At 40.1% G+C, this 144,179-nt stretch overlaps 2 protein-coding genes and 1 long non-coding RNA gene across 4 annotated transcripts; 2 read left to right on the top strand and 1 right to left on the bottom strand.

Moving 5' to 3' along the window:
• The first annotated feature begins 57,610 nt into the window (after positions 1-57,610).
• LOC5572481 lies at positions 57,611-65,361 on the top strand. Its single transcript, XM_001660379.2, has 3 exons — positions 57,611-57,937; positions 61,192-63,474; positions 65,068-65,361. The coding sequence occupies exons 1-3, from the start codon at positions 57,732-57,734 to the stop codon at positions 65,144-65,146; spliced, it is 2,568 nt and encodes an 855-aa protein (XP_001660429.2). The 5' UTR covers positions 57,611-57,731; the 3' UTR covers positions 65,147-65,361.
• Positions 65,362-77,279: 11,918 nt separating this feature from the next.
• LOC5572482 (ubiquitin-like modifier-activating enzyme ATG7) lies at positions 77,280-143,380 on the top strand. 2 transcript variants are annotated; one of them, XM_021850427.1, is made up of 13 exons: positions 77,280-77,352; positions 77,417-77,686; positions 77,750-77,945; positions 112,370-112,725; positions 112,807-113,001; positions 113,066-113,210; positions 113,292-113,450; positions 113,515-113,703; positions 127,204-127,368; positions 127,418-127,533; positions 142,871-143,039; positions 143,101-143,217; positions 143,278-143,380. In XM_021850427.1, the coding sequence occupies exons 2-13, from the start codon at positions 77,490-77,492 to the stop codon at positions 143,308-143,310; spliced, it is 2,037 nt and encodes a 678-aa protein (XP_021706119.1). In that variant the 5' UTR covers positions 77,280-77,352; positions 77,417-77,489; the 3' UTR covers positions 143,311-143,380. The 2 variants fall into 2 exon arrangements, with proteins under 2 accessions (XP_021706119.1, XP_001660430.2); XM_001660380.2 differs by having other exon boundaries at positions 77,352-77,686.
• On the bottom strand, positions 110,375-110,747 carry LOC110678031. Its single transcript, XR_002501404.1, has 3 exons — positions 110,615-110,747; positions 110,474-110,549; positions 110,375-110,416 (listed from the first exon to the last, which is right to left on the bottom strand). It is a non-coding gene; the product is annotated as an uncharacterized LOC110678031 (long non-coding RNA).
• Positions 143,381-144,179: the final 799 nt, after the last annotated feature.

Genomic DNA, 144,179 nt, shown 5'->3' with positions numbered 1-144,179 from the left:
AAATGATGTTGTAGTCGTTTAATGGCAAAAATGTCAATAATTGACCCTACAGTTCTTCTTTTCTTAAAGCCTGATTTGCTGCTGAACAGGAATCGCTAAAGAAATTTCTCGCCGATTCCTTGCAGAAATTTTCTACAGCGACTCCCGTTTGAACTGACATTTCTTTTCAACTGCGTACTGCGATCAGAAAAAAGCGCTTCCTTGATCGATACCTTGCAGGATTTCCCATGCATCAAGATAGGCCAAGAAATTACTTGTCAGCAGCGAATCATGCTTAATTCTTGATCAAAAATTCATTAGTTTACTGAAAACTCTCGAGAGGACTTCTAGTGAATTGTCATGAAAAGTGGAAATATTAGCTGGCGAAGTAGTTCTAGAAAGCAATGATTCATATATAGCTTAAATTGGGAATTCTAGGGAAATTTTTACATTTTCCTAATTTTGTGTTTTTAATTCGCGATTGATTTGAAGTTTTTGATGGAAAAATAAATAAATTCGCTCAAAATTTACTTCAAATAAATTAGAGGATGATCTCTTCAGGAGTTAATTTGTGATTTTCACAAACTTCCACAGGAGATATCTTAGGAATTTAACGTAGATTTTTTTGAGTACAACCATAGAAGTTACCTTAGAGATTCCAGTATGAATTCCTCTAAAAATATCCTTCCAGAAATTTTTTATTAAAATCATATGTACTCATTCCTGGAGTACATATGATTTTCATGAAAAAAATTCCCCCTATCCAATGATTTAATCATCGTTCTCTCAATACGTTCACCAATATTCCCGTGTACAACATCTTTAAGATTTCAAAAAGTATTTTCTCAAAGGATTTTCTAGAATTTCCTTCAAAATTGTCCGAAAATGTCTTCAAATAATTTCCTCACTCATTTTCTCAGAAGCTCAGCTTCAGAAAAAGATCAAGGATTTATTTTGATATTGGTGAAATTTGTTTAAAATCCTGGAGATATTTCAAAAGAAAAGCCTGAAGAAACATATTATGAAACATGATAAAGTTTAAAAGTAATCCATTATTAACTCCCACAAATTTCTCTGAATGAGCTCCTGGGCTCTTGAGGAAGTCTTAGAGGACTACGTAGATTTTTTTTTTTCAAATTGCTAAGATGATTGCAATAAAATGAATATATATTGTAATATTAGCTGGTGAGCAACCTCAGATGAACTTATCAAGATGCCATAAAGATTTTGCTTGAAAAATACACGACAAATTGTTTGATAAAACTAAAGGAGTGAGTTCGCATAACATGTTGGAGAAATCTTTAGAGAAATTTCTGAAGGAGCTTCATGAGGAATCCCTTGTTAATTTGAAGAGGAATTCCAGATAGAGTATTACATATATCGTCACAGATAATCCCTGGAGTAATTTTTGTAGCAATTCCTAGCGTAAATGTGGCGTAGGAAATCTCGTAGATCTTCCTGGTAAAATCCTCAAATCAATTTCTTTAGGGACCGTAGAATAATTTTTTTAATAACCATTTGAAGCAGGATTCAATGCAGAATAAATAAAAAAAGTTTGTATTAAAATAGAGGCTTAAGGGTCAAACACAATGCAACGGCATTACGGCAAGAACGGCAAAACGGCAACACCGACTTGAATGACATTTCAATGTTTTGATCAATTTCAACTCAATCAGTTTCAACATGGATTTGACAAGTAGAGTGTAGATCAAAATGGGCTTGCCGTTTTGCCGTTGTACCGTGCTGCCTTTCACTTTGTGTTTGGGACTTAACCCTCTAAAAAGAGATCTGCTAATATCCTTGATTGTATACAAATCATGTCCAGAAGATGGTACTGATTTATTATCTCAATTATAATTGAAATGAAAAACGGCTTGTTTGAGAATATGATCTGTAACGTACCTCAAAATCAGTTTCAGATATGATTATAGGCCCCGCACGAATTACGAAATTAAACTGAGTTATTGCGAATGAATTTTGAATAGCTATCTAGGCTTCTCTAATCACTCAATCTCTAATACCATTGATCATGGGGCCCCTACAAACTGGGCTTTTATCTGCTGGTTAACGTGTTAGTTTTTTAGAATTCAATTTGATAATTTAAAAAAAAACTCTTACCACGATTTGGAGGCCCCTATGAACTTGGGGCCCGGTGGGACCGCACCCACCTCACATATTGAAAATTCAAGCCTCCTTCAAACTTGATTCTCCATGCTAGTATACATATTTGTTTGTTTTTCATCATTTTATGGATTCGGTCATCCTCAGCGGTTCATGTTATAGAGCAAAACACATCCGAAAAAAGCCGATGAAAACATCTACAAAAAATAATAAAACTGCTATGAGAAGTTTTCATCATGATTTCGGGGCCCCTAAGATCCCGGGGCCCGGTGCGGACCGCACCTACCGCACCCCTCTAGCTACGCTACTGAGCGGAAGTGGGGATCTGTCACTTTGTTTTACAAGCTATTTTCTTTTGAGCTTTCTATTTCAAGCAAGCGCCCTTCAGTAGTGTGATAGTTTGTTTACATTCAGGTGGGCTTACACTCTACACGACTGGAATAAAGTTCGCATACACCTCAAATTTACTTCATAACCGGACTAATTATTACCTAACGTAACATACTTCATTTGTGAAATATGCTGCGTTTCTACCAGAAGCTGCCAAGCGGTCGGCCTCTTCGTTGCCGCTGATTCCACTGTGTCCGAGGATCCAAGTGAACACGGTGTCGGGGTGCGATTGTAGCTGGATGGCTTGAATCCATGGGTGGCGTGATACATCGGAGGCTAAAGCTGAAACAACGCTGGCGGAGTCAATTAAGACAAGTATTGGCTTCGACGACGGAGTGATAGAAGCGACTAACACTGCTGCAGCCTCTGCAGAGAAGACTGAGCAGAAATTTGGCAGCCGGTGAGAGCGGTTGATGTCTGGACCGGTAACACCCATTCCAACCTGGTTCAGAGCCTTGGAGCCATCAGTGTATCGGTGTGTATAATTTTGGTACTTGGTGCAAAGTAGCTCTGCTACGGATCTGGTAAGAGCAGAAGGATTGTCACCCGCCCGGAATTTGCTTTTGATTGATGTTTCAAGTTTCATGCGCGGTGAGTTCCAACTCCGAACTCCATTCCAGTGAGACTCAGCCACCGGGGGGAGTACTTCGTTGGTGAATTTTAGTAGGAGTCGGTTCGCCTCGTCGAGGAGAAAGACTCTATCACTGCTGGATGCGGTCGTTTCTACGAAGCTAATTGCCCTTTTGCAGATCGCTTCGGTGACGATATACTCGAAAGGCAGCTTGCCGCTTTCTGCACAGGCGGCTTTGGTGGGTGTTGAGGGTAGTAGTCCGGAAGTAACTCGTATCGACTGATGATAAACAGGAGCGAGCGTTGAGACCATTAAGTGGGTTGCTAAACAGGTAAGTTCGATGCCGTATAGTAGTCTGCTATTAATTATTGCACTAGCTACACGTAGGCGGACGTCTCGATTACTGGTTTGATGTCGTTTTGATAAAGTTCTCAGAAGGTTCAGACGCGTTTGGCAGTTGCGCTTGATCTCTTTGAAATGTTCCTGAAACGTTAAGTGGCGGTCCAGATGAACACCGAGTATTCGAGTACGTTTCTTCAATGGGATTGGTTTTCCGTTGGTCAGGACTGCGTAACGGATGGGGCGATGACGAAGAGGACAGAGATGCGTTATGGAGCTTTTTTCAGCTGACAACTCGAATCCAACTTGTTTCGTCCATTTGGAGACTGCGTTTACTGATGCTTGAAGTTTTCGTCGAAGAGCTTTTTCCGTGGACCCCACTACCACTAGCATTATGTCGTCGGCGTATACAAAGATGTAGATCTCTTTTGGAAGGCTGTTGAATACTCCGTTCATAGCTATTAGGAAAATGGTAACAGCAATGACTGAACCTTGTGGTATACCAGTTTCCTCATTGAAATATTCAGAACGATGATTACCGACGCAAACTTGGAATGTTCTATTCTGGAGAAAATTTCTGAGGAAGTGAAGAATGTGACCAGATAGGCCCCATCTAGTCAGCTGATCGATGACTCCTGGTGTCCAGGCCCTATTGTAGGCTTTTGCTAAGTCTAATGTTGCCACTTCTACGTGAAGCTCGTTAGTTTTTGCGTCGTTTAACACTTGACCTAGCGTTGCAAAATATGTGCTTGTTCCGTGCCCGGAGCGAAATGCATGCTGTCGATGATCGAGGAGGTCGTTGGACTCGAGGAAGTGAATTAAACGACGGTTGACCATTTTCTCCAGGAGCTGAGCGTGTTTTGGGATAGGGATGACCAAACTGTGCTTCCATTCATTGGGTAGCGTGTTGCTACACCATTCTTTGTTCAGCAACCGAAGAAGGGCAGCTTTACCAGCGGGGGTTAGACGCTTCAGTATCGGGTAACCTATCTCGTCGTTTCCTGCTGATTTCCGTTTGCATTTAGATAGGGCCTGTTCCAATTCGATGGGACGAAAAGGCTCATTGATGGGATGGGGTGGTGTTTCCTCTCGGATGACCATTTCTTCTAACGTGTTCAATCCGCTTGAAGGCGACGTCATAATTTTCAAAAGCCGAAAGGGAGGCAAAGTATTTTCCCAGGGCCTGGCAGATGACGTTTGGGTCTCTAGTAGTTATACCGTTGTAGTGGAGAGCCATACCCCGAGCTTTTCGCTTCCCACTGAGGGCATTCACTCTTCCCCAGAGTTCAGACGATGATTGGTTCGAGTTGATGCCGTCCAGAAAGTTTTCCCAGCTTCGACTTTTGGCATCGCGTATAATTTGTCGGCATTCGTTTCGCTGAGATCTATAGTGCTCGTTGGCAGCTGCTTTTTCAGGATGTCCCTCGGGAAGGCGTTTCATGGCTCGTAAAGCTTTCCTCCTCGCTTTGACTGCCCTTTTCGTTTCCGGTGACCACCATGGCAGAGCCTTGCGGCCGGGCTTGGAACTGGTTTTTGGTATCGATGCTGTAGCTGCTTGATGGATGATACTTAAAAACTTTGGGAGGTTGCTTTGTTCGGATGATTTCAGTGATTCGTCAATCGTTGCTTGAAAAGTTGACCAATCAGCATCATCGTAGATCCAACGGGGGCGTCTTGATGTTTCTGGTGGTTGCTCGTGAAGATGAATGAAGATTGGGTGATGATCGCTTCCTAGAGGGTCGCAGCTGGCACTCCAGAGTAATCGATTAACGATGCAGGAACTTGCCAAGGAAATATCAACTGATGATGTGCGTTCCCCTCTGGTGAAGGTGTTAGATCCGTCATTAAGCAGAACTAGGTCTAGTGTTTCTGCCACCTCTATCATGGTGATATCGCGGGCATCTGATTTGGGACTTCCCCATATCGTATGGTGCCCATTAACGTCTCCAAGTAACAGTTTAGGGCCCTGTATGGGTTCCAGGGCTCGGAGAAGGTGATTTTTTAGATCTGTTATCTTCTTGCATGGAAGATAGACGCTGATAATTGAAACGGGAAAAGGATATTCAATCCTTAATGCAATTATTGGCAGATCGGTGTCCAGTTGTATCGTAGAGAAGGCTAGCGGTTTAAGGACTGCGATCGCAGTCGAGTGGTAGATATTTTGGTTGCTTTTGTAGATCCAAGTGTATCGCCCTCCTAAAGTTCGATTCATCCGGTCGACACTGGTGCGATGGACCTCTTGAATAGCTAGGACGACCGGTGGATTATTTTGAATTATGCATTCGAGATCGTTTAGGTTATTGTGAAAACCGTTCATGTTCCACTGTAGCACAAAGGTGGAGCGTTTCCCCCAATCTACAGCTACAGTGTTGGTTGGAGCTCTACAATGGGGAGTGTTAGTAGAACTGCTTGCTATAGGCACCGCGGCTGGTCCGTGTTGGAGAAGCTGCATTCTGTCGTACTCAGTAGAGTTGGAAAAATTAGCTTGTTGTTGGGTGTTCTGCTTCGCAGCCTGAATGTAATTTTTTGCTTGTATCCTCGTCGAGGGTCTCGGCGCGAACATGTTAACTCCCTCGGTGTCCTCATGGGTACGAGCATTTCTGCTCTTGTGCGTCCCTCTTCCCGGGTCCGAGGGATGCCGAGGGTTGACCGTCAGTTCCGGTGGTGGTGTAGCTTCCGCACTGACGGGGCCTCGACTGTCCCAAGGAGAGAACGGGGTAATTACAGGTAAGGTGCTGGTCGGTCGTTGAAAGTTGTTTTCGTTGTTGGTGAATGATGTGCGATGTCCAGTAATTTCCTCTTCTACGGTGGGTTGGCTGCTATGAAAGGTTCTTGTGGCCATTGATGCTTCGTAGTTTGAGCCATTATCCGTTGAAGCCTAATGAGTAGCGAGGAGTACTGGATGATATGCTTCGGTTACTCTGACATACTTTCGTTGTCAAGAGTTGTCTTTGTCGATTGCATGATCCTTAGAACAAGTGCCGCAGGTTGAGTGTGACTGCTGACATCTCTTACTAGTGTGCCCAAAACACCAGCAATTATAACACTGCATAGGGGCTGGGTAGTAGAGGCGTGTCTTGCATCGGATGTAGCCGAAGTCGATGTGGGAAGGGATTGTGGTCCCGGCGATCGTCAGAATGAGTGTAGGTGTATTGATGTTTACGTTGCCTATGCGTTTGGTAATGCGACGGATGCTTTTTACCCCCTGGTCAATAAGCTCGTTCTCCAGAATATCGTCAGGGAGGTCCATTACCGCTCTGCAGTTTACGACACATCGACAGGTGTTGAGAGTTGGGTGTTCGGTGATTTCTACTCCAGTCCCATCAGTAAGCACAGTCAAGTTTTTTAGTTTGTTGATTTGGTTTGTGCTGCGGATCTTCAGGACGTATGAGACACCGTTCTTGCCTTCGGGAAAAGCACCGTCGATTCTCATGCCCACGCATTTTTCCACTGATTTTCGCAGTACGAAGGGATTTTGCGGCAATAGTCCTCGGATAGCTTTCATTCGAAGCACTTGGATAGGGCCTTTTGTTCCATCCTTGTCCAAATACCCTGGTAACAACGCCCCGGCAAATTCGCCATCAAACAGATTTGACGAACTTCCTCCTCCGGGGTCTCCGATAGGTGGGAAAGGATCCGGTTCCCACTCCATTGTGGGCACAACGGTTTGGTTTATTTGGGGAGAATTATGTGTGGTTGTTGTATTGTTCTCACGAGGTTAGGTAAATATTTGCTTTTTTTTTTGGCTCTTTGGCCGATTTCACCAATAGCTTTCACACTCGCGCTGGATACAATTGCGAAAAATCGATTGTCCAAAGCCGCCGGGTGAACTGAACGCACTCTGCCTTACTCGACCACAGTACTGGGAGTGTGACAAACGATCGAAATATTCCGGTAGCTCGAAAAAGGAAAACGTAAACAAACGCGCGCGGAGCAAAAACAATAGCCTTCCGATTGCTACGAGAGCGAACTGTCGACTGATGAACAAATAAATAAATAATAAATAAACACGACTCCTCTAAACGTACCGCCAGCTTGGAGTGCCCACCTCCAAGAAAGGTGTTAGCATCTCGCGTGTTGTAGCATCGAGCTTCACTTTTCAAATCAACCTGAAAAATCGTTCTAGTAATTCAGAGCTCTAACAAGCTCGAGTACCGACACTTTTGTGTTGCGATCACTGATCCAAACACGTCGCCCTTAACGTTCAAGGATCCGTCATTGTATCATCGGCATCATCGAAATTTCAACAACAGTTTTTCTATTGAAAACTGAAGTTTATTCGAGGAAAATGTGTTCACTGTATTTTGTTTGGAGAATAGAATGCAGTACAGCTGGTAAAGCTGCTCATTCCGTGCTTGAGAAGCTCAACCGGGATATCGTCCTTCCCTGCAACCTTGCAGTTCTTTTTTAATCTACTCCACAGCTTGATCGTTATCATCAATGTTCAACCTGTTTCTCGCTTTAGGCCGGAAAACTTTTCGTGACGAATGTTTTCCGACTGTGCCACTGGGCGTTGTATGCTAGTCCGTTGTCTAGTGTGGTGCTTCCTTCAAAGGGTAAAATGCCCACTCGGTGTCTTTTAACTGCTCGGCTAGCTGCTGGTGATACTATGCAGTTACCCCATCGATCGACAAACGTTGGATACCGCGCCCATATTTTAGCTACAATAATATAATGATTCATATTTTCCCTGGGCTTGGGATTATATTTTCCTGGGAGCGATGAGTTTTGATAATTGATCGCTGTTGTTAGTAGTTTTTATTAGATTTTGGGTGAATTTCAAAGCAATGGCAACCTTTTTATTACAAAATTCAGATTTTGCATATTACAGCTATCAGTGAAAGAGTGAAAGAATTACCTATTAGAAAAGCCACATCAGCTAAGCCTATACATATGCAAATTTTGGTCATAGGGTCATGGCGAGCATTCGGTGTGTATGTCTTTGACTGATACTTATCTAACAGGGGCACTAGAAGACCACGCGGACAATTTCGAAACAAATTATTTTTATACATCGGTCTTACGATCTGAAAGGCTCAGCTATGCTGTAAAGTCATTTTTTGAAGCTATTCATTAGTACTGTTCAATTGTTTATTATGTTATTTTAAAATTACATTATAACAAAACTACATAAGTAACTCATTATTAATCACTGTTCCTATATTCTCTCTTTCTCACCTTATTAGCTGTTGCATAATTATGATCATTACTAATATAATGCATGAGCATGCACAATAAGAATAATTTCAGGATTGTAAGCAGTAAATGGATACCTGAATAGAATAGCTTCGAAAAGGGTGCTCAAAATAGAATAATTCTGGTCAGGGAAGTATTATCATCAAGAGTAAGTAAAACTTTTTCATTATTAACTATTATCAAATATTTTTATATAAATCAGCATCGTCAATCAGTGAACTGATTTATAATTGTATATCTGTATATGATAAAAACAGATAAAGTTTGTAAAGTTGTCACCATCGAGTGAATTGTGTTCTTTATAGTTATGTTCAATCATTATCAAAAGCTCTCAAAGCGTCGCATCGTGCCATCAGCAGCCCTTAGCATCACTCTCATATTGTTATTATTTTGTTATTTATAAAATTTCTAGAAGACCAGCTTATTCTTTCTTACTTGTACAAAATAGACCGATTATTTGGAATTTTAAAAAGTCAAATCAATCTTCAAAACTCAAATTAAATTGCTTTCGGCACATTTACATTTTGCAGCATTAATCGTATTAGTCTTCTCCAATTCCCTATACCCTACCCCAACCCTTCCTATCCTTTCCGACGGTATTCAAGTGTTCCGCATAGACTATTACGGCCATTACCTATCCCTGTCCCCGGCTTTGGACTGACTTGCGCTCTCACTGTCCCACCACCCGCTGCAAAATGAAAATAACATAATGATTCAAATCGATATTACACACTTAAACGGAATCGCGGAGAACCCAACAGCTGATATGTGACTCGAGGGTGCTATTAGGAGATCTAGCGTGCAGAGAAACGGCACTATCATCACACGGTCGCACATGCTCCTTAGTTTTGAAGATGATATCGACCTTATTGGAATCAATCGCAGATCAGTAGAGAATTAATTCTACCAAAACGAAGTACATTATTACAGGTAGAGATAGAGGTAGGCTTAGTGGTGTAGGCGCTGATGAGGATGTATTTGAAGTTGTTGAAGAGTTTGTTTATCTTGGAACACATGTGACATGTGAAAACGACGTTTCCCGCGAAATGAAAAGACGTGTTGCGACTGCGAATAGAACCTTTTACGGACTGCGTAACCAGTTTAGGTCCCGCAACTTGCAAACTGAAACGAAATTCGCCCTGTATAAAACATTGGTCCATGCTGGAAGAGGACCTGCAATTACTTGGAGTGTTCGAACTACGGGTGCTTATTACCATCTTTGGCGGTATGAACGAGTTGCTTTGAAGCGTCCCGTAGAATAATTACCCAAGTAACCACAAGCATTATACCATTGCATTAATTTGGTCGAAAGTCAACATTTTTTGCATTAATAATGTTATCATGCATTTTTTCAATAACTGTCAAGCAATGATGCATTTGATTAAAATTGTAAATGCTTTGTAGCATTATTTTAATATAGCATTATGCTAAGCGTTTAGAGTGAATATACAATTATGCTGTCATACAAGATTACATAACCTCATTAAACGCACTCGAATCTGTAGTTAATAAGTAAGACGATCGAGCACGTTCGCACTCGCTTATTGCGTTTTGTGGGATATGGAAGAATAATGAAATAACTTTCTTTCATCTCGAACCCCCATTTCATGATCTAAGGATATATGTATTCATTCAAAATGTTTTGTATTTTATCTATGAGATTCTTTTATTCATAAGGAGCGAGAGGAAATGTCGATCAATTTCTCTCCCCTGAAATCTATTTAATGCACTAGGGCTTTGTTTTGTGGGATAATTTCAGTTGTTTCCTCTACGAGAAAGAATGGTGATCAAATTCTTTCTATTGATGTTTCATTTGGTGAGGAAAGGAAATCAATCGCCGAAGAGAATTCTTTCTATTCGTAATAACTGGGCGAATAGTAATGTTAACACACACGGTGGCTTCGTTTATAAGGAACTTTTATCCTACCTTATTACATCAGCAGCTTTAGCACAGGACACCAACGCGCCAGGCATCCAGCACACCATCATCCTAATTGTGGGTTCGAATCCTGATACCAACAAAAAAAAATCATTAAGCTGGTAAAGCAAACCATTGAAAGGTAGTCAATGGATTCATTGTTTTGTTTTTTTTTAACGCAAGCCCTAAACATACATTATTTTAAGCTAATATACATCATGAACCCTAAATATACAAACATAAATGCTTTAGTAGGGCTTGTGCATTAAAACTGCTTTACCAAGTATTGCATTAATTTGGTTGTTGTGGGGCCCTTTCTCACTTTAATTATGCTTTATAAAGCTCTTAAAGGTTATGTCACTTTAAAACAAAATCTGATAGCACACTATAGAGCAAACATAAAGTATTCATATATAGCTTCGTGGTTACTTGGGTAACATCCAATCACAGGTCATACGAAAAGCAATACGTTATATCGCTCTTGAACGCATGGCTCATGAGTGAGTGAGGTATGTTCGATCTACCTCAGCCAAGTCAAAATTTTATGGCCCTACACGGGAAAAAAATCTGTGGTAAAAATTACTATTTTAGCTGACACTAGACCAATTTACTATGTTTACGGTACATCCCACATCGCAAGCTATTTGGAAAGTTAGGAATGTTTTACACTTATATCAACCGTTTGTACTTGGGGGACGGGCCTGGTGTAGTGGTTAGAACACACGCCTCTCACGCCGAGGACCTGGGATCGAATCCCATCCCCGAAATTGTCACTAAAACAATTGATCCATGTACGACTTCACGATTTTGACGTTTGAGCGGTGCCGAATTCACTCGTTTCCATGGTAACCTAAATAACAAGGCACCGCTAAAACGTCAAATACCAGTGAAAATGTGTTCACTGTATTCTGTTCTCCAACCGAAACACAGTGAACACATTTTCATCGCAAAAATTTTAGTTTTAAACAGAAAAACTGCTTTTCAAGTTTCAATGATAACGATGATTACGATGACGTAGCGTTGATCGTTAAATAAAAACATCAGAGGTCCAAAATAAATACTTTAAGGGTCCAAAATGTATTGGGAAGTCCAAAATACTAAAAAAACAGTGCTTCATAATTAAACTATTTTCGACATATTTATGGCCGTGTGAGCATTTTTATTTCACAGAGGAAACTTTTCTTTACATTTTGCTATGTTCGTTGACTTGGTTACGTTGTGTAAATAATTAATTGATACGAAAACCCAAAATCACTTCCTTAGATGGTCCAAAATATCACCATATGTAGCCATGGCTACGTCAGGATTAGCTATAGCACCGCACAGCTCCTTCACACTCCAGTTCACCTTCGGAATTAACATATTCCAAGCTTTTGCCACAATCGAGGCTTTGTGCATGTCAGTATTCGTTAGGTTGTGCCACCAGGGAAAGGCCCTTTGAACCAAGATTATCGAAGGCCCGTAATGCTTTGGTCGACAAGTACTCAGTCACCACGTGGAGCAATGACAACTTATCACATTCCAACAGTTGTGAAACAACTGGTGAAGTTTTATATGCGCCCGAGCAAATCTTGTATACCTCATTGTACAGAGGAATAAGGATTTTGAGGACTGAGGGGTCCCTTCTGCTCCAGAGTTCTGAACCGTGTAACATGCTTGGGACAATCAATGCCCTAGCAACCTTAGTCAAAGTGCAGCGGAAGGGCAGCAGAAAACATGGCGTTGAACGACTCCTTCACCGCTTTGGCGTACTGAACAAATGTGAGCTTGGTATTGATTAATCAGTGCACCAGTAGGTGCTCATGCTCCTATCATCGCTCATTAGTGTAAAACGTATTTTTCGTATAAAAATGCAATCTTTTTCGCACGGATGTCGTCTAGCTGCATCAACAACTTTCAAATAAAGCCGTTTGACATTTAGGGGTATCCGCTGAGAGATATCTGATTAGATTCTCAAAGAAACCCTTATTAAAATTTAGAAGTATTCTTGTTTGTTTTTTTTTCGATTCCTGCTCAGTCTCTTTCTCTTTTTTTCATGAGGTCTCTGAAGTTACGATCCTTATGTAGAATTTAGAACACATGTGTCTCAATGAGATTCTCTCACACCTCTCATGGTCCTCAGCCTAATTGATTATGCGGGCCACCTAAGTGCTTTGAAAACCTGACTTGATCCGCTAGACATGTGAGTATTCAGAATGCCTCAATTTCAATGGGATTACAAAAATCCATCTTTTCAATGAGATATCTAGGTCCCACAGCAAAAAATATCATGATCAGAACAGACCAGAAATCAGTAAAGTGATTCAAAATTCGAGTTTACAACATTTGAGAGATTTTGTGAACTTGGACGATCTTCCAATATTTTATAGTTCTAGTTCATCTCAATTTTGTTCAAGAGCTCATGCAATAACTTTCCATTGAAAAGTTCCTGAACAAATACGTGATAGAATTACTGGCGGTATTCTTTTAAATGTCTCGAGATGAATACTTGATCAGTTTTTGAAGGAATCCCTGAAAAAAAAATTGTAATAAAAAAGTCTGACTGAGATAAAACTTCTAAATGAATATAGTTGAAGGGTATTTTTTAAGACATTGCTTGAAGAACCCATTGATTTTCTTATGATATTCCTGTAGAATTCAATAAAGGATTTCCTTCCACATAAAATCCTTGAATAAATTCATTGAAATTCGTGGAAAAAAGCCGAAAAAAGAAACATGGAAAAACCCCTGAAATAAATCATGAAGGAATCTCTACATAAGGAACACCATCCCGGTAATATTACTTGACAACATTTTTAATCAAACGCCTTCTTTTGAGAAACTATTCATCATTTATTTAGTTAACATCTACACAGATAACACTGAATCAACAATTTCACGCCACAATACTCGGTTCGTGGCCGCATCTCTCCATCCTCGGTTCTGCCCCACGCTCGCCAAATCGATACGCACTTGATCCGCCCACCTAGCTCGCTGCGCTCCACGCCTTCTTGTACCAACCGGATCCGAAGCGAACACCATCTTTGCAGGGTTGCTGTCCGGCATTCTTGCAACATGCCCTGCCCATCGTATCCTTCCAGCTTTGGCCACCTTCTGGATACTGGGTTCGCCGTAGAGTTGGGCGAGCTCGTGGTTCATCCTTCGCCGCCACACACCGTTCTCCTGCACACCGCCGAAGATCGTCCTAGGCACCCGACGTTCGAAGACTCCAAGTGCTTGCAGGTCCTCCTCGAGCATCGTCTACGTTTCATGCCCGTAGAGGACTACCGGCCTTATGAGCGTTTTGTACATGGTACATTTGGTGCGGGCGTGAATCTTTTTTGACCGCAGCTTCTTCTGGAGGCCATAGTAGGCCCGACTTCCACTGATGATGCGCCTCCGTATTTCACGGCTAACGTTATTGTCAGCCGTCAGCAAGGATCCAAGGTAGACGAACTCGTCGACCACCTCGAACGTATCCCCGTCTATCGTAACACTGCTACCTAGGCGAGCCCTGTCGCGCTCGGCCCCACCAGCTAGCATGTACTTTGTCTTGGCCGCATTCACCACCAGTCCAACTTTTGCTGCCTCGCGTTTCAGGCGGGTGTACAGGTCTGCCACCTTTTCAAATGTTCGGCCGACGATGTCCATATCATCCGCGAAGCAAACAAATTGACTGGATCTCGTAAAAATCGTACCCCGGCTGTTAAGCCCGGCTCTCCGCATAACACCTTCTAGCGCAATATTGAACAACAGGCACGAAAGTCCATCACCTTGTCGTAGTCCCCGGTGGGATCCAAACGAACTGGAGTGTTCGCCTGAAACCTTCACACAATTTTGCACACCTTCCATCGTCGCACACCTTCCCGGGAAAGCTGTTCTCGTCCATGATTTTCCATAGCTCTACGCGGTCGATACTGTCGTATGCCGCCTTGAAATCGATGAAAAGGTGATGCGTTGGGACCTGGTATTCACGACATTTTTGGAGGATTTGCCGTACAGTAAAGATCTGGTCCGTTGTCGATCGGCCGTCAACGAAGCCGGCTTGATAACTTCCTACGAACTCGTTTACTACGGGTGACAAACGACGGAAGATGATCTGGGATAGTACTTTGTAGGCCGCATTTAGAATGGTGATCGCTCGAAAGTTCTCACAGTCTAACTTGTCGCCTTTCTTGTAGATGGGGCAGATTACCCCTTCCTTCCACTCCTCCGGTAGCTGTTCTGTTTCCCAGATTGTGCCTATCAGCCGGTGCAGACAAATGGCCAGCCTTTCCGGACCCATCTTTATGAGTTCAGCTCCGATACCATCCTTACCAGCAGCTTTATTGTTCTTGAGCTGGTGAATGGCATCCTTAACCTCCCTCAAAGTGGGGGCTGGTTGGTTTCCATCTTCCGCAGTACTGACGAAGGCATTTCCTCCGTTGTCCCGTCCTTCATTGCCTGTGCTCTCAGCACCATTCAGGTGCTCGTCGAAGTGCTGCTTCCACCTTTCGATCACCTCACGCTCGTCCGTCAGAATGCTCCCATCCTTATCCCTGCACATCTCGGCTCGCGGCACGAAGCCGTTGCGGGATGCGTTGAGCTTCTGATAGAACCTACGCGTTTCCTGAGACCGGCACAGCTGTTCCATCTCCTCGCACTCCGTCTCCTCCAGGCGGCGTTTTTTCTCCCGAAAGAGGCGGGTCTGCTGTTGCCGTTTCCGTTTATAGCGTTCCACGTTCTGCCGGGTCCCTTGCTGCAGCATGACCGCCCGCGCTGCATTCTTCTCCTCCAAAACCTCCTGGCACTCCTCGTCGAATCAATCGTTCCGTCGACTCCGTCCCACGTACCCGACGTTGCTCTCAGCTGCATCGTTGATGGCTGCTTTTACTGTTCTCCAGCAGTCCTCAAGAGGGGCTTCGTCCAGCTCACCCTCTTCCGGTAATGCAGCCTCGAGTTGCTGCGCGTATGCCGCTGCGACATCCGGTTGCTTGAGCCGCTCTAGGTCATACCGGGGCGGCCGTCGGTACCGTACGTTGTTAACGACGGAGAGTTTTGGGCGCAGTTTGACCATCACCAGTAGTGGTCAGAGTCGATGTTAGCGCCATTAATAGGTCCTGACGTCGATAATGTCGGAGAAGTGCCAACCATCAATCAGAACGTGGTCGATTTGCGATTCTGTCTGCTGTGGTGATCTCCAGGTGTATCGGTACGGAAGGCTGTGCTGGAAGTAGGTGCTACGAATGGCCATATTCTTGGAGGCGGCAAAATCAATTAGTCGTAGGCCGTTTTCGTTCGTCAGCCGGTGGACGCTGAACTTTCCAATCGTCGGTCTGAATTCCTCTTCCTGGCCAACCTGAGCGTTTAGATCTCCTATGATGATTTTGACGTCGTGGCTTGGGCAACTGTCGTACTCGCGTTCAAGCTGCGCGTAAAAAGCGTCTTTATCATCATCAGTGCTTCCGGAGTGAGGGCTGTGCACGTTTATTATGCTGAAGTTGAAGAACCGGCCTTTGATCCTCAACTTGCACATTCTCTCATTGATCGGCCACCACCCGATCACGCGCCTCTGCATATCACCCATCACTATAAAAGCTGTTCCCAGCTCATGTGTATTGCCGCAGCTCTGGTAGATGGTATGGTTACCTCTAAACGTTCGCACCATTGATCCCTTCCAACACACTTCCTGCAACGCTACGATGCCGAATCCACGGTCCTTCAGCACGTCGGCGAGTATGCGTGTGCTCCCGATGAAGTTGAGAGATTTACAGTTCCACGTACCGAGTTTCCAATCGCTAGTCCCTTTACGTCGCTGTGGTCTTCGCCGATTGTCCCGGTTCGTATTCTCTCGTTGATTATTCGTTGCTTGATTTTTTTACGGCTGGCTTGCAGGGCCTGACACCAACCCCCTAGATTTCCGGAGGACCATTCCCCCTAAATGTTCGGAGGACCATAGTGCGCAGTTTAGCTTAGAGTCCTTCTCTGGCACTCGGACGATGATCAGCCGCCCCTGACATGGGGAACAGACGCTGTTGTGAGCCGCTCCTAACATGGAGTACAGACGCTCAAGGTTTGCAGAAGCAAAAGCAAAAGCAAACCCCCCCTTCCCTGTCAGCATACGACCAAAGTTCCCACCGGGGGTTGGTTACCCGATCTTCCCTAAGGTTACTCGTACCCCGGCCAGTACCGCGAGGAGGTAGGGATAGGAGTTGCTGGGCAAGAGGCTAAGGACCGCACAAAGGGGTCTATTTTATTCCTTCAGGTACGCGAGGTACCAATGGTACGCCATGCCCAGCCATTTACCAACCTTTTGAGAAACTATTGATAAAATTAAAAAAATATTCAAAACAATTTCTTTGAAAACATCTTCTGGTCAAAAGAATTCCTGGAAAAATTCCTGCACCATTTCTGATGGAAATCTTAAAGAAATCCTAAACGAAAATTTCTGATTGAAATCTTAAAGAAATCTTAAACAAACATTTGTAGGCAATCCTACAAAATCTCTGAATAAAATATGGAATTCTATGAGAGATTCTTGGATGAAGCCCAAAAAACAACGATGGTAGAATCATTCAGTGCTGGTAGCAGGTCTCTTTTTAGAGACTTGGTCCCTATTTAAAGTATATAAAAAGTCCCTATTTTCAATGAAAGGTCTCTTTTTAAACCAAGTTGGTCTCTAAAGTCATATTTTTTCCTTGCAGTGAATTCGGATTCGAAATACCCAACAAAAATTTCCACAGAGATTGTTTGGAAAATTTTCCAAAATACTACATATTCCAAGATTCATTATCAGAGGTTTTTCCACCAATTCCGGTTTTCCACCGAATATTTCAGTAGTTACTCTAGTAGATCTTCCAACGATTCCAACAGAAGCTCTATCAAGACAATTTTCAAGGTTATAACTCAGAGTTTTCAAGACATTCGTTAGTTTGTTTTTTACAGAAACCCGTACAAAAATACCTCAAGGAGTTCTTACGCCATTTTTTTCAGTTATTACTCTAGAAATTGTCCACTAGTGTACGGAATCTGCACTGATTTTCACGAAAATGGATGCTATTCCTACAATTATTTTCAGTGAAAATATACCTTGCAAAACTTTTCGATTTTTCAAGGAATGTTTAGACGAAGCTCTCCAGAACTTGCTTCTGAAAATCTAACTATTACCAGAACATTTTCTCAGATACTTATCCAGGATTTCCTCCAGAGATTTTTCCTTCAATTCTTCCTGATCTTTCAAAGATTCCTACACGAGTTCTTCAAAGAAAGGGCTCAATAGTTCATTCCAGAGTTTTTGAAGTAATTCGTTGAAAGATTTTTCCAGAAAACACTACTAGTATTTCTCAAAAAATTCCTTGACTTTTTTGTAGTTATTCATCCTTTCTTTATGGATTTCTTCATAAATTCTTCCACGTTTGGTTGGATATCTATTAAGAACTATCCCATAAATTTCTCATTGTCAACCAGGGATTCTTTATTAAGTTCTACAAAATATCTAAGGATTTGTTTCAACATTTGTCGAGACGTTTCGCAAGTAAAAATTCCATAAATTCTTTCTAAATTTTACATATTGACAAATACTTCAATAATTGCTCCGATAATTCCTACACCAATTTCTTTAGGGATTTTGTTAGATGTTTTTCAAACTTGCAGAAAAATACATAGGGGAAGTGTACCAGTTTTGCCCAATAAACACATGATCGCATATGATAAGATATTAGGGTACAAATGTGGAGGCGATATACGTACATTTTGCATGTAGTCTAATGGCGCAAGTACGTATATCGCCTCCACTTTTGTACTCTTATGCATTATCGTATACGATTTCATGTTGACTGGGTAGCCACCCTAATGAAAAACATTGCTTATACATAAATCAAAAAACCTTTGATTAATGTCAATTGACTGTTTAACGATAAACTTGCGACGATTGACGCACCACCATATTTCATATAACGGAGGCTATTAGAACTAACTTGGAGGCGATGATTTGGAGGTTATTTGACAAGTTGGTGGTTAAAATCACCTCCAAACACTAGCGATTTTGCGGTGGGATGTTGACGTTTGATGACGAATACGTTAAACAAAAGCTTTCAATTCGTGATCAAACGTCAACATCCCACCACAAAATCGCTAGTGTTTGGCTAAGATAAGATCGGACACCTGGCTTCTTTAAGTTGTTCTTCTTTTCATTCATGAGCCCAGTTGTGAATTTTCCACCATTGCGTGTTACGTTAAACAGTGTTGCCATTTGTATGGAAGACGGTACACTATTTCACAAAAAATATTTCCTAATTATGATTTATTTTTTAATTGTGGTGATTATGTGAATTATAGTGTATCTCTTCTTCTTGGTATTACGTCCTCACTGGGACAGAGCCTGCTTCTCAGCTTAGTGTTCAATGAGCACTTCCACAGTTATTAACTGAGAGCTTTTATTGCCAAAGTGGCCATTTTCGGATTTGGATTAAGATTCCCTTTAAGTCCTTTAAAAAACACTCAAGGCAAGTACAAAACGAACTTATTGAGGCCCAATACGACCAATCTAACACTGCATAATCTGCATCCGGCTGTCAGCGTAAAAAACGGTATGTCCTCATTTTTCACGCAAATCTTAATCCACTCGTTACGCACTTTCGGGTCCTTCGGGAACCGATAAAAATGGTGATTCGGATGAGATTTCCTGCTCCGTATTCAGTTAAAGGCTTTGCACTTAATTTCGATCTGATTTCGTTTCACTTTTTTTGTTAGGTTTACATCGGTCGGCTACGAACTTTTATGCACAACCGCAAAAAAAAAAAAAATACGACCCCACATAGTAATCCGGCAACACGGGCAAAACCAAAACAAACGCATCCGATGGTAACTTTTCACACGCAGCCACACACTCGCAGACATCAAATTCAACCAATCAGCGACTGGATCACAAACTGGATTCAATTTTATTCCCAGTTGTCCTATCTTTATCTTAGGTGTTTGGAGGTGATTTTAACCTCCAAATTGCAAAATCATCACCTCCAAGTTAGTTTCAATCTAAGATAAAGATAGGACAACTGGGAATAAAATTGAATCCAGTTTGTGATCCAGTCGCTGATTGGTTGAATTTGATGTCTGCGAGTGTGTGGCTGCGTGTGAAAAGTTACCATCGGATGCGTTTGTTTTGGTTTTGCCCGTGTTGCCGGATTACTATGTGGGGTCGTATTTTTTTTTTTTTTTGCGGTTGTGCATAAAAGTTCGTAGCCGACCGATGTAAACCTAACAAAAAAAGTGAAACGAAATCAGATCGAAATTAAGTGCAAAGCCTTTAACTGAATACGGAGCAGGAAATCTCATCCGAATCACCATTTTTATCGGTTCCCGAAGGACCCGAAAGTGCGTAACGAGTGGATTAAGATTTGCGTGAAAAATGAGGACATACCGTTTTTTACGCTGACAGCCGGATGCAGATTATGCAGTGTTAGATTGGTCGTATTGGGCCTCAATAAGTTCGTTTTGTACTTGCCTTGAGTGTTTTTTAAAGGACTTAAAGGGAATCTTAATCCAAATCCGAAAATGGCCACTTTGGCAATAAAAGCTCTCAGTTAATAACTGTGGAAGGGCTCATTGAACACTAAGCTGAGAAGCAGGCTCTGTCCCAGTGAGGACGTAATACCAAGAAGAAGAGATACACTATAATTCACATAATCACCACAATTAAAAAATAAATCATAATTAGGAAATATTTTTTGTGAAATAGTGTACCGTCTTCCATACAAATGGCAACACTGTTTAACGTAACACGCAATGGTGGAAAATTCACAACTGGGCTCATGAATGAAAAGAAGAACAACTTAAAGAAGCCAGGTGTCCGATCTTATCTTAGGTTTCAATACCCCCCGTTATATAAATTATGGTGGCGCGTTGATCGTCGCAAGTTTCTCGTTAAACAGTCAATCCATGCTCAGCAGGAAAAATATAAAAACTAATAAGAAACTTTTTTTTGTATTAATAACTAGTGGTCCCGGCAAACTTCGTCTTACCATCAAGTAGGCTGTTGAAAACCGCTATGAATCATCCCATACCAAATGACAGTTCCCTTCACTCTCGGTTTTCCGACTTTCCCGGTGAATATCCTAGAACTTAAATACACACAAACACGTCGGAGCCCTTGACAAACAAAATGGAGAAAGAATTATACAAATCCGTTGACCCGTTCTTGAGCCATTTCGTGACATACAAACACCACTCCATTTTTATTTAGATAGATTGGGGTGGCAAACACTGGACCACTTCCACCAGTATTCACTACGTTTTTAAATTCGGTTTCTGAATTCGCCACCTATGTTGATTTCTTATGGAGGATGGCTAATCAGGAACATCATGGCGAAACAAGGTACATAGGAGCAAACATTTCAAGGAAAATGATTTTTTCCATTATTTTCCGAGCAAATTTTGAGGTTTCTAAGAGGGTTTTCGTATCATCTTAAAGCAATTTAACGAACACTAAACAATTGGCAATCATATATGTCGTGAAACGGTATACAATCCGGGGTGGCGAATACCGGCACATCTTTCCTACAGTAATACTTGTAATTTCCAAAGAATTAAAAATGATCTTGAAAATGTCTTGTCGATTTTTTTTTAATTCTTATTAAAATTTTATTTTCCTGATTTCTTTCTATTTGGATTATTTGTATCTTGTTGGTTCCTGTATGGTATCTCTTTTGTTTCTGTTTGTTCACTTCCCAAGTAACCACGAAGGTATATATGAATACTTTATGTTTGCTCTATAGTGTGCTATCAGATTTTGTTTTAAAGTGACATAACCTTTAAGAGCTTTATAAAGCATAATTAAAGTGGGAAAGGGCCCCACAACAACCAAATTAATGCAATACTTGGTAAAGCAGTTTTAATGCACAAGCCCTACTAAAGCATTTATGTTTGTATATTTAGGGTTCATGATGTATATTAGCTTAAAATAATGTATGTTTAGGGCTTGCGTTAAAAATAAACAAAACAATGAATCCATTGACTACCTTTCAATGGTTTTCTTTACCAGTTTAATGATTTTTTTTTTGTTGGTATCAGGATTCGAACCCACAATTAGGATGATGGTGTGCTGGATGCCTGGCGCGTTGGTGTCCTGTGCTAAAGCTGCTGATGTAATAAGGTTGGATAAAAGTTCGTTATAAACGAAGCCACCGTGTGTGTTAAAATTACTATTCGCCCAGTTATTACGAATAGAAAGAATTCTCTTCGGCGATTGATTTCCTTTCCTCACCAAATGAAACATCAATAGAAAGAATTTGATCACCATTCTTTCTCGTAGAGGAAACAACTGAACTTATCCCACAAAACAAAGCCCTAGTGCATTAAATAGATTTCAGGGGAGAGAAATTGATCGACATTTCCTCTCGCTCCTTATGAATAAAAGAGTCTCATAGATAAAATACAAAACATTTTGAATGAATACATATATCCTTAGATCATGAAATGGGGGTTCGAGATGAAAGAAAGTTATTTCATTATTCTTCCATATCCCACAAAACGCAATAAGCGAGTGCGAACGTGCTCGATCGTCTTACTTATTAATTACAGATTCGAGTGCGTTTAATGAGGTTATGTAATCTTGTATGACAGCATAATTGTATATTCACTCTAAACGCTTAGCATAATGCTATATTAAAATAATGCTACAAAGCATTTACAATTTTAATCAAATACATCATTGCTTGACAGTTATTGAAAAAATGCATGATAACATTATTAATGCAAAAAATGTTGACTTTCGACCAAATTAATGCAATGGTATAATGCTTGTGGTTACTTGGGTAGTTATGTTTAATGATATTTCCATGTGGCATCCGCAATTTTGAACCAATTGCTTTCAAACATTAGTGATTTAATTTCTACTATGCTACACCATATTCCTTAAAAATGTTTCACTCTTTTCTATCTTAGCAATGCTTCGAAACATTTTTTTAAATTTTTGTCCTGGCACTGTCAGAGCTAATATTCTTTGAACTTTTCTCTAACTTTGTTTACTCACGTTTTGAATCGAAGTTTAATTATTAATTGCAGATTGGTTTAGCATGCTTCTGTAATTGCTCAATACCACAACTTATCTGGAAAACAAGCCTATTTATAAATGCTTTTAATATGTTACTAGTGATCTAATCGACAAAGTGAAGAAGGGCTCATTTACGATTTTAATAACGATCAAGCTGTTACAGCTCGTATAAAATGTGTAGAGTATTCATACAAAAAGCAATACTACCCAAGTAACCACGAAGCTATATATGAATACTTTATGTTTGCTCTATAGTGTGCTATCAGATTTTGTTTTAAAGTGACATAACCTTTAAGAGCTTTATAAAGCATAATTAAAGTGGGAAAGGGCCCCACAACAACCAAATTAATGCAATACTTGGTAAAGCAGTTTTAATGCACAAGCCCTACTAAAGCATTTATGTTTGTATATTTAGGGTTCATGATGTATATTAGCTTAAAATAATGTATGTTTAGGGCTTGCGTTAAAAAAAAACAAAACAATGAATCCATTGACTACCTTTCAATGGTTTGCTTTACCAGCTTAATGATTTTTTTTGTTGGTATCAGGATTCGAACCCACAATTAGGATGATGGTGTGCTGGATGCCTGGCGCGTTGGTGTCCTGTGCTAAAGCTGCTGATGTAATAAGGTTGGATAAAAGTTCGTTATAAACGAAGCCACCGTGTGTGTTAAAATTACTATTCGCCCAGTTATTACGAATAGAAAGAATTCTCTTCGGCGATTGATTTCCTTTCCTCACCAAATGAAACATCAATAGAAAGAATTTGATCACCATTCTTTCTCGTAGAGGAAACAACTGAAATTATCCCACAAAACAAAGCCCTAGTGCATTAAATAGATTTCAGGGGAGAGAAATTGATCGACATTTCCTCTCGCTCCTTATGAATAAAAGAGTCTCATAGATAAAATACAAAACATTTTGAATGAATACATATATCCTTAGATCATGAAATGGGGGTTCGAGATGAAAGAAAGTTATTTCATTATTCTTCCATATCCCACAAAACGCAATAAGCGAGTGCGAACGTGCTCGATCGTCTTACTTATTAACTACAGATTCGAGTGCGTTTAATGAGGTTATGTAATCTTGTATGACAGCATAATTGTATATTCACTCTAAACGCTTAGCATAATGCTATATTAAAATAATGCTACAAAGCATTTACAATTTTAATCAAATGCATCATTGCTTGACAGTTATTGAAAAAATGCATGATAACATTATTAATGCAAAAAATGTTGACTTTCGACCAAATTAATGCAATGGTATAATGCTTGTGGTTACTTGGGTAGAGAGTGTGTGGATGTCAAAAATGATAATTTTCGGTGTTAATACGGTGTTATTAAAATTGTGAGTGAGCCCTAAGTAAGTGCTTCTACATGTGTGGCCTTGAGAACTCTTTATTTTTAAATTTAGAAGATTAAGAATTGAAATAGGCCTCTTTTAGAACTACTAGGGCATCTTGATGATTTTCTTAGGCACCTGGGGCTTTTGTCGGCCAAATATCTGAAATTCAGCATTAAGATGTACTTAGGATGATTGAAAGCCAAACCTAGAAATTTCAAGAGCACGAGTCTTTAGAACCAAACAGAGCTCCGAGCTGAAATTGTCATCGTTTTATCATAACCAGAATGCAACCAATCCACCAAATCTTCACCGCGAACGGTTTTTTGATTCTGATCTTAAAACTTGATCTTGTCAATTCGAAGTTTGGCTTAAAGGGCATATTGTTCAAATTTGAATGCTATTTGAACCTTATTTACCAACAATATGCTCTTTAAGCCAAACTTAAATCCCTGTCATGTCAAGAGTAAGATCTGTTTTATTAGCACAATTAACCATCTCTTTCCCATCATTGATAGCTCCAGAGCTTCATCGATTTTCGATGAATGCAAGACAAATCGATTCAGATGAATACTATAGCCATAGTTTTCAGAATAAGATTCCATATAGGTTAGAACAATTTAATAGTCAACTTATTGTTCCAATAGTGGAACTATTGATAAACAATCAAATTACTGTAGAAAAAAAAAACAACTGGAAAATGTTGAACCAATTTAAAAAAAATGCTACAGTATCTTTCATAGAAACGATTTTTGATATAGAAAAAGTCAATTAAAGTCGTTTGAAAGAATGGATTAAAAACCTGGAAAATTATGTAAAATATACCGGGAAAACCGGGAATTTCAACATCGAAATTCGGTGGCCACCCTGAAAATTATTCGATAATATAAGATTTATTGTTATCCCACTGGTCGAAGATCTTTTCGTAAAGGAAATTTTCTCGATTCCCAGGGCATAGAGTATCATCGTACCTGCCACACGATATACCCATGCAAAAATGGTCAATCGGCAAAGAAAGCTCTCAGTCAATAACTGTGGAAGTGCTCATAAGAACACTAATCTGAGAAGCAGGCTTTGTCCCAGTTGGGACGTAACCCAGAAAGAAGAAGATGATTTATTGTTATGTCGTCATCAAACTACTTCATATCTAGTTTTTGAGTGAATATGGAATGGTTTGGACGATACAGTCAAACCTCATATAACGATTTTGATAAAAAATAATTATTTAGCCAATTTTTAAACTTTTTATGTTTTTTATTGTAAATGAAGATGAGTGCGCACACTACTAGCAACATAGTTGCTCCATCAACAACGTTTCTACAAGATACAAAATTAAATCATGACGAAAACTATACGCACGGTGAATGGTGCACTAGTGTGCACGGTAAATGGTGACATAGAACAGTACGAGGCTAAAATAATTGGTTTAAATGAAGTATCTTAAGAAAAAAAAAATCAAAAGCATATTTCCCATTATCCCATAATTTAGCATTTTCATCGGTTTGTATCATTGTGCGAAATCACTCTTACCATATCCCACCCTTGGACGTATATCTCTTGACGCGCATGCGCTTGCTTTTTTTCTCATAAGAATTGTTGAGGAGTGAAGTTTTGGAATTCTAATTGCTTCGATTTATTTGTATCAAAAATTGATTTTACAGGAGTTAAAATTGAAGAAAAAATGTGTCTAGTGGAAAAACAATTGGTGGGGAACAGGATTTTCAATTTGCTGTTCATTCAAAGCATATGGTTCTTTGGAATTGCGAAAATTGCTGAAGGTAACTTTTTTGGCTTCAAGTACCAGTGGATTGCTATGTTCAGATATATTTCCTTTTTGTTTTATTTTTTGACAAAGGAGCCTACGGGAATGTTGTTTCCCTGCCTGGAGAGTGTCGTGATATGAATGGGAAAAAAGTGGAGCAAGGTAACTATATCACCAAAAAATTATCGAATGTTTATATCAATCTGGTGAACCAACAGCTGTATGTGACATAGATGTTTTCCTATCCAATCGGAATATTTTTCATGTAGCACCAGGGTCAATGTTCAGATTCATGATTTTCTATTATGCTTATTTTTGTAGTCAATCTTAAAATAATTATTCGACAGTTTTCGAATGGGAATTTTGTTGATAAAATTAATCATACATGTTAATCGAAGTAGGTATGCTATGAATGCATAATGCAAAATGCGAGATTACTATTCACAATTCGATGGAAAGGAACAAGGAGGAAAATGTATTGATCCAAATTCAGATTCAATATGTGCATTTTATGTTTTGATAAAAATCATATATCAGTGTTGTGCAATGTGTTTTGTTTTGCATATTGACTAAGTAACATAATTGAAAAAAGAGGTAATAATAACATTTGAACAAGAATATTCTCATCCGCATCTCACTTTTGTCAGATCTACGAAATGTTATAAACACTATTGATTTTTTTTCCTAATTAAAACTAATCCATCTGAACGATGTAACGCTATAACAGAGATTTGCATTTTTGTTTGAAGTGATGTATGTTGAATTAGAGATTGTGTAAATTTTGAACATAAATTCAATACATTTTCCATGATGCCGAAATTGACACTAAATGGAACTAAATTATGATTAAGACTAGCATAAAAAGGGACTTTAGTTCTATTTTTTTCAATTTTTATTTCGCGTCGAACCAGAACCGAACATTTTTATGTGCATATCGAAATAATTGCTTCTTTCCTTTATTAACTAATAAAAACACGCAAATTTACAAAGAATTCGTACTTGAATTAAAACCGTATCATTCTCTAATAAAGTTCTCAAATAACATTCATAGTCGAAACTACATAACTTGTTTTCAGTTGAGTTGGAATTAAATTTATACCGAATCTTTAGATAGAAAAGGAAGTTAGGATCATTTTACCCAATCTGAACTAGTGACCCACCGGGACAATTCCGGACTGGTGAAAATTTACAAAAAAAAATACAATAGTATCAGGTATCAGATGGCCGGCTCAAGAGGCACGTTCCCCGCCAATTAGGAGATTTGTGGCATGGCTATATTTCAAGCGTAAAAAATGTGATTTGAACAGAGCGTTACACATATATAATTTGGACATTTACAGGATATATCAAACGGAAATGTCCAAATTTTACGCGTAACGGTTTGTCTAAATTACTTTGAATGCCCTACCCGATGGGAAAGGAACGGAAAGGGAAAAATGGGAGGAAATAAGGGCGGGTCACTTGAAGAGGGAAAATCGCATAAGCGAAATGAGAGCATGTAGCTCCATACCACAATGGGTTCAAACAGAGCCCTAAAAAGGGTATCAGGTATCAGAAGGCCGGCTCCAAAGGCACGTTCCCCACCAGTTGGGAGATTTGTGCCATCGCCATATTTGAGCCTATTTCATCATCTACCCGATGGGAGAGGAAAGGGAAGGGAAAGATGGGAGGAAATAGGAGTGGGGTCCCTTGAAGAGGGAAGATCGCATAAGCGAAATGAGAGCATGTAGCTCCATACCACAATGGGTTCGAACAGCGCCCTAAAAAGGGCACTGCAAAACGCATGAGCGTAGAGAGCCTATAGCTCATTACCACAGCGGGTTAAGAATAACAGGATGTCCTGAAGATTCAGGCTTCTGTATTCAGTTTCACTTAATAAGTGTTTACCAAGTAATTGGAATCGCATTTGTGCAAAAACTGGACAGTTACATATCAGGTGATACGAAGTTCCATAATCGGAGTCACAACTATCACACACAAATGAGTCAGCACGCTGAATATTTGCCATGTGATAGTTGAGTCGGCAGTGGCCTGTCAACGCTCTGACCAAGAGACTGCAATTCTGCTTTGACAGATTTGTTAAATACTTCGCCACCTTTGGAGATGGCTCAGTAATATACAATTTTGTTTGACGACACGACTCCAAATGATTCCAATATTGCTTGTGCTGAGTTGCCGCCCAAGAGTTTATCTGAAGCTTCACCCAGCACTTCGAAATTGGAATAGCCGGCTCAGGGCCAATGAAGTCATGCGATGCTCCATCGCGAGCTAGCTCATCAGCCAATTCATTTCCAGCGATGGAAGAATGGCCAGGTACCCATACAAGGTTTACAGAGTTGACTGAATTCAGTTCCTCAATTTGAGTTCGACATGCGATAACAAGCTTCGACCTTGAGTTGGCCGAAGCGAGAGCTTTTATAGCAGCCTGACTATCTGAACAGAAGTATATGACTCTACCCATTACGCGCTGTTGAAGTGCTGATTGCACTCCACACATAAGAGCAAATATTTCCGCCTGAAAAACGGTGCAGTTTCTACCAAGTGAGTAAAACTGATTCAGCCTTAGCTCACGAGAATATACTCCTGCACCAGCTCTACCTTCAAGAAGGGAGCCATCAGTGTAACATACTATATTGTTTGATATACTTCTTTCCAAATAGCCAGACGTCCACTCTTCCCGTGAAGGGAATTGTGTGGTAAATGTCCTGTAAGGAAAGTTACAAGCAATTGTGAGATCACTTGGAGCAAGGACAATTTTGTCCCAATTCACCAAAAGTGGAAACAACGAAGTGTGTGTAGATCTACGATTCACTGGATTTTTCTCCAGTAGATCCAGTACCCATAAACGGTAAGAGCAAGAAAGTGCTTCTTGTTTAAGATATATGTGTAGTGGCGCAACGTCGAAAAGGGCCTCGAGCGCTGCTGTGGGAGTTGTAGAGAACGCACCAGACATCGCCATCAAGCACATCCTTTGGAGATGGCCCAATTTTGATTGGATTGTTCTCACTTCGCCCTTTTGCCACCACACAAGACATCCATATGCCAATATTGGTCGAACAACTGTTGTGTAAATCCATTTGATATATTTGGGTTTGAGGCCCCAAGTTTTACCAAAGGTTCGCCGGCATTGACCGAAGGCCATGCAAGCTTTTTTGACTCTGAAATCAATGTGAGGTGTCCATGAAAGTTTGGAATCTAGAATGACTCCGACATACTTTACTTGATCAGTCACATTAATCTCAGTGCCAAAAAGACGTAAAGGTCGAATTCCATCGCGGTTTCGTCTTTCCGTAAAAAGAACAATAGATGTTTTATTCGGGTTAACCGAAAGGCCATATTGGCGACACCAACTCTCGACTACCTGAAGAGCACTTTGCATCAGGTCGAATAGGGTGCTTATGCACATACCAACTATCAGAGCTAGATAGTCGTCGGCAAATCCATAAGTTGGAAAACCGCAATTATTGAGTTGCCTCAATAGCGTATCTGCTACGAGATTCCACAAAAGTGGTGACAAGACTCCCCCTTGGGGGCATCCGCAGACACTCAATTTTCGAATCGCTGCTTGACGCAATGTCGAGAAGAGATGTCGGTTTTTGAGCATTTGATGAATCCAATTGGTAATCATTGTAGGTAGCCCAGGGTTTCGTGCGGCTTCCAATATGGCATCGAAAGACACGTTATCAAAGGCACCCTCAATATCCAAGAAAACACCCAAGCACGATTGCTTCTGAGCGAATGCTTTCTCGATATCGTATACAACTTTGTGTAAAAGAGTCACAGTGGACTTTCCAGATTGGTAAGCATGTTGATTCACATGAAGAGGCATGTTTGCCAAATAAACATCACGGATGTGATGATCGATAATGCGTTCCAGACATTTCAGAAGAAAGGAGGTCATACAGATTGGTCTAAAACTCTTCGCTTCTTCATACGCAAGGCTGGTAGCGAGTCACTTTTTAGTGACTTGGTCACTTTTTTGAGGCCAGTCACTTTAAAGTCTCTTTTTTGAAGCAATTTCAACTAAAGTCACTTTTTTCGTCAAAAAGTCACTTTTTTCAACTATTTTGAGCTAATTTTTGGGAGAAAATTTTAAATCGGCCTTCTTAATTTAGGCTAAGTTTTATGTTAGCAGGGTGTCTACTACTTGAAAAATCCTGAAAAACCTGGAATTATCAGGGAATTTTATTCAACCTGGAAAAAACCTGAAATTATAGGATTTCGGCCATACGCAAATACTTCGAACCAGTAATTATTATGGCAGAATGTGTCCTTTTTGTAACACAAAATTTCTTCAATCAAAAAAAAATAAATTCGGCTGCGCCGCTGTTATAACTTGACTATTCAGTCAATTCATTTTAAGTTATTTTTAATATTCCGAATAAAACTTGTTTAAACAAGGAAGTAGGACTTAGGATTGCTAAAATGGGAAAGGCAAGTACGATTTCCAGTTCTAGTTGGGTATCTTTCATTAGCATATGAAATAAATAATATTTGTAGGAAAAAATTAAAGCTTACAATAGATACGAAAAAATGGTATATTTTCAGGTAAGCAGATATTTTTTAAAGGCTTGGATACTATTTAAATGCATATTTCTAAAAAGTGTTCATTTTTAGTTAAGGTTTCTAAAGACATAATCAATATGGTATCTAAAGTCACTTTTTTGCCTTAACCCTCTCATTCCCATGGTAGCTACAGACTTACTATGGTTCTCCAACTCGATATCGAGATACGAAATATCGAGTAAGGGAGAGTTAACTGTAGATTATGATTCTATACTTATCAGATTAATCTAATTAGCTCAAGCACTTCACTGATATTTTTTTCAAATACAGTTTCCAAACCTCCATAGATTCTTTAAAATTTCATTCAAGCTTCTACACTAGTTAATACTACAGCAATTATTACAGTTATTGCTCCGACCATTGATGGATAAATATGTTTGTATTATCATAGCGATTTATCAAGAAATATATTCATCAAGAATTCGAGAGATCTTTCAGTGATCCTCGTAGGTATTCATCATTATAACTCACACAAGTTTCATCAGAAATTACACTAGGTTTTTTTTAGAAATTCCTCGCGGATTTTTCAAAATTTTTCCCAAAAAAATATGAAATTTTTTCTTGATATTTCCCTGAAGACAACCCGACTAGTGGATTACAAAAGGGTTAGTCATCGCATTTTCTCTAACAAAATATGTTATAATTTTGGCGGGTTGTAGTAAAAATAACAAAAATTAGAACACAATTTCTTCCACACTATACTAAGTTGAAACAAAATCTGTCATAATTTAAACAAAAATATTACACATTATGTTTCAAATCAAATAGAAATATAACTTGTTTTGTTATATTCCATTACTGAATTATAACAAAATTTGTTATTTTCTTTCCTATCAATTTTTTTTATAACAAACTGTGGATTAATTCAGTTTTAAATTAAAATAGCTTTTATTATAACAGATTTTTTTTTAATTGTCTTATAATTACTTCCATCAACTCAAAGTGCTTCTAACAAAAAAAAAATTTGTAACAACTCTTGATATAATTTTGTTGTTATCCACTGGTCGGGAATCCAGGATGAGTAACTGGAAAAATTCTTTGAAGATTTACTTGGCTTTTTTTATTTGGAGCAGGTCCTAGGGAAATCAATGAAAGAATCAATTGATAAATTTCCGGGGAACTTGGGACTTCCTTGAAAAATGTCTGAGCCGATCTTTGGAGCAGTTCTTAATGGAATCATCGAAATAATTTCTTCACCATGATAAAGAACCAACCACTATAATGATCTTTTGAGCTAAAACCATGGCTCGCATCAAGAAAATTATAGAAAACCATCCGTGATAAATGTAGGAGAGTATTTTAATGAAACACCGTGGTCTTTCTTAAAAAAAAAAAACAGATTGAATTCATGAAGGTATATAAACGATTCTTAGAAGAATTACATAAAAAGTTCGTAAAAATCACAAAAAAAAAACTCCTGAAGAGGTCTTCGGAGTAATAAGAAATTTACGGCAAAGCGAAAAGTTACTTGTCGTTATTTCACGAGGAAGTCTTAGAATGTGAATACCTTCCATTAAGCTTACTGAAGGAAAATTTCATTCTTATTCGGCGTTAAAAGGACGCGGTATAAGCAGTATTTCAATCAAATTCGATCTTCTGTCATCATTTTTACCCTTCTTACAACCATAAGAAGGGTATAAAGATCGCTTGAAAAACCGACTTTTGATCCGAGGCCCGGAGGGCCAAGTCTCATATACCAATCGATAGAGCTCGACGAACTGAGCACATGTCCGTGTGTGTGTATGTGTGTGTGTATGTGTGTGTGTTTTTTTTTATAGATTTCTCGCACTTCTAGCAAAAGCTAGAAACATTCACCATCCACGGCTGTCTTGGCGCCGATTGGGATTTGGCTCTGTGGTTCTCATTCGTATGTCTTCTATAACTATTCCGGCTCGCTTGAGTTGTTGTGAAAGAGGAAAAAAAGGGGAAAAAACTCAATCACACCACATATAATCGGCTTTTGGAAAGAAGCCTATGTGTCCCCCGGAACTACCTCATGGTATTACTTCGGGAGACGAGGGCTTCAAATTTTTAACGCCGCCGAAGCTCTCCGCTTCTGTTTCTTGCTTTCTTAGGCTGACTCCCTCTCGCTCTCTTTGGCCCTCCTGTCTCCCCCCGGCGACGAAGGTTGTCCACTAGTTCCGGTGGGGGAAAACTGCCGCACTGTGGGGCCCCGTCTACCGGCGGATATCGCAGGGGAAATTTCACGCGCAGTCTTCACCTCCGGGTTGCAGAGGTGGTCCGACAGTTCCGGTTTGGAGATGACGTCCGCACTGTGGGTGCCCTACATACCCGAAGCTCCTCTTCATTTTTCGTCGGCTGGCTTGTCAGGTGCCGAGGTCGGTCCGACGATTCCGGTTGGGGGATAACTTTCGGTTCATCGGCGCCCCGACGACCCAAGGCCATACCGCACTAATTTCTTCTTCTTCTTCTTTTTCTTCTTTCTTCGTCAGGCTGACATTCAAGTGCCGAAGTCGGTCCGACGATTCCGGTTGGAGAATGGCTTCCGGTTCGTTGGCGCTCCGACGACCCGAAGCCAAGCACTGATCTTTACGCTTCATGTCGCTGCTCTACTCTCCACTTCCGCTGTAGTGTCGACATTATCTGCGTTACTATCCTGTTCACCGCATTCCATTTATCCGCGTCGTTGCACATCCGTTGGATGACATTGTCAACGTTTACATCTTCACCAAGAATGGCTTTCATCTCCTCTCGTTCCAGGCCGAACCGCGGGCATGCAAAAAAAATATATGTTCCGCAGTTTCCTCCGTGTTGCTGCATTCGGGACAGGATGCCGAACTTGTGTGACCGAATCTGTGCAGATATTGTCTGAAACAACCATGTCCAGACAAAAACTGCGTCAGGTGAAAATTTACTTCACCATATGGTCTTCTTATCCACATCGACAGACTTGGGATAAGACGATGTGTCCATCTGCCAGTCGTAGCTTGATCCCACTGATGTTGCCATTTTCTGATGGTGTCAGCACGTTCTCTTTCTCGGACTCCTCTTGTGTGGCGGTCCGTGTAGCACATGCGATCTTCCTCGAGAAGAAGGCTGATAGGTATCATCCCTGCTATCACACAGACTGCCTCCGATGAAATGGTGCGGTACGAACTTGAAACCCGCATAGCCATCAACCTATACGTACTGCTGTATGTGTGTGTGTATGTGTGTGTGTGTGTTACAAAAAATGTCACTTAATTATCTCAGCCGTTTGTCAACCGATTTAAACACTTTTAGCTCTAAAAGAAAGCTACAACATTCCCATAGAACGCTATTGAATTTCATTGCGATCGGACATTTCGTTACAGAGTTATGATTCAAACAGTATCGTGAAGTACTAGAAAAAGCATATTCTAATATTTTCAACTGTCTGCATTTTGATCGATATCTCAGCCATTTTTGAACCGATTTAAGTTCTTTTATCGGCTAATGAAAGCTCTGACATTCAATCATAAGCCTTCAAATTTTCATTGAAATCGGATTACTAGTTTCAGAGATATCATTGGAAGAATTTTCTAAAGTACTGGAAAAAAAAATTTCCCTGAAATATTCATTTTTTTACATTTTGATCAATTTCTCAGCTATTTTTAATCCAATTTAAGCTCTTTTTTCGTCGATTGAAAGCTCGGATATCATTCACAACCATATTGCAATCGAATTATAAATTACAGAGATAAAAATCATTATTTTCAAAAATCTCTAAAATTCCCCTTTTTACCCTTCTTACAACCATAAGAAGGGTATAAAGATCGCTTGAAAAACCGACTTTTGATCCGAGGCCCGGAGGGCCAAGTCTCATATACCAATCGATAGAGCTCGACGAACTGAGCACATGTCCGTGTGTGTGTATGTGTGTGTGTTTTTTTTTCATGCATCTCTAGGAGTTAAAAAAAAATCTTCTCAAGACTGGCCTGTATTTGTTCATGCTCATGCCACAGTGTATGGTTTGGCACTGTGTGGGATTCGCAATGGGGCGCCTACCCACTAAAAAACAGTCTCCTAGGTACACCGTCACCGTAAAGAATTCTTCTCCGGCACCACCTTGCGGTATTACTTCGAAGAAGAGGCGACACATGCTACGCGCACCCTTCATTAAGCCCTTCGGCTCCATCATTAATTTGTTAGTTCCTAATCCATGCCATGCTGAGCCCTTCGGCTCCCATTAATAATTTGTTAGTATTCCTAGTTCCGACGAGGTTCCCGGAGGTGGAAGTTCTTCCGGTACCGATGCTGCCCGGATAGGTGCCAAGGTCGGTCCTGCGATTCCGGTTGGCGGATGACTTCCGGTTCACAGGTGCCCTGACGACCAATTTGGCAAGACAATTTACACCGTCTTCAGCTCAAGGCTGCACAGACTGAACAATCACAAACATTAGGCAACGGACAACACGAAACACCCAGTAGCCCAATGATGAATTTTTCGTTTGACGAAAAGTTTCCACCGACTGGAGTGGGAATCGAACCCACACTTCATGGCACAATATGCCTAAACGACTGACGCCGCTAACCGCACGGCCACGAAGCCTACAATTTCCGGGGCATTTCCACGATCTACTCGGTCTTGTCCCCGACGGTGGATCAAGCTTACCTACCGGTTGGGTGCCGAGGTCGGTTCGGCGATTCCGGTTGGAGACTGACTTCCGGTTCACCGGCTTGTTCCTCCCTCCACTTCCGCTGAAGCAATGACATTATTTTCGTCACCGCCATGTTCACCGCGTTCCACATCACCTCATCGCTACACATTCTATCCACTACGTTGTCTACGGTTACGTCAGCACCGCAGACCGCTGTCATCTCGCTACGTTCCGTAGCAAAACGTGGACACTCGAAAATGACGTGTTCCGGCGACTCCTCTACGACTGGGCACTCAGCGCAGAGCGGCGACTCTGCGTGGCCGAACCTGTGCAGATATTTCTTGAAGCAGCCGTGACCTGACAAGAACTGCGTCAAGTGGAAGTTGACTTCTCCATGGGATCTGCTCACCCATTTCGCCAGATTTGGAATAAGGCGATAAGTCCACCTTCCCTTCTCAGCGGTATCCCACTCGCGTTGCCATTTCACCATCGTGTCGGCTCGGGCAATCTTCCGGGCTCCTCTAGTACTACTAGCTTCGTAGCACTCCTTATCCTCTTCCAAAACGTAGCCGATAGGGACCATTCCGGCAATCACGCATACTGCCTCCGAAGATATGGTTCGGTAGGCACTCGCTACCCGCATGGCCATCAGCCTATACGTGCTGCTAAGCTTGACTCGGTTCCTCTTCGTCTTCATTGCGGTTCCCCACGCCGGGCTAGCGTACCTCAGGATCGACGTAGCCACGCTAGACAATAGCCTCCGCTTACTGCTGCAAATCGCCGAGTTATTCGGCATGATCCTGGACAGCGCCGTGACTGCCCTTGCTGCTTTCTCGCACGCGTAATCGACATGGCAGTTGAAGTTCAGCCGATCGTCGATCATTACGCCGAGGTGTTTTAGCTCCCGCTTTGAGGCTATGGTGTGTTCTCCCACTGTAATCTCAGCCTTCTGCACCACTTTTCGATTGCTGATAAGCAACAGCTCCGTTTTTTGGTGGGCTATCACCAGTTTCTTCTCGTACATCCAGTTTTCGACTGCGTCCACTGCTTCTGTAGCGAGAACCTCCACCCTTTCCAGTGAGTCACCAATGACCACAAGCGTGATGTCGTCTGCAAATCCAACGATTTTGACGCCTGTTGGCAGCCTAAGCGTCAGCACTCCGTCGTACATAGCATTCCACAACGTTGGACCCAGGATAGAGCCCTGTGGAACTCCCGCATTTACCGACCTCGTCTTCTGTCCTTCGCTAGTGCTGTAGCTCAAGACCCGGTTTTCAAAGTAGCTTCCTAGTATCTTGCACAGATAATCCGGAACCTTCATTTTATGTAACGCCACAGCAATGGCTTCCCAGCTTGCACTGTTAAAGGCGTTTCTCACATCTATCGTCACGACAGCACAGTAACGGTTACCTCTACGTTTTTTTGTCCTTGCTTTGTCGGCTGTGTCAATCACTGTTTTGATGGCATCTACCGTTGACTTTCCTTTCCGGAATCCATACTGCCACTCCGACAGTCCACGCTCTCCCTCAGTGAACGCCATCAGTCTATTGAGGATGATCCTCTCCAACAGCTTTCCGAGTGTGTCAAGCAAACATATCGGCCGAAACGAGCCTGGTTCACCGGGGGGCTTACCCGGTTTCGGTAGCAGAACCAGTTTTTGCCTTTTCCACTGTGCTGGGAAATGTCCCTCATCTAAGCAGATCTGGAGTGATGTCCGGAACATATCTGGGTTGGCCGTGATAGCTGCTTTCAACGCTACGTTGGGGATACCATCAGGGCCAGGCGCTTTCTTCGGCTTCATTTTCTTGGCCGCCTCTATGAGCTCCTCATTGGTAATGATTGCTCTTTCTTCACCTTCCTGGCCATACGGTGTCGGTGGCCAGACCGTTGGCGCGTGTTGTGGGAACAACCCGTCGACGATAATCTGCAACTTCTCTGGGCATGTTTCAGCGGGTACGGCTGGACCACTGATCTTGGCCATCGCCACCCTGTATGCATCTCCCCACGGATTTGCATTGGCATCGCGACACAACTCCTTGAAGCACGTTCTCTTGCTCAGCGAAATTTCTCTTTTCAGATCGGCTTTCGCCGCCCTCAATGTTACTCTTCGCTCTTCCCTCTCACCATCGGTTTTGGCTCTTTGCATCCGTCTCCTGGCTTGGAGACATCTTTTGCGGAGGTTGCCAAGTGTCTCATTCCACCAGTATACCGGACGACGTCTGTATTTCGGCTCGACCTTCCGTGGCATGGCAATGTCGCATGCTCGTACCATCGCAGCCGTTAACTCCTCCGATCTCAAGTTCAGAACCTGCTCTTCTCTTCTGAGGGCTTCCACGAAAAGCTCTTCGTTAAAACGTTTCGTTTTCCACATCTGCTCATGAGGTGTACTCGCTCTCTGTGAGCATTGTGTTCTTCCACCAATTCTATACCGGACCTCCTGATGATCGCTATGAGTGTACCCATCGCAGACTCTCCAGTTCAGGCCTCCCGTCAACACAGGACTACAGAAAGTGATGTCGATTATTGATTCCCGGCCATCTCTACGGTAGGTGCTGGTTGTTCCTTCGTTACCCAAGTCTACGTCCAGCCTTGCCAGCGCTTCTAGTAGACTACGCCCTCTTGGGTTGGTGAGACGGCTGCCCCACTCAACTGCCCAAGCATTGAAGTCGCCAGCGATGACGACTGGTCTCCGGTCGGCTAGCTTATCGGTTAGCTCGTCCAGCATCTCGTTGAACTGGTCCAATGTCCAGCGGGGGGGTGCGTAGCAGCTACACACGTACACATCGTTAAGCTTTGCAATAACGAAGCCTTCGTCCGCCTGGAACACTATTTCCTGGATAGGATACCTCCCCATCGTCCAGATTGCCGCTGTCTTCGCCTTATCAGCGATCCAGTTACCGTTTCCAGCTGGTACTCGATACGGCTCGGCAAGGATAGCTACGTCGCACTTCGATTCCGATACGGACTTCCACAGCAGCTGTTGCGCTGTGTCACAGTGGTTGAGGTTTAGCTGAGTTACCTCCACTGCGGTTTAGAATTTCTCGCTTGCTTGAAGGCCGGACACTTAGGGCCTCCCGTCGCGTGTCTGTTGCGACTTTTGTCCTTGCAGATCAGGCACCTTTGCTTATTGTTGCAATCTTGCGCCTTGTGACCTTCGTCGCCACACCATCTACAGAGCTTACTTTTGTCTGGTCCTTCGCAGTTCCGTGCCAGGTGGCCGTATTCCAGGCACCTGTAGCATCCCTCCGGTCTCTGGGAGATCTTCAGTGGACATACTGAACAACCGACTCGAATTTTCCCGACTTCCAGCGCTTTGTTGGCTGCGTCTACTGGGAGCTTTATGGACGCCGCCTGTGTACCAAGCGGTGCTCTTCTTAGCCGTACTGTCATCTGCACCGTTTCCAGATCGCACTGCTCCTTTATGGCGGTCCTCACTTCCTCTTCGGTGGTGATCCAATCCAGATCCCGCAATTGGAGTGTCACTTCAGGGCACATGGCTTTCACCTGCACCTTTTCGCCCATGACTCTCTCGGTTAGCTCTTTGTATGTCGAGCTTTTGTTCACCGAGTCTTTTTTTAGCTCGATGAGCATGTCTCCCGTCTGGGTGCGTCTGATCTTCTGAACGTCGGCACTAAACTCCTTTAGTTGAGGGTCCGTCCTCATGGCCCGCAAGACTTCAGCATAAGTGTCCTCGCTAGTTTTGACGACAACAGCTTCGCATTTTGCCTTCTTCCTGATTGGCCTTTGCTTTCTGGCACTCTCCTGTTTGCCTCTCTTCTTCTTGTTCCGGACCTCTTGCCATGGGATATCGCCAGGTCCCCCTCTGAGCACTTCATCCGCCGGTTTTGGATTTACGTTTTTCGGCTTCTTGGATACAGCCTGTCTTTCGTCTCCTGGCGACGACCTATGTCTTTTGGGGGTGAAACTTGGCGTAGTTCCTATTCCCGCTGACCTTTCTTTCCCCTTGCTGTCTTTCCGAGGGGCTATGCCGGTTTTTTCCGGCTGCACTACCGCAGCTGCCAGGGCCTTTTTGGTCGCCGCTAACTCGGTTTCAACAGCTTCAATCCTCTGCATCACTTTCCTCCAGTCCTTGACGGCGGATCCGAGGGTTCCTTGAATCCTTGCCACGAGGTCCTTAATGTCTTTGTGCACGTTGTGCCTCTTATCGACGAATTCCCGAAGCTCATCTACGACGGTTTTCGCCGCTTCCACCTTCGATTGCCTCGGGGGTAACTTCCACGCACTTTGCAGCTGATGTTGCTGCTGTCTCTCACGCTGCTCCTGCTCACTTTGCGACTTATCCCGCCACTCCTGTTCACGTGTTCGCTGCTCGTGCAGCTCATCTTCGCTCTGCTGGTGTTCCAGCTGCTGCTGTTCCAGCTCCTGCTGTTGGCATTGCTTCGGTGGCGACCTCGGCAAGCCACTTTTTGCGAACGGATTCGCTGTTTCACCTACGTTGATGTTGTTAACTTCCATGCTTAAGGGTCCCCCCTCCAAGCCGCTATCTCCACCCGTCGTAAGTAGTCGTCCTTGTGATCCCATGGGTACCTTTGCTTGCAGTGAGGTCCACGCGAGGGCTGACACGGTCCTTCATGGGGTACCGGGTTCAGAGCCAGATCGACGCTAGTCAGGAATATCCATCTGAGCCTACTTCCACCAGCTAAGGTGGCGAGCTTTGAACGTACTAGGAGGCCTGCCACGGTTTTAACGGGACGGGGGCAACCGTTCCATTAGCCCACCTGCCGTTTCAGAATAGTGTCACCCATTCTTACTAAGGAAGTGGAATAGAGCGATTGTCAGCTCTATAACGTCGTGTTGATACAGTCCTTGACCTTGTCCTTGTCCTTGCAGCCAGTATGCCGTAATTAGGATCTTACTGGCATCGATCCTAATGTGCCGGTTGGCACTCCAATGGTTGGGCTAAGGCACTTTGAAAGCGGTACCAGGTCGCTTGTTCAGGGTTACTTACAGATATGTGGTTTTTTGTAGAGATTCACCAGAGCCCACTGATGAACCCCCGCCACATCCTAGGTAGACCGTGCTTGAGCCCCTGGTCAGATGGACCAGACGCTCGGCCACCTCCCGAAGGAAGTACCAAAGGTGGTATTCCATACGGCTGTATGTATGAGTTTCGCTTGGAAAGGGTAAAAATCCCAAGCTTCCACCTGGCACCTCCTCACTCTAGCTGATGTCAGAAGGACAACAGTGCCCAGGTTGCACTACCAGCTAAGTACGCAACCCTTAGCTGGCGGTCTTTGTCATCGTTAGACCCGTGGAAGCGTGAGGTAGGGGCTTGTGAGGACCAGAGCTATGTTGGACGCTCCTTCCTGGTTGTCGACTCACCATTTTGCAACCCTGTGTGTATGTGTTTTTTTTTTTTTTTTTTTTTCATGCAACTAGGAGTTTAAAAATCTTCATAGACTGGCCTGTATATGTTCATGCTCATGCCAGTGTAATTTTTGGCGCGGTGTGGGATCCACTTAGTGCCTTCCCCACTAAAAACACTCTCCTAGGTTTAGTACCATCACCATCACCCTCCGGAACTACCTTCCGGTATTACTTCGAAGGGGAGGACAACGTGCTGAGCGCACCACTTCAATTTGTTATTCTACATGCTGAGCCCTTCGGCTCCTGAGCCCTTCGGCTCCTGAGCCCTTTGGCTCCTGAGCCCTTTGGCTCCGATTCCGGTGGAGGCTAACTTCCGGTTCACTGGTGCTCCTACGACCCGGGACCGGTGCTACGTCGCGTCTACTCAGCTAGTCCCCGGCGGTGGATCTAGCCTACTCCGGCGGAGAGTTCCCCGGCAAAGGAATATCTCCCGGAACCGAGCAGTATCACTTTCCCTTCGTCCGCTCTTTTAGAGTGTCGAAAACAGTCCGGCGCCCTTCTTCGTTCGGCAGGGCTGCCTACGTCATCTGACGCTGCTCCTCTCGCCATGTCCGCTGTAGTGTTGACATAATCTGAACAACAGATCGGTTCACCGCGTTCCACTTATCTTCATTACTACACATCTTTAGGACGATATTTTCCACGTTCACGTCGTCTCCGACGATGGCAGTCATTTCGCTTCGCTGCTGTGCAAACCGTGGGCAAGTAAAGACTACGTGCTCTGGTGTTTCTTCTATGTCTCGGCATTCAGGGCACAACGGTGACCTTGCGTGGCCGAACCTGTGCAAGTACTGCTTAAAGCAGCCATGACCAGACAGGAATTGCGTCAGCTGAAAATTAATCTCGCCGTGCGCTCTAGTGGTCCATATCGACACGTTTGGAATCAGTCGGTAAGTCCACCTGCCCTTCTCTGCGTTGTTCCATTGCTGCTGCCATTTACTAAGCGTGTTGGCTCTCGCTCTGTTCCGGCCTCTCCCTGTGGCTCGATCCCTGTAGCACTCGCTATCCTCCTCCAGTAGAAGGCAGATAGGAATCATTCCGGCTATTACGTGCACGGCGTGCGATGATATCGTTCGATACGCACTCGCTACACGCATTGCCATCAGCCTAAACGTACGGTTCAACTGGGCACGATTTCGTCCTGTCTTCAGTGCCGCCGACCACGCTGGAGCTGCATACCGGATGATCGACGTTGACACGCTCGCCAGTAGCCTCCTCTTACTACTGGTAATCGCAGAATTGTTAGGCATAATTCGGGATAAGGCCGATATCACCTTTGTCGCCTTATTGCAGACGTAGTCGACGTGACTGTTGAAATTCAAACGGTCGTCCAACATCACGCCCAGGTGTTTCACTTCTCGCTTCGAGTTTATGATGCACTCACCGACCATGATGCTCACATTTTGTACTGCCTTCCGGTTACTGATCATAACCAATTCAGTCTTTTGATGGGCCAACGCTAGCTTCTTCTCTCGCATCCAATTTTCCACGGCATCTATCGCCTCCGTTGCCAGTACCTCCACCTCTTCCCGTGATTCGCCGATCACTACAAGCACTACATCGTCCGCAAAACCGACAATCTTGACTCCTCTGGGCAGGTTCAGCTTCAGCACTTCATCGTACATGACATTCCAAAGGGTGGGACCCAAGATGGATCCCTGTGGAACGCCCGCCGTAACCAACAGATTTCTGATCCCGGCATCTGTTTCATATATCAGTGTCCGGTTCTGAAAATAGCTTTTCAGAATCTGACATAGATACTTAGGCACCCTCAACCTGTGCAACGAGTCGGCAATTGCTACCCAGCTGGCGCTGTTGAAAGCGTTTTTAACGTCAAGAGTGACAACCGCACAATATCGGTTCCCTCTCCTCTGCTGCTTCTGTGCCGTCTCCATGGTTTCCACTACCATTCGGATGGCATCTATCGTAGATCTACCTTTCCGGAATCCATACTGCATGTTCGATAGACCGTTCTCGTTCTCCGTATACTTCGTAAGCCTGTTAAGAATCACTCTCTCCAACAGTTTTCCGACAGTATCCAACAAGCATATCGGCCTATATGCAGAAGGATCGCCGGGCGGCTTACCTGGCTTTGGTAGCAGCACCAGCTTTTGTCGCTTCCAAATGTCGGGAAAGTTTCCGTCCTCCATACATTTTTGCAGTGTAGTCCTGAACATGTCTGGATTCTCCTGGATTGCCGTTTTAAGGGCCAAGTTTGGAATCCCGTCCGGACCCGGTGCCTTCTTCACTGGTAAGGCTTTCGATACCACGACCAGTTCCTCGTTCGTTACACGGGTCTCTTCGTCGTGTACATCCTGTTCATCGTACGGTGTAAGTGGCCAGACCGTAGGCTCGTGCGTCGGAAAAAGAGTTTCGATAATAACCTTCATTTTCTCCGGACATCTGTCGGGTGGTATTGCTGGACCTTTCATCTTTGCCATGGCCACTTTGTAGGCATTCCCCCACGGGTTTTCGTTGGCATTGCGGTAGAGCTCTTCCAGGCACGCTTTCTTGCTGAGCTTGATTGCCTTGTTGAGTGCGGCCCTTGCCGCCCTATAGGGCAATCTTCTTTCTTCTCTTTCGACGTTGTTGCTAGCCCTCTGCATCCTCCTCCTAGCTTGGAAGCAATGTGCGCGTAGGTCACCGATCGTCGAATTCCACCAGTAGGCTGGTCGTCGACAGTTTCTAGGTTTCCCCATCCTCGGCATAGTTGCATCGCACGCCCGCGATAGGGCTGCAGTCAACTCCTCTGCGCTTAGGTTTACTAAGTTATTCTCAAGCCTCATCGCTTCCACGAACACGTCCTTGTTAAAAATCTCTGTTTTCCACCTCCGCTCGTATATCTGGGCTCCACTCGATTCCATCTGCAAACAGCGCCCAAAGCGGTACCGAATCGCTTGGTGGTCGCTGTGGGTGTAATCCTCGCATACTCTCCAGTTCATATCACGTATCATTCCTGGGCTGCAGAAAGTGACATCGATGATAGACTCTCGACCATCCTTACGGTAGGTGGTGGTGGTACCGTCATTGGCGAGATCGACGTTCAACTTAGCTAGGGCCTCCAGAAGGCTGCTCCCCCTTGGGTTCGTGAGGCGGCTGCCCCATTCGACCGCCCAAGCATTGAAGTCTCCAGCTACTACCACTGGTCTTCGGTCGGTTAGCTCTTCCGTCAGTTTGTCCAACATCCGGTTGAACTGTTCGATCGTCCATCGTGGAGGTGCATAACAACTACAGATGAAGACACCGTTGATTTTGGCTATAACGAATCCTTCATCTGCGCAGTGCACCACTTCTTGAATGGGGTATTTTCCCACTGTCCATATCGCTGCAGTTTTGGTTCCGTCTGATATCCAGTTTCCATCTCCGGGTGGAATTTGGTATGGCTCCGAAATTATCGCAACATCGCATCTATGTTCCGCAACAGATTGCCGCAGAAGATGTTGTGCCGTATCACAGTGGTTGAGGTTGATTTGCACTACCTCCACTGGGACTTCGTTGCTCTCGCTCGTTTGGAGGCTGGGCATCTGCTACCGCCTGTAGGGTGTTCGTTATCCCCCGTAGCAGCGCAAATTAGGCATTTCGGAGGCTTCGAGCAATCCTTTGCCTTGTGACCTTCCTCGCCACACCTTCTGCATAGTTTGCTCCTATCCGGCCCTTGGCAATTCCGTGCGAAGTGACCAAAGCCCAGACACTTGAAGCACACGTCCGGTTGCTGGGAAACGCTCAGCGGGCACACAGACCAGCCCACACATACTTTCTCCACTCTCAACGCTTTATTAGCTGCATCTACTGGCAGCTTAATTGATGCTACCTTCGTGCCATCAGGCCCATTCCTGATACGGATGGTCATCTGGACCTCTCCTAGCTCGCATTGCTCCTTCAGGGCTAATTTTACTTCCTCCTCCGTGGTAATCTCGTCCAGATCTTTACACAGGAGAGTCGCTTCCGGGCACAAGGCTCTTACTTCCACCTTGTTTCCGAGAGCTTTCTCGGTAAGCTCCTTGTACGAGATGCTGCCTGCCTTGGGATCTCTTTTCAGCTCAAAGAGCATCTCTCCATTACGAGTGCGCCTGACCTTTTGCACGTCTTCCCCTAGCTCCTTAAGATCCGGGTTCATCCGCATAGCGCGTAGAACTTCGGCGTACGAGTCGTCACTCGCTTTGACGATGAGAGCCTCGCTCTTATTCCTCGTCCTGACGACCTTACGTTTTTCGGGCGGTTTTTTCTTGCTCGCTTTCTCCTTCTTTCTATTCTTTTTGCCAACGACCTGCCATTCAGTGTGGCTGTTTACCACGTCGGTTGCTTCTGGTGGTGGTTTAGCTCCAGTGACACGGACATCCTTGTGTCTCTTGGGACCACCTGGTCTGACATCTCCAGGCGATGCCCTTGGCCTCTTCGGTGTAAAGAAGGGCGTGGACTGCACCCCTGGGGGGATACTTCTCGCCGCGTTGACCTTCCTCGTAGCTGTGTCGGCTTCTGCCCTTCGCATTTCCGCTGCGCGACATGCCTCTAAGGCAGTTTTAACCGCTAACAACTCCTTCTCCCCTGCTTCTGCTCTCTGCACTACGTTTTTCCACTCCTTTACAGCTGAACCAAGAGCGCCTTGGAGCTTAATCACCAACGCCTTGATGTCTTTGTGCACGTTACTTCTCTTATCCACATACTCGTGCAGCTCGTCCACCAACTTTTTCGCTGTCTCTACCCTCGGTGGTTGTGGTGGTTTCGTCCACACGCTATACTGCTGCTGACCCTGCTGCTGAGCCTGCTGCTCGTTCGTGGGCTGCTTTTGCACCTGCTGGGTTTGCGGCGGCGGTGTCCTCACCAATCCACTCTTGACAAACGGATTTGTCACTTCATCCTCAACTTCAATTACGCTTACTTCCATTCTTCAGGGTCCCCCCTCCGAGCCGCTATCTTCATCTGCCGTACGTAGTCGCCTTCACGATCCCATGGTTATCTGTACCTGCAAGCAACTATACCTGCAAGCATTGAGGCCATGCGAGGGTTGACACGGACCCTTATGGGGGCCGGGTACAGTGCCAGATCGGCGTAGATCGGGAATGTTCCATCCGAACCTACGTACTCATCAGAACTGATGGACAGATTTCGAACGTATCCGGAGGCCTGCCAAGGTTTTAACGGGACGGAGGCAATCGAACCATGAGCCCACTCGCCGTTTCAGGTCGGTGTCACCCTTCCTTAATCAGGGAGCAGAATGGCCCGACTGTCAGCCCAATAACGCCATCCAATCCGTGATCCGTAGCTTGTCCGTTGTTGAACGCCTTCACCAGTATACCATAATCAGGATGTTACTGGCATCGATCCTGATGTGCCGGTTGGCACTCCAATGGTTGGGCTAAGGCACTTTGAAAGCGGTGCCAGGCCGCTTGTACGGAGTTGCTTGCGGATATGTGGCTTTTTGCAGAGATCCAACAGAGCCCACTGTTGAACCCCCACCACATCCTAGGCATCCTCTGCTTGAGCTAACTGGGAGGAGCTCGGTCACTTCTCGAGAGAAGTGCCAAAAGGTGGTAATCCATACGGATGCATGGAGTTTTTTCGCTTAAGAAATGCTTCCTAAGCTCCCACCCGACTCGCAGAGGGGGGGTTCGTCAAGCCCCTGGACTCCTGTCCCTGCTGCCCACAATAACCTGTGTGTATGTGTGTGTGTATGTGTTTTTTTTTTTTTTTTTTTTTCATGCAACTAGGAGTTTAAAAATCTTCATAGACTGGCCTGTATTTGTTCATGCTCATGCCAGTGTAATTTTTGGCGCGGTGTGGGATCCACTTAGTGCCTTCCCCACTAAAAACACTCTCCTAGGTTTAGTACCATCACCATCACCCTCCGGAACTACCTTCCGGTATTACTTCGAAGGGGAGGACAACGTGCTGAGCGCACCACTTCAATTTGTTATTCTACATGCTGAGCCCTTCGGCTCCTGAGCCCTTCGGCTCCTGAGCCCTTTGGCTCCTGAGCCCTTCGACTCCTGTTAGCAGTTTTAAAACCGTTCAACGACGTGCCTCATGCTGAGCCCTTCGGCTCCACTCGTTAGTAATTTGTTAATACCTATTTTCGCCCTTTGGCGACCCGTCAATTTGTTAGTACCTACATGCAACATTCTGAGCCCTTCGGCTCCAGTTTGTGCACCACTCTGAGCTCATACAAAGCCCGCACTCGTACGGTTACGGCGACTATCTCCTTTCCATAGTTCAGCTGGTAAGATGCCGAGGTTGGTCCAACGATTCCGGTTGAGCATAACTTCCGGTTCGTAGGCGCCCCGACTATTCAATACCAGCGTTCCGACGTATTCTACTCGACCAGTCCCCGACGGTGGACCTAATCTACACCGACGGAGAGTTCCCCGGCGGTGGAATTTCTCCCGATACCGATTCTTCTACTTCTACGATACGAGCCGACCGGAGGGGTGCCGAAGTCAGTCCAGCGATTCCGGTGGAGCCTAGCTCCGGTTCACTGGTGCCCCGACGACCCTCAACCGTCGCTATGACACGTCTACTCAACTAGTCCCCGGCGGTGAACCTAGCCTACACCGACGAAGAATTCCCCGGCGATGGAAGTTCTTCCGATACCGATTCTTCTTCTGATGCTGCTACTGCTGCTCTTTAATTTTTTTACGGGCCGACCGGTAGGGTGCCGGAGTCAGTCCAGCGATTCCGGTGGAGGCTAACTTCCGGTTCACTGGTGCTCCTACGACCCGGGACCGGTGCTACGTCGCGTCTACTCAGCTAGTCCCCGGCGGTGGATCTAGCCTACTCCGGCGGAGAGTTCCCCGGCAAAGGAATATCTCCCGGAACCGAGCAGTATCACTTTCCCTTCGTCCGCTCTTTTAGAGTGTCGAAAACAGTCCGGCGCCCTTCTTCGTTCGGCAGGGCTGCCTACGTCATCTGACGCTGCTCCTCTCGCCATGTCCGCTGTAGTGTTGACATAATCTGAACAACAGATCGGTTCACCGCGTTCCACTTATCTTCATTACTACACATCTTTAGGACGATATTTTCCACGTTCACGTCGTCTCCGACGATGGCAGTCATTTCGCTTCGCTGCTGTGCAAACCGAGGGCAAGTAAAGACTACGTGCTCTGGTGTTTCTTCTATGTCTCGGCATTCAGGGCACAACGGTGACCTTGCGTGGCCGAACCTGTGCAAGTACTGCTTAAAGCAGCCATGACCAGACAGGAATTGCGTCAGTTGAAAATTAATCTCGCCGTGCGCTCTAGTGGTCCATATCGACACGTTTGGAATCAGTCGGTAAGTCCACCTGCCCTTCTCTGCGTTGTTCCATTGCTGCTGCCATTTACTAAGCGTGTTGGCTCTCGCTCTGTTCCGGCCTCTCCCTGTGGCTCGATCCCTGTAGCACTCGCTATCCTCCTCCAGTAGAAGGCAGATAGGAATCATTCCGGCTATTACGTGCACGGCGTGCGATGATATCGTTCGATACGCACTCGCTACACGCATTGCCATCAGCCTAAACGTACGGTTCAACTGGGCACGATTTCGTCCTGTCTTCAGTGCCGCCGACCACGCTGGAGCTGCATACCGGATGATCGACGTTGACACGCTCGCCAGTAGCCTCCTCTTGCTACTGGTAATCGCAGAATTGTTAGGCATAATTCGGGATAAGGCCGATATCACCTTTGTCGCCTTATTGCAGACGTAGTCGACGTGACTGTTGAAATTCAAACGGTCGTCCAACATCACGCCCAGGTGTTTCACTTCTCGCTTCGAGTTTATGATGCACTCACCGACCATGATGCTCACATTTTGTACTGCCTTCCGGTTACTGATCATAACCAATTCAGTCTTTTGATGGGCCAACGCTAGCTTCTTCTCTCGCATCCAATTTTCCACGGCATCTATCGCCTCCGTTGCCAGTACCTCCACCTCTTCCCGTGATTCGCCGATCACTACAAGCACTACATCGTCCGCAAAACCGACAATCTTGACTCCTCTGGGCAGGTTCAGCTTCAGCACTTCATCGTACATGACATTCCAAAGGGTGGGACCCAAGATGGATCCCTGTGGAACGCCCGCCGTAACCAACAGATTTCTGATCCCGGCATCTGTTTCATATATCAGTGTCCGGTTCTGAAAATAGCTTTTCAGAATCTGACATAGATACTTAGGCACCCTCAACCTGTGCAACGAGTCGGCAATTGCTACCCAGCTGGCGCTGTTGAAAGCGTTTTTAACGTCAAGAGTGACAACCGCACAATATCGGTTCCCTCTCCTCTGCTGCTTCTGTGCCGTCTCCATGGTTTCCACTACCATTCGGATGGCATCTATCGTAGATCTACCTTTCCGGAATCCATACTGCATGTTCGATAGACCGTTCTCGTTCTCCGTATACTTCGTAAGCCTGTTAAGAATCACTCTCTCCAACAGTTTTCCGACAGTATCCAACAAGCATATCGGCCTATATGCAGAAGGATCGCCGGGCGGCTTACCTGGCTTTGGTAGCAGCACCAGCTTTTGTCGCTTCCAAATGTCGGGAAAGTTTCCGTCCTCCATACATTTTTGCAGTGTAGTCCTGAACATGTCTGGATTCTCCTGGATTGCCGTTTTAAGGGCCAAGTTTGGAATCCCGTCCGGACCCGGTGCCTTCTTCACTGGTAAGGCTTTCGATACCACGACCAGTTCCTCGTTCGTTACACGGGTCTCTTCGTCGTGTACATCCTGTTCATCGTACGGTGTAGGTGGCCAGACCGTAGGCTCGTGCGTCGGAAAAAGAGTTTCGATAATAACCTTCATTTTCTCCGGACATCTGTCGGGTGGTATTGCTGGACCTTTCATCTTTGCCATGGCCACTTTGTAGGCATTCCCCCACGGGTTTTCGTTGGCATTGCGGTAGAGCTCTTCCAGGCACGCTTTCTTGCTGAGCTTGATTGCCTTGTTGAGTGCGGCCCTTGCCGCCCTATAGGGCAATCTTCTTTCTTCTCTTTCGACGTTGTTGCTAGCCCTCTGCATCCTCCTCCTAGCTTGGAAGCAATGTGCGCGTAGGTCACCGATCGTCGAATTCCACCAGTAGGCTGGTCGTCGACAGTTTCTAGGTTTCCCCATCCTCGGCATAGTTGCATCGCACGCCCGCGATAGGGCTGCAGTCAACTCCTCTGCGCTTAGGTTTACTAAGTTATTCTCACGCCTCATCGCTTCCACGAACACGTCCTTGTTAAAAATCTCTGTTTTCCACCTCCGCTCGTATATCTGGGCTCCACTCGATTCCATCTGCAAACAGTGCCCAAAGCGGTACCGAATCGCTTGGTGGTCGCTGTGGGTGTAATCCTCGCATACTCTCCAGTTCATATCACGTATCATTCCTGGGCTGCAGAAAGTGACATCGATGATAGACTCTCGACCATCCTTACGGTAGGTGGTGGTGGTACCGTCATTGGCGAGATCGACGTTCAACTTAGCTAGGGCCTCGAGTGTGTGTGTATGTGTGTGTATGTGTGTGTGTATGTGTGTGTGTGTGTGTTACAAAAAATGTCACTCAATTATCTCAGCCGTTTGTCAACCGATTTAAACACTTTTAGCTCTAAAAGAAAGCTACAACATTCCCATAGAACGCTATTGAATTTCATTGCGATCGGACATTTCGTTACAGAGTTATGATTCAAACAGTATCGTGAAGTACTAGAAAAAGCATATTCTAATATTTTCAACTGTCTGCATTTTGATCGATATCTCAGCCATTTTTGAACCGATTTAAGTTCTTTTATCGGCTAATGAAAGCTCTGACATTCAATCATAAGCCTTCAAATTTTCATTGAAATCGGATTACTAGTTTCAGAGATATCATTGGAAGAATTTTCTAGAGTACTGGAAAAAAAAATTTCTCTGAAATATTCATTTTTTTACATTTTGATCAATTTCTCAGCTATTTTTAATCCAATTTAAGCTCTTTTTTCGTCGATTGAAAGCTCGGATATCATTCACAACCATATTGCAATCGAATTATAAATTACAGAGATAAAAATCATTATTTTCAAAAATCTCTAAAATTCCCCTTTTTTTAATTTAAACTTGCACATAAATCTTAAAAAAATCGCTGGCAAAATCATTTTAGGACATCAATTTTTCATTTTTCGATATTATTTTACAGGATGGCAACATGGGTTTATAGACCCTCTTAAACTATGATAATAAGCGTATGAAAACTAATAAAGTTCGATATCCGCCTTTTGACGTGCAGTTTCCTGGACTTTTTCGCAAACCATTAAACTATTAAGGCAGATAGAACATAGTCACAACATCCTAAAGTTTAGTTATACACCGGGGATTCGCTGGTTCGAACACGACTGCCTTCCATCTAGCGAATCCGACCCGTTAGTAGGAAAGACTGACAGCTGGTGAAAATGCTCCACACGAACGCATCTGGACAGCAAATCGCCACAAAACGCACATATACATACGCATTTGTTCTATATATGGAGACTTCAAAGCGACGATACTCAGACGTCAAAGTCAGTTTGACATTTTCTGTTGACATTTGAGTGCTTTTAGTTGGAATATTTTCCAACCAGCGAACATCCAACCATTGAATCATTCCATGTAGCGGAACCCCAGCGAGCGAATCCCCACTGTACTGGTACAAGGTTCCAAATGAATGATGAATAATAATTATCTCATACCTGTATGGAAATGTAAGAAGGGTTCAGTCTCACCATCGGTGGATTAAGTCAGGTTTTTATTTGAAATATTGATTAGTGCATAAAAATGTTGACCTTATTAGGTAGAAGAGCTGGAATTTAAATGGAAACGTGAAATGAAAAAAATTTCAATTTTACAAATGTTCAAAATTCTTATTAAAATACTTTGGTAATATAAAAGACAAAACATTTTTAAAAGATTGAAAATCTACTAAAAAAGGATTATTTACGTAAATATAAACTACCCTGTTTGAAAAAATTCTAGGCGATATCTTGTAATTTTGGAAGCACAATAAAAATGTCCAAATATGGTACTCAACTATACCTACTACCAGCAGAAGATCATATGGAATATTCCCAATCATAATTGATATTGATCGTAAAACAGTATACTAGAATTGAAATAAAATTACAGCTTGCTTTTCAAGTCACTTTTAGTCACTTTTTCAAGAAATTCTTGCTACCAGCCCTGTTCATACGACGCACGTCCTCCTTTCGGGATAAACTTCACAGTAATATCACGCTAGGATCTGGGAATATACTCGGTAGCAAAACTACTTACAAGTAACGAAAAGCTAAACATTACATATAGTTTGCAATTGGATTAAATGGACAAATTGATGTGAAGTTTTGCGAAAAAGTTACACGTCTTCTCAGTGAGAATCGAACTCACGACTCCCTGATCTCTAGTTAGGGCGCGTTACCCCTACGCCATGATAGGACTCATGAACGCAAAACAGCTCAATAATCACGTGGTCCTTTTTCGCAAAGTGCACCTCTTTCTGAAGAATTAGATGCCCATCCAAACACAACGCTTTCTAAATATATCCAATGCCTAGCCCGAGAGCGCATTGTTTTTTAGGTGTTGAAATAGCACACTACACTAGCCAGCAACTGCGCTGGCTGAGGTTTCTATTGTGTGGGCTTCCAATGGGTCGCGACGTTCTCAAACGACCGGTTACGGAACATGAGTCCGTTGCTCAATAAATACTTGTTTTTAATTATGAATCGTGGTTTACGGCTAACCAGCCGAGTGGAAGTTTAACAACTACCGAAAAGCTAAACATTACATATAGTTTGCAATTCGATTAAATGGACAAATTGATGTGAAGTTTCGCTAAAAAGTTACACGTCTTCTCAGTGAGAATCAAACTCACGACTCCCTGATCTCTAGTTAGGGCGCGTCGAGTCGAGCAACGGACTCATGTTCTGTAACCGGTCGTTTGAGAACGTCGTGACCCATAGGAAGCCCACACAATAGAAACCTCAGCCAGCGCAGTTGCTGGCTAGTATAGTGTGCTATTTCAATACCTAAAAAACAATGCGCTCTCGGGCTAGGCATTGGATATATATATATATATATATATATATATATATATATATATATATATATATATATATATATATATATATATATATATATATATATATATATATATATATAGAAAGCGTTGTGTTTGGATGCGCATCTAATTCTTCCGAAAGAGGTGCACTTTGCGAAAAAGTACCACGTGATTATTGAGCTGAAATCGAATTCAGGTTAACTTCTGCGTTCATGAGTTCTCTCATGGCGTAGGAGTAATGCGCCCTAACTAGAGATCAGGGAGTCGTGAGTTCTATTCTCACTGAGAAGACGTGTAACTTTTTCGCAAAACTTCACATCAATTTGTCCATTTAATCCAATTGCAAACTAAATGTAATGTTTAGCTTTTCGGTAGTTCTTAAACTTCCACTCGGCTGGTTAGCCGTAAACCACGATTCATAATTAAAAACAAGTACTTACAAGTAGCTTTTCTAAAACATGTTTGATAAACTCAAATTCCTTCTGGAGCAGAGCAGGATAAATGCCATATGCCCCTGGAGATTTAAAAGAAGCAAAACTATTGAGTGCCCCATCAGGGGAAGTGTGTATTGAATAAACATTTTAAACCTTCTTCATCAAAAGAAATATAGTCACCATTAGGTAAGCGAATTTCGTTCACTTGGAAATCCTTAGATTTTGCAAGGATTTTGTTCAGCCGACTGACTTCGCTCAAACTGGAAACATTTGTTCAAAGGTTTTTTTTCAGTCGGATCGTTCAACAGAACGAAGAGCCTTCATGTAAGCCTTGCGAGCCAACTTGAACGACTCTTATCCAGCTGAACGGCGTCTGTTCCAACTCTTTCTACACTGTTTGTTCAGCCTAGTCAGATCGGAATTATACCTTGGGTACCTCTTGTAGTCTTCACAGACCGCAGAGGATATGCTTCTTCAAAAGCTTCCATTATGTAGGATGTTGTAGTATCAACGGCATCATCCAAATCACTTGGATTTTCAATGGACGGAGAGTATCCATGAAAATTTGGTCGCAACCATGTAATATAGAGTTCCCAGTTTGTTGACCGGTGATTCCTAAAACGCAAAGTCTGCGCGGTTACATTTGAATGTTCAAAGAAGATGTAGCGATGATCAGATAATGATTCCTCGTATACAACATGCCAATTCGTCAACTCGTGAAAGATTATGTTCTAGCAGAGCGTTATGTCCAACACTTTTATAGCAGATACCATGAAAGTTGGGTTATCGCCCTGTAATAAGTAAGATCTGTACTAAATTACAACATCTTTATAATCCCACCTTTCTTTAGCCTCAAGCTTGAGACTTGTGAAACAGTTTTGAATCTAACTTCTAAGATTGCACTACAACATCAAAGGCGAAGGAAGCATCCAACAACAGTGCACTGTGAGTGCACTTTTAGTTTTGGCTTTGTGCACTGGCAGAATGCTTAAAATAAGAAGATCAGGAACGTATGCCAACTATTTATCCAGTTTAGTGCCTATAGGTAGTGCTCTCGGTTATATGGATGGTACTGCCTCTGTCCTCGATTGGCGTAGAGCAGGACGGGGTCAACTGGCTTTGGTTGTTTTCCCAGTGCAGAAGGAGTTCATTCCGATCAGATGAGTGTATTCGTTGGCGTATGCTTCGATGTCCTTGTAGATCATGTTGGCCGCTATCTCCTATTGGATGACACGACGGAGACCCTTTTGGAATTATACGAAGAACTCAAAAGTTTTTACCTGCTGTTCCATTGGGATGTCACTACGACGATCATGGCGTGGATCCCCTCTTCGATACAATCGACCCATCCTTAGTTGTAGATCGTTTCATGAGTCATAGGCGGCATTACGAAGTCATCTTCCGGGTTGAAAGTCTCCAGTCCGCCTATTCCTTCCGTCATGTTCGTTTTTTCTCTGAATCGTCAAAGTTCAGTTGGTGTTTGCAACAACCAGTGAAACCAAGCAGAAATTGATTAGCGCAGTTCCTAAATTTGATGCATATTCACTTACCGACTCAATTTAGGAGCAAATGAATATCGTAAAGCAACTATTCATAATAACATCTACCGCGAAAAGAGTTGAACCATTTGCCTCATGTAGGGGGACATGGGGCAAGAAGGACACCCGGGGCAAGAGTGCCACCTCTTATTTCACGTAGTTCAAATCAATTTTTTGATGTTTAACGCAGGATAAGTATAAATTGAGTACTAATTGAGGGTTGTGTAAATATTACAGTTAAAAATGTTTAGTACAAAAAAATAGAAAAATGTCTTTAACTCACCAACGCAAAATAAGCGAAATATTATAAGAATGTAAGACTGGAAAACAAGGTTTGACTCCCAATAAATACAAAACATATTGATTTTTCCGCACAGTATTGATGATTTTCAATTGTTTAATATAGCTGTGAGGATTTTTTTTCGAAAAAGTCCCTTTGACATTAAATTTTACATATATAATAACAGTATGTCTTATGGGGCAAGAGGGACACCGCAATTTTCTCATATAAAATCAAATGAACTTTTATTTTTCTTGTTTAATATTGCATTCAATCAATGTTTCCTACTAAATAAAATCAAAATAAACCCTCTTGGACATTCAAAACGGTTTCTGAAAATTTTTACTATTATTGTTACAGTCAAATAAGATGAAAACTAAATTAATTTCGTAAAATTACTTTTTAACTATAAGTCAACTTTCATCCCTCAGTTTTTATCTTTACTTACTCTACAATTTATCCTTTAGACGGGGAAATAATAATATACAAAATTTGTGGCATTTTGCTCTGGTGGTCTTCTTGCCCCATGCGAGTGGCACTCTTGCCCCGTGCCTCGTTTAAAAACCTCATAAGAAGGGACATTTTCAAACATCTCAAATCATCATGTGTTTCTTATATTTTTGAAATCTATCGATAACATCATTTAGAACAAGAGCTGAGCTTGTCCCTACACTGGAATAATCTTCAAAAATTGTGCTAATCAACCATGATTTGAACCTATATATCTTAAGGTGTCCTTCTTGCCCCCAGCCCCCCTAGGTGTTTTACCAAAAAATGGAGTCTCCAAAACAATCTGGTAAACTACGTTGAATAGTTACTAGCACTATTTGAATTGTTACCGAGTCGTGGTTGTTGTCACAATTTTTTATTGCACATAACTATTTTAATGGTTATGGTTACTATTTCACGGCATAGTAAAAATGAGAACGTTGTGTATTTGGACATACTACATACTTAGATTAAATTACTGGGGTCGGTAAAATTTTACTGGGTTTTGGAACTACCGAAAAAGTCAGTAAAATGACAACTGTCGCCACGCGTAATTGGAAAGCAAATTTCACCATGTTTTATTTTTTATCGATTTATGATATAAAAAAAAAGCTCTCTGCAAAATGTCAGTGAAAAATCTCTATTTTTCGATTTCTGACATTTTTTTTTAGTTTACTGACTTTTTTCGGTAGTTCCAAAACCCATTTATTTTTACCGAACAGATTGAGTGTGTATATTTTTTCCATCAGTGTATGAAAATACGAGTAGGGTCACAGGACGGCCATTGTGACGTCCATCTTTGGATTCCGAGATGTTTCACCTTAAGAAGGGCAGCCGATTATCTTTCACCCCTTTCGCCATTGCTCCGAGTAACACAGCAAAGGCAAAATACTGTGGAGGGCGCCCTGATACTCCACAGGTTCGTTTGGTGGTTGGGTTTTGTTTGGACCCCCCAACCATTCATTCCTAGGCAAGGTAAGCCTGAAGCTGCATCACACCATGAGCTAGGGGTCACCTGTGAGGTGGACTGTTTCCACCGGAATAGGCACTGCGTAGCGTTAACTTATGACGTGCCCAAGCAGCCTTCAAAAATAATGTTGCTAATTGATTTTTGATACAATCCTAAAGTTGTATATTAGGACTAGCGCAAACATGGATTTTGATTCTATTTTTTTCGTAATGATTTTTAAAAGTAGTGTATGTATGACTTTCAGAACACTTTAATTTTTTTTTTGCTCAGGACCAAAGCAATATTTATGAAAATTTAACATTACATTATCATTCGAAACTATAAAAATAAATTGAGAAGTTGAGATGGCATCAGACATGGATAATAAATATTAGTAAAATACAATACTCGCATAACTAGTGATCTCGCCCTAAAAGCCATTGGTAACCGAGTGTGTAGCTCCTTGTTTCTAAGGAGAGACTAGGATGAAAACTATCACCACTAGGAGATAGAGTAGGATCTTCTTTTCATTGTAGCCTATTGAAAAACGTGTAAATGCTCGGTAATAAGAAGCTACAAACTCGGTTACCAATGGCTTTTAGGGCGAGATCACAAGTTATGCGAGAATAGGTTTTATTTTAACAGCAGTAACAATACCATATTTTCCCAACAATATTCTCGATTGATTTATTGGAGTGATTCTAAAAAATGCTTGCCATCACAGAAAAAAACTTAAATAATATTCTCTGAGCTCTTAAAAAAAACAATTTGAAAATTTTTAAAAAAGTATCTAGGAATTCCTCTTTAAATTCCAAACATTTCAGAGAGGATTGCTGTGGAATCAAAAGGATTTATACAAATGTATTTAAAATGATTCAACAGATAAAAAAAATCAATGAAACCCTAGAGTATTCTTGGATGAATCTAAATCCACTTTTTTTATTCTCTAAAATATAAAAAAAATAAAATTTGCTGCTCTGGACAAAACCTTGTGAGAGTTTCAAAAGCAATCATCCTAGGAATAATATGAAAATTTCATAGTAATACTTGAATAAATTTCTATAAAGAATATAGGGGAATCCTAAAGCTTTGTATAAATCTCTGGATGAAAGAAATCCTTAATGAATATCAGAATGATTCTAAGGTTTTATTTTGTGGAATACGCAGAGGGATTGTTAGATAAACCGCTGTAGAAATCCTTTAAGAATTGGACCTAGAAGAGTTTGAGTAATTGTCAATTCATTTATGTCTTCTAAAATTTAGGAGTTGGGATTTGGGACAAATTCTAAAAAATATGTATTGAAATTGGCTTTACAAATTCTAATTTTTCTTTCCAAATACCTACACTAACTTTAAACAATTTGCACGGTCAAATATCTTGCTAATCATTTCAAAATTCAGGATGATAAGTTTACCATTAATATTGTTAAAGCACAGTAAAACAAAAAAAAAACTAAAGGCAGCATCAGTTGAACGGTCATTACATTTTTGGATAACATTCGAAAACTTGTTTCTGGCTACTAACAACCTCCATATATTTACAGATGCTCACTATGTTCCCCCGGGAAACGACCCTTGCCGGCTTTGTTTGTGCGATAACGGGCACCCTAAAGCATGCAAAGCCGTGCTATGTACTCCTCCTCACGATTGCAAATCGTTCCAAATCGGTAGCTCTTGCTGTGAATTCATCTGTCTCGACGACACCCTAGCCAATTCGTCAGATAAGAATTACGATTTCGGAATGTGACTAGTCGCCAGCGGTGTAACCGCCACCCTATCGTTGACTCTATTGTTCTTCCTCATCAACCGGCTGCGTCGAAGGAAAACGCAACTACGGGAGGTGCGGCAGACTATCGAAGAACAGCGAAACATGGGAAGCATCGGTTACATCGGTGGCAATATCGGCTACCTAGGAACAGGTGCCCTGAACATGGATTATCCCTACGAGCATGGGACGGCACATTACCAGCTTTGGAAACCACCGGGCAACTATTTCACAAGAGGTGAGGCGCCACCACCATACGAAGAGGCAATTGCGTTGGCCCAGGCGGAGTCCCTCAATACATGCACTGTGAGGTAAGTTATTAGGAAGATGAGCTAAAGGATTGTTTTTCGTCAAATTTGCATAATACTCTTTCATACAAATTGTTCACAACTCATGGTTTAGGATACTCAAGAATGGTACCGCGTGAATTATGATTTTTCCTTCAGACCAGGTATTATAAGGCACGTTACCCGCCATTTGGTAGAATTGTGCTATCGCCATGATTAACCAAATTTCATTGTCTACCCAATGGGAAAGGAAATGGAAAGATGGGAGGAAATAGGGATGGGGTCATTTGAAAAGGGAAAGTCGTTAAATTGAATTGAGAGCATGTAGCTTCGTACCACAATGGGTTCGAATAGCGCCCCAAAAGGGTGTAACAACACGCATGAGCGTAAAGAGAGCATATAGCTCCATACCATGACGGGCCAAGAATAAAATACAGGCTTCTGAAATCAGGATCTTGACAGTTACATATCAGTTGAAAGGATGTTTCATAATTGGATCAACAACTATCTCACACAAATTAGATATGTACCGTTTTGATTAATATTGCGGACACTTAAGGAGTCAATGAAGTATAACCCATCAGAAAGCATATAAAATAAATCAATCTGTATAATTCCTCGGCGCTATCCATCGAGCCTTCAAAACACTTAACTTTCGAATGGAGGGTGAACAGTTTGATTCTGATACATGAATAATTTTAAATAAATAGAAATGTGTGGACTTTTTATGATCCTTATTCCGGACGCTTCCTTACTTTTGCCCCATTTTCCGGACACTTTGATTCAAATTCCGGACAGCTCATGAAAATCATAAAGAGACAAACCAAATCATTATTTGAAATTGGCAAATCACTAAAGAGGCGACTAAGACAGTAAAAATTTATAATACTAATTTTTATAGTTATCTATAGAAAATTTTGATTAAAATGAACCTCGAAAGTGTGAACTTTTGAAAGGCAAAAGTTGAAACATTTCATGCGAAATGTTTCTCATACAAAATAGAGTGTCCGGAGTAAGAAGCTGTCCGTAATATGAATCAAAACGGTAGTACGCTTAATATTTGCCATGTGATAGTTGAGTCGGCGGGTCCACCACATAAACATATCTATGCTAAGCATACCTGGAATAGAAGATTGATGCAAATTTTGAAATTTTGGCTTCCTTATGCTTACGCGTTGTTAATTATGATAAACCATTTCTGTTCAGCAACGGTCAATGCACGAATTTTTAGATTCTAATTAAATTGTTCAAGGGTAAGATATAATTTGCACACCCACTAACATCAGCAGGCGTATGCTTTGAAAGCTGTTTATGACGTTTCAAAATAATTCAAAGCAGTCAAACAGATTCTTTTCCTGACGAATGCTCCTTGAAATCGTGAACGGCAACCAATAGCCAGCAGCCGTTAAGCTCATCGGGATTTTTTCCTTTGAGAAGCTATTGTTTGCTGGATCCAGAATGATCACTATCAAAATCGTCTTCGGTATCAGATCCGTTTCCCGCAAGTTCAGGGCGTAATCGATTAGCAATTTGGTATTCCTCCTAACGAAAGATCTTCGGGCCTATTTACAAATTTCATAACGGTGAAGGGGGTGGGCATGTGTCTCCAAATGATACAATTATTAGAAAAATTACAAAAAGTGGAAATAGGCGGGTGTCAAAAATGACCTTAGTCTTTGTCTATCGGTTTACCAAATTACTCCACGTTGAGTGACGAACTAAAACCTTCATCGTTATGTATAATTTAGCACTGAAGCATTCTTCCGATAACGTTTCTGGCAATGTTCGGGTTGCATTCCTGGACCGAGTTAATTTAGTTAATCGGTAGATAAGTCAATTATAAAATGCTAACCGTTCGCGCAAAATCAAAACAAAAATAGAAAAGTTAGTATCCAAGCACGTTGTCAAGCGGTAGTGTGAGTGTGCAAATGTTCACTGTGCAAAAATTCTCGCGGAACATTACTAAAGGACCTATGTACAAATGAGAGATTCTCTCCTCTCCCGTTCTCTTTCGATTATAACAGTGGAATACTAAAGATTTTGGGAAGTTTTTCACTATAGATCGAAAGTCAATTTCCTTTTCTAGCGTTTCATACAAAAAAAGCAACAGAAGAGGTTAATGTGACTCAGTTATTAATGAAAGAGAAAGTAAACAAAGAGAGCCTCTCAATGTTAGATAGGTCCTTTAGTAATGTTCCGCGAGAATTGTCTGCATATTAGTCTAATAAAGTGCAAAATGCTCAATATTCTGTGAAAAAATCACAAACTCTTCCAAAGTGAAATTTTCCAAACTACAAATTTGTCGAAGAGCACATTTTGATTAGACGTCAGGATAAATTGATATTCATATTTACAAAGTTGGTTTGCATGTAGCATGCTTCACCAAAAGTTCGGCAGGCAACAATGGAGTTCATGGCGGGAAGAATAGATCAAAGTAATCCAGGCTACTATGTTCCACTGCAAAAAACAGTGTTGCTCTGAAAGTAATTGAATGATCATCTCAGCACAATTCAGACTTGCGCATCAATAATAACAAATTAATTCAGACATCCAATCAAAACGTGGTCTCCGGCAAAATTGTAGCTGAGTAGAATTCCTTTGTGAGGAGTTTGTTCATTTTTCCATAAAATATTATGACGAGGAGCTAGATAGCTCAAGACAAAAACTTGGCCTTTTCTAAGTATCTTCCACTTAAAATGGCGGGTGCAATTTCTTCCATGGCATGGATTTTTTCGCAATCAAGACTTAATTCTAAAGGATTGTAAATTCCAACGCTAATTCGGACTTCTGTGATTCGGCCTTTTGTGGTGTCCAGAATATCTTCGGCCTTTTGTGATTCGGCCTTTTGTTGTTCAACCTTCTGTGATAATCCTAGGCTCAATTAGCATTGAGGCTGGTTTCAATTCATAAGATAAGTTCTTTCCAAGTTCAAATGCTTGCTGTGGATATCTAGGAGGTAAATGATTCCAAATCAGTGGAGTAGCGACCTCCTACATTTTAAAATTAGCTTCTTGTTTCAATGGATCTAACGGTCCTGAAACCTTTTCACAGTTACAAACAACGACTTTGAACCTTATAAGTAGAATCAATAATTTGATACGTTAGAGCAGAGCAACCTAGGCTGATCTCCTGAAAGCAGTCGTAATAAAGAGCTTGTATACCCATTAATCATTCTACATATCTCAGAGTATGCGATACCCGAAAATTGGTTCACGTGGATTATGAACAATCCCTTGTATAATAATGGAATCAATTCAATAATTAAATTTATCTTCTAGTGTTGCCACTTCAACCCAAAGACAGTATCCCATCGGAATAGCAGAAACGGAGGCTTCGCAGACTATTACTGCAAATACAACGAACCTGATTAATATTAACATCAACAATGGAGGAAATTTGACTGCAATCGCAACTGGCGAAAACCACGTCGTAGGTAGTGAAATTACCCCTGATATGCAAACCGAGCAAACTGATACTGCATCTAATGCTAACGTCACTAACGCTAACACAACTAGTTTGGATAACCACGAGTCATGTGTGTCATTTCCTACTAATTACTACACTATTCCCTTAATTGCATCCGAAGTATGCACGAATCAAAATTGTGATTTAAATGTTGGTAGTAACTGTAATTATTCGATGCCTCATGCTCCGAATGTTAAAGAAGTTCAAACGTACTCTAGTCATAGCGCTACAACAATGTCCAGCTCAACGATACCGAAAGATCATAGATCTTCTGAAAGGCTGATGGAGAATTGTGATAATGTGATCAATCGTACGATTCTGCCACCGCCGGTATTCGACAGTATTACAAATGAATCAAGCACTGCCAGTGAGAATACAATCTCCACAAGCAAGTATCGCACTACCGGAAAGCGTTATCATAGAACTATTCCAAGACAGTTTACGGCTGTCGATCCGATCATAAATCCACTGAAGAGTAATCGTAACAACATTATACCATCCACTCCTGCAGGACATATTGCATGTAGTGGTAACGATACTAACAACAAGGCTGATCGTTTAGACGGTGTTGGATATAATGGACCTAAGAGACTAGCTTGCCAATGTCCAGTGCAGCATATGCCTATGAGCTATCTGTCTTCTCAAACATTAGGATTAGCTCAAAACGGTAACGACACCGTATCGGCAGCGTTGATCAATTCTCAAACAGCGGTTCAAATGCCTACAATGAAGAAAAGAATTTCAAGCGATGCAGTTAGACATGTTAATTTATCACATCATGCTGCATCAGCTCAAATCAAAGCCGTTCAAATCTCCAACGCTCATTGTAAGGGAGGAACACTAAAGAAAAATCATGAATCCAGTGATATTAGTGAAAGAAACGTTTATTCGAATAGTAATTACAAACAGCAGCATTTTCTGACCAACGACAAAGCCTTGGTTGATGATCAACCACGCGAGAGTCAGCTAAATCTCAAAAAGCAAAATTCACTACCGAGAAAGGCTACTTTACTTGACACAAATTTCAGTATTAATTCTATGCACAAAACAGGATCTGAAAGATGTGAACTACAAAACCAAAATGTTGCCACGATGGACACTATGCATGTTTCCACAATTATTCAACAACATTCGAGCTCTTTAACCGATCGCGACTTGTCGCACCGTAAATCATACAATTCATCAAAGTCTGAAGTGTGCATGGAACCAAATCCAGAACTTCCACCGAAAATGTACAAGCATCATAATACCAGCCGTTTATCTGGAGGAACACATCAGAAATCATATTACAGTAATTCCAAAACGCACGCCATTTCCAAGCCTTCAACCGATGGCTCGAAGTTTTCAATTCCCGCTACACCTAATACTTCAAACAATTATAAAAACGCGAGTAAAATGCAGAAGAATAACTATTCCAAATCATTGCCAAGAAACGTTATTTCAGCCAGTCACGAATATGCACAAACTTCAAGAAGCACTACACAGTTTAACAATGGTTTAGAAAATAGCAGCTCAAACATTAACTTCAATACTTTGCCAAAGAAAACTAACAAAATAAGTACTCGTAGCTCTAATTTACTAACAGAAGTAGTGAATAAGGTACCATCAGTAATAAACATACCATCGCCATTACAACCACCGTCATCTTCTGTTGGCCAAAGCACTGATAGTATACCAGTACAGCAACTAACGTCTATCATTTCTTCAACTAACAAAAGAGTTCACCAATCATCATCTACCGCGAAAAGAATATCCAACCAAGATCAGTCATCGCGCAAATATTTCGAGCAAATGAGTAACGATAGTGCTACCAACAAGAGCGAAAAGCCATTGCCCGTTTTGACCACCTCCACAAATTGTGCTAATCCAAAGGAACATTTTCTTCCGAACGACAACAGCCTCGACGATGACTACCTGAGCGAGTGCGAAAATTGCAAGTCGGCTCATGGTTCGCGCTACTATCTGGAGGAGGAAGTCGATGAAGCTCCCCAGGAAACCATGACCCTACAGCGAAAGATGCCGGAGAACGAGGAAGACCAGCAGAGCTACTACCGTGTGTCATCTACCCTACCGACTAACACAAGCAGAAAAACACCGTAAGTATCACCTAGCATCTTAGCTGAAGGCTTCAAGCGATCTATGCAAGGGTAGTATTTCATAGAAATTTAACCCTCTCTTTCCCATGGTCCCTCCAGTGCTCCATTGATGTTCGACGAACTTGAGCCAATCCTAATCAGATGCATAAGGGAACATGGTCCAAAACGCACTGATGGGGTAAAATGGCTCACCTCATTAAATCATTCCTACAGCGTTTCCATTTGTATTTTTTGCCAAACGATGTTAACATATGTTTACCCAAGAGTTGCCGCTACAACCCTTGAACATAAACTCATAGATTTTTCCTTAAATTCCCGGTGAAATTCAACATTTTTCACTTTTTTGCTTAAATATTAAGGTTTTTCGATGATTTTATTAACGAATAAGCGTTTCCATACCACAGAGCAAACTCATGGAGTAACATGGTTGCTTACTCCTAGTGCTCCATACTAAATGGCATTTTACCCCACCCATTCGGTCGTTTTGAACCACCCCCATTTTTCAACCAACTTTTCTACACGATTTTAGACTATTAAAAACCTCAAATTTGGAAAATGTTTTCAATGTGGAAGCTAGCAAATATTGTAAAGTTACTGTTATGACTTAGAATGGTGTTAAAATGTAGATCTAATTAAGAGAAAACGACACAAATCCTAAAAGTGGCATTTTGGACCATTTTGCCCTACTATTCATTTTCAATAATTACAAGAATATGATTATACTCATTAGATCAATACAGTAGTCAACCAACTATTTCAATAGTAAAACTATTGATAAACAAGTAATTTACTATTGAAAAAAAAAAAACAAAAATTTAGTTCATTTGCAAAATTGTTCAAGCCTTTGTAAATTTTCATATGTTTTATTTCGAAAACATTTGCAGTGTTTTTTTTTTAATTTTCAAATTATTGAGGCCTACGTTATCTCAGTAATCTTTTCAGTTTCTGATTCATGTTTCAACATTCTGATAATCTGAAAAAAATGTATAGGAACCAATACATTTTGTTTTTGATAACCGTTCTTCAAAGTTTTGTCTATCATATTCAGTATGATGTGCACAAAAAGTATATGAGTTATAAGTATGTTTAGGAGTACAAATAAATAAAAGCGATGTGTTATCCAGATTATTAAAGTATACTCTTCTATTGAATTGTGTGTCTCCTCCAAATGTTATGAGCCGTTGTTTCAATTTTTCCAACTTTCGCCTAACGGGCACTTTGAGAATGACTGGTCCAAGAAAACCATATGCTTTCGTTTTCAATGCCATATCTTGCACAACAATGTGGTAGTCGTTATTTCTGTTAGATACTGCAATGGTAGTAATAATTTTTATATCCTGCAAATAAAGAATAAAATAATATGTTAATCAGTCCACAGTCCGGGAAGTCTCTCCTCTGCGCCAACTGCAGCCAGTACTTATAGCTCAGAAATACCGTAGGTACGAAAATATAAAAGGTACCAAGCCAAAAGGCAGAATAATTAATATCACTTGAGATAGGTAGACATGACAATAATATAAATGTGTATGCCAAATTTATGAACGAACAAGCATCCAATATATTTAACTACACCTTTCAAATTTCCGTTTGCAGGACCACGAAAAATCGCGAAACATGGTTCACAACCATCCCGGCTAGCTCGTCATCCGAGGAGGAAGAAGCGGTAGAATAAAACAATTATTGATGACGATCTCGATTTACAATTTTTCAGTGAGTGTACATCTTATATATGAAATGTTTTCAGTATTTATTTTTTGTGCTGGTCACGTATATTGTATTTTTTACGTTTACTACTTATTTTATTACTACCTTGTTATGCCACAATTCTTAGTCATAGTGAAATGTTACTATTATAAATAATAATATATGTGACAATTCGACATTCCATTTCATGTCGCAATTTTATTAGAAAGAAAGCCAATTCAGAACCAACACCAATTTCTACAAACAGGTGTACAGAGAATCGTTAGAACCTTTCCACATCACCTTACGATATTACTTCAGGGAGAGGTAAGTGCATGTGCCGTTAAAACAGTGGACCACCTCGACAGGGCGAATCCTCTGCAGTCCACTCTTCATTAGCACCCCATAGACGCTGAAATTTCAGCAAGGGGACTATTAAACATGCAGTCCGGTGCATCTGTAAAATCCTAAAAAGTTACTAGGGTCGGTGTTCCCTTAGTGGACAGTCCCCTATAGTCGCACTAGTGGCTTTTTACGGTCGTTTTGCTATAAATCTTTTCAAAATATTTTTTGACATGAAGGTCAGGAGCTATATATCTAAGTACCATTTATACACAGCTTGATTTTGTTCAAAAAATAATCGAAATAATTAGTTTTGCTTAAAATTTGAGCTCCCTTGCGCCTATAGTAAACCTATTGTTCCTATTGTAGTAAACCTATTGAGAGAAACTATTTTTTATTATACGAAATAATTGATGAATTGAGGACTTTTTTTTACCTCAAACGGAAGCTTTTGATCCACACTTTGTAGAAAAAATATAGAAGTTTTGTAAAAATACGGTTTTGATTAGTATTTTGCCAACGCCGTGATGCTAGTGCTACTATAGGAACAGAAATTAGAAATAGTGCTACTATAGGCACATGTATTCCTATAGTGGCACAAGCGATAATAAATAGAAACATATGAATTTCCGTAGTTTTCATATTTCTCCCACAAAACCAAGATAAAAAGCTTTCAGATGATGTAAAAATAATGACGCTAGCGTTATTTTTTTGATTTTATACGAATATTTGTTCTTAGCTATGTGGCTATTGGTACATCGACCCTACTGATCTACGATACAAATTAGAATTTAAAATAATGAACATTACAGCTGGTGTTCCTCTGGTGGATCATCATCATCAATGAGGTGCTGCAGCTGAGACTTAGACGATAGATGAAGAGAATGTACGCGCCACGGAATAATTGACATGGTGGAGAACTTGATGCGTAACAAGAAGTTGGCATTAGCCCACTATAAAACCGCCAGGAAGTACAGCAGGCGAAAATTGCAGCCGGAGAATTTACTATCTGTTCCAAGCGAGAAGATGAGCACCTGGATGTGATGACCGATAACCGACTGAACTTCAATAGTCACGTCCTGGGAGGGAGGCACCGATACTACACACGAAATATAGAACAAAGTTTGTTTGAACTGCAAGATAACTCCAGCTTGCCAACAACAATCAAGGCAGGCTTGGGGAAAATCGCTAGTTTTCTTTTGTTGTGTACTTTCGATCTTTCCTGACAAACATGGAAAAAGGGCCACAGTTTTCTATGCACCAAATATTAATTTTCATTGGAAAAAGTAAAACCATGCGTTTTTCAATACTTTATATTCAATCAGTTTAAAGGTCCTCTCGTGACATTACTTGTGACATTATGTGCATGAATTGATTTTCATTCAATTTTTGTCACTTTTGATGAAATGCGAAAATGTGTTTTAATCAGTTACGCGCTTTTTCCATGTTAGTCTAATGTTTGAGATCTGGGCTCACAGTGACAGTTCGTGACAGCGGAATCCCGGCTCACTATGACGTACAGAAATTTTGTATTGGTTTCTCCCTCCCAGGTCACGTCCACTACGTCTGCAAGATGGCAACCAAAGCAGTTACAGCGTTGACCGGAATAGTGTCGAATAGTTCAGCTATAGAAGGTAGGAAAAGAATGCTACTGGCCTGCGCATCCACGTTTGTACATAGGCATGGTGATCTTGTCTGCGCGCGTGGTATAAAAACGAAGAGTAGCCACGTCTTCCTTCCTTAGCCGAGTGATTAGAGCTCGCGACTACAAAGCAAAGCCATGCTGAAGGTGTCTGGGTGCAATTCCCGGTCGGTCAAGGATCTTTTCGCAATGGAAATTTCCTTGACTTCCCAGGGCATAGAGTATCATTGTACCTGCCAAACGAGACACGAATGCGAAAATGGCAACTAAGGCAAAGAAAGCTCTATGTATGGTAAGAATGAAATTACTCTAATCCTTGTTATTACACAGTTCCACAAAAAAGTAGATCTGAATGCACACCCCGGGCTTGAATGTATAAAAAAAAAACAAAAATAATGGCGTTTTCAAAAAATACTTGAACGTTTTGCATTTTTTATTTAAATATCTAATCTAATAAGTAACCCGACAAAGTGTATCATTTTCAAGACAGCCAAATTCATGTGCCATATTAGTTTTAAACATGAAATTCAATATGAAGAGTTGTACTAAGATTTACAAGGACTACCCGTCCCACGTTTTTGAATTTTAACGTATCGAAAATGATAAAATAATTGATATAAATAGTTTGAATAAGCGATTTTGGTGATCCACCAGCTATCCGATCTGAAACATTTTGACCATACTATGGACTTCCAAGGTGACAAATCAAAGAATGCATTTTCAATGTGACATTAATGTCTAGCTTTTTATAGCTAGCCATCATGTTACTTATAAGTTCTGCGTATGCTTAGTGTATAGTGCATGTCGCATTACTCCATTTCCATTGATAGGTAATGAAGTATCGATTTCTGTACAGTTCTTGTTTTGATTCCTCAGAGATTGATACAAATCGAATGTGATGAAAAGGTCCCGCTATTTACACCCTTCATAGAGACTTACATCTCAGCGAAGGCGCGCCCCTTAGCAATCATAATCGATTTTATTTCTGAGGAACCAAATAGGTACTACTGATATTTGACCATGCAACGGAACTCTAGTCTCATCCTTGTTTCGCTTTTAGTTTAGTCCCAACAATACTTGAAAAAAGGGGCTTTGTACTAGCAGCAAAACCGTATCAAGCTAGAAAATTTGTTTAGTAATCAGAATTCACGTGAGTCCTTGAATTACCAGTATTGAAAAGTCCTTGTTGAGTTAATACTCATGATTGTTATCCTGGCTTCAAGTGTAGTCTCGGGACTGACCAACTCCGAGTCTTTAACCATCTGCTAGGTAAAATAGATTCAATTTCAGGAACTGTTGTCAGTAACAAGGACTTTGTACCGCGAATCCTTGAATTACCAGAACATATTACCCTAGCCCGACAAACAAGATGAGACTAGGGTTCAAATTGGTAGATCTTACCCCTAACGCACCACGAAAAGGTGATCTACCGGCGTTACGGGTAAGTCCAAGCTTAATGTGCAAAGGTGGATGAAGGATGTCTTCTGGGGTGGCTAATGGTTCTAATATTGCACTGTATAAATCTGATTTATTGTCTGGGTACTTATAAAAAAGGACGTGGTGGCCATGCTGATTCAGAATATTTACCCTCATCATTATTCCTGTCCCACAGGCAAACAAAACATGAAAACTTTGGATAACTCTTTTTCAGCCCACGAGAATATTGATCAGCTTGAAATCTACAATTATTTTCCACTTAAAATCAGGGTAATTCATCAAATACAATATGTCTTGCAGCACGTTATATTCTTCTTTATGTGTGTTACTGTAAGGCCCTGGAGTACTGAGGTAAATATTTCCATTGTGCAGTAACAAGGGCTTTTAGAGACTTAAAAAGACGCCATTTAGTTGGATCGTGTTCGACCTCGAAAAAATCAAAGAGCCCTTACTCTGTTGTGTTTATCGAACGTTGAGCGGAAATCATCGAACTTCGACCTATTTGCGGTGATTGTGCCTGTTTTTAACAGTTTTTTCTCCCTCAATCTGGATCCTAACAATTTAGAAAGGTTTGAAGGCAAATTTAGATCCTGGGTTAAATCATCAAAGCTAGCTTGACCAACCAAGTCGGGATTATCAGCATGACCCGCCGACGTAGACAGTTGTGGATGGTATGATGAACTTGTTGCTATTGTAGTCATCGAGTCTATTAGCGGTAAGTCATCCTCGTGGTTATCAAGACAAGACATTTCCTCGTCCTCGTCGTTTCACTATTTTCAGTTTGCAATATGAAATTTAAACTTTCAACTTCCTCTTAAATGGAAACTATAAGTTACGAATGCTTGATTTTTAAGTTGACATAAACAAACGATGTAACTACCAGGTACTGCGATGATTAAGAGGAAAATAACCATCATCGTTTTGCAAATTTTCAAACCTTGTTTTTTTGCTCAAAATTGAAGTAATGTTCAAGATAATCTATCATTACACTACACTTGCTATTTGTAATGCGATGATAGATTTTCATGAGGATTCTATTGAATTTGAACGATAAAACTGGTTTTTCATTATTGATGATTGCTGATAATTGAATAATGGATTCTTGAGCCTTAATGAGTTATATACAAAAACTGTCTTTGCTATTCTTACTGTACGATATGTAGAAAACGTTGAAAAGAAACGACTACCAAACAAGGCTATTCGCGCCATACCGCAGACTACTGACTGATATCACTACCAGCGATGTACCTGCTCTTCAACAGAAGGATCACATTGATACCTGATACTAAAAAGTAATTTTCATTAAAAACGCAATCTATGAAGTAAAGTTTTGCAAGATCGTAAAGAAGTAAAAGTTTGTTTTTGTAATATGCTTTAAGCTCATTGCAGTTTAGAGCTGGCTTAAGAGTAGTTTATTTTAGCAAATGAAGGAAGCAGTTGTTTTATACTGCAAATTCATGTAAAATATGAAGGAAAATATGTTTTTGGAGATTATGTTGTGAACTTTCCATTGGTACGTATTGAAATATGCATTCACTTTTCCAAATATTGCTGTGTGCGTTTGAAATGCAAATTTCAAATGCGGGAACACCAAACGCGGTAAGATTTTTCACAAGAAATGCGATGTCAAAGCTAGATTTTTCTTGCTAGGGCGGCGGTGATTTATGTAATCGTTGCTAGATGTCCTTTGATAGTTTTGTGCTGCCGCATTCGGAGAACGTTTAGTCAAGATTTGCATCTCAAATGCAAACAGCAATATTTATTTAATTTTTTATGTTGTAAAATAAAACATTATAATAAAATACAAGCGTACTTTTGATTAATCACTTTAATAAAACAACAATGTCAGGCAAAACAAATCACAAGATTGAAACATGACGATTCGATAGTTTTGTTATGCTTCCAATAACTTTTCACGATATAGGAGACAATTTTTGCATAGCCAATGTTTAATACCTTGTGAATATTCATTCGGAATTTTTTGAAATGTATTCTTGTTTTTCCTGTTATTGTTGATTTTGTTCAAAAAAAAAATTCATTCCTAGCGGTAGAACATATATCTGTGTGTTTTTGAAATGCAAATTTCAAATGCGGGAACACCAAACGCGGTAAGATTTTTCACAAGAAATGCGATGTCAAAGCTAGATTTTTCTTGCTAGGGCGGCGGTGATTTATGTAATCGTTGCTAGGTGTCCTTTGATAGTTTTGTGTTGCCGCATTCGGAGAACGTTTAGTCAAGATTTCCATCTCAAATGCAAACAGCAATTTGAAAAATAGCAATAAAAGTGCTGAAGACATAAAATTGGTCAGATTAATATTTACGCTGCAAATAAATACAAAAGGTGAGTGTCCAAAGTAGTCCCTGGAATCAAAAGTAGCCCCGTGCGACGGTATTGTTTGTTTACTATCAATTAATGTGAAATGTACCGATTCCCAACCAAGGTTGGGAAAAATCTTGAAATTCACTCTACAGCAGCCAAGCAAAGCAAATCACAGTCAGCGAAGCCAGTGAAATTCACGCGCATTGCTGCTGTAGGCAAAAAGCCTTAAAAATAGCAATACACCCGTTGCTAAGGTTAACCCAAAATTACCGTAGAGAAATATTCTATTTCGCGCTGCATTTCCCGCATTTAAAGCCTTTAGTGTCACAATAATGATATAGAAAATACATGCATCCAACATAGGCTACTTGATGAGATTCACATTTTTTAAATACTGTACTTGGAAGAGCCACGTGATTTTCAAGCCTACTACTATTACCATTCCCAGCACTGTTCCCAATAGCTTCAATTTCAGCATTGATTATCCTTCAATGTTTAACACCCAGATCAAACCTGTTTACGGACACCACATCGATAGGATATTAATAATATAGTTATTACACAAACATAGGATTAATTAAAAACTAACTTTGGTCCGTTGATCTATCAGGGAACATTCATAAACCTCGTGGACTTTTTTTTGGAAATCAAGATTCCTCTCCGCCGTCGTGGCTTTTTGTCCATATAGCAATGTAAAAAGGCCACGTGGTTTATATAGAGAGCCCCTTGACCTAAAATTCGATATTGTAAACATGAAACATAATAGCCTGCAAGGGCCCTTCACGTGGTTATATTTTTGGTATTTTTGGAAGGGCCCCTTGTGGTTGAAGAGTGAACCAAAAAAACATTTTTATTTTTATTGATATAAACCGTAACCTTTGAACAGACCCCCCCCCCTTAAAAATGAACACGTTAGTTATGGACGGCTCCACAGTATGGTCAAGATGATGTTCATGAACCACGATATTTCTGGAGAGACAGCTGGTGGATTGTAGTACAGTGAAACCTCCATGAGTCGATGTTCCATGACTCGATATCGACTCATGGAACCATACTTAAACCAGAATTTCATGGTTACTATGATGGTCCCCTCAACCAGCTTTCCAAAGCATTTATTTCCACGACTCGATATTTCCATGAGTCGATGGTCCCTTCAAATATCGACTCATGGAGGTTTGACTGTATCACTAAAACCGCTTATTTCAACCATTTATAACAAATAATCCATTATTTGCGATACTTTTAAAATTGGGATGGTATAAAAAAGGGGGGAGATCCATGCGATTCTACCCCATTGTTATGTATCTAGATATCACAATGAGCCTCTGTAGGTGCTATAAATTCTTTTGTTCTCATGACTTTTACTGTGCGCCGTGTGTTGGTGCTGTCTCGCTCTCTCTCACTGGCAACTTGAAAACAGGGCGCACAGTAAAAGTCAAACGTTTTATAGCATGCATAGGCTCATGCAACTCATCGATATAGAGCTTAGTGACATTTGAACACACGTAGACTAGCATACGCTTGTCATACACAGTTTGTTTATGTTTTCCTCAAAGAAACTTGTACACGCTTTCCAGACTCATCAAAATGCGTATGTAAATATTACCCAATTTGAAAAATTTATACACGGATTCTGGGTGTTTTTCGAGACAGAGTGCATATTGTTTTCCTCTAAGGTTCACAACTACATCTACACTAGGGCACCCATACCATCGGGCGTGAAAACCACTATGGTCTTATTCACGGGTGTACTAAACTGACTCGGTCGAAGAATTTTGACACTAGAGCGGGTCCAGATCACGTGGGGATCATACGGGAGCGTGCCCCGCTCAAGTGTCACAATTCTCAGACCGAGTAAATTTAGTACACCGGTGGATTAGACCGTCTTATCCACTGGTGTACTAAACCAGCTCGGTCGAAGAATTTTGACACTAGAGCGGGTCCGGATCACGTGGGGATCAAACGGGAGCGTGCCCCGCTCAAGTGTCACAATTGGGTCCTAAAATTTGTAATGAAATCTTGTTTTTATTTAATAACACGAAAAAGCATGTTACTGTAATTACTTTAGCAATTTTTCCCGCTCAAATAATGGCTATATCATGTTTAAACTTTAATTTAAAAATTTAGTCCATAAATGAACCTTGACACTTTTGATCATGTTTGACGTTCGCTTAGTCGACAAAAACACCACAGGGGTTTTAGTTCGACCACTGGGGTTGTTCCTATCTGACATTTCGTAAGGGACACGGATAACAAAATACACCCAAAATTTGAGTTTAAGCCAAAGGATGTGACAAAATCTAATAAACATGTTTTTGGGCTTAAATTAACGGAAAACATTAGAAAATTGAGTAAACATGTGTTTTTGGCCTAAACTTAAGCGTTTGGCACTAAAATTTGGACAGGGCTTTAGGACCCAATTCTCAGACTGAGTAAATTTAGTACACCGGTGGATTAGACCATTCTGACACTAGAGCGGGTCCAGATCACGTGGCGACCATACGGGAGCGTGCGCCGCTCAAGTGTCACAATTCTCAGACCGAGCAAATTTAGTACACCGGTGGATTAGACCATAGATCTAAGGGCAGTTGTTAATTACACCTGTCGTTTGTCTGGTGAGTTGCAAGCTTAGTGTCAATGATGATGTCGCACTACACTACACGATAAGTGTTCATCTGCAACAACCAGACAGCTCACCAATCCACCCGGAGGTGGATCGTGCTGAGTTGTTGAGTTGAAGAAGAGCGAAAGAAGGAAGGCAAAAGTCTAGGGATGAAACTCAGCGATAGTAACTATCTGTTTCGGCCAGGACGTCTTTCCCTACGTTGTGTTATTACGAATGACGGACGACGAGAACAGAAGCGAAACACTTTCTACTCTTCTACTGATTTATTACCACCGAGAGGCAGCGTGCCTACTCGGTGGGGGAAACGATACAAACTACAAATCTTACATGCTAATGCGTGTGCCTTATATAGGCCCACAGTACGGATAGACAAAAAGCGTTCATTTCCCGCTCATGCTTCCCTTCGCAGTTTGGCGCGATGTTGGATTGGCGCCAACTGAAGAAGCTGCACGCTGACTGGCAGTGGAATATTCCACTGCGCCGATGAATGGCACAATAGGTAGCGTCTCTCTCTCCACACGCTTCAATTGAGCGGCAACTAGCGATGACGCGTCTGTGATGAGCGCGAACATACTCCCGCCCGAAAACGAATGTTTTCAAATTTGTTGTGGAGTAGCTTGCTGTTGGTTGGGCAGGGGAGAATGATGATGATGGTAGACGGCGATCGATACTGGCTCACCGTAGGTAGTACGCTCGGGATGGTGTGCTGTTCAATTTGCTTGCTTGGCGATGGAAACGATGCGGGCTATTTGGATGGTGATCGCCGATCGATGCCTGCTATTCTAGGTAGGACTTTGGCGATCGTGCGTGGTCCATGGATTGCTTGCTTCCCTGGATGATTCACTTGAATGGTTGGTTGGTTTCGCTCACTCTAGGTAGTCCATGGGGTGCTTGGCTCGATCGTTCGCTTCAATGGGTTGGTGGCTTGCTCTGGTTGATCATCGTCGCCCGGTTGAATGGATGATCGGTTTGACCGTTGCTTGCTTCGATTCGATGCGGTTTTGCTTGGATGATGCGATTTGATGATTCGGGTGATGATTCGTTTCGACGATTCGAGGTGATGATTCGAGGATGCACTTTTCTTTGGATGGGCACTACGGCCCGGACGGTGGACGCTTCGGTCCGACGAATGGACACTTCGGTCCGACGGGTGGACGCTATGGTCCCTCGGGTGGACGCAGGGGTCCAACGGGTGGACGGCGAGGTCCGACAGGTGGTCGCTAGGGTCCCACAAATGGACGCAGGGGTCCGGTTGGACGGCAATGGTCCGGGATTGGACGCTATGGTCCCTCGGGTGGACGCTACGGTCCGGATAGACGCCAATGGTCTTACAGGTGGACGCAGGGGTCCGGTTGGACGGCAGAGGTCCGGGGCATGGACGGCAATGGTCCGGCAGGTGGACGCTGGGTCCCACAGGTGGACGGCGAGGTCCGGATGGACGGCAATGGTCCGGATGGACGCAAAGGTCCCACAATTGAACGCTACGGTTCGGATGGACGGCATGGTCCGACGGGTGGACGGCGGGGTCCGGAAACGGTATTGGCACCTCTCTTCTCCTATGATTCGGTGATCCTGGTCACGGCACCAATGTTTCGGCCAGGACGTCTTTCCCTACGTTGTGTTATTACGAATGACGGACGACGAGAACAGAAGCGAAACACTTTCTACTCTTCTACTGATTTATTACCACCGAGAGGCAGCGTGCCTACTCGGTGGGGGAAACGATACAAACTACAAATCTTACATGCTAATGCGTGTGCCTTATATAGGCCCACAGTACGGATAGACAAAAAGCGTTCATTTCCCGCTCATGCTTCCCTTCGCAGTTTGGCGCGATGTTGGATTGGCGCCAACTGAAGAAGCTGCACGCTGACTGGCAGTGGAATATTCCACTGCGCCGATGAATGGCACAATAGGTAGCGTCTCTCTCTCCACACGCTTCAATTGAGCGGCAACTAGCGATGACGCGTCTGTGATGAGCGCGAACACTATCTGATAGAAAATGTCATTTTCAGTTTTGCCTTTATGCTGGCATTCTCACACGCACACATTCTCAAATTTGTGCGTGATGCCAAAAGCGGCTGCGTCATTACCCACTTCGGTGCTTAACGAACGGGGTACTAATTTTAATACCCGATTTTCGGAAATCCGGATTAAATCAGGTAGGGTCGATGTACCAATAGCCGCTTAGCTATGAGCAAATATTCGTATGAAATAGAAAAATAACGCTAGCGTCATTATTTTTACATCATCTGAAAGCTTTTATCTTGGTTTTGTGGGAAAAATATGAAAACTGCGAAAATTCATATGTTTACATTTATTATCGCTTGTGCCACTATAGGAATACATGTGCCTATAGTAGCACTATTTCTAATTTCTGTTCCTATAGTAGCACTAGCATCACGGCGTTGGAAAAATACTAATCAAAACCGTATTTTTACAAAGCTTTTATATTTTTCCTACAAAGTGTGGATCTGAAGCTGTCGTTTGATGTAAAAAAAGTTCTTAATTCATTAATTATTTCGTATAACAAAAAAATAGTTTCTCTCAGTAGTGCTACTATAGGAACAATAGGTTAACTATAGGCGCAAGGGAGCTCAAATTTTAAGCAAAACTAATTATTTCGATCATTTTATGAACAAAATCAAGCTGTGTATCAATGGTACTTAGATAAATAGCTCCTGACCTTCATGTCGAAAAATATTTTGAAAAGATTCATAGCAAAACGGCCGTAAAAAGCCACTAGTGCGACTATAGGGGACTGTCTACTAAGGGAACACTGACCCTATCATCTTTCTTGGAGCTTATCACCATAAGTGTGGAGAGTACGGAGGGCGTGGAGAGAGAGAGATGAAAAGGGACTTGGAACAGAAACGTGGACGTGATCGGAGGTAGAAAAGTTACGGCGGAGTTGAAATCTAAATAAAGAAGTTCTGAAAAGTGAATAAGTTGTATTTACTGTTACATCCAGATATTACACCAGCCTTTTCCGAAAACTTATCCCAACCTTTTGTGCGCACGAACGGGTCGAAATACTTCAAGATCCTAACTATGAAAAAATAAGGTAGCCCGATGACTCGTTCTCAAGGCATTTCGTGACACACAACCACCATTACATTTTCATTTATATAGATAGATAAATATGTAGATTTGATGTTCTTTCATAAAAAACTGTGAATGATATTAAATCTAGGAGCTTAATGTTAAGTAGGATTTAATATTTTAAGATGATTATAGAACGAAGCCACACTTCAAATTTTTAAGAGCACAAGACTTGAGAACCAAACAGCGCTCCGCGTTGAAAATCTATCCCATTGGTCACCACCAGCAAGCAAGCAATTTGATTGGTTTTCAACGCGAACTGTTGTCAGATTCTCTCGTCTTGTGCACTTGAAAATTCAAAGTTTGGCTTCGTTTTACAATCACCTTAAATTACTATGATTTCAAACAATTTCGTCTTTTGGCAGGGGCTGAGAGGAATTCGATATTTCTTGATTTCATATCTTATTATATATGATACTGTTCGAAAAAAATTCAACATAAATGCTTGTCAGAAAACAGAACTAAAGCAGGTCAATGCAGATCATTTTGTATGAAAATCGGCATGTGCTGCTATTATTGCGAGCAGCACTGTAAACTTTGACATCAGGCTAAAGCACATAGGCCTTTTCATATGACAGCTCCATGATGAATACATTTGTTTACATCTGCCGAAAAGCGGTGCATACACGGGGCTGTCATTTCCGAAGAAGAACTGTCAAACAGCTTCCGAATCAGCTGATTTTAAACGTCTTGTGAAAAAGCCTATAGAAGCAACAATAATATCAGTAAGCGTTTTTTGTGCATAAACAAGATAACATTTTAATTGATATTTCGCTTTGTTTACGAAAGGTTGGATTAGTGGCAGTGTCGTACAATATTCACATAATACAATATTATTTTATTTTCGAATCCCCGAACGACAATGGGATCCTGTGAATTAAAACTGCTCAAGTTTGTTCCTCCGAAATCATTTGTCCATCATGACTTTTGGTATAAATTGGCGGATATTAAATTGCACATCGACAAGCTGGTGGATTCAGCGAAAAATGTCTATGCTTTCGTCACGGATTTCGAACGATCCAAACTCTTGGTGGAAGTCGATTGTACTTCATTTAACAGGTAATTGACGAAAAACGTAAAATCAAACATATCTATATTAATACTACGAAAAATATCTTTCAGTGAACAAACCATCTCGTCGTCTTACTTTAATTGTCATGGAATTCTATTGAACAAGAACACTATTGAGGAGTTCAAAGGAACGGATAAAAATGATCTCTTGAAGCGGACCAGCGATAACTACATGAAGCAATTGCTGTTCAAGGATAAACTCGGGCACAGTTCAGAGATATTTTTCTTTATACTCTTCTCATATGCGGTATGTAGCTATGTCTAATATCAGTCTTAAGACAAAATGTTTTAGTTTTCAAAACCAACTATATCGAAATTAGAGTAGATAGTAGATATCTACAATAAGTTGTATTTCATACATTCTACGTTTTATGCATTATAATAATACTTCAATAATACATATATAGAACCTGTTCACTTCATTCAACATATCTACTGTCCACCGTGCATTTAAAAAAATCTGCGCTTCCAAAAATTTTATAATGCTTCCAAACATTTTAAGGTGAAGATGAATCGAAGCCAAAGTTCAAATTTTCAAGAGCACGGATCTGGAGAACCAAACATCCGTTTAAGCTGAAAACTTAATCGATTGGTCACTAGCTGGTGGTGACCAATCGATTAGGTTTTCAGCTCAAACGGGTGTTTGGTTCTCCAGATCCGTGCTCTTGAAAATTTGAACTTTGGCTTCGATTTATCTTCGCCTTAAAGCGCATTAGAATACCACTATGAAGCGCGCTATTATTTCATAATTCAGAAGGAAATCTAAAATTAGTGATGCATAGCAAAAATTACTTGAAAATTGTGTTTCCAAATGTCATGCCAAGGTCGCCTTGTTCTATGTGACCTTTTACCATGCGTCTAGTTTTCGATATGATTTGATTTCGTATCTTGAAGAAATGTTGTTGGTGGAGCAATTATGCTGCAGATAGAATTCGACTGTATTCAATTTCACCTAGAGACACTGAAATTGAGAATTGAATATAAAAAATACAAATGAATTTTATATTACTGTAGGGGGTCATGCACAAATTACGTCACGCTCCAAGGGGGAGGAGGGGGTCAAGCCAAACGTGACAAGCCTTACAAAATTTTCGAAGGACTCATATTGAGCATTTTGCACCTCATTAGACTACTGTGCAGAAAATTTTTAACATGATGATATTGATGACATTTCCCCATGATTTCGGAATTCGGGGTAACGTCATTCGGGGTGATGGGTCGTTCGGGGTTTTGGAATTCGGGGTAATGGCGTTCGGGTTAATGGCATTCGGGGTAATGGGATTCGGGGTAATGGGGTAGAATCTCCTCTGGTACCTCTTTGGTTGAAGCATTGAACATATTTCTTGATGTCGTGTAGTACACGACACTGAAGACGGCCTTACAGTTGAGGTCGAAATACGCGTATCTGTCAAAGGATACAAATTCTAGTGGAATTAAATGGTATTCTATTCTATTCTATTCTATTCTAAGCGCTTGCACAGCCAATATTGAAAAGCATCCTGGAAATACCTAAATTTATTCAGGTATTTTCTTGTCAGTATTAATATTTGCAGAATATCAGCGATATGATACAAATATTAAAATGGCCAGGCCCACTGTGCAGACTTCGGGGTTGAAGAAGATTGAAAAAATCGTGACGATTAGGTTATTCAATAGAGATAGAAAACTATAGAGGACGAATGTCGCTTGTGTTCCCTTTGTTCTCGCTCAGAAACATGTTGGGTACATAAGTGTCGAACTGCATACATTTTCGCATTGACATTTATAGACCCGCCTATCTCCGCCAGCAAAAGATGTTCCGACAGCGACGCCAGCGACATTCTTCTTCTGTGGTTTATTATTTCTATTGGTTATTCACGCATGAATAAACTGATAGACGCAACATTTTCAATTTAAAGAAGGAAGAAACGGGGACAACCGTACCAACCGTTTCGATTCAGGGTTATAGGTAAAATCGTTGGAAGTGGCGTTGCTAAGAAAGTTAATGCACACCTCATTGTTGTTCTCCTGGGATGGAACATAGGCATTTCTTCCTTATGTCTTGGTTCTAGAGCGCCATTGCTCGCTCTCTGAAACGAGATGAAAAATAATATTGCTCCTTTCCTGCTATACAGAAACCGAAACCGTTACCCATAAATTTAAAAACATTTGTGCAATATAATGAACATAATTTCAAAAATAATTCTACAAAAGGTTTCTGTACAATTAAAATAAGAAAAAAAAGAGAATATAATAACATGTTTTAAACTACCAAAAGTGAAACCATGTATGTTATTTGAATAAAAATTATAATACTGATTATTAAAAACGATCTCACCAGATTTCAGTTGAACACCAATGCTTGATGATTTCGTATTCAATGATCATAGACCCCGCTTTTCCGCCAATCATTGTAAGTTACGCTTGAAGCAATCGATGGGAGTTTTTTTTTCATTTCTGGGGGCCTTGGGTTATTGACGAATTGTTCCGTCTGCTGTTTATGTAACCGGTGCCAAGACTGATTGTTGGTTTATCCACAAGCCAAGGTCACTTACTCCGCCTGTACTCGGGCTCACAAATTGACGAAAATCCGTTATTTTCGGAAACAGCAGCAACACTTGAAACACGGAAACGAGTACACATCCATAGTGTTCCAGTACTTCCCACCGATCGTTGTTTTCTGTTTTTCTTTCCGCAACAACGAATGTTCCAAGTTAACGTAGGTCACGATAAAATGCACTTATTATGAAAAAAAAAATCTCAGCTTTTTTCGAATCAGCCATTTTATAATTTCTCACACCAGCCGATTTGAAATCACTCGCGGAGAAGAAAAAAACGTGACATTAAATTTCAAACACAACCGTTCGCGCGCGCGGCTTGCTGCGATCTTCAATTCTAGTGGAATTAAATGGTATAGTACTAAATTCAGTTTTTTCATCTACTTATGTTTCTTGATGATGAGCCCGAGCGTCATCCCAGCACACGGCCTCGGTGCAGAGGTAATTGGCCACGGTGCAGAGCTACTTGGGCACTTCCATGATTCACTTTGGCATGGGGGGTTTCTCTCGACCGAATTGTCTGAAACTTTGCACAAAGAAGCACTTAACCTTCGGGCTGTCGCGCTGTTGTACTTTGTACAACAGTTGTGATTTATATGCTACGATTTTGTAACAAAGATATCTATCCACACCAAACCAAAATGTATTCCTCAAGAATCTTCTTAAGAACTATACTCAACAGTTTTTGTTTACAGTATGGTCCGTTATAATGCATTAAAATCCTCAAATGCCGAAGTGAATCAAAAGTGCCAAGAATAGGAGCCGGCGCCCTACCGTGCATATATGCCCTTGCTACTCTTCTGTTCGTTCTAAGCGCTATGGATAGCGCCACGCTTGCCTTTGCTGGCAATTACAGCAGAGCTGTTAGACATCATCCTTGATAGCGTCACTGGGGCCTTCCTTAGCCGAGTGGTTAGAGTCCTCGGCTACAAGCAAAGCCATGCTGAAGGTGTCTAAGTTCGAATCCCGGTCGGTCCAGGATCTTTTCATAATGAAAATTTCCTTTACTTCCCTGGGCATAGAGTATAATCGTACCTGCCACACGATATACGAATGCTAAAATGGCAACTTTGGCAAAGAAAGCTCTCAGTTAATAACTGTGGAAGTGCTCATAAGAACACTAAGCTGATAAGAAGGCTCTGTCCCAGTGGGGACGTGATGCCAAGAAGAAGAAGAAGCGTCGCTATAGGCCTTTTCATGTGACAGGTCCGTCTATGCATTTGTTTACATCGGTGGAGTACCGGTGCATACACGAGGCTGTCATTTTCATAGAAGAACTGTAAAAGAGCTTCCCGATCAGCTGTTTTGAAACGTCATGTGAATAGGCCTATGAGCCATTTTACGAAGTAGGTCAAATGACAGGAGACCTGGGACTTTTCAATCATCGTCGTCAGTTTTCGTGATGATGCACGCTCGTTCAAATCTACTCAAAAGAGAGTAACTTTGACTCACTTTTGAAATTTCAAGTTAGCTGTCAAAAGTGAGTAACTTTATTTTATCAAAGTGAGTAACTTTTTACTCAACCATGAAAGAAAACGACCTTACTCACTTTTGAGTAAACACAAACATATTTGACTCACTTTGTAAACGTCAAAGACTTGTGGAAATTTCGCGCGCTCGAACTGGCAAATCCTCCGTTGTGGTGAAATTTCTTCCGTCGACGTGATGTCGGACTGTTTTCAAAAACAGTCGAGACAAAAGGCAGAGCAATAACAGTTAGTTTGCTTGAAAGTTCGCTTCGGAAGTCCAACAGGCGAATTCCAGATTAGTGCTGCGAAGTCAATAATCCTGACATCAAGTGAAGCGAGGTCAGAGTGAAAATGACCAAGCCCTGGTTTTGATCGAACAACCGCAAGAAAAAAATATAATTAGTAAGTTTTACCGTCGTACTTTTTATTGGACTAATTATCAATTATTTGCAGTCTAACTGGGAGGCTACTGGCTCGGTCAAACAATATCCTCCATGACTTTCATCAATCCTCCAGATATTTATAACATTCAGGCATCCGGAGATCCATTCCAGAGCAGCGAAAATTTCAACACAAACATCACAATTTTTTACTTGTTATCATGTATTATTCATATAGTTATGTAAGAGACAATAAATAAATGTTAGGCTCTTTGTATATTTCTTCTGATTTTATGAATAACATAATACATTTATTTCCAAAAATATTATTTCCCGAAGTGAGTGACATTTACTCACTTTCACAAATTTCAGATTAAACGAAGTGAGTAAGTTTTACTCGCATATTGACATTTGACAATGTTACTCTAAAGTGAGTAACGATGGTGTTACTCACTTTTGAGCAGTTCCACTTTGTTCCGAAGTGAGTCGACTGATGACTGTGATGACTGTGCGCATTTCTAGCGTAAGTTTTCATACAGGCGAAAACTTAAATGGAGAAAAAATATTAAAATATTTCGGATCACAAAAATGCCTTTTTATGTGAAATATAGGTGAATAAGAGTTATCTGATACAATAACTAGGTGTAATGTTGCAGTAACGAACATTTTTGGATATCTTTTTTGTCATTTTCTCCATGTCCTCGTTTGGTAAGATAAGGCGTTGTTAAAAATCACGCTGGATTTAATCCCAGTTCTCCTGTCAATTGACGCCGTTGCGGCGATCAGCTGTTCCGAAACGTCTCGTGGCTTATAGCCGTGGCTAGCGAAGCTGAGCTTGTCATCGATCATTACCCTAAAATGCCTAAGGGATTGCTTGGAATCTGTTACAGTTAAGGTCCTTTACCCTATGAGAGAGGCACTAGTTGGTAGAGAAGGTGAGCGCCCCAAGCAAGTACCCAACACTATGAAACAGTGAACATCTCTCATACTGCTGTTCGTCAAGAACTCTTAGAGAGAAACAATCTAGATTACTATTGAGATCGTAAATTGATTGTGATTATATTATTGTTCTCAAAAATAGTTCAGATTATGCTTAATCCACTGTAAAAAATATGTTTAGCTATTCCAAACCATGTATATGTATTTAAGATAGAAGCCTTTGATTAAGACACTCAATCTCTAGTTAAAGAAACGGCCAAATTGAATGCACCAAAATTATAGTACACCCACTTGACATACACTTAAGCTACACACATCTGGATCGGGGAATAAAAGGAAAATGGGCAAATCGGGATCAAGAAAGGGAAAGAAAAGGGCATTTTCTGGAAGAAAGGGAAAAGAGGAGGTTTGCTACCGGTCCGAATCCACATGGTAGATCTTTTCCACCCAAACCGCCAAGGTGTTAACATCGGTAGATCCGCCTTATAAGTGACATTTTTTATACGTTGTATAATAGCAAATAGGCTAAAGACTGTGAGTCAGTAAACCTTTAAAGTAGTGTCCGCAAGTTTAAAGTGGAAAAGATGTCGATTAGTGTCAACCAGAAGAATCAGGTATGAGAATTAGAATGTGGATTCGGTAGCAAAACCCTATACGACACCCTCTTTCCGGCTTCCACGTGTAGGACCCATTGGGATTAATTCCTCGACGCCTTCGCCACCCAAGGCCGCCGCTGGGTTCCCAGTGTTTGCGATTGCCCGTGAACCGGGGCAAACACGTGCCACCAGCCCACCTTGGAACGGCTAACCATTCCAACCATTAAGGATCGGGCGACCACCCAGCAACCGCTCACCTACCCGCCTGTGAGTGCCCAGAATCGTGCCCCGTATCATCGTTGCTGAGAAGCCCGGTGCGCGTCTCCGACCGCATGCCCCATCGTGGTTGAGAACGCCACCCACCGCCGTCACCAAGCCAGTCACCGTCCGTCAGCTCCCGTCATCACCGCCCGATCCCCGCCCACCATCGCTTTCCCCAAACGATCCACGCCGGCCGGCCCCCCCATACACACACACAAGACTCTTGTAAGTAGTAGTAGTAAAGCAATAAATAGAGCAGTGTAGTAGAGTAGGAGACCTCGTGTTTTGCCTTCTTGATTGGTTTTCCCACGTTCATGCCGACCCTGAGAGAAAGAGAGTGAGTATCTCGAGAGGGAGTCGAGAGGGTAACAAATGGCGCCCAACTACTAAGAAACGATACTGATCAAGATTGCAAAACCAAAAATCTGGAGTGGATAGGAAGGTTAGAGAGCTCTTTATCAGTGAAAAGCTAATTTCAGAAGGTGAAGTACTGGACACGAGTGACTGCTTACCCGAGATTCCTCAGTAGCTCATATTTTTCGAATCGTTTGCCCTTACTAGTGCGCGTACACTCGCGATAGTAAGCAAACTGTTTTGATAATTTACCAAATTTCGGTAGATCTAAACTGATCGGTCAAATGTGGATTTTTTATCATTTAATGGGTCTTGATTCTACCTAGGAACAAATAATTGGTGTTAGTACCAACGCATTTGAAGCTATTGTTCAATTCGCAGCTTTTAGGTTATCAAATTTTGCAATTGTTTTTTGGCTATTCTTTCGAATATTGTATCGTAGCAGTGGATTTACAGTCGATGTACAAAGGTATGGACGTTTCACACCTATCAATTGATGAAGTTGAACATGAACTATTGGCTCGTAACATATTGTTTAATATTGGCGAACACGAGAGTATTAAACGACGAAAGCTTAAGGACCAAATGAAAAAAGAGAAGGCGATGGATAATGTGTCGGTTGTTCACTCGCCTGTGTGGAGGGACATGGTAAAGGAAATAGCGATAATAAGATCAAAGTTAACAGTGATAGGAGGCCTTTTAGATAATCCAAAAACGGACAGTCGCCAGCGTGAGAAGCTCAAGACACGCTTGGTCCATTATAGGGTGAGATGCTACCTACTCTCTCGAGCTTCTCGAGCTTATAAACATATGAAGGAAATTCAAGAGATTAGTATGTGTGCGATAAAGTTGCTGCAGGAATATTTTCCAGAGGCAAACTATCAGAAAGATAAGCAAGAAAGAATTAGAACAAAATGTAAATGACGCTCTGAAAGAAATAAGGAATGAAATAGAAATTCTCAATGAATCTGCTTGCGCTGGGAATCTTGATCAAGATGATGGACAAGATGAAGCAAGTGGTGGAATCGAGTCAAGCATAAAAGCGAAGGAATTAGATTTGAACAAATCAATGCTGAAATCGGAAGCAATACTGAAAAAGTTATCGGAATATGAGAAGGGTGATAATGTTAATGCCGCTGACTTAATTCAGCATTTCAAAAATATTGTCATCCAGTCGACCGAACAGGAAAGAAATCGAAGAGAAATGGAAATTGAACAAGAAAAACAGCGAATCAGAGAAGCTGAGGAAAATTTGGAAAGGAAACGTCGCCTTGAAAAGCTTCTACTGACACTGAATAATAAAATACAAACAGAACCAAAACTGAATAAACTTGAATTCCCAACACACGAAACCACGGAGAATGAGAAAGAACCCGAAAGAAAACAATTGATAAATGTACCGAAACTGAAATTGAACTTGCGAGAAATTAGATCGGAAAGCTTAGAATCGGAGGTTAGATCGGTTAGCTCTTTAGAAAAGGAAACAGGAGGAAGGGACAGAGAATGGAGAGGTCATAGAGTAAAGAGAGCGTCGAAAAATCCGATAAAGAAGCATTCTTCGACTTCTCACAAGAAAAAGAACAAGAGAATGAGTTCCTCATCAGACACGCTGGAGGATTCGTATTCTCAGAGCTCTCGATCTTCGAAATCATCTTTTGAGAGTTCAGATTCTAGCGATAGGAATGATAGGAGACGAAGGAGAAGAAACACTCTCAAAAGCCACTAAAAAGAGTTCCAATTTCAGATTGGAGGCTAAAATATGACGGCAAAGACAATGGTCGCAGATTAGGAGAATTTTTAAAGGAAGTTAAAATGAGAAGTAAAGCTGAAGATATTTCTGATCGTGAGCTTTTCAGAGGGGCTATTCATTTATTCACAGGAAGAGCCAAAGATTGGCTAATGGACGGATTGGAAAATAGAGATTTTCGAACGTGGTCCCAATTGAAGTCAGAGCTGAAGCGAGAGTTTCTCCCTCCAGATCTGGATTTTCAATTGGAGATACAAGCCACAAACAGAAGACAGGCTAGAGGAGAACGATTTGTTGATTTTTTTTCACGATATGCTTAAGATTTTCCAATCCATGACTCGACCGATGTCGGAAAAACGCAAATTTGAGATTGTGTGGCGAAACTTACGTTTTGATTACAAGAATGCTATGACCGGGGCAAGAATTAAATCGCTTTCAACTTTGAAGCGATATGGCAGGATTGTAGATGAAAACAATTGGGTTAATTTTCAGAAAAGTGGTGATAATGTTGTGCGCACCAGAACCACACATGTGAATGAAGTCACAGATTCACAGAAAGTCAGCAAAAACTCGAAAGGTTCGCTCAAATTAGAGAAATCGCAGAAAGAGCTACCTACAAATAAATCGAAGAATGAATCAGATAAGTCTAAACTGGAGGGAGGAAAGAAACATACACAACAAAACACGGGTTGGAATTGCATGGAGGGATCGACTGGTAGTCCTATGCAACAACTCGTCGATCAATACAAGCGTCCAGCTATAGGTGTGTGCTACAATAAGCCATTTTACGAGACGTTCGAATGACGTTTTCTGTCGGGCCGCTCATTGTTGATGTTCAAAAAACTAGCATAATATCTGAATGGCGCTGGTCACATTTTTGTTGGCGATGACGTTCCCGTCTCTTTCAGCGCATGTTTCTACCCGGTTTACATGTATAATGTTACCTGTAGATGAAAAATATCTTCCCTGTCCGCTGATTTCAATTTTATATGCGAAAATTAAAAACTTTGTTGCATTGCCACCAGCGCCATTGTTGAATAGACTCCTTCCAAATGTAGCGCTAGAAGAAACGTAAATAAATCGGCCCGCCAGAAACTTTCAAAGCTGGTAAACAAACGGAAACCATATGATTCGAAACGTCTCATAAAATGGCTTATTGCAGAAAACAGGGTCATCATTACGGTGAGTGCTCAGATGATCGACGAAAGTTTTGTCGTATCTGTGGCTTTCCTGATGTACTCACAAAAACATGCCCTTTTTGCGCAAAAAACGCGGAGAGCTCGGCTTAGAGGAGGAAGCCGGAGTTATTTCTGAAATTCCTCCTAGCCTAGACAACATTGAAGAATCTTTGCTGCAGAATGGTTTTGAGCCAGTAACAGCTGAAGATTATGATAGCGACCATTCGATTGAAGAAATCCTAGTTAAGGTCAACGGAGACGCACGACCTTTTGTAAAAGTAGGTAACCGTTCTCGGGAAGGAAATTCTTGGACTTCTTGATAGTGGTGCTCAACGCACTGTACTCGGTATAGGTGCTAAGAAATTAGTAAAAGAGCTCAAATTAAAAAATTATCACTCGGATGTGAATATTAAAACTGCATCAGGTGCCGAAATTGAAATTGAAGGGTACGTGAACTTACCCATTACTTTCAATAACGAGTGCCACATAATTCGAGCTTTGATTGCTCCAAAATTGACCCGCCGATTAATTCTGGGATACGATGATTTTTGGAAAGCTTTCAAGCTTAAGCCATCGGTTTTGAACGAGGCAGAGCTTTTTGAGCTCTGCACAGTAGAAGAAGAAAAACAGGATGAAAGGAAAATGGGAGACGAGTTGAGTGAAACTGAAAGACAAATGCTGGAAGAAGTGAAGGGATTATTTAAACGATCAACGGAGTGGGAAGTGCTCGAAACCACTCCGTTAATTTCGCACAAAATTGAGTTCAAGGAGGAGTTCATTGATGCTCCACCAATCCGAATTAATCCCTATCCTACCTCGCCAGAAATGCAGGTGAAAATAAATAATGAACTGGACAAGATGCTTGCCCAAGGGGTAATCGAAAAATGTAAAAGCGATTGGGCTCTAATCAAGCCTACAGGTGAGGTACGATTATGTTTAGATGCTCGTCGTTTGAACGAACGAACAAAACGGGACGCCTATCCTCTCCCGCACCAGGACAGAATACTGAGTAGGTTGGGGTCTTGCAAATTTTTGTCAACGATTGACCTTACGAAAGCCTTTCTGCAAATACCGCTAGATCCCTACTCACGAAAGTATACGGCCTTCTCGGTGCTAGGGAGAGGATTGTTCCAATTCACCAGATTGCCATTTGGACTCATCAATAGTCCGGCTACACTGTCCAGGCTAATGGATGAGGTACTTGGCTATGGTGAATTGGAACCGGGTGTTTTCGTTTACCTCGACGATATAGTCGTGGTGAGCGAAACATTTGAGGCACATTTGAAAAGCTTGCGAGAGGTGGCTGAGCGCTTGAAAAGAGCGAATCTCTCAGTAAACATGGACAAATCCAAGTTTTGTCTAACAGAACTCCCATACTTAGGCTACCTACTCTCAATTGAAGGTCTCAGGCCGAATCCGGAACGGATCGAAGCGATAATAAATTATGAGAGGCCTAATTCAATTCGTTCGCTTCGTAGATTTTTGGGAATGGCCAATTACTACAGGCGCTTCATTTCTCTATTTAGCGAATACACAGCACCGTTAACCAACCTGCTTCGGAAAAAGGCAAAATCTATCAGATGGAATGACGACGCTGAAGAAGCTTTTGCCAGGATTAAAGAATGTTTGATCACTGCGCCAGTTTTAGGCAGCCCAGATTTCAACTTGCCGTTTGTAATACAATCTGACGGAAGCGACTGCTCCATAGCAGCTGTTTTAACGCAAGAACAGTCAGAAGGAGAGAAAATCATAGCATACTTTTCACAGAAGCTTACCCCTGCCCAGCAATCATATGCTGCTTCTGAAAAGGAAGGGCTTGCGGTACTTTCTGCAATAGAAAAGTTTAGACCATATATTGATGGCACGCACTTCACAGTTGTGACGGATGCTTCGGCCTTAACTCATATTATGAGAGGCAAATGGAGAACTTCGTCAAGGCTTAGTCGCTGGAGCATACAGCTCCAAGGGTATGACAAGGATATTCGTCACCGCCGTGGAAGGGATAACATAGTACCCGATGCTCTATCGCGAGCGGTGGAGGCTATAGAGGTGGACGACAAGTGGTACTCTGAATTGCTAGAGAAAGTACAAACTAACCCAGATGAGCATATGGATTTTAAAGCAGAGAATGGGAAGCTCTTTAAATATGTTCCCTCAAAAACCGAATGTTTAGATTATGTATTTGAGTGGAAGCTTTGTGTGCCCGAAGGTTCTCGTGAGAGAATTCTCAGAGCAGAACACGATAGTGCTTTTCATGTAGGATACGACAAATTACTCGACAAAGTGAAATTAAAATACTTCTGGCCCCGAATGGCTTCAACCGTTCGGAAATTTGTCGACAGATGTGAGATCTGTAAAATGTTTAAGCCTTGTAGTACCTCTCAGCACCCAGAGATGGGAAAGCAAAGAATTACAAGCAAACCATTTCAGATCTTGACCATAGACTTCATCCACTCACTGCCGAGAAGTAAGAGCGGAAACACTCATCTCCTTGTGTTGTTGGATTTATACTCAAAATGGTCTTTACTCTTCCCAGTTAAGAAGATTAGCTCGAGCGTAGTCACAAAGATTATAGAGGAGCATTGGTTCCGCAGGTACTCAGTACCCGAAATCTTAATTAGTGACAACGCTAGCTGCTTCCTTAGCAAAGATTTCAAAGATTTTTTGGGTCGCTACGGGGTTGTGCACTGGGCCAATGCCCGACACCATAGCCAGGCCAACCCTGTAGAGAGATTGAACCGAACAATTCATTCTTGTATCCGGACTTACGTCAAGTCCGATCAAAAGACTTGGGATACAAAGATATCCGAAGTAGAACATACCTTAAACAACACCATTCACACATCAACCGGTTTTACGCCATACCGTATCTTATTCGGACATGAAATTGTGTCGCGAGGCGATGACCACCAAATTGATGTTGTCACGAAAGATCTCTCAGAGATTGAGAGGCAAGAGCTCAAAGTAGATAAGGACGTTTATGACACAGTTTTGAAAAATCTGAGAAAAGCTCACGAGCGAAGCACCAATAATTACAATTTGCGTTTTCGTAAACCAGCCCCAATTTACAGAATCGGCCAGAAAGTTTATCGTAGGAGCTTTACTCAATCTTTTGCAGGGGATAATTTCAATGCGAAGCTAGGCCCTGCATACATACCATTCAAAATCATTGCTAATCGTGGTACGAGTTCTTATGAGCTCGAGGATGAGTCAGGGAAGAACTTAGGAATATTTTCAGCGGCAGATCTGAAGCCAGGGGTCCCATACAGTTGAAAGAGGGTACCACTGTTTAAATTGATAAATACTAGATTAGGCACTTTAACTTCGGAATTAAGTATTTACAACTAGAATAACATAGGTAAATAGATAGAGCCACAGTCAAAGTCACAGTCGAAGTCGCAGCAAGAGTGAGCAAATGATGCACAATGGTGTCGTCAGGAGTTTGATCAGGACACGCAGGTAAACAACCAACACATTTTCCTTTCTCTAGTTTCGCAATAGATTATCATGTTTCGTAGACCGTAATTAGCGTCATTGGAATAACACCGACAAATGACTAAAACTTCGCAATGCCCATTTCCAATAGTCGCGCAGCAGAATCTTTTCAGAACTAGTTCAATCTGCGTTACGTTCTTAGAAAATGACAATTTTGCTATCCACCACACCAAAGTACATTGAACCAAGCGATCACTATAAAGAAGCAAGTTGCCATATAAATTGAAAAAATAGCCAAGAAAAATACACGTCCATCCGTCAACTCTGACCAAGCACGATTGAATAACAGCTTCATATGAGAAACTCGCCAAGTCGAAGATTTTTATTCTTTTCCTCTGAGCACACTGAGTGGGCTGAGATCCCTGGGAGAAGTAAGATCTATTAAACGATTCGATTAAATGTAAATCGTCTATATACTGCACATATGAGGATGAAGTGCAACTCAAGAATTTGGTGTTTTAGCAGACAGATGCTCATTATTTCTTAAGTCGAGTTGGCTCGAAGATAAATATCCCAAACCTGGGGGTAGACAATTCGAAGATTTGTAAATAGAAAAATAAATCAAAAATTGCATTTCCAATTTATTTTTAGAGGAACGGTAGGGTAGTGTTACAGTTAAGGTCCTTTACCCTATGAGAGAGGCACTAGTTGGTAGAGAAGGTGAGCGCCCCAAGCGAGTACCCAACACTATGAAACAGCGAACATCTCTCATACTGCTGTTCGTCAAGAACTCTTAGAGAGAAACAATCTAGATTACTATTGAGATCGTAAATTGATTGTGAATTTATTATTGTTCTCAAAAATAGTTCAAATTATGCTTAATCCACTGTAAAAAATATGTTTAGCTATTCCAAACCATGTATATGTATTTAAGATAGAAGCCTTTGATTAAGACACTCAATCTCTAGTTAAAGAAACGGCCAAATTGAATGCACCAAAATTATAGTACACCCACTTGACATACACTTAAGCTACAGACATCTGGATCGGGGAATAAAAGGAAAATGGGCAAATCGGGATCAAGAAAGGGAAAGAAAAGGGCATTTTCTGGAAGAAAGGGAAAAGAGGAGGTTTGCTACCGGTCCGAATCCATGGTAGATCTTTTCCACCCAAACCGCCAAGGTGTTAACATCGGTAGATCCGCCTTATAAGTGACATTTTTTATACGTTGTATAATAGCAAATAGGCTAAAGACTGTGAGTCATTAAACCTTTAAAGTAGTGTCCGCAAGTTTAAAGTGGAAAAGAAGTCGATTAGTGTCAACCAGAAGAATCAGGTATGAGAATTAGAATGTGGATTCGGTAGCAAAACCCTATACGACACCCTCTTTCCGGCTTCCACGTGTAGGACCCATTGGGATTAATTCCTCGACGCCTTCGCCACCCAAGGCCGCCGCTGGGTTCCCAGTGTTTGCGATTGCCCGTGAACCGGGGCAAACACGTGCCACCAGCCCACCTTGGAACGGCTAACCATTCCAACCATTAAGGATCGGGCGACCACCCAGCAACCGCTCACCTACCCGCCTGTGAGTGCCCAGAATCGTGCCCCGCATCATCGTTGCTGAGAAGCCCGGTGCGCGTCTCCGACCGCATGCCCCATCGTGGTTGAGAACGCCACCCACCGCCGTCACCAAGCCAGTCACCGTCCATCAGCTCCCGTCATCACCGCCCGATCCCCGCCCACCATCGCTTTCCCCAAACGATCCACGCCGGCCGGCCCCCCCATACACACACACAAGACTCTTGTAAGTAGTAGTAGTAAAGCAATAAATAGAGCAGTGTAGTAGAGTAGGAGACCTCGTGTATTGCCTTCTTGATTGGTTTTCCCACGTTCATGCCGACCCTGAGAGAAAGAGAGTGAGTATCTCGAGAGGGAGTCGAGAGGGTAACAAATCTATGGTGCAATTACCTATCGAGATGACCGCCCGTTGCTCGGACTTGCGGTTGTTGACCACCACCACCACGTAATGGCTGCTTGGGCACGTCAGGAGTTAAGGCGAAGTAGGCCGTCATTGAAATTTGTACGCGTCGTTGATGATTATTGCTAATTCATCTCACGATTTCGAATAAAAAAATCAGTTGGTTTTGCATTGACACACCTGAAAAAGTATCAGCATACTCTATGCATGTTAGCGCATACAGTGATACTTTTTCAAGTCAATATAAACTATCAAGAATGAGTTTTATCACTTTGAAATGCAAGCTGAAAAGTCATCATTGTTGCCAAAACGAATGACGGGCTACTTAGCCTTAATCATCAATATTAACCTCCTTTTCCCGAGCAGCGTAGTGTCGGTAGCGGTTGTTTCAACTGGCTAAGAATAAACACTACGGACTGCCTGTTCCGGTGGTAAAAGTCCACCTCACAGATGAACCCTAATTTATGGTGTGATGCGTACCGTGCCTAGGAATGAATGGTTAGGGGGGTCTAAATAAAACCTAACCGCAAACGGGGCCTGTGGGGTACCAGGGCGCCCTCCACAGTATTGAGTCCTTCCTGTGCTACCCGGAGCAATGGTGCAGTTGACCTTGTGTTTCTCCGAGATTATCGACTGCCCTTCTTCAGTCTCTAACCTGAGGCTTAATAAGGGTGGGATTATGAATATGTTGACATTTAATTTAAATTATCACCTATATGGATTCGCATTATGCGTTTAACACAGTGTATTCTGTGCTCTTTCGCCTTTGGCGACTTTAAATAGATATTGTTTAGTAAAAGACGTCTTGATCGTTTTAACGTTTATTTCAGAATGTCTTACATTGTACAGTCAGTCACTGTCATCATATGTCATGGCCTACTTGTGAACAGCTTAGTACTAATTATAATATAACTCTACTACATTTCGGTCATCCTGATCCGTCAATGTCCTCATTGACACCATAATTGACTAATGAATCAGAATTTGATATCCATCTCCTCATATTATTTGGTGAACATACAGAGCTGAACGGTAAGTGTGTGACTTGAAAATCATCAATGTCTGTAATAAGGTATCGATCATTTGGTAGCTTTTTCTTGATAACATAAGGTCCTCTAAATTTTTTGGTCAATTTATTTTCAAAATTTGTTTTTAAAACCACAAAATCTCCTTCCTTGTAATCCTGTACACCTTTTCGTTTTTTATCAACCATCTTTTTATTATATGCCTGAAGTTTCTTTATGCTTTCATTTGCCTTTTGTCTAATTTCTAATATTCCCGGATTTTGAACTGGAAGTTGATTGTTTCTTACAAATGTTTCAATGTTATTATTTTCAGATTTTAAATTATTTTGCAATACACCAAATAGTAAAACACTTGGGAAATTTTGAATAGATCTATTAAAAGTATTATTATAGACATATTCTATGTCTGCCAATAATTTATCCCATTTAAGGCCCGTATCATTCATCAATTTGGCTATCATCGGAGAAGGAGTTCTGTTTAACCTCTCAACTTGTCCATTCGCTTCTGGTGTACGAGTTGCTGTTTTGATATGTTCGACAAACCGTTCAACGCAAAATGTTTTAAATTTATCCGATGTAAAACAACTACCTCGATCAGTTATTATCCTTAACGGTTTGCTGTAATGATTAATATAGAATTGCAAATTTTTTATAACTTCATCAGTACTTGTTGTTTTAGTAGGATAAAATTTGGTAAACTTAGTGAATCCATCTACAATAACTAAAATATATTTGAAGTTTTTTGAAGAAGATTGTTGAATCGGACCATAGTGATCAATATGAATTGTATTAAAAGGCTGATCATCTTTTTCTATATTCTTTAAAAATTCTTCCTTCTTTGAATCTGCTGGATTGTAAAATATGCAGCTCAAACAGTTATTGATATATTTTTTCACAATTTTCCTCATACATGCAAACCAATAGCATTTCTTTATTTCGATCATTGTTTTCTCTATTCCTATATGACCTAATTTATCATGACATATTCTTATTATATTATCAATCATGCACTTTGGTACTACTAACAATGATTTTCTATCATCATTTCTAAACAAAATTCAATTTTTTAGTTCAAAATTAGTAAAAGTTCCAGTTTCTAAATGCAATTTTATGTTTTGTAGTTTCTCATCTTGTTCTTGGGCTACAATAATATTCCTTTCTATTTCATCAGTCGTCAATACGCATATATTATCATTATTTTCAAATTTGTTAGAAGTACGAACATTTTCCAAATTACTCATTGAGAGCCTACTTAATGCATCTACATGTTTCATTTTATCACCGTCGCTATATTCTAAACTGTAGTCATAGTTTTCTAAAAATAACGCCCATCGACTAATTTTTAGATTGATTTCTTTTTTAGCTAAAGTTTGTGCCAAAGCATTACAATCTGTGAAAATTTTAAATTTTATTCCTGACAAATATACATGGAATCGTTTCACAGCGTTTACAACAGCTAGCGTTTCTAACTCAAAACTATGCAATTTACTTTCATACTCATCAGTTTGTTTACTATAGAAGCTCACGGGATGAAATTTACCATTTTTCTGTTTTTGTAATAAGATAGCTCCAAATCCATATGAGCTAGCATCACAGTGTAGTTGAGTTTCAGCTTTCGAATCATAAATGGATAAAACTGGTGCTTTAACTATTATGTTTTTTAATTTCTCAAATGCTTCAATTTCAACTTCATTGAAAACGAATTCTACATTTTTTCGTAATAAATTATATAGAGGTTTGGCAATAGTTGAAAAATTATAAATAAATTTTCTAAAATAACTAGTCAAGCCTAAAAATCGTTGTACATCCTTAGCATTTTTAGGTATGTGAAAGTTCATCACGGATTCTATATGATGTTTGCTTGGCTTTCTTCCAAACTCATTAATTGTATAACCTAAATAATCTATTTCATTAAAACAAAACTTACACTTATCAAAATTAAGCTCCAACAAATTATTACTTAAAATTTTCAAAACTTCTTTCAAAATTTCGAAATGTTCTTCAATTGACGTGGATGCTATTAAAATATCATCAATAAAAACTACAATTTTACCGTCAACAATGAGATTCTTAAAAATTTTATTAATAAATCTTTGGAACACTGCTGGTGCATTGCAGAGACCAAACGGAACTCTTTTATATTCATATTGACCAGAATGGGTTACAAAAGAGGTATACTTGGTGCATTCAGGTGCAATTCTTATTTGGTGGAATCCTGATTTCAAATCTAGTATAGAAAATATTGATTTATATTTTAATTTATCGAATATATCTTCTATTAGTGGCAAAGGATAGTTATCGCGATAAGTGTCTTTATTTAACTTTCTATAATCTATACACAATCGAACATCGCCATCCTTTTTCGGAATTAAAACTATTGGACTTGCAAAAGGCGAGTCACTTTCTTTAATGATACCTGATTTGAGCAATTCGTTAATTTTACCATCAATTTTCAATTTATCAGATTGAGAAAGCCTTCTAGGTTTAAAATGAAATGGTGCAGCGGATTTAAGAGTAATTTTCATTTCATAATTTGTTTCTGGATAAGGAGGTCGTTTGAAGGAAAAGTAGTATTTTTTGAAAATCTGAAGTAAATTATCCAAATGATCGCTATCAATATCACTAGTATGTTCAATGATTTTCTTGTCATCAATTAATTTAACAATGTTCGTTACCTTGTGTTCAGCACTGTCCATTCGACCATCAATAAAAGAAGTCCGAGAGATATGAATTTTGCGATTTTCAATTATGGTTTTCATTCCGGGCGTCAAAATAACGTTTCTACCAATTATGGCATCATATGACATCATGGCCGAATCAGGAATCACCAGAAATTCAATGCTGAAAAATACATTTTGAATACAAACATTAGTAACTAGCCTGCCCACAATATTTAACCTAGTTCCTCCGATACCCTTGTAAGATTTATTTTCATTATACGAACACATTTTTTCGCGATCGATCAAACCAAGGCGTATCAGACAAACTGGGCTGCCTGTGTCAAACAAAGCTTTTAAATTAAAATCAAAATCAGTCAAATAGATATCTACTAGTCCATCTAAGTTAGTAATTGTTCTGTCCACCGAAACTTCCTTATTATTTGGCACAGTTACGTTCGCATGTCTGATGATGGCAGTTGTATTTCTGGTCATTTGTTGCTTCTGATGGGGAGCTTCATTCGAAAAGTTTGTATGACATCGTTTATCCTTTTGGCAGTTTACAGCTATATGACCAGGTTGACCACAGTTGTAGCAAACAGGAACATTTGATGGACGTCGCAGGTAAAGTTGAATGGATTTGAATGCTTGAAGCAGATTTTCAACAGACGTAATTCCACACATTTTAGCTTGGTTTCTTAAACGAATATCCGGAATCCCTTCAATAACGTACTCAACTAGCTCTGATTCATCCAATTTCAACGGGACAGCTAATCTTCTTTTGTCAAGGTAATAGTCCAAAAAGGTTTCATTTACTTCCCATTTTCTTGCTTCAAGCTTTCTCCGTAGTTCAAAAGTGTTTTCAACAATTCCAAAAGTAGACTTCAACTGGCTTCTTATTTTCTCATAATCTTCTAACAACAAATCTGGTTGTGACGATAACCAAATTTGTGCTCTTCCTCTTAATTGTCTAAAAATGATCAGCTTCATCACTTGTTTCCCTACTTCAAAAGTTTGCTTAATTTGTTCAATCATAGATAGGAAAAAGTTGACGTTTTCATTCGACGATCCCGAATACAACGGTAGGAACGAACTGAGTTCATGAAGATCGATACAGCTATTTGTTGCTTGTTTCAACTCCAGTGTAGCGCTTTGTCTTCCACTAACCATCTCTGATGACTTCTCGGCGTTTCTGAATCCACCACAATGTTCGCTTCTTGACGTTCCACAGGCAACTCTCTTGGTCATCTCATTCCACCCGACGGACTGCTCGTTGACACCTTGAGAAGGAAGACCGCTTCCGAAATTCTCCGGTTGTTCTGAATCCGATCGGGAATTGATTTGAGGCATATTTGTTGGTTGATCCCACTTCTGATTTTTAGTAAAAGACGTCTTGATCGTTTTAACGTTTATTTCAGAATGTCTTACATTGTACAGTCAGTCACTGTCATCATATGTCATGGCCTACTTGTGAACAGCTTAGTACTAATTATAATATAACTCTACTACATATTGAGGATTTTGCCCTCTAATAGACTCACACCTAAATAATTTTGTCACACCAAAATATTCTCCCACCATGTTTGCCATATATTGGATGGCGTCGTAGCTAACAAAACCAACAAGTAACGCACATGTAACGCATTCTGTTGGATTGTACATTGAATGCAAGTTGCGTGCTTCTATCAAAGTGCCATATAAACTGATGTGTGAGTATTTATTTTTCCACGTTAAAAATGTGCACTAGAATCTATTCCTCAACAAAACGAACAATACCGATCTGGTTTTTTCGTTGCTGGTCTTTTTCGTGCTGAGATTGCAAAAGGTTTAATCCTGCGTAGTTTGGGCAGTGGCTACGGTTAGGTTAGCTCAGATCAATCTTCAGCATAAAAGAACAGCAACGATCAATCTTTGCAGACTCATGCAAAATGGTGCAGCCCAAGTGGCGCTAGTTCAAGAACTAACTTCTATCTAGGTAACCTTGTGGACCCAGTTGTTGCTACTTTCAGCAAACTTTGAATGGCAAACTCGCGCTCCAAGCCCCACGCATACGTGCTCGTTAATAAAACAATTGTTGCTACACTCATTTCTGAGTTAACTTTTATATCCTGTAAATAATATATGTTAATCAGTCCACAGTCCGGGAAGTCTCTCTTCTGCGCCTACGGGAGCCAGTATTTATAGCCCAGAAAACCAGTAGGTACGAACATGTAAATGGTACCAAAATCGTAAGGAATAATTAATACGACTTGAGATAGGTAGACATGACAGTCCTTTCCCCTTTAGAAACTTTCTAATAACTTTTAAAAAAAGCCACCTTCACGTTACAGCAACTCATACAGCGAACAATCGAAAATATACCCAAAAATTCCACAATTGTATCTTCAAAGTATTTCATGACAACGACAAAACATTCAAATCATTGGATTCACACTGCTCAACATTACATTTAACAACTTCGTCAACACTAAAGAACAATTTCGTTCATCTCAATATAGCAATCGCTTCTGAAAAGAACAACTATGTTCACAATATACGACAATTTCGTCAGCTCTAAAGAACAATTTAGTTCAACTCAAATTGGTAATTTCACCATACTTAAATAGATAAAATCGCTAATTTCACCATACTCAAATAAATAAAATTGGCAAACTCGCCAGCTCAAAGAAAAACGATAATCGCCAACGCACGTTTCCATGATCCTCGTAGCCACTTTTATATCCTGTAAATAAAGAATGAAATAATATGTTAATCAGTCCACAGTCCGGGAAGTCTCTCTTCTGCGCCTACGGGAGCCAGTATTTATAGCCCAGAAAACCAGTAGGTACGAACATGTAAATGGTACTAAAATCGAAAGGAATAATTAATACGACTTGAGATAGGTAGACATGACATTAACTACCAGAGATGTATGTGCTGTCACAATCGAAGTTTCTGTTGGTGACCTCAATAGGAAATACGTCTATTGTTCGGTATATTTACCACATGATGAACCATCCCCAACGGATGACTTCAAACGAGTTGTCGTACACTGCGTAACAAAAGGCCTTCCGCTGATTGTGGGCAGTGATGCCAATGCTCATCACATCATCTGGGGCAGCTCAGATATCAATTTGAGAGGCTCCAGTCTGATGGAATACTTAAGTAGTACAGACCTTGGATTACTTAACATAGGCAATCGCCCAACCTTCATGGTTTCTAATAGAGAAGAAGTGTTAGACATAACGCTCTGCTCGAATAGAATCAGTCACGAGATGAGGAATCATTATCTGATCATCGCTACATCTTCTTTGAACATTCAAATGTAACTGCGCAGACTTTGCGTTTTAGGAATCCCCGGTCAACAAACTGGGAACTCTATATTGAATTGGTTGCGACCAAATTTCATGGATATTCACCGTCCATTGAAAATCCAAGTGATCTGGATGATGCCGTTGATACTACAACATCCTACATTATGGAAGCTTTTGAAGAAGCATGTCCTCTGCGGTCTGTAAAGACTACAAGAGGGACCCCATGGTGGAATTTCGATCTGACTAGACTCAGGAAACAATGTAGAAGGAGTTGGAACAGACGCCGTTCAGCTGGATCAGAGTCGTTCAAGTCAGCTCGCAAGGCTTACAAGAAGGCTCTTCGTTCTGCTGAACGATCCGGCTGGAAAAACCTTTGTACAAATGTTTCCAGTTTGAGTGAAGTCAGTCGGTTGAACAAAATCCTTGCAAAATCTAAGGATTTCCAAGTGAACGAAATTCGCTTACCTAATGGTGACTTTACTTCTTCCGATGAAGAAGTTTTAGAATGTTTATTCAATACACACTTCCCCGGATGTGTGTATATAGCATCTACGGATGAACCAAATGTCTTTTCATGTAGTTACGAGTCTCTGGCCTCGGCTCGCAGTATCGTAACTACTGAATCGATTCAATGGGCACTTAATAGTTTTGCTCCTTTCAAATCTCCAGGAGCGGATGGGATTTATCCTGTTCTGCTCCAAAAGGGATTTGAGTTTATCAAACATGTTTTGAAAAAGCTACTTGTAAGCAGTTTTGCTACCGGGTACATTCCCAGATCCTGGCGTGATATTACTGTAAAGTTTATCCCGAAAGGAGGACGTGCGTCGTATGAAGAAGCGAAGAGTTTTAGACCAATCAGTCTGACCTCTTTTCTTCTGAAATGTTTGGAACGCATTATCGATCATCACATCCGTGATGTTTATTTGGCAAACATGCCTCTTTATGTGAATCAACATGCTTACCAATCTGGAAAGTCCACTGTGACTCTTTTACACAAAGTTGTATACGATATCGAGAAAGCATTCGCTCAGAAGCAATCGTGCTTGGGTGTTTTCCTGGATATTGAGGGTGCCTTTGATAACGTGTCTTTCGATGCCATATTGGAAGCCGCACGAAACCATGGGTTACCTACAATGATTACCAATTGGATTCATCAAATGCTCAAAAACCGACATCTCTTCTCTACATTGCGTCAAGCAGCGATTCGAAAATTGAGTGTTTGCGGATGCCCCCAAGGGGGAGTCTTGTCACCACTTTTGTGGAATCTCGTAGCAGATACGCTATTGAGGCAATTCAATAATTGCGGTTTTCCAACTTATGGATTCGCCGACGACTATCTAGCTCTGATAGTTGGTATGTGCATAAGCACCCTATTCGACCTGATGCAAAGTGCTCTTCAGGTAGTCGAGAGTTGGTGTCGCCAATATGGCCTTTCGGTTAACCCGAATAAAACATCTATTGTTCTTTTTACGGAAAGACAAAACCGCGATGGAATTCGACCTTTACGTCTTTTTGGCACTGAGATTAATGTAACTGATCAAGTAAAGTATGTCGGAGTCATTCTAGATTCCAAACTTTCATGGACACCTCACATTGATTTCAGAGTCAAAAAAGCTTGCATGGCCTTCGGTCAATGCCGGCGAACCTTTGGTAAAACTTGGGGCCTCAAACCCAAATATATCAAATGGATTTACACAACAGTTGTTCGACCAATATTGGCATATGGATGTCATGGTGGCAAAAGGGCGAAGTGAGAACAATCCAATCAAAATTGGGCCATCTCCAAAGGATGTGCTTGATGGCGATGTCTGGTGCGTTCTCTACAACTCCCACAGCAGCGCTCGAGGCCCTTTTCGACGTTGCGCCACTACACTAGGGTGCCAATGGAATGTATGGGAAAAATTTTGCCATCGAATTTCAAAAAATGGTAGTGCTCAAAAGTCTCCTCGAAAAAAGTCCCCATGCAAAATTTGAGCTCAATCGGACTTCATTAAGTGGACCCCCAAAGCGGTCAAAGTTTGGCTTTTTTGACCCTTGAAAAATCTCAAAAGGGGGGGTACATGAAATTTCCGAAATCGAATTTTTTTTTTGATGCCAGATGTCTTAGAAATGCATGAAACGTCGAGATCTGGTGTTATTTGAAATTTTTTTTTTTTTGAAAAAATCGATCTTTTGGGGCTTAGTAAATTTTTGAGTTGGGGGAGTGAATTGAATTTGAAATGAACGATTTGAATTCAATTGCTGAGAAAATCAAGGCAATAGTATTGAAACATATCCTATATCATTGTTGGCCACTGAAAGCATATTATATGTGATATTTCATTAGGGTGGTTCATTTACTTTCCATTAGGGTGGTCCTTTTTGTTAAAAAATAAAAAAAAAATAAAAAATAGAATTTTAATTGAATATTGAAGACAATAGTATTGGAACATCTCTCATATTATCGTAAGCCATTTTCTATATTTAATATGTGGTATTTTATTAGGGTGGTTCACTTATTTTCCATTAGGATCGAAAAATCATAATTTGAATGGGATATTAAAAACAATAGTATTTTATCACCTCTTTCATCGTCGTAGGCCACTTCCTTCATAAAATTCGTGATATTTCATTGGGAAGGCTCACTTATATTTACTTTGCAGTTTTCTTTGAGGCTACTTATCATTATTTCATTATCATTTTCTTCTTCATAATTTCCTTTGGAATTCCTTTATTACTTCCTTCAAAATTCTCTTTGAAATTTCTTTCGGAATTTCGTTTGAAGTTTACTTCCAAATTCGTTATAGAGTTTCTCCGGAATTTCCTTTGGAATAACCTTTGGAATTTCCTATGGAGATTTCGGAATTTTATTTAGAAGTTTTGATTGGAATTTTTTACGGAATTTTTCTTTGCACTGTTTTACGTAATTTTCATCAGAATTTCCGTTGAATTTTCTCGGAATTCACTTTGGAATTTCCTTCGAATTGTTTTTTCTGAATTTTCTTGGGAGTATCCTTTAAAATTCCTTTGTATTCTTCGGAACTTCATATCTCATTTACTTCAGAATTTCCTTTGGAATTTCTTCATGAATTTCTATCAGTAAGTTGCTTCAGGAAGTTATTTTGGATTTCTTTGGAATTACTTTCGGAATTTTCTTCTTCAGTTCTTCAAAATTTTCTTCGGCGTTTCCTTTGGAATTTCTTTCGGAATTTCTTCTGGAATTGCCTTCGGAATTTTCTTTGGAATTCGCTTCGGAAGTTCCTTTGAAATTTCTTATGGAATTTCCTCTGCATTTTCATTTAGAGCTGGCTTCGGAATTTCATTTGGAATTTTCTGCGCAACTTTCGTCCGAGTTTTCTTTGGAATTTGCTTCAGAACATCCTTCAAAAATCCATTCGGATTTATTTTTATGGAATTTCTTTTTGAATTTTCTTTGGAAATTCTTTCGGGATTTGCTTTGGAATTTAGTTTGGAATTTCTTTTGGAGCTACCTTCGGGATTTGATTTGGAATTTTCTACGTTATTTTCATCGAAATTTACTTTGCAATTTGCTTCGGAATTTCTTCTGGAGTTTCCTTCGGAATTCCTATTGGAGCTTCATGCTAAATTTGATTCGGAGTTTCATTTGGAATTTCTTTTGAAGCTTTGAAATTATTTCGGAATTTTCTTCGGAAGTACCTCTTTAGTTTTCGTTTCCTCTGGAATTTCCTTCGGTATTTCCTTCGGAATTTTCTCTGGAATTTCCTTCGGTATTTCCTTCGGAATTTTCTCTGGAATTTCCTTCGGAATATCCTCTGGAATTTCCTTCGGAATTTCCTTTGGAATTTCCTTCCGTATTTCCCCTAGAATTTTCTTCGAAATTATCTCTGGAATTTCCTTTGGAATTTCCTCTGGAACTTCTTTCGGGATTTTCTCTGGAATTTCCTTCCGAATTTTCTCTGGAATTTCCTTCAGAATTTTCTCTAGAATATCCTTCGGAATTACCTCTGGAACTTCCTTCCTCTACAAATTCCTGCGAAATTTCCTCTGGAATTTCTTTCGAAATTTCGACTGGAATATCCTTCAGAATTTCCACTGGAATTTCCTTCGTTATTCCCTCTGGAATTTCCGTTAGAATTTCCTTTGGAATTTCCTTCGGTATTTCCTTCAGAATTTTCCTTCGGAATTTGCAAAACTAAATTGGAAAGGTCACTGAGGCTCAATGCTTGATCTCTGAGATGAGTGCATCTGAAACCACGAAGTGGCAAGCGGATTTTGTATGAGACGAGGACTCCGAACTGGTTCAGCTTAGTGAAGTGTTGCATTCCGAATGAAAATCACGCAAAACTTTTCAAAAGGACCTTTCTAACAATGAGAGGCTTTCTAGAAAACTCTTTTGTTGTTAACTAAGTTACCTTTACATTTTTCGTCGAACATTACGCAAATTTTATGTAGTAGTCCACACCATAATCTTTCGGTCTGTAGATATTAAGGTTAAAATTTTTACAATGACACCATAATTAAGGAAAGTGGACGAGACTTTTTCGAGAAATCATGGTTTCTAACTGTACGAAAAATGATGCACCCTAATGGAAAATGAGAGAAAATATGTTAACAGTGTCCTACGATGATGTCGCATATCAAATGGAACCAGAGGAATTTAAAGCCTCTCTAAACAAAAATGAAGACAATGGTTTACGATTATAAAAGAGGTGTTAAAATACTAAAAGGATCAAATTCAAAATTTCTTGATTTTTTTTTTAATTTTCGGCAAACACCAATGGAAAATAAGTGAGCCACCCTAATAAAGTATCACGAATCTAATGAAGGAAATGCCCTACGATGATGAAAGAGGTGATAAAATACTATTGTTTTTAATATCCCATTCAAATTATGATTTTTCGATCCTAATGGAAAATAAGTGAACCACCCTAATAAAATATCACATATAAAATGTAGAAAATGGCTTACGATAATGTGAGAGATGTTCCAATACTATTGTCTTCAATATTCAATTAAAATTCTATTTTTTACTTTTTTTTATTTTTTAACAAAAAGGACCACCGTAATGGAAAGTAAATGAACCACCCTAATGAAATATCACATATAATATCTCGAAAACTTATTCAAACAGACTCAAGTCAAAAAAGTATACAAACTTACTTTATCGATTCTACGTGTTTCGCAGACAAAATTCTACACATTTTGCTCTAAACCAACTCGATTTTTCACTTTTAGAACGTTTACTTTCCGGAATTACAAAACGACGAAAGTAAGATTTTCAACTTTCGCTACCTAACCACTACTTTCACCGCTTCGCTGTATGGAGAGACAAAGTGACTTAACCACGAATCAAAACAAAACACTACTTGAGCCGATTTTACACTGGTACAAAAACGTCGAAAGTAACTAAATAAATCGGCTTATCATTTTGTAATAAATTTTTTGTGGGAAATAACAGGAACTCCCTAGTTTTTGAATGCGAGCTTATTGTATGCAAAATTTAAGCAATGTACACGGCGAAAAAATGTGAAAAAGGTGATTCATTTTAAAACAGTTTTAGAAGACAGGTTGTGATTCTTCTGAATTAATTTTCTCAAAACTGTATGGAAGTTACTTACGTCGATTTGAAAAATTAATCGAGATATGCTTTCAGTGGCCAACAATGATATAGGATATGTTTCAATACTATTGCCTTGAATTTCTCAGCAATTGAATTCAAATCGTTCATTTCAAATTCAATTCACTCCCCCAACTCAAAAATTTAAAAGGTCGATTTTTTCAAAAAAAATTTTTTTTTTCAAATAACACCAGATATCGACGTTTCATGCATTTCTAAGACATCTGGCATCAAAAAAAAAATCGATTTCGAAAATTTCATGTACCCCAAGGGTCATGTATTTTCAAGGGTCAAAAAAGCCAAACTTTGACCGCTTTGGGGGTCCACTTAATGAAGTCCGATTGAGCTCAAATTTTGCATGGGGACTTTTTTCGAGGAGACAAAACTTTTGAGCACTACCATTTTTTGAAATTCGAAAAATCGATTTTCATTGGCACCCTACTACACATATATCTTAAACAACAAGCACTTTCTTGCTCTTACCGTTTATGGGTACTGGATCTACTGGAGAAAAATCCTGTGAATCCAGTGAATCCACTTCGTTGTTTCCACTTTTGGTGAATTGGGACAAAATTGTCCTTGCTCCAAGTGATCTCACAATTGCTTGTCACTTTCCTTACAGGACATTTACCACACAATTCCCTTCACGGGAAGAGTGGACGTCTGGCTATTTGGAAAGAAGTATATCAAACAATGTAGTATGTTACACTGATGGCTCCCTTATTGAAGGTAGAGCTGGTGCAGGAGTATATTCTCGTGAGCTAAGGCTGAATAAGTTTTACTCACTTGGTAGAAACTGCACCGTTTTTCAGGCGGAAATATTTGCTCTTATGTGTGGAGTGCAATCAGCACTTCAACAGCGCGTAATGGGTAAAGTCATATGACTTCTGTTCAGATAGTCAGGCTGCTATAAAAGCTCTCGCTTCGGCCAACTCAAGGTCGAAGCTTGTTATCGCACGTCGAACTCAAACTGAGGAACTGAATTCAGTCAACTCTGTAAACCTTGTATGGGTACCTGGCCATTCTTCCATCGCTAGAAATGAATTGGCTGATGAACTAGCTCGCGATGGAGCATCGCATGACTTCATTGGCCCTAAGCCGGCTATTCCAATTTCGAAGTGCTGGGTGAAGCTTCAGATAAGCACAAGCAATATTGGAATAGTTTGGAGTCGTGTCGTCAAACAAAATTGTACATTACTGAGCCATCTCCAAAGGTGGCGAAGTATTTAACAAATCTGTCAAAGCAGAATAGCAGTCTCTTGGTCAGAGCGTTGACAGGCCACTGTCGACTCAACTACCACATGGCAAATATTCAGCGTGCTGACTCATTTGTGTGTGATAGTTGTGACTCCGATTATGGAACTTCGTATCACCTGATATGTAACTGTACAGTTTTTTCGGAAATGCGATTCCAATTAGGGATCATGCACAAATTACGTCACGCTTCAAGGGGGGGGAGGGGGTCAAGCCAAGCGTGACAAGCCTTACAAACATTTTGGAGGGCTCATACAAAAAACGTCACAAAGGGGGGGGGGGCGGAGATGGTCAAAAAAGTTGAAATTGAGCGTGACATAATTTGTGTACCATCCCTTACTTGGTAAACACTTATTAACGATCAACGCTCTGTCATCGTAATCATCGTCATCATCGAAACTTGAAAAGCAGTTTTTCTGTTCAAAACTAAAACTTATTCCAAGAAAATGTGTTCACTGTGTTTCGGTTGGAGAACAGAATACAGTGAACACATTTTCCTGTACATTTTCTTGATTTTGAACGAAAAAACTGCTCTTGAAAATTCCAAAATCGATGACGGATCCTGCCCCCTTAATGTCGAATTCGTTTTTGAACCTAGGTTGGAACTGGCGCAACCCGTTCTGAATTACAGTTTCAACGCTTACCCGATTCAGGTTCGACCGAACTACAATTTACTTGACGTTGGTTTGTTTATGTGTTGATCACCGACCCAGTTCCTAAAAACGAAAACGACATAAGTGAAACTGAATTCAGAAGCCTGACTCTTCAGGACATTCTGTTATTCTTAACCCGCTGTGGTAATGAGCTATAGGCTCTCTTTACGCTCATGCGTTTTGCAGTACCCTTTTTAGGGCGCTGTTCGAACCCATTGTGGTATGGAGCTACATGCTCTCATTTCGCTTATGCGATCTTCCCTCTTCAAGGGACCCCATTCCTATTTCCTCCCATCTTTCCCTTCCCTTTCCTCTCCCATCGGGTAGATGATGAAATAGGCTCAAATATGGCGATGGCACAAATCTCCCAACTGGTGGGGAACGTGCCTTTGGAGCCGGCCTTCTGATACCTGATACCACCACCTCAGTCTTGTGACGGGCCAGTCCTAGTTTCTTAGACTTTATCCATTCCTCAACTATCGAAATAGAGTGCGCTGCTGTCAATACTTCCTCCATCGATTGGCCATAGACCACTAGGGTGATATCCAGTAGTGGAAAGCATCATGTCGTTTACGCATAATGAACCAATATTAAGCAGGATCCACGCTCACGAACCAACAGCGACCGATTTGCTCACAGATTCTTGCATCGGAGAACCAGAACAAATCAAATGTGAAAAGAGCATGATTGCTGGATGAGTAAAGTCTGCTCGGAACCGTTCTTTTCCCGTTTATTATTTTGTAAATAATTGGGCTGATTATGGTTGCAAACTAATGTATGTCAGTATTGACCGATATATGGTTGATACACACTCAAACAGAGTATGAGAGTTCGGTAAATAAAATCACCGAATCTGATCTGTAATTTACCAAACTACAGATGTTTCGGTAATCAAGCAGTTTTTGACAGCAAAATTACTGAATTTCGGTGAATCGACGTGAATCTGTCATCATTTTTACTGAGGCGTCTGTAATTCGCCAGCATTACCGAGAACGGTGAAATATTCAACCGATGTTTCGGTAATTAATCTGTTAGTTTACCGAAGTCGGTAAATCTGAAAATTGACGCCATCGACGCTTGCTGTGATGTATTTTTTTTCCTGGTGAGTCTTCAGAAGCTGCAAACATTTTGTGTAAAAACTATTACGAAAGTAAAAATCAAAATTATTTGCAGTACGGCTTTTAGGAACCACCGTGCACAGCACAGCTACTCGTTTTGTTCGTCCCATATTGGGAGCAACGCAGCCAGCTTTCATCAACAACAACGACGGCTTCATCTTCCGACTTGCTTGATTCCTTACTTATCCGTGTCGTAATGAAGCTTAAACGCGAATGAACATATACAATTGTACAATCATGACGATGAAATAAAAATATGAAGATGATATGTGGTATTTTGTCTATTTTTTATGTTGCTGATAAGCTTCCAGGGGTAAAAAACAACCGGCGGTCATGGATTACAGCTTTTCGGTAAAAAATCACCGAACGATCGGTAGTTTTGACATCTGCGCTGAAAAATTCAAATTACCGATCGTTCTGTAATCGGTTCGTTTACCGAACTGATTACCGACCGTTCAGCTGTTGAGATTTCGGTAAACGAATTACCGACTTCGGTGATTTGAGCTAAGTGTGTATATGAGAAATATCACAGAGAATCGGATTCGTGAGTGCATGTCAAAATAAAATGATGCGATGGCCTCTACAGTTTTTGTCTTCGGGTGATCGTTAGCAAAGGTAGCATTTTTCTGTAGTGAATGAACAGACTGTTCACCGTTTTGCACCATTGGTGATATCGTCGGCGAAGCCAATAACACCCGTCGGAAGGGGCAGCCTCAGTACGTCATCGTACATCGCATTCCATAACATCGGGCCCAGGATTAAACCTTGAGGTACTCTCGCAGTAACAGAACGCTTTTCTGCCCTTCCCCTGTGCTATACAGTAGAATCATGCTTACACAACTGCACCGGTACCTTGAGGCGGTGAAGTGCGTGGGCGACCGACTGGATAGCGTCCAGAATAGATTTACCTTTCCTGAATCCAAACTGGCCGTACGCACCTTCCGTATACGGTACTAGCCTGTTGAGGATCAACCTCACCAATAACTTGACCGTCGTATCTAGCAGACAGATAGGTCTATACGCCGACAAATCACCTGATGGTTTCCCCGCGTTTGGTAGTAGCACCAATTTTTGTCAACATCCGGGAAGATTCCATGATCTATGCAGCGTTGCATCGTGGTCCTGAACATGTCCGGATCCGCATGCACTGCCGCTTTTAAGACAACATTCGGGATACCATCGAGTCCCGGTGCCTTGTTTGACGCGAATGATCTCACGACTTCTGCCAGCTCTTCGTTAGTCCCCTTCGCCACTTCTTCTGCGTATACGGCGCTAGAGACCATGCACTCTGAGAAGTAATCATGTTCAAGTCATTACCAAAAACATATAGCTTTTTTCCATAATGCTTTCCATATAGCTCTTATTTAGAAATCATATAGATAGCGTTCATTATGAAAATCACATACCTTTCAAGCATAAAGACGATGGATATGGAATCCAATGGAAGTTGGTGTTATAGACAGAATCATATACATTTCATCCAAAATAAATATAGATAATAATTGGTTCTTTAATAAAACTGAAATAATGTTTGAATGGCATTTACTACATGATTATTTGAAAAAAAAATCTCAAAAATAAAAATACGCTAGAGTAGTACATTTTAAAATTATTTATTTAACATAACGTATTAGAATCCACGTAAATGATTTCTTCTTTGACATGCTTTGAGAGGGACCAAGTATCTCCCCAGTCTTCAAATCTTTCATCATCCGGGTATTCGGATCCACTACCCAACCATCTCATAGTTACTACTGGAACCTGAAGCAAAGTTATTTTTGTTGTAGGATGGTCGGTCTTCTTCTTCTTCTTTCTGGCGTTACGTCCCCACTGGGACAGAGCCTGCTTCTCAGATTAGTGTTCTTATGAGCACTTCCACAGTTATTAACTGAGAGCTTTCTTTGCCGATTAACCATTTTTGCATGTGTATATCGTGTGGCAGGTACGAAGATACTCTATGCCTTGGGAATCGAGAAAATTTTCTTTACGAAAAGATCCTCGACCAGCGGGATTCGAACCCACGACCCTCAGCATGGTCTTGCTGAATAGCTGCGCGTTTACCGCTACGGCTATCTGGGATGGTCGGTACACAAATCTAAAACAATAGAACCATGTTAACAAAATTTCAGCACAAAACTAACTGCCGAATAAAACATCTCACCTAGATATCGTCAAACAGAACTTTAGAAAGTTCTCAGTTGTCTAGAATCAGCAGCGAAATTTTTCAGCGAGCAAGGTAAATGCTCGCAAATAATGGTTTCACATTCTGAAATATGTACATAAAACTTTATAATTATTGACAAGCTTATATGTACCAGCTTACCGTTACAAATTTGCAAAAGCTCGTCGTTAAACCAAAATCTGCTACCAAATTGTATGCAGTGGCCGCCATCGTAGTACTAAATATAAACAGATTTTTTTCACAATATAAAATCATATAACATGTATCTGATTTTTCAATTACCGAATGGGTAAACGATATCCAATAAGTTATATGTGAAATTCAAACGGCTTCCATATGGTTATTATTTAAACCTCGTTGGACCTTCATTTAGTCTTTATTGGGTGTTAATAAAACCTATCAAATATGAATTCTTATGCGTGTAGGGGTGATCGGGGCAATATGGGCCGCCTAAGGAAAACGTCATGAAATGCATAGAAAAACAGCAAAAATTATGGTTTAAATGCAAGTGAGTTGTACTATAAAATGTTATCTTCCATGTTACGTCGATAATTAATGTTAACATCAACTTGCAAATTATGTCAGGAACTTTTCGGAAAACCATGTTTTTCTACGTGGTCACCAACCATATGGGGCATTATGAGCCACCCTACGGGGCAGTATGAGCCACCTCATTCAATCGAATGATTTTTATTTAAAACAGTATAGAGAAGAGTTAGTGGTGAAAAGTACATTATTGGAAAGGAAATTGTATTAGCTTTGCTTGAAATAATCGATAAATAATAAATAATAAAAATATGCCGCTAGAATATTTTTTAAAGCTTCATAATACATAGTAAACAGATCATGTTATACTAGTACTAAATTGCGATACTTGGTTCAACATGTTTTCTAGCAAAGTGTTCCACTTGTGATGGTGCATAAAGATGGCTATGCAGTAAAAAAAAATAATCTGGTATATTTAGGCAATGCATTTTTATGTTCAAAACATCGTTTGTTTTGCTTAAATCTAGGTGGCTCATTTTGCCCCACCCCTTCATCTTGAAAATAATATATTGTTTTTCAATAATTATGTTTACGAACAAATCTAATTTCGCTCACGAACTGTTCATTATGATTAGAAGTTTCAAAGGATTGGTAAAATTTACAAGAGTTATGAATATAATTGTCTTATAGGCTTAATTAAAAACTGCCAAAATTATAAGCTTTTCATGACGAAGGACAAATTTGTACATTTTTGTAAATATCTTGAGTGTTCAAACGAATATTCTTACGGGTTTTATTGTGGTGGCTATTTGAGGCATCCTTTAGCAGATCATAATGACATTAGACATTTAAACACTGTTTTTGAGGTCAAAACCGGGGTGGCTCATATTGCCCCGTATGTTCATATTGCCCCCATTGCCCCTATATGATTTTCCAGATAAATATAATCGGATCAATTGGCTCAGTGTGGGCTTGCTGTATGATGCGGGAAGAGTACATCGATTATCGATCGCAGCAACTCGGGCTTACGGGTTCCAACGTGTTTCTATGAGGAACTATGAGGAAAATGTTTAGGATTAGTCTCCGGGACAGTAGAAAAACGGGATAAAACTATCTGTTACTTTGTATGGAAGTTTTAAAAGCGTCATTTGACAGACTACTTGATGGCAAGACAAAGTTTGCCGGGACCACTACTGCCCATACTCGCATAACAGTCCCATTTATATATTAAATCCCATATAATATGGGACCGTTTTGCGAGTATGGGCAGACTAGTAGTGCATAATTTTGCATCGAGTTCTTCGCTGATATTTGGACGATGATCAGAATCTCCTGATGGTGGGACAAGGCGTGGTTTGCAGATAATAAAATGGCCAAAGCTCTGACCGGGGTTGTGCAGTAGGCTAAGGACAACTCAATTGGACCAGATTTATTCTTTTAGGAACGTTGAGCTTAGCATTTGCTTACAAAAAACTGATTGATATTGCTGTTCGTTTTGTATCGTATACCACTGCTATTTACAATTCTCAAGCAGGTTCTTTTTCCTTTCAGGACTTCAAAGCTCATAAGTATTACTACTGGTTTGCTTTTCCTGCCTTACGCGATGTTGTGTACAGCTGCCCGAAGGAACAGCAGCTGTTATCCTCCCACTTCCCAGATGACCTTCTTGATAGGTTTAAGGAACAAATGCAAGCTTTTCAACGGATGGCCGCAGAGCTAGTATTCTTGTATGACAAATCTAATAACGCAATACTCAAGTTATCTGATCTAGTCTGTCATAATCATAAGGAAGACAATTTCAAAGATATCAACTTAGATAACACGTACATTTGCTGTGAGGATCGTTCCGTGGACGAAAATCCTAGTTGGTTTTTGAGGCAACTGCTCGGGTATTTAGTTTTCACCTGGTAGGTATAAAATTGCAAAGACCATATTTTTTAACACAAAAACATTTAGCAGCATGATATTAACAAAAGTTTTATTTTCAGCCCACAACTTGCGGATAAGGACATCAAATTTATTTGCCTACGACAAACATTGCAGACAAGTTTAGTCCTGCATGTTACAATACCTGGCACTGATTACAGTATTGAGAGTAGTCTTTGGACTGGATGGGAAGCAAACGAGAATGGCAAACTCGTCCCAAGATTGGCAGACATGTCCAATGTTATGGATCCTCAAATGTAATTAGCCACATTTGTCAATGCTATGTGTTAAGATCCACTACCATTTGTGTTGCAATTTCAGTCTAGCGGAAAGATCAATCACATTGAATCTCACCCTGATGAAATGGAGATTACTACCAAACCTAGACCTAGATGTCATAAGTCGAACAAAGTTTCTTCTGCTTGGGGCCGGTACTTTAGGCTGTGGAGTTGCTCGGTCATTATTGGTATGTGTATAACGACAGTTGTTGTATATGCCACATTAATATTTCTGGATATCAACTGCAATAGTATCTTCTTTTTTCAAGGCTTGGGGAGCTCAAAACGTATCGTTCGTAGACTGTGGTAATGTTTCGCTATCAAACCCGGTTCGCCAAAGCTTATATATCTACGACGATGCAATGAATGGAGGAAAGCCTAAGGCCGCAACAGCAGCCCAAAGATTGAAACAAATTAATCCTTGTGTTGTAAATACACCATCACTAAACAGTCACTTGTGATTCCTACCGTTTAAACTACTATTTTCCTTAGAAATCTACCGGATATTGTGTGAAAATTCCGATGCCAGGACATCCAATTGGCGATTCTCAACTTGAGGAAACTAACGAGGCGCTGGACAAGTTGGAGAATCTTATCAAAGAACACGATGTCATTTTCTTACTAACGGACTCGAGGGAGAGCCGCTGGCTTCCAACCATGCTGGCAGCGTATTATGGAAAGGTGAGTTCAAAGTTTAGAAAAACAAATCAGCACAAGGGCTAAACGGGGCCTTCCTTAGCCGAGTGGTTAGATTCCGGAGCTACAAAGCAAAGCCATCCTGAAGGTGTCTGGGTTCGACTCCCGGTCGGTCCAGGATCTTTTCGTAATGGAAATTTCCTTGACTTCCCTGGGCATAGAATATAATCGTACCCTGCCACACGATATACGAATGCGAAAATGGCAACTTTGACAAAGGATGCTCTCAGTTAATAACTGTGGAAGTGCTTATTGAACACTAAGCTGAAAAGCAGGCTCTGTCCTAGTGAAGACGTAATGCCAAGAAGAAGAAGAAGAATGTAGTACACAGTAACATGAATCCTCGCCATTCATTGCACACGGTCGGTTGTGTCGGTGGCCACCATTGGCGTAAATAGGGAGGGGCCAGGGGGGGCCGGGCCCCCCTGAATCATGGGGTTGGCCCCCCCGAAAAAAAAATGGAAAAGTAATGACTATATAGTTGAAACTAGTGTTCAGTATTAAAAATACCCTTATGATACTAAACACGTTTAATGCATGTTGATTGAATATACATTTCTGGATGGTCATTGTTTGACAGGTAATAGCAATATGTACTTGTAAAATGTCACATACTGCCATACTGTTTCCTTTCCGCCCTTTCCCGATTTGAAATTCATTGAAGAACGTTTTAAAATTGGCAGACCTGGTTCGATCCATTTGTAGTTCTATTGTCAATTAGAAAACTAAAGTCTCTTCAAATTTTAAAACAAACTGCGATATTTTGTGATCCATTATCTTGAACGATTGTTGTTACTGGGAAAGATTTGTGTATGAGAGTTATGGTAAATTAAAACAAACATGTCTCAAAAATAAAAATTGATGCATCAAACTTGATTTTCACGAAGTTTGAATTATTTTGTATTCAAATTCAGGAGCCATTCGATAAATTTGTATCTGAGTCGTTAGGAACAGATATTAGCTGCTGGTAAGTAGACGTCATAATTGAATATCTCGGGGATGGGATTCGATCCCAGGTCCTCGGCGTGTGTTTTAACCACTACACCAGGTCCGTCCCCACATCAATCCTGTTCAGAGTTGTTTTATTGTTTTAAATATATCAGCATTCATGTAAAATTTCTGTAATTAGAAGATGTTGCGTTACTTAGATAAAACTTGCCTCTAGATTGATGACGAAATATCGACGATGTACTGCTTTGTTTTATGTTTATTTTTTTATTGCAAGTTTGAACAAATCTAGAAAGACTAACTGCAAACGGTTTTCTGTAAGTTACACTAACATTAGAATTTTGTGCATGTAAAATCACAAAATATTTTTTAATTTCTCTTGGCTCAGATTCCTTATTTTACCAAGTCAAACGACACAGCCGTTTGTTAGACATTCACTTACATCTATGTCAGTCTCCCTTATGAAAATTGATTGTTTTTCAAGAATGAGCTTTTGTATTTTTCAGTAAATAAGTATTTTTCAGTCTTACATTTTAATTTTGAAACCGGATTTCTTTTTCGATTTTTAGTAGCCCAAAGTTGAACAATAGAGTAATGTGGGCCAAAGGTTCGAGATTTGGAAAAAAATATAGCTATTTGTTGTATTTTAACGTAAAAATTGTAATTTTTGGTCAAACTTTCTTTGCTTGGAAACAAATAAGGATAAAATTATCTTCGATTTTTTATGTAAGGGCGTTTCTAGGCCTATCATCAGGATGCTCTGAGGTATATTAGTTACTACATAAATGCTTGGAATCAATTTTTGGGCCATAGTGTGGCAAAAGTTCGAATCAGCGGGGCAAAAGTTCAACCCACATATAAACTCGGGGAGAAATTTACAAATTACTCCAAATCCACATATTATCTTTAAGTTTAGCAAAATTTGCCTGATTGTGTGGCCAGCGGCCTTTTGCTTTACACTAGATTCTAACTCTTGCTCCATCGGTGGGGCAAAAGATCGTTTAAGACAATCAATTTTGAAATTGTTATAACTAAAAATGGGTAAATATGTTAATGCAAATTTGCTCAGCAAAATTATAAAAAAAAATAAGATGATAGATCACTGTGGGTATTTATTTATTTACAACTGCTATCGTTCTTATGAAAAAAAATAATTATACCACTTAGTTTGTACTTTTGCCCTACTCTACTCTAATTGGATATTATAAAATCTTTGAGCAAAATAGCTTCCATTTTGCTTTCTTCAAACCACTGTAATCAAACGAGTTTAATAAAGACAGTTTTTTGAAAAAAAAAAATAAAAAAAAACTTTCAATCCTTCAATATGATGATCGCCAAGCAGCTTTAAGATGTAAAGTCCTTAACTCTAACAAAAAATGGTATTATTCAATGCTATGTTAAAATTTTGGTTTCGAGAGGTTTAGAGAAATAAAATGTCGAGCAATAATAATCCATATTTTCTAACGAGCAAGCAGTTTTTTTTCTTTAAAGGCTAGTTTTTTTTTTTTGGCTTCAAGAAGGGTAGAATTTCACATTGATCTTGAACCTTGATTGAGATTGAGTTGAATACCTACGTCATCTTGGAAATATAACAGGAAAAAAATAGATTTTTGAACACGTTTACTATTTTTCCATAAAAAGTGACATTTGGTAGCATGGAAAGTTGATCAATCAATTTTAAAATGTCGAGCAAAAATAATCCATATTTTCTAACGAGCAAGCAGTTTTTTTTTCTTTAAAGGCTAGTTTTTTTTTTGGCTTCAAGAGGGTAGAATTTCACATTGATCTTGAACCTTGATTGAGATTGAGTTGAATACCTACGTCATCTTGGAAATATAACAGAAAAAAAATAGATTTTTGAACACGTTTACTATTTTTCCATAAAAAGTGACATTTGGTAGCATGGAAAGTTGATCAATCAATTTTAGACGATTTTTAGGTTTTGGTAGAGCTAGATCTGTATGAAAGTGCGCCACTTTAATCAGTTCACTAATATTATCGAAACAAACACTGTAAACTTATCTAAATCCTTCACAATTTTATCTCTCATGAGAAGGGGCCGTGGCCCCCCTCAAGTCTGACGGCTATTTACGCCCATGGTGGCCACAGTGACAAAATCCGGATCTCCGGGAGGGTTTCTGAAACTAGACATGTGTACCGTCAAACTGGGTGACTTGCTACGGCGGGGTGACTTGCAACACATTGCAATTTACAACTAAATTTCACTATAAAACACAAATTTCAAAACAAAATTTGTTTTAAATCGGTTCTTCAATACGTGTGACTCACAATTCAAGTAGGGGCCACGAAAAAAGCTGTTATTATAAATATGTTTATACATTAAACATAATTCTTTTGAATGTCTTGAAAACTGATATTTGATGGAGGTTCAAAATCGTGACCTGAAAACATGAAATAGATTTAATTTACAAAAGTAATACTCTCATGGTATTTTTATAACTTATAATTGATAATATGGCGAAATTTATTTTACGAAATTGTAGCAACAACTTTTTAATAAAAATCATTTTTATTAAAATGTACCTATGCGGGGTGACTTGCAACACTTTATTTCTAAGCAATTTACTGCCCATAATCGCATAACAGTCCCATGTCGACTTTTGACCGATTTGCGTTTTTTGCATAAATCAACTCAACATCGTCCGAAGCTCGATAAAAACTGCTAAACAAGTAGCCTTTGTTCCTAACTTGTATAAAAACAAACCCCACTTGTGTTGTCCCATCTTGAAAATATTCGCATAACAGTCACATCAAAGTCCGTATAGCGGTCGGGCTCAGAATGGGTACCACTTCTAGTGTTACATTCGGTCTCTCGGTAATACTAGTTATACACTGATGTGTAGCGAAGTAAAGGGACATCAATTATACAGTGAAACCTTCATGATTCGATGCTCTATGTTGTAATATCGACTCATGGAACCATACTAGAAACAAAATTTAAGGGTAACTATGATGATTCGCTCAAACAGCTTTCCAAAGCATTTCTGTTCCATGAGTCGATGATCCCTTCAGATATCGAATCATGGAGGTTTGACTGTATTTAAAACATACATGCTTACGGCATTGTAAATGTCATGTATTTACGTTGTTTCGAAAATATTTTTTAATTAGTGGATGTCACACATAATTATGTATTTTCAATTATGATGCATAATTAATGTTCATTTTAGATAAGGCTTATACAAATATTAATTTTCTTTTATGTCCGTAACCATCTGGGTGGTACGAGGAGGATAACAATAAACTAGGACCAAAAACAATATATTTCATTCTACAATTTTTGATTCAAATTTTGTATACCTACTTAAAACGATTCTTTGCTGGTGCTCAGGAATATTGAACTAAAACTTAATTTTGCGTTTTTCAATAACTGATAAAACTGCCCCAAGGAGTACTTGGAAGTGTGGAAAATAAAAACTTTTCAACGCGAAAGCAAGATTTCCATATAAAAACCATCAGCGATTATCGTCTTCTTCATCTGCTTATTGGGAAAATACAGGAAGTTTCGTCCTGAATCAGTATCCAAAAAATGATCTTCTGGATCTCTCATGACTGTAAGCGCATTCCACATCATGACGTGTGTTTTGAGAAATCATTCAATCCAATGTTTTTTATCTGGTGATTCATCCATGGACATACAGTAAACTATCCGTAACTCGCTATTCCGTATCTCGATATCGAGTTATAGAATGTGTAGTAAATGTGAGTTTTCATGGATACTTTGATGGTCCCTTGAACGAAAGTTACTCTGATTGTGTGTTTTTAACACGATATTTCCCTAATTCGATAGTCGCCTTAACATCGAGTTACAGAGATTGACTGTACTACAATAACTATTTTTTATGGTCAAAGAACATAAATAGCAAATGAATCAACCAGTGCGTTAATAACATTGAGTGTTTTAGTAGCTGTCGAACGAGCCGATGAGTATAATGGGACTGGTATGCAATTATATTGGTATATTATATTGTATATAATCGCATAACAGTCTCGCTACGATTTTTGTGCATTTTTATGCAAATTTTCAACTTGAATTCAAAAGAAATTTATTAGGTATGTTCGTGTACTCAACAAATAGTGATATGTAGAAATATAACACATTTTAGGCCGAATAGAGAATCAAAATGGAGCGAAATTGTTTCCACATTTCAATCGTCTTTTTCTCAGTTTGTCGTTTTTCAACATGGGACTGTTGTGCAAAGAGGGGCAGTTTAGAGTTTTATAAAAGTGAAAAACTATTGTGTTAGGTCTACTTTATAATCAAAAGAGTAATAATTCATCAATCAACTACAAACACTTGTTAAATATATTGTTCAGTTAAGATATTGGACTTTGATGATTTAACGCCTCTTTTTCCCATACAAACATAGCTCAATTATTTTCTTACAAAAACGTATTCAAAATGCTCTTGACTGGTTTGAATGCTTTAAATACATGAACAACAGGACGTTTAAAAAATTTCACTTTTTTAATGACTTTTGACATGACAAAATAATTCGACTCAATCTTCTGTCATCCATTCTGTAGGCGGGCCAGCCATTAAAAGTTCTACAGGGAATTTAGATTTTTAAATGACGTTTAGATCATGTTTTTGGTTGATTGAAGTTGAAAAGTGTTTCAAGTCACCCCGTTTGACGGTACCTTTCATTTAAGTCCAATAGAGCTAAATTTGGTCAACACACTGATTTTAAAAAATGACAATTTAAAAAAAAAACAATTTACACCGTCTTCAGCACATTTGCTGCACAGACTGAACGATTACTAAGATTAGGCAACGGACAACACGAAACATCCAGTAGCCCAGCGATGAATTTTTCGTTTGACGAAAAGTTTTCACCGACTGTAGCGGGATTCGAACCCACACCTCGTGGCACAATACGCCTAGACGACTGACGCCGCTAACCGCAAGGCCACGAAGCCCACGAGCTGTTGCGAGCTGTTTGAATTTTCGGGCCCAGAACAACCCTAAGTCACAATTTGTAACTTTTTTTATGGAAGCTCCCCTAGGGGTCACCCAAAACTTTTGTTCCCGAAAAAAAAATTGCTAGGTTATTTCAATCAAAAGTTCATTTGATTTGAATTTGAAATGATCCAAAAAGGTCCCTTACATACAGTCTGCTAAGAAGGTAGCTGTCTCCTAGATATTGTAGAATACTAGATGCAACCGTTTTTCAGATATTACGAGATTAATCTTGAACTTCTCGGTTGATATGCGATCAACCTTTGGGAAGTAATTTGATTTCATGCACAATTAACCCTTCTACCGGCAGCTTCATTTTTTACCGCTAGACAAATATTCAAATCGCGATGACTTTTTTGTTTTTTTTTTGATATTTTTGCACCATTTTTTCACGACACCTCAAAAAACTCTTCTAGTTTAAGAATCTGTGTCGATAATAAACATTGATGATCTAGTTTTGAAGATATTCCGATATTCCTTGGGGGACCGACATTTTCCATATAAAATGTCTTTAACGACCATTTTGATTTTGGTCGATTTATCAAAAAAATAAAATGTGTGCTATACAATGCCATGTAATGAGGAGCTACTCTGAAGAAATCATACAAATCGCTTCAGTATTCTTGGAGATATCTGAAAATTACTATATGAAGTTTTTTAGAGTTTTCAAGATCTTCACACTTAAATTATTTCACCGACCTCAGTAAAATTTTTCGCCGAGAACCCAACAGCTGAGAGCTCGGTAAATTTTAACGCCAAATCTCGGTACTTATTTTACCGAGATTTCGGCAATCCGAATTTTTTGCCGAGATCTCGGCGAACGTTACCGAGATTCGGTAAACGTTTACCGAGATCTCGGTAAAAGTTTTACCGAGAATCGTCAAATTATTACCGAGATATCAGCTGTTGGGTTCTCGGCGAAACCGTTTAAGTGTGTTTATTTGTCCAGTGTAGTACAAGAAACATAAATGCTCATTACTCAAAGACGGCTGCACCAAATTGCTTCATATTTTCACAACATACTCGTATTAATATATCGTTCCGAAGTGAATATCCGAATACGATTAAAAGTCTGTAGCCTGAGATATTTACGTGGGTTATGACTACGCGTCGGTCCCCCAAAGAATTTTGGAATATCTGCGGATCTAGTCGACCAATGATCAATATTGACACGTATTCGAAAACTAGAAGAGTTTTTTGAGAGTTTGTGAAAAAATGGTGTAAAAATATCAAGAACCAAAAAAGTTATCGCGGTTTGAACATTTTTGTAACGGTAAAAAATGAAGCTGCCGGTAGAAGGGTTAAATAATGGGTCAAACTCTTGGCGTATAATGCCGAGAAGTTGATAGCATAATTGACACATGGACAACATTTGCGAAGTATTTAATTAGCGTTCCAGATGGCTTAGTTCATCGTGAGCTCACGTGAGATATCATATCATTTGCTTGAGACTCAACATTTGACGACCTAAAAAAAAATGGTAGCGGCTTCAGAATTCTTCTGCTTTTCTATTTTCTTGCAGATGTCATTCAAAATCCACTTTTTTTTAATTTCTTTATTAGTATCATTCTTAACATTACATTCATTTCTTATATCTAGGTGTTCTGTGTTATTAGACTATCATCCTATCATCCTAATTTGGTAAAACAAATTTAAGATTTTATTAACATTTTGTCAACAACATATTACATTTCATTTGCCGTAGCAGTTCAGATTATTTACAGGTTATTTATTATTTTATTTGACATTTGTTCCAATGCAATGTTTCAACATTGGATATTCTTCTATGTAACTCATTGGTACTAGTGATCCTTTATAGAGAGATAAGCGGAAGTAAATTGGAATGATTTGGCAACAGAGCAGCAGTGCTGATTTTGCTCGGCGTCGAGAATAATATTGTAACACGGACATGACTTCCTCATTGCTACAAAGTGTATTTTGGTTCGTTATAGATCTTTGAGCTACATATCTCGCATAATTTGGGATAACGCCCTAAAAGCCATTGGTAACCATGTGTGTAGCTCGTTATTTCTGAGCACATTAATAAATAGGCATCTAAACTATTACCTCTGGCAGGTAGGGAATGATCCTTTCTTCACCATAGCGTTGTTAAATAACTTGTAAATTCATTCAAATGCTGAGAAACAACGAGCTACACACATGGTTACCAATGGCTTTTAGGACGAGATCATATGTTATGCGAGATATCAAAACTAATAAACAGCCGAAAAAATAAAAAACTAAAAATCGCATAGACAAAAATTCAAAAAAGTAAAACATTTAATTTTTTTGCTTCATGCAAAATTACTTGAAATAATAGCAAGCGGATTACATTACTCCTCAAGAAAAGTTCAAAACAAACATAACGCATGTTCGTTTGGCTCACACTTTGACAGCTCTCGCTGCTCGATTGGCTCACACTTTGACAGAACTGTCAGCTTCCGCGAATCTCTCTTATAAAGGATTTCTAATTGGTACTATACCAGGGAGGAAGCTTCAGAATCATTTTCAAAATTGTATTTTGAATTATCTGCAGAGCTTTCTTCCTGGTATTACAACAGCTAGTCCATATTGGTACAGCATACAACATGGCTGGCCTGAAAATTTGTTTGAATATCAAAAGCTTGTTCTTAAGACAAAGTTTTGATTTTTCATTAATAAGGGGATAGAGACATTTTACATATTTATTACATTTGGCTTGAATGCCCTCAATGTGATTTTTGAAAGTTAAATTCTTATCTAGCATGAGCCCTAGATGGGATTATCACAGAAGGCCGAATCACAAAAGGCCAAATACATTCTAGCCTACTACAAAAGGCCGAATGCACAGAAGGCCGAACTTCATTTTCAATTGGACTCGTAAGTCCTAAATTAAAATTGTGCGCACTTTTAAACTGCATAGCAAGTTTTTGAGCTTTTTCGCAATTAGTTAGTAATAATTTGTTTTCCTCTTTCAATGCCGGTATTGGCTTCTGAGGTTTTTTTTTCAAAATTTTAGATAATTTCCAAAAGGGCTTAGAGCCAGGGTCCAATTGAGAAATCTTATTTTCAAAATTTTTGTTTCTTAATTGTGCAAAACGTTTCTTGATTTCTTTCTGCAAATGTGGGCCTCGTGGCCGTGAGGTTAGTGTCGTCAGGCATTTAAGCGCATCGTGTCATGGGGTGTGGGTTCGATTCCCGCTTCACCCATTGAAACCTTTCGTCAGGAATGTTTCTCGGCTGTGCCACTGGAGCATGCTTGTCCGTTGTCTAGTGTTAAGCTACAGTCTGTGCAGCTAAATGGCTGAAGACGGTGTCCGTGTCTTAAAAAAAATCCTGCCATATAATTTTCATAGCAGGATCGCGAGTGCGTTGAAATTGCCTTCTCCTCACGTTTTTAAGGCGGATCAAGAGTTTAAGATCATCGTCTATAATCACGGATTCAAATTTTACTTCACATTTTGGAATTGCAATGCTCCTGGTTTCAACAATGGAATTTGTTAAAGTTATGTGTCAATATCAAGTTTTGTTTGTAAAGGAATATTAAAATTAAGATTAATAAATGTTTCATATATATTCCAGTCGGCTCGAAAATAATTGAAAGTGGGGCTGATAGGACTGAGAATCGCTTCATGGGATATTTGAAATGTAACAGGGACATGATCAGAATCAAAATCAGCATGAGTAAATAATTGGCTACAAAGATGACTAGAGTCGGTTGAGACCAAATCAATCGTAGATGGATTCCTAGAAGAGGAAAAACATGTAGGGCTATCAGGGTATTGAATTGAGAAATATCCTGAAGAGCACTCATCAAATAAAATTCTGCCGTTGGAATTACTTTGAGAATTATTCCATGACCGATGTTTGGTATTAAAGTCACCAATGACAAAAAAATTGACTTATTGCGAGTCAATTTTCGCAAGTCAGTTTGGAGCAAATTAACTTACTGTCCAGAGCATTGAAAAGGCAAATAGGCAGCTATGAAGGTATATTTACCAAGTTGTGTTTCAACTGAAACACCTAAAGTTTCAAAAACATTAGTTTCAAATGACGAAAACAGTTGATGTTTTATACGCCTATGAATGATGATTGCAACTCCCCCACATGCCCTATCAAGTCGATCATTACGATAAACATAAAAGTTAGGATCTCTTTTGAGTTTAGATCCAGGTTTAAAATACGTTTCAGTACCTACCTTGATACCTTGGTGGCTACAGCGTAGCATCACGCCATTGCCGGGCGTATTGTAGAGCTCCATCTTCGTCGGTCTTGGGCGAAACTTCTCCAGTTGCCCCGAACGTTTAGGGTCGCCAGGTCCCCTTCCACTGCGTACAGCCAGCGTATTCGTGGTCTTCCCCGAAGCCGCCGACCTGTACCTGGTTCCCTGTTGAATATTATTTTCGCAATTCTTCCTTCCGACATTCGCACTAAGTGACCAGCCCACTGAAGTCTGCCGTAGTTTACACGCTTGATAATATTCGCATCTTTGTACACTTGATATAACTCGTGATTCATGCGTCTGCGCCACACACCATTTTCGAGTATTGTCTGCCGCACTTTACGCTCGAAAACACCGAGAGCTGGTCGGAAGAATCAATGTTTTATACAGGGCGAATTTTATTTCCGTTTGCAAGCTGCGGGACCTAAGCTGGTTACGTAGTCCGTAAAAGGCCCTATTCGCAGCCGCAACACGTCTTTTCACTTCGCGGGAAACGTCGTTGTCACATGTCACAAGTGTTCCAAGGTAAACAAATTCTTCAACAACTTCAAACACATCCCCATCAAACACTACCTCAGCACCTACACCACTATGCCTGACTCTATCTCTACCTGCAACCATGTACTTCGTTTTGGTAGAATTAATGGTCAGGCCTATCCTCGCTGTCTCCCTCTTCAGAGGCACGCAGGCCTCTTCCACTGACCTGCGATCGATTCCAATTAGGTCTATATCGTCCGCAAAGCCAAGGAGCATGTGCGACCTTGTGATAATAGTGCCATTTCTCTGCACGTCAGATCTCCTAATAGCACCCTCGAGTGCAATGTTGACCAGTAAATTCGAAAGTGCGTCTCCCTGCTTCAATCCGTCTAACGTCACCAACGAGGTTGACACCTCGTATGCGATCCGAACACTTGATTTCGAACCATCCAGCGTAGCACGTATCAGCCTAATTAATTTCGCCGGAAAATCATTTTCAGACATTATCTGCCAAAGCTCATTTCTTTTCACTGAGTCGTACGCCGCCTTGAAATCAATAAACAGATGGTGAGTCTGCAAGTTATACTCCCGGAATTTGTCTAGGATCATTCGCAAGCTAAACATCTGGTCCGTTGTCGAACGGCCCTCACGAAAACCAGCTTGGTATTCGCCGACGAAGGACTGCTCGAGCGGTCTCAGTCTGTTAAACAGGATGCGCGACAGAATTTTGTACGCCGAATTCAGCAGGGTAATTCCTCTGTAATTTGCACACTCAAGTATGTGCTCTTTCTTGTAGATAGGGCGGATGAGGCCATCCAACCAGTCGGTGGGCAATTCTTTGTCCTCCCATATCTTCAGAAATACTCGGTGGATCGACTGGTAAAGCTGCTTGCTTCCGTGCTTGAGAAGCTCGACCGGGATCTCGTCCTTCCCAGCAGCCTTACAGTTCTTCAGCTCGCTGATAGCCTTTTTAACCTCTCCTATGGTCGGTGGGTCCACAGCTTGATCGTCATCATCTATGTTCATCCTGTTCCTCGCTACATTTCCATTCTCACCGTTCAACAATTGCTGAAAGTGCTCCTTCCACCTGGCAGCCACTGCCGTGTTATCGGTCAGCAAATTCCCTTCTCGGTCATTGCACATAGCGGGCACTGGTACGGTATTGTGCCGCGCACCATTGACCGTTGCATAAAATCTCCGCAGTAATAACTGCTATATGCACGTTATTAGCTGTAAGAAAATTAAACAGCTCGTCCTCTTTACCATTCAGAGAACGAGCATTCCAATTTGAAATATTTAAATTATTATTTGGATCCATTAGAAAAACGTAATCCAATAACAATTTGATTTGTAAATTTTACACCTATTGGACTGCTGCAGTCATAGTGGTGGCGTTGAACATTGCATCAATCATTAGATTCAATTGTTCAGTTAGTAAATTAAAATCAGAGGCAGACATATCACTTGAAGTGGGTACATTATGTAATGATTTCCCATTAGAATTTTCGGTAGACGAAGAGGCGGAGTAGATGTTACCTGTGGCGGTAGGGTTTTTTTTCATTTGATTTGAAACAAGTAGTGTGGGTATTCATAGTACGAATAGGAGAGGAGATCAAATTACCTGCTACGATATCAGCAAAGGATTTTCCGTGGGTAGATACATTCGAAATTGAAAGATTAAAATTTAAAATTAGTTCGTGAATGAGCATGATTATGATCTTCCTGCTGGGTATGATTCCTAATCAAGCGATCATTAAATGAAAAATGAGTATTGTTCGATACTCTGCCAGGCAAATTCCGGAAACGACCGTTATCGTAACGGATATTTTCTTTCATCTGCCAGGCATGAGCCTCAACGACTCTTTTGCGTGAAGGACAATCCCAAAAATTTGACTTATGATTGGCCCCGCAATTAAAGCATATGAACTTGGTGGTATCTTCCTTCACTGGACAAACGTCCTTGGCGTGAGAAGAACCTCCGCAAATCATGCATTTAGCATCCATGCGACAATTTTTTGTACCATGATCCTACTTTTGGCGCCGACGGCACTGAGTGGGGTTCTGGTAATTTCCTCCAGGTTTCTGAAAATGTTCCCATGTCACACGGAACTAAATAATATTCTTGAGAAAGCCCTTCTCGAACAATGCCAGATTGAGTTCTCTTTTTCATAATGATTACTTGGACTGGGGAAAATCCAAGTAAATCATTTATTCCATTTTTGATCTCTTCAGGTGACTTATAATCACTTGAGAGACCTTTCAAGACAACTTTGAACAAACGTTCAAGTTTTGTCGTCATAAGTAAACAATTTGTGCTTCTTCTCTTCAAGATGTTTGAGAAGAAGTTAGCGATCTTTAAGAGTTTCCGGCAAAACGCGACAGTCGCCTTTCTTTGCGATTTGAAACGAAACCTTGATTCCCCTAATGGAGTTCAAGATCTCGTGCCCCAAATTCGGAACAACTGACCACGATAGGCGGCACTCTTTGCTTCCTCACTTGAATCAAAGAGTCTGGGCTAGAGGCTGCTTCGATTTGGTGTTCGGAAAATTTGTCTAGAGCATCGAACTGATTGCTCATTTCGATACAATTATTCATTTCACCAGTAGTGACAGTTTTAGGTAGTTTTTAAGAAAACTTCCAAGAGCAGAGAGAATTCGTGTACGCACAGCACGAAAGTACGATGCGCACTGAATTCAAAGTCCACTGTTTCATCTAGTGCTTAGTTCATCTAGAATCTAGAAAGGAAGGATTTTTGTGATAACGATTAATGTTTCTTTCACTCTCACTCGTCCGCGATTCCCCAGCGCTTCGACTAAGCACCTTTTTATTCGCGCGAATATTATTCTACATTCCTTCTAACATACCCATCATATTTCAGATAACGATCAATGCTGCTCTCGGGTTTGATTCGTTCCTGGTCATGCGACATGGAAATCAATCAAGTACCTGCGTCCCACAAAGCGTAGAAGTGAAAGGATACAATGAAGTACCGGGCTCTCGTTTAGGTTGCTACTTTTGTAATGATGTCGTTGCACCAGGAAATGTAAGTTTATTGTATATATTTTCCTTGAATGCTAAATGATTTTTTTCAGTCATTGAAAGATCGTACCCTGGATCAACAATGCACTGTCACTCGCCCTGCGGTAGCCTGCATTGCATCTGCCCTTGCTGTTGAGCTAACCGTATCATTACTGCAGAATGAAGCCAGGTAAGATTCAGATAGATAATGTAACTTTTTTTACAGATGGTGGTACATTTCCTTGAACACTTATGTGCAGCTTTCTTCCCAATAAAGTTTGCTCCAAAGATTTGTTCAGTATCCAGTAATTCTTTTGCGGATTTTACCTATGAATTGCGTTAAGATTTTTGGACAGGACACCATGAATTACATCAGAGATTCTTCCCAAATTCTTAAAGATTTTTTTTCCAAGAAATACAGGAATTTGTTCAGTTTAAAGGCAAAGTTGTGTGATGTGATATAAAGCCACCACCAGTGCAGGACTTGCCATGTCGTACGGTTCCTCTTAATAGCAAGATCAAGGAGCTGGACTATAAAATACTCTCTAATCGGTTGTATGAAGGGCCAAAATGGAGTGTGGACCCATAATTACATAGACCTATGCGCAATCCACTTCAGAGGTATAGAATCTCCTTCCAACCGACTGATCATATTATACGATTCAGCAACTCGCAATACATATTAAGATTTCCGTCTGGTGGTTTGTAACAAGGTATTGCCTATAGGGTGCGTCGAATAATTGCAGACTGTTGGAAGACATAATCAATTATGTTCAAAATCCAAGAATTTTGGCCATAGCAGCGATCACCTCCTTGACTTGGACCTGGTTTCCACGAATCCCTCATCCAGTCTGTAATTAGTCTGATACCTCCCTCTCTACCCCCACTATGTTAAGTAAGGTACCGCGGGGCAAGTGAGAATCCGGGGTAAGTGGGGCGTTTCGTCAGAGCTCAACTAGGAAAAGTTTTCCATGGGGGTATTCTTCTAGAAAGTTGAAGATACAATTACAAGGAATGTATTTAGTACTAAACATATTGTTATTTTTATTACCATGTGGTTCATGTAACAGTTGTCAGTTCAGCGCCATTTTGAACTTGAATGACAAATTGTGACACGTTTCACGTCTTGCATTGACTCGCAAAAAATAAATGTGTTTTAAATCGAATTTCCATCAGTATTTTAGTATTATTACAAGCTGCTAACGATAAACCAGTATTTTGTTTTTATTTCATATGAAATATTCGATGGTCTATCTTACCCCAAAATATATTTGTACCTGGGGTAAGTGGGACCTATCAAAACAAAAACCAGAATCAAAACTTTTCGTACACGTTTCATACATTTTGCTAGAGTGTAGCACTAAAACATTCAAACAAATGATTTTTATCAAAAAAGATCAACCTCAAATTACGTAATTGCATAAAAGGGAGAAGAAAAGTGTTATTATTCTTTATTTTTTAATTAATGTTTTATTTTTGAAATAAGACTTCAAAACTGAACAAACACACAGCTGAAATTTGAAATGCATCATGAGAACGATTACTTTTCTATGTTATTTGAACTTTATTTGTTATTTCTACCTAATTAAGTAGTGATGGAAAACAATTCCATCCCATTTGGTGCTTTTCTGCCATGCATATAAATAATAACAAAACATATTTATAATTTCATCAATTATTGATTGTTTATGTGCTACATTTTAATTAACAACTTATAAATGATATATTTTGAGCATGATTAATTCCTCTTTACGCTTTTATTGAGGAATTTTCAGTTAATATTAAATGTGAGGTGACATACTATTAAATAAAGGGTTTCTTCCTAAAACGTAACGTATTTTATGGTTGATCCCTTATGTACATCAAATATGTACTCAAAATTAAAAATCTATGACTTATCAATCCTATTATTGTAATGGTTGACTTACTGATGTTGATTGACGCATGGAACTGGATGTGTCCCACTTGCCCCGCTTAGCGAGGTAACTGTGTCCATTGGCTCATTCTAAAACATTCTTCCAAGGTTTTCACAATTTCAAAATTATTCGATTAGTTTCATGCACATACCAGCAAAAATGTTGCCAAAACGTGATTGTGTTGTTGGATTTGAAAAATATTGACATTTGAAAATTTTACTGAAAAATTTGTTTGAACTATCGTTTTTTTCGTTCCCACTTGCCCCGCGGTACCTTATGTTAAACAATTCAATATAATTTATCAATAATCAATATCTTACCTTAATAATCCGACCACCAGTACCTTGCGTCAAAATTTGAGCCAGCATCACCATGTATTCAACCTGTGAAATACACTTAAAACTAGCTAATTGTATTTCATATCTTCTTCTTCTTTCTGGCGTTACGTCCCCACTGGGACAAAGACTGCTTCTCAGCATAGTGTTCTTATGAGCACTTCCACAGTTATTAACTGAGAGCTTTCTATGCCAATGACCATTTTTGCATGTGTATATCGTGTGGCATGTACGAAGATACTTGCCCTGGGAAGTCGAGAAAATTTCGAACCCGAAAAGATCCTCGACCGATGGGATTCGAACCCACGACCCTCAGCTTGGTCTTGCTGAATAGCTGCGCGTTTACCGCTACGACTATCTGGGCCCCTGCATATTGTATTTCATGTCTGATCCTTATTTTTGTTTTCTCATTGATTATAAATTGATCTTTACGAGTATCTAAAAAAACGATTCTTACCGGTAAATCCTAACTTGTCGATATCTTATTGACCAACTATATCATTCTAGTAACATTATTCCTTCCTTTTTTTTCCTCCATGTTGTTTGTCTATAACATCCTCCTATTAATATATATTTATTTATTTATCCACTCACTAATTTTTCCCTTTACCCTCTCATTCTGTCTATCTTACATCACCATCTAAAAAACGAATTTCAATTCAACCAGTATTTAATTATAATAATGCGTAACAAACAATGTTTAATTATGAGATAATTTCTTAAAATTGATTTGAAAATAACATTTTCATAAGTTGTTGAATGTTCAAATGCTCTAATATCTTGTGAGTATTTCAGATCGATTCGTTACGCATAAAAATGATATATACACTGGATACACTATTATAGGTAAACGACTATTACGATCTGTTTCAATTTGAAGAGTATGGAGTAGCGTAACTAATAAGCGTGACAGTGTGCCATGTGGACATGTGTTGATTGAATTGCTTTTCGTGAATTTTGTGTAAATGATGTTCTTGTAAATAATTTAATAAATAAATAAATATATTATAAATAAGTAAATAAATAAGAAAGTAAATAGATTAATATATATATATATATATATATATATATATATATATATATATATATATATATATATATATATATATATATATATATATATATATATATATATATATATATATATATAAATTACCAGTTGGCCTTTCAAATATGTCTTTTTAAAAAACTAAAAACGATCTACACGGTTTGAGACACTGAACTAGACTGATTTATTGTTCGTATTCGCCCTAGCTACTTGGTTCCTAACGCTGACTCTACACTTTTCAACTTTGACTCGGACTCTGTACCACGGACTCGGACCACGTTGAATTCCACCGGATGGTGTCGTGTTACGCCGTCGTCGACTGTTGTTCTTCCAATTGTTGAATTATGCGCTGCAGTTCAGACTGCTGGTGTTGCAGTTTCGCTACCTGTTGTTGGAGAATGCGTTCCTCTTCGTTGTGGTTGCCAGGTGTGACCTCGTGCTGCTCCGTTACTTCCGTAACTAGTCCGCCCCTAAGAGAGGAACGTCCCGTTCCGTTGGTTCTGTTTTTGTAGATGATTTTGATGAGTACGCCAACGATGACAAATCCAAGTATGGTGGAGAATGAAAATCCACCGAATGTTGTCCACAGTTTGAAATGTAAACTGTCTTGCCTCAGGTAAACGTGATTTAGTTGTTGTCGGTTACTAACTGCTGTTTTGCTGATTGTTGCGATATCATGTTGTTTGTGTAAATTCCATTCGATAAAGCTGTTGTGAAATGCTCCATGTATTACCTCCGTATCAACGGTCATTTCTGTGCTGGTGAAAGACTGGTTGTTGAAGTGAACTGTACAGTTTCGAAATATAACGATGAAATTCCCGGTTATGTTTCTATCCTCTGGTCCACAATTTGTACTTAGTGTGTGATTTTTTGCATTCGAGATAATGACTGTGTTCTCGTTAGCAAGCTGTTGCGTTGTTTCGTCCTTGAAGATAGAATTGCATTTAGACCGTTTTCCCAGTATAATGTTCTGAATACATTCGTCTTCGAATTCTTCGATGTTGGATGATCTTTGTACAAAATCTCTGGGATTAGCTGTTGTGAAAAGCCTATGACCGTGCCGTATGATGTGGCTCGGGTATGATTTGATGATCTGGTTGTCCACAATGAGTGGAAAAATTCTGATGACGGTTGATGTTGAGTTTTCCAGGTGGGGGACATGTAGTATGTAGAGCAGGTCTCCTTGCTTCACTGCAATTTTGGGGGTGACGAATTGTAGTGCTTCGTCCGGAAAGTTGACTTCTATACCTTGTTCATGGAGGGTGGATTTGATGACGTTCACTTCGCAGGTTGATAACATTTTGTTGTTGGTGACGGAAATTTTGGAAAGGGTGACTGCTTCTTGAATGTTATCCAAAAGTTCGTTGATGACGTCTACGTTCAGCATGATTGTGATGGCGTCCAAAACCTCCAGATTCGCCTTGTTATTGTTGATCACATTGGCCATCTGGTTGATTGTTCCTGTTAGCTGTGCAATCCGTTTATTAATGCTCTCGTTTATCCTGTATTGGTAGTTGTTCTGGTCGATGATCTCATTCATAGTGGAGTTTATGATGTACATGTCCTGGGCGTCGGGTGATCCAGCAATCCATTTCCACGCCGTGCCTATGGAGTCCCATCGTCGGTGCCGATGAGTTTGCTGTGGCTTCAGTCCATATAGAGTCGAGTACAGTCGTTTGACCCTAAACTTTATCACTTCGTGTAATTCATTTTTAGGTGTTAGTTTATTATAAAAAGTGTTAGTGATTTGCTCTATAGCCTCCTCAATGCTAAATTGATCGGGTGTATAATTTTTATGGATCCCGTTTGAATTTTGCAATCTGTAATTTTTATCTGAGCTATGGGATCGTTCGTTGTTTTTATAATTTTTAAAAGTGGTTCGCATGATAATAATTCGAGTGTTATACAAAGCAAAACGAGAAGGCAGGGCATCTGTAATTTAAGGGTTAGTGTGTTAGTTTGTTAGAATTTGTTATTATAACTAAAATGAATCGGAAACAGTATCCCCCCTTTAGATCCGAAAGTCCCTTTTCGGTTATCAAAATTTAAAGTTAGCATGGATTTAGAGTTTTCTTTTCCTTTTCAAATTTGATTTATGGAGCCTAATGTTTCTTTGATCGATAATTGTTTTCCTCCTATTGTTTTTGACTATTTGTTTTCTGAATTTTGCTTTCTTTTTGTTAGGGATACCGGTAGTTTTTACGTAAATTTTGTCATGTTCTTCGAAGTTAGGATCTTCTTCTCTGAACTTGTTTCGTGCATCAATTTGCTTTTTCTGTCTGGCCTCGAGTTCTTGGACGACCTCGTCAAAGATCTCGTTTCTATTCTCGAGTATCCTCTGGAGGTTAAGTGGCCTTTCTTCGCCGTCTTTAACTCCAAAGAATACTTCTAAGGGTTTCAATTTAGTTACCGAATGGATGGTTGTGTTGTACAAATTAGTTGCGATTTTATAAATCTCTTTGTTAGAGAGATCTGGAAACTTGTTTCTAATGCACCTGAAGATCTCGCTTAAAGTAGAATGAAATCGTTCAACGATCCCATTCACTTCGCTATGATCTGAGGGTGTGTTATAGGTTTCCACGTCTAGTCTCTGAAGGAGACCACGTATTTCTATGGCTTTAAGTGCAACTTCATTGTCGCACACAATCATCTTTGGTGTTCCAAAGGTGGTGAAAAGTTTAGTGAGTCCCCTTTTTATGTCCGGAATGGACCTTGATTTGACAGGGATAAGCATCGCATATCGCGATAGTTTATCCACTGCGGAAAGAAAAATGTTGGGATTGGATATGAAAATATCCACATGGAGAATGTCGAGAGGCTTCTTGGGGATAGGGGTGTATGCAAATTTGATTTTATAAGGATTTCTCTCGTATTTGTTTTCGAGACATGTGGTACAAAGATTAACAAAACTTGTTACCTTGTTCCGCATCTTCGGGAAGAAGAACTTCTTAGAGATGACTCTGCAATTGTCCTCGATTCCTCGGTGGGCACGGTTGTGCGTCTCTTCAATGATTTGGTCCTGTTCTTCGTCGGAAGGAATATCCTGCAAAATAGACTGTGTTAGTACGATCTTGAAGGTTTTGTTTCGGGAAAAGTGGTTCCGATACGCTAATTGTACCCATTTTAGCCATCTTTCCGGGCATAGGATACAATTGGTTCGGGTCGGATGCATGTAATCTCGGAAGATGTCCACGGCATTCACCATACCGAACGTTGTTCTGGTGATGGTCCGCCGAAATATAGAGGGGAAGATCTCTTCATATGATTCGTCGTTCTTTGGCCCTTCTGTAATGAGAATCTGGTTTTTAAAAACGTTAATAGGTTTTTCCGTCATTTTAATCAGGTTGCTTGCGTCTGATGAACTAGAGTGAACAGTTCCACTATCGCTGTCATCATTGCTTTCATTGTCATCATTGTCATTATTCTCGTCAGGTTCGCTGTCATCACTGGATGAAGATGGTAACGTTTCTTGTTCGTTTACATTTATTGTGGGTTTAATCCGGGATAGGCTGTCGGCAACAACATTTTGTTTGCCGGGGCGATATTTAATGTCGTAGTTGAATTGTTCAAGACGTAGTTTCATTTTGATGAGCCTATCATTTGAGGTTTTCAAATCTAAGGCATAGGTAAGAGGCTTATGATCGGTGTAAAGAGTGAATTTACGACCGAACAAATAAGGCCTAAAATATTTGCACACCCAATCTATGGCCAAAAGTTCTTTCTCGATAGCCGAGTAGTTCTCTTCAGCTCGGGTTAAGGTACGTGATGCAAAGGCTATTGGTTTGTCCTTCCCGATGGGTCCTTGGGACAGAACCGCGCCTAAGGCATAGTTCGAAGCATCTGTTGTTAACACAAATGGTTTCGTAAAATCTGGATATTGTAGCACATGGCTACTAGTTAATAAATTTCTGCAACGTTTAAAAGCAGAGACAAAAGCGGGAGTATGTTGAATAGTTTCTCCTTTCCGAAGTTGTTGTGTTAGAGGTTTCGCGATTTTTGCGAAATCTCTTATAAATTTTCTATAATAGCCAATCATGCCCAGGAACCCTTTCAGTTCCTTTTCGTTATTCGGCAGTGGCCATTCTTGAATAACTTTAATTTTTTCTGGGTTTGGCTTAACTCCTTCGGGAGTTACGATATGACCCAGAAAGGCGACTTCTTTTTGTAAGAATTCGCACTTGTCAATTTGAATTTTCATATTGTACTCTCTAAGAGTATCCAATATCATCTTCAAGTTTTGCAAATGTTCTTGCAAACTTGTTGAAAAAATAATAATGTCGTCCATGTATACCAGACAACGTACACCCAAATGCTTCCTGAGTATGTTGTCCATGACTCTTTGGAACGTTGCGGGTGCATTTTTCAAGCCGAAAGGCATTCGTACGAACTCATAGTGTCCTCCGTCGACGCTAAAAGCCGTTTTTCGAATGTCCTTCTGAGCTAGCTCGATTTGATGGAAACCGGAAGCTAGATCAATTGTAGAGAAATACTGACATTTTCCTAGTTTATCTAGAATGTCAGTAATATTTGGGATCGGGTATCGATCATCCAAAGTTTTTTGGTTCAACTTTCTATAGTCGATAACCAATCGCCATTTTCTTTGGCCAGAAGCATCTAGCTTCTTCGGCACTACCCATACTGGGGACGACCAGGGGCTATTCGAGTGTCGAATGATGCCCTGTTCAAGCATTTTAATAATTTGTCTTTGTACCTCCTCTTTGTGGCAGAAGGGGTATCTGTAAGACTTTGTGTATACAGGAAGATCATCTTTTGTATTAATTTCATGATGAATGGCATTTGTGAAGGTCAGTGGTTGTTTTTCTTGATGAAATACGTCTTGATATTTACTTAGCATTTTTGTTAGTTTTGATCTTTCTTCGGAATTTAAATGGTCCATTCGCAGTTGTTTTCTTAAAGGGTTTTCTTTATCAGTGTTGTTTTTCTGAGGGGAAGTAATTTCGAAGTTATTTATTTCAACATTAAGAGTATCGCCAAGGTTGATCTCTTTGGTATCTTTACTAAAATTGTGTATTAAAATTTCGGTTTGATGGTTCTTACTGGTGTAGATTCCAGATAGGATATGTACATTTGGGACCAATTCGATCTCTTCTCCCATAAGAAAATCGCCATCCGAAGCAGATGTTGGCATGAAGATAGCCTTGGTCTCATTGGCATTTAGGTTAACCGTTTCGGGATATTTTTTATATAGAGGTATTGAAATGGAGTTGATTTTCAGAACATCTTTTGCTGTGTCTATGACAGCTCCTAATGACCTCAAGGACTCGTATCCTATCAGCCCATGGAAATAATTATGGAAATCGAACAGGAAAAACCGTTGCGGTGGAAGGGTGTTGTCGTAGTCCATGAATGGGTTAGAATATGTGAATTTATTAACAAAAAACGTACCGCTTATATTAGTAATTTTGTGTTTTGCACCAGTCATTACATTATTCAATGCGACCAATTTTGGTGAGATGTAATTTTTATTGGCACCTGTGTCAATGAGAAATTTAATCACTCCAAATTTCGGTGACTTAATTATAATGTAGGGTAGAAAATTGTTTGTCATTCCTCTTGAGGAATGTCCAGGAGAAAATGAAAATTTAAATTTTCACTTTCCATAGCGGATTCAGTGTTTTCAGGCTGAATATTGTTTGGATATTCTTCCTGGTTTTGTTGGTCATATTGAGACTCGTATTCAGGGGATTGATTCTCGCAATGTTCACCGTTTGGTGGTTCATTTTGGTAGTAAGGAGGTTCGTGGTGTGGGAAATTAGTATGTTGAAAATTCTGGGGATGAAAGGTTTCATGATGATAAAGAGAGTTTGCGTGATAGAAATTTTGGTTTTGTTGGGGATTTTGCCTCAATTGTTGAGACGTAGCCTCTGCTTTGATTGGAGGTCTATTTTGTGGTGGGTTGAAGCGATTGTTCTGCTGAGGGACAAGATTGTTATATCTGTTATTTGGTTGAGGAACAAAATTATTGTTGCGGTTATTTTGCTGATTAACAAAATTTCCACGGTATTGGTAACCTCTGTATTGGTTGTATCCAAAATTTTGGTAGGGAGGCCTACCAAGATTGTGGTCAAATCTCTGATTCGGGCTTTGTAATTTATTTGGAGCCGCTCCTTGGAGTGGTGGCTTATTTGAAATTTGGTGCGTCTGCACCTTGAGAAATTGCCTTGAAAATTTATCCTTTTTCCTTTGTTCAGTATTGTATATCCCTAAAGCTGCATGATAAGCTTCTAATAGGGTGCCCGGGTTTGTTACTCTAGTGAGCACAGAAAATGGCTCGTTTAGACCATCTATGAAGGAGTTCTTAATCATTGATTCATAACCCTCGGACAGGCTATGCACACAATGTTTAGTGGTATTATCTAATGCCAATTTATCAATGATGTCAGCTAATAGCTCTTGACATTCATTGTAGAATTCGGTTATGCTTTTTCTATTTTGTTGGAGGTAAGTTATTTGCGAGACAAGATCATATAGATCTCGTTTGTCTCCAAAATATTCGATCAATACCTTTTTGATGGCATCCCATTCACACTCGGTATGCCTGGAGACGAGAGCTTGACTAGCTTCGTCTGTAATTTTGTCTCTGATTACGCTCACCCATAGTGGCATGACAGCGTCAATTTCCACAGTAGAGGAGCAGAGACTCTTTGCGTGCTCAAGCTTCTTTTCTACAGAAGTTATCCACGCTGATAGAGATTTCTTATCTCCTTTATAGGAACAATCAGCTTGATTGAGTCCGGAACACGAGACGGGTTAAAGGAAGCCACTCTGTTTGGTGTTGTTACCATCCTAGAGGGTCCTACTTCCAGTTCGTCTAATCTGCTTTGCGTCAGCGAGGCTATTTGCAACCTCTGCTGTTCGAGTTGGGCAGCTAGTTGCTCAATCGAACGGTTTGGTGCAGCCTCTTCGCTGTCTTCGCGTTCTTGTGAGAGTGAGGCGATCTGCTCTGTAAGCTGAGCGGTGAGCTGTTCGATTTGTCTCGATAGCTCTTCCGTCATTCTTCTTGTTTGCATGAACTTCACGAATTAAAAATTTGGAAACGGTTTCCGAAAGGAATTCTCTTAATTCTCAAAATCCCGATCGTTTGATACGAGGATTTTGGTTCGCTAATTAAAAATTATTGTTAACCGGAGAAATTTTGTGCGCTAATCGCCGTTACTTCACTAATCTCACTACCTAAAAGATAGCTATTCGTTCGCTAAAAATGTAATGTCGTGTTACGCCGTCGTCGACTGTTGTTCTTCCAATTGTTGAATTATGCGCTGCAGTTCAGACTGCTGGTGTTGCAGTTTCGCTACCTGTTGTTGGAGAATGCGTTCCTCTTCGTTGTGGTTGCCAGGTGTGACCTCGTGCTGCTCCGTTACTTCCGTAACTTATATATATATATATATATATATATATATATATATATATATATATATATATATATATATATATATATATATATATATATATATATATATATATATATATATATATATATATATATATATATATATATATATATATAAGTAATAAGTAATAAGTAATAAAGTAATAATTCAAATTATTATTTGACCAATGGGATAGTGAGTGAAAAAACTGTTAAATATATGAATCATTTCATAGTTCACATACATTATCTTCTCAATATGTCATTCCTTTTCCGGCTAAATCATTTTATAAGTGTTAGGTATTTAGATTTGTTTTTTTTTTTTTGACATTAGTTATCCCATTGCGTATTCTGTACTGTAATATTCATCTCTTTTATTCTTTCTAGCTTTAATTATCTTCACCATCTGAATTTTCACTTCCTTCCTGTTTGTAGATTTCTTCCGCTTTTTGTTTCAATTTATGTTTGTCATTAGCAAGGGTTTTCCATTCTTCTTTACTTATGTTTCTATATCTGTCTAGATCCTGCTTCAAGGATTCTTTCCATGTATAAATGTTCAGTTTAAAGGCAAAGTTCGTTATAAAGTCAAATGTTATTACGACAAGTCAGTAAGGACATTTCCAAAGGTACCTTTAATATGTTTTAGTATAATAATTCTAACGTTTCTCTGTTTCGACCGCTCTCTGACCAGGGTTGGGAATGGTAATAGTAGTAGGCTTGAATTTTGCGAAAATCACGCGGCTTCTCTCACTACAGTATCGTCGGCCAATATTTTTACAGCATTTCAACACCGAAATAATGAAAACAATGTAGCAAGCTTCGAAAATACGTTATGAATAGCTACTAGATGGTCACAGATTAGTTTTTTTGACGTTTGTACTAGCCATGAAATGCATCGAAAAGAGCGGTCAAAGTTACCCCCTAGGCATAATGTCACCTCGCACGGCGGTAGTTTAAAATCGCGAATTTCATCAAGTAACCTATGTTGGGTAGGAGGATTAGGGGCATAATGAACATACGGGGCGAAATGGACACCCCCTCAATATCTGAGAATATGCATACTTCATCAAAACTATATACACTGCATGAAATCTGTATTGCATTTGAAATGTTTGACAGTATAAAAGTTTTTTTTTGCTTCAATTGTCCTTCAAAATTTGACTTAAGAGTTTTTTTTCAGTTTCAATTTGGCATATAAGCAAAGCCGTGGAAGAATCTATTTATTGAGCAAAGTAACGAACCCAGAAAGGTTCTTTTTAGCTATTTTGATTGAGGGAGAGCCCTTTTACATATCGGAACGATTGACAGTCATTAAATATATTAGAATCACTAAATTTCATGCAAGTGTTTATTTCGCCCCAATACCTTTTTACCAGCCTTGTTTTCTTCTCAATTTGCTATCTCGGTTTTCTGACATATGATATGATTTTTGTCATCATGAATGAATGTAGCACGTTGTACTAACATCAAACTTGAAAACTAGCCGGGAGTAAATTGAAAATATTGCCATTTTATGATCTTAAAACGAACATTTGCTTAACGTGTCCATTATGCCCCTAATTCCCCTACATGAATTTTCTAAATCAGTAGTGTCATTGAAGGCTGTAAATGCGGGAAATAGAACATTTTTCTACAGTAGTTTTGGTTTGCCTTTAGCAACGAGTGTTTTGCTATTTTCAAGGCATTTTGCATAGCAGCGATAGGCGTGAATTTCACTGGCTTCGCTAACTGTGTTTTGGTACGCTTGCATAGTGTAGTGTGAACCACGACATACCTACTAAATTCCCTTTAGTTTTGGCTTTCGGATATTTTCTTAAGGAATAACTGATGAACTTATATAATGATTTTTAAAGGAACTTCTGAAACCTTGAGGATATCTTTGGAACTCCGGATAAATTGCTGGAATAATTGCAAAATTATCCGACCATTGAAAGAAATTTTTGTAAAAAGAATAGAAGAAATTTCTTTAAAAAATTGTTGTAGCATTCAGTTTTTAGCGACTATTCCGAGAAAAAACTCCGGAAAATCTTCCTAGAAATATTCCACCTATTTCTCCGTGAGATTATTCTGAGATTTAAACAAAAAATTCACGAAGATCGCCCAACCATGATCCTGTTCATATAGTAGCACTAGCTACACGGCTTAGGCAATACACAAATCAAAATTGTATGTTTACAAACCTTTTATATTTTTTAAATATAGAATGGATTAAATGCTTTCGTTTGGTATACAAAATGTCTTAATTCTTCAATTATTATGTTGAATAAAAAAAAATTTCTCTTAGTAGTGCTACTATAGCAACAATAAGTCTACTATAGGTGCAAGGGAGCATACATTTTAAGCGAAACTATTTATTTTGATCATTTTATTTTAACAAAATCAAGCTGTGAATCAATGGTACTTAGACAAATAGGGGTGATCAGGGCAATATGGGCCGCCTAAGGAAAACGTCATGGAATGCATAGAAAAACAGCAAAAATTATGGTTTAAATGCAAGTGACTTGTACTATAAAATGTTATCTTCCATGTTACGTCGATAATTAATGTTAACATTAACTTGCAAATTATTTCAGGAAGTTTTTGGAACACCATGTTTTTTCTACGTGGTCACCAACCATATGGGGCATTATGAGCCACCCTACGGGGCAGTATGAGCCACCTCATTCAATCGAATGATTTTTATTTAAAACAGTATAGAGAAGAGTTAGTGGTGAAGAGTACATTATTGGAAAGGAAATTGTATTGGCTTTGCTTGAAATTATTGATTCTAGCGGCTTATTTTTAAAGATACATAATACATAGTAAACAGACCATGTTATACTAGTACTAAATTGCGATACTTGATTCAACATATTTTCTAGCAAAGTGTTCCACTTGTAATGGTGCATAAAGATGACTATGCAGTAAAAAAAATAATCTGGTATATTTAGGCAATGCATTTTTATGTTCAAAACATCGTTTGTTTTGCTTCAATCTAGGTGGCTCATTTTGCCCCGCCCTTCATCTTGAAAATAATATATTGTTTTCCAATAATTTTGTTTACGAACAAATCTAATTTCGCTCACGAACTGTTCATTATGATCAGAAGTTTCAATGGATTGGTAAAATTTACCAGAATTATAAATATAATTGTCTTATAGACTTAATTAAAAACTGCCAAAATTATAAGCTTTTCATGACGAAGGACGAATTTGTGCATTTTTATAAATATCTTAAGTGTTCAAACGAATATTCTTACGGTTTTTATTGTGGTGGCTATTTGAGGCATCCTTTAGCAGATCATAATGACACTAGACATTAAAACACTGTTTTTGAGGTCAAAACCGGGGTGGCTCATATTGCCCCGTATGTTCATATTGCCCCCATTGCCCCTACTCCTGAGCTCCATGTCAAAAAATATTACACCTTGAATTTTAGTTAAAAAAAAAGCTTCACGAATAGGAAGGTCTAAATAAGGATTTAAGAAGCTTTACAGTTTCCCTGGGTTTTTCTACACAAAGAATCACATCTATGGAAGTGCCATGGAACATTCTTGACAACAGTAAACCTTTTTGGTTGTTTAGGAGTTAAAAATATGTATTGAAATATGTAATTTTGATAGTGCGAGATGCACGACATACTTAACGAAATAACAAAGTTTCTGTTAATTAATTAAGCAAAACGAATGCAAAAGTAAAGAGTATTAGTATGACACTTCATGTCAAAACTATTTTCTTTGGAATCAAGTACATTTGAGGATTTATATGCAAATATCTGTTCAACCACGTTCTACGACCACTAATTGATGGAGTCATAATGAGTTCGTCGTTATGTAGTAGTAGAACATGAATTCGATCTCAAATTTTTTAGCGAAAACCATTTTTACAAACTGGGACTATTTTTGTAATCTAAGTCAGAAATTTCCATATAGCGTTAAACGTCTAAAGGTATGCAACGCCCTAAAAATGTTCCATAATTGATTCAATTTTGTTCGATTTATACTCCATTATCAAAGTTACCCCAAAACAAAAAAAACCGACTTTCGATTATATGAAAAATTATATATCCATTCAGAATAAATCTGTTGGCAATATATCAACAACAGCAATCGATAGTTAGGATAACAGTACTTGTTTTAACAATATAAATTATAAATCTTTGATACAGTATGGCTAAATATTCAAGTTTTCTTCGAAAAATCTTTCAAAGTTACCCCGTTTTACAGTACTAAGATTTTAATTGAGGACATTCATTTTTTTATCTATCTTAGAAGAAACGTAACTACCCGAACATCAAACGTATATAAATAAGCTAAGATAAATGTGCTTATTATGTGCGGCGTGTGAGGTGAGACGAGTCGAATGAGGTGACAATTGTCACATCGCTCCCATTTGATTAACATTAGTCGTCTCACGTCACTCGAGGTGAGAGCGACACGTCTCGACTCACACGCCGCGCAGAATAAGCACAAAATTCAATAAAATCTCTTATGTTCCACTGAATTCTCAAATCTCCTTCCAGATCTAGGATAAGCATCAATACATGTCTTCGTGAGGAAATCTGGTTCAAAAAATCTCAGAAAAATGATACCCATTTTAATAAATTCTTCGATCTTACCGAAGAACTCTATTTAGATGTATTTCATTAGAACGGTCATACCTTTCTTTATATTCGAATTAAACCACACGTTTTTTTGAATTGCATTGCTCTTTGGTTATAATTGAATAACATGCCTAACAAGAATTTATGGAAGGATCTGAACACTTTTCGGGCAAACCTAGTGTTAAAAAAAATGACGTTCGAGGAAAAAGAGCAAAATTTATATTATATATTACTTTTATGAAAACTGTCATTTTTAGAGATGGCGCACCAGCTTATTACAAAACATCGAATGCAGCTGATAATGTGGAAGACATTCCTGAGGGCATTCTTGGAATAATACCACATTCGATCAGAGGAAACATCAATGCTTTTAATTACCTAGTCACAGCTACTGAACGGTTCTCACAGTGCATCGCATGTTCAAAGGTAAATTACTATTAATGTGATAGATTTTTATACGATTGATTTTTTTTTCTCTTTTTTTTAGCAAATATTGGATCAATTCGACAGAGACAAAAGAAAGTTTGTTATAGATGCATTGAATTCGGCAAAAAATTTGGAGGATATTTCCGGTATATCAAATTTAACATGCGATGTTGATGAGGTAAACCAAATGCAAACACTTTCAATCAACTTTTGACTATAATTATTATGCTATTTACAGATGATCGACTTCAGCGGTAGTGATACTGAGTAAAATGTTTTATTTCTAAATGTCCATACGCTCGTGTTTAAAAGTTGTGCTAATAAACAGTTTAAAAATTCAACTTTTTTTTTATATGACTCAATTAATACGAGTTGGTAAGTGAAAGCCCAAACGCAACAATTTTTTGTCTCAAGCATCAAACCACTATTTACTTAATTTAATTGCTTAAAAATATCATAGGATGTCTAGTTTTTGAGAAAATGTCTGTTGAAAATCATTATTCAACGATTTTAGTCAACCTGCATGCACGTTTCAAAGCTTGTATGGCAATTTATTACTATAAAGAATACTTATCAACCAAATTAATACTTAATACTTTCGATGCTCAAATCATTATTTTGTATGGAGGCATGTCGAAAAAATCGATTTCATAAAATTCAATCGTGCACTTTAAACCAAACTATACCCCATATGAAATTTATAGTCCTATTCTGCATGCTTGGCAAATTCTATCTCAAAATAGTTTAATAAATCATAGTTGTCATGTGATCATTATTAAGACCAGTATTTTACACAACTTTGGTAACCTGTAGTTCAAAATGGTGACGTGCTAGAACATTTCTCAAAGCGGCATCAGATAAAGTAACCTCAAATTTACTAGAGACCCATGATTTGAGACCTTTGAGACACGTAAAAATAATCTTTTGTTACGCTATGTTACCTATCGCCTAGCTAGAGGTATACCACCAACCGGCAACTTGTATACAAGTTATGCAGGCATTACAGATAGAGTGACAGACATACATGACGATAGACCATCTCCAGAAGTTTACCAAGAGTATCTCTGATCTCTTGGTAAACTGCTGGAGAAGGATATCCTCGGCAGGCTGACGATCTACACGGAAGGCGAGAACGGATTG

This window comes from Aedes aegypti, chromosome 3, assembly GCF_002204515.2.
Source record: "Aedes aegypti strain LVP_AGWG chromosome 3, AaegL5.0 Primary Assembly, whole genome shotgun sequence".
Classification (NCBI taxonomy): Eukaryota; Metazoa; Arthropoda; class Insecta; order Diptera; family Culicidae; genus Aedes; species Aedes aegypti.
The sequence above is the reverse complement of the archived record's forward strand: the minus strand, read 5'-3'. Positions and strand labels throughout refer to the sequence as shown.

Bases quoted from the DNA above. Each gene is read 5' to 3' on its own strand.
- LOC5572481 (XM_001660379.2), top strand. From the start codon at position 57,732: ATGGGAAGCATCGGTTACATCGGTGGCAATATCGGCTACCTAGGAACA. The intron at 57,938-61,191 runs GTAAGTTATTAG...TTTATCTTCTAG, and splicing joins CTCAATACATGCACTGTGAG to TGTTGCCACTTCAACCCAAA. The intron at 63,475-65,067 runs GTAAGTATCACC...TTCCGTTTGCAG, and splicing joins AACACAAGCAGAAAAACACC to GACCACGAAAAATCGCGAAA.
- LOC5572482 (XM_021850427.1), top strand. From the start codon at position 77,490: ATGGGATCCTGTGAATTAAAACTGCTCAAGTTTGTTCCTCCGAAATCA. The intron at 77,687-77,749 runs GTAATTGACGAA...AATATCTTTCAG, and splicing joins GATTGTACTTCATTTAACAG to TGAACAAACCATCTCGTCGT. The intron at 113,002-113,065 runs GTAATTAGCCAC...TTGCAATTTCAG, and splicing joins AATGTTATGGATCCTCAAAT to TCTAGCGGAAAGATCAATCA.